We start from the raw sequence: 144,179 nt of genomic DNA on the forward strand, positions 1-144,179 counted from the left end.
ATTAAAGTTATAGATCTGTAATTAAGAGTAATGTAATGTAATGATTGGTTAATTAGATTATAAAAGTTTATGTTTATAAGTTTTTTATTGTATTTTTAGATATTATTAATTTTCAGAAATTTCATCAATATGATAAATTAATATTTTTTTGATTATATTATATTAAAAAATAAGTATTTTCAATAGTAATACAATTAATATTAGTCATGAGAACTGATCTATAATTTTGTTTTTATTTAATATGAGTTTTTTATATTATTGTCATTAATTTTTTTTTTTCATTTGATTTGTATAAATTGTCAAAAGTTATTTAGGACATCTAGAAGACATTAAGAAGTCAAGCTATGGTTTTTGAAGGCAATGGCTATTTCAGGAGGATAAAACTCACTTTCTACAAGAGGGAAAAGGAACATTGGGATATGTGCCCCTTGTATAAAGTGAGTTTTATCTTGCTTAGATAGTCACTATCATTTTTTGAGTCCCTAGTGATAATTGTTACAAAAATTGGATTTATTTCGGTTAATTTTAATAATTTTATCAAATTAGGGTGTTGTCTTAAAAGTCAAAACCCCACTCTTTAACTTTGTCGAAATTTGATGAAAAGAGGGGGTTTGATGTTTTTCATGGGCTTTTAGTATTTACTTGAGATAAATAATGTTTGATTTTCTAAGGAGAGAAGTTATGATGAGATATTCGCCAAAAAATGTCCAACAATAAAGTCCATTCTTTCAACAGTGGTAGTAGCAAATCATAACACCTTGGCATTATAAAAATGTTTCCCCATCAATCTACTTCTCTATGCAATTTTTTTCTTTCTTGATAATCTCACACACATATATGTCTTATATTTACAGTTCTAAGAGAAATATCTATGAAGGAATGAATATATGTTGTTTAAATTTGAGGAAGAAATATGCTAAGATTAAATTACAATACCTTTGACATGCAACAAAGCCACCGTCATGTCTCATTTCATGAAACAACAAGGACCATGTAGGTGTAAATTTTTGGCACATATCAGTATGTTTTTATTTTTTGTCAAGCCCATATGTTCTCGCAATTAGTAATAAAGCATTTTCATTATTTTTCCTTATAAACGGACCTATATTTTTAGAGCCACGTTGCCTTCACACATGAAGGAGCTCGATTGAATTATCCCATTTGATTATTTGAGGACAACAATTTATGTATATTTCATTCCAAGAGGATCACTATAATGCCCAAAATATATCTAGCTTCATATAGGAGATTTTGCAATGAAATGGGTTAAAATGTAATCTTTTTGTTGGGATTAAATCTATAAAATGTAGAATTTTTCCAAGCAAATTTTAGTTTGTATACATGATTTACTTTTCCAATATTTTTTATAGATGAAATTTTCAATTGTTTGGTTAATCTACATAATAAACACATATTCTAAAGTCTTTGGCATTTCTAGTTGTGTACTGTAATGTAAAATAAATGAAGAAGAGATCCTCTTCAATCTTTAAGATGAATAATAGCCTTAGATGGTGTTCTTATGAAGTAGCTAAAAAATTATGCTTAATTCATATTTAATTTATTGTAGTAGATCTTGTTAATGGAGAAGTATGGAAAGTTGTTACCATTGTATACAAAATTGATGACATTTGTTATATCTTTTAATCTTTATTGTCATTGAGTTTGATTATTATATCGGCCCACTTGAGATATACACAATTGACACCTTGTGTTGATCATTCTAATTAGTAATTGTAGTTGTTACAAAGTCTCACTTAAAATAGTACTAGCTTTTACAATCCATAAATTCTATGATCTCACACTTGAAAGAGCATTGATTGAAACGAAAGACATTTCTCATCATGATGTAATGTCTGTTATAATCACATGATTTTGTTGTCTAATAGATTTGCATGTTTTGTCAACTTTCAACAATCAACAATCATCCTATATACAAGATAGTGTAGATATTTGTTGAAAAAAAATTAAAAAATTGTGTATAATCAATATCAATATCAAATTATTATAAAATTCAATTAACAATGAATCCATAACATTGAAATATGCAATAATTTCCATTACATAAATCAAATTTTTCGTATTTTCTTTTATAATTTGTAGGTAAGAATTACACTCAGTGCAACTATAAATTGAATTGCTAGGTGTACTATGACTCTTCTTTTGTGCGACTTGGTTGAGTTGATACCTACGCTAACTTAATATATTAATATTCACCTAAACAGTTTTGATTACATTTTGGAATCCCTTCCGTTGACATTATATTAATATATAAAACTCAATTCTAGAATCACCTTCACATATGCACTGTGCCTAAACTTGTTAAGGCAGATGATTTCTAGTTTGCTTCCTCAACTCGTTTGAAAATAATTTCTAGTTTGCTTCCTAAATTCATGTTTGAAAGTAATTTCCACTTTGCTTCCTAAACCCATGTCTGAATATTTTCAATTGATAATTCGTGGGTATATATGCACTAGTGTATTGGCCTCAAATCACTATGCGTCTGCTAACGAGAAGGAATGTTTTCAAATTTTGAGGTACATGTATGGCCTAGCTAAACAGGTCAAGCAACTAAACGGGCTCATAGATGAACACAAGCTGGATGATGTCGCTTATTGCTTCTGGTAAGGTTTATTAGGTATTTATTCCTTAAATAGATTGGGTTTGAGATGGCCAAGAGTTCTGCAGAAACGCTGTGAATAATTTGTTCCAGTTTCTTCTATTTTGCAGTGGGCATCGATGAGGCAAGGCTGAAAGTAACGAGTCTTTTGTGTATAGAAGATGATGTATCAATCAAAGCCGTGGTAGTGTATGGCATTCCGGGTATGGGTAAGACAATCCTTGCCACTGCTGTGTTCAACACTCTGGATCTCTAAGCCTACAAATACTGCTTTCTCATCATCGATCAGAAATGTTCTGAAAGAGATCTTACGAAACTTCAAAAGCAGATTTGGAAGGATCTGTTTGGCAAAAGATTGACCTTGAGGGACTCTACAGAGGGTCAACGAGCAATCTCTGAGGCCTGTAGGAATGCTAGTCAACATCTGTTTCTGTTTATCGACAATGCATTGAGAGGCAGTGATCTTGCCAAACTTTTGCCCGAAAACCTGTCATGGATGCCCAAGGGTAGCAAAATGCTTTTGACCACCAGAAAACTGAACGAGACTGACATGCTTGACCAGATAGATATCATTTCACTCTCAGCATATCCTATGAGTTCTCTTCCACCATCAGAGGGAAAGAAACTTCTATGCAAAGGGGCTTTTGGCAATTCCGATGCAACTTTTGATAGCAGCTGTGATATCGATGGGCTGGTGACAGTCTGTAGTGGCATTCCTTTGGTGTTGGACCTCGTTGGCTCAAGATTGCGTAAATACCGATATAATCTGTCCCTCTTAAATAGATCCATTCAATCCTTCAAGGATTCCCTGGGGGAAGGATAGAATCATTTAACTAAGAAAGTAGTGGATGTGGTGTATAATAATTTGGAGGATGGATGTAAAGTTGCCTTTCTAGATATAGTAGCTTTCTTTGTAAACTGGGAGAGGGACATCGCGAGCTATATTGTGGGCGAGATGGAGCTTGCTACACTGGAAGATACAGTGCTGGTAATGATCTCCAATGGCCGAGTAGAGACTTGAGAAAGTGGAAGGAAATTTTCTTACACGGAAGTCTTCAAACGTTTAGTGATGATTTCGTATCTTAGACAAATGTGGCCGCAATAGACGCATCGAGATGCCCTCTGCTGGAAGGGAATGCAGTGAACCAGGTGATTGAGTTGAAGAGCTTGATCATGTTGGACATCAAAGAAAGTCCCATGCTGATAAGCTCTTGGGAAGAAATAAAGGAGGGCCACCCTCAATTTGTACAGACAGAAAAGTTCAGGAAAAGCATGCAGAGAGAGGATATGTACAACCATTCAGTGTCGACGTCGTTATTTGATCGGAAGATCAGATTCATGAATGTTGATGGAATGGAGACAGAGTGGTCTTCCACGTTCCCCGCTTGCGATGAAAACCTTGCTTTCCTGTTGACGTGTCCCGATCTATGCTCCTCGTCAAATAAAGAAGACTGTGAGATAGTAAGAAAATGGCGGAGCTTTCTTTAGAGGGTTTCCACTTAGTATACGTGGGAATCTGGGATTAATGGAGCAGAGTATGATAACTATTCGCGAGACTCTATTGAATATAAATAAGAAGTTTAAAGTTGTATTATATTTTATGACAAATTATTAGTATACTTCAATTTAAGAATTTCCAACTAAAATATTTTTTCAACAAGAGTCAGGTTATAGTTGGAGTACTTGTCTTAAAGCAAAATAGGAGATTTGAAAAGGTTGAAAAAAGCTAGATGGACCGAATTGGATAGGAAGTATTCGCTCCTCATCTCAAAATAAACAAAAGGGAGAGGCATGCCTAAAATATAACCTAGAACGTGCATGCTTCACTTGCAAACAAAATACTATAGGATTTTTTTACAAGATTTTTAGTGTATAAATTAAAAATCAACATAGTCAATTTTACTTGGTAAAAGATCAATGAACTTCTTTGATTGCACAAAAGAAGTAAAACTAGGAGTTGCACCCAACTTCTATTTGACAAATCTAGTCAATATTCATATATAATCTCTTAAACGTATATAATATAGTATAAAAAATAAAGAAATGTTGATGAATATAATTGGTATGTACAACTTCTATACAAAGTCATAGTAAAATACACCTAAAAATACAATCACTTGTAGAGTATCTATAACTAGCACACCTATATTTTATAAATAATTCATATAAAAGATGCATTGAGATATCAAATTTAAAAAATCTTTACCTTAATCATAGATTAAATAATTTCATATGATTAATATTTATTAAAATTTAGTCTTATTTAAGAATATGAAATGATTTGCATGCAACAAAAAAAAAATTCTTTTAAATCTCTATTTAAAAACATAATTTTTAAATTTGAAGTTTCTTTTAAGTCTAGATTTTAAAATATGAAATGATTTGCATGCAAAAAAAAATAGAACTTTCTTTAAAATCTTGATTTAAAAACATCATTTTTTAAATTAGAAGTTTATTTTAAATCTAGATTTAACTTTTTTTTGCATTTAATAAAAAATAATAATAAGAAGTTATTTTTTAATTTATATTTGTTTCTTTTAAATCTAAGTTTAAAAATATAATTTTTTTGCATATAATAAATAATAATAATAGAAAATTGCTTTTTAATTTAGATTTTACTATTTAACTTATTTTTCAATTATTATTTGTCTAAGAAAGTTGGATGGGTGCCATTATGTATTATGCTTCTCAACATAATAATATATGATAAAAATCATTGCTCATTAATTTAAATATTAATAAATAAGATAATTTTTATTCACATTTTTATTTATAGAAATAACCCCTCCTCTGTATTATAAAAGAGCTAAAATGTCAAGGACTAGACATTAACTAGTGGATGAAAGGAATTAAGATAGGAGCACATCCCTATAAATAGTCATGAATATGTGTATCAAATGTAAGATATAAAATAAAGAATATAGAAATAAGAGAATGTGTGTTAGTTCTATGTAGACCAAAGAGGAGAAATATATAAATGAATATTATTCAAGAGATGCATATTTATTTAACAATTGATGATTATGTTTCATATTTTAATATAAATAAGATGTTTATATTAAATGGTACATAATATATCTATATAATGTATGAATAAATATTTTATAATGATAAAACATGGATTGGAGGAGAAGCTCAAATATGAGCTTTGAGATTGCAATCCCCTTCATTTAATTAATAGAATAATACATAGTGAATTCTATGATCACTTCAAGATAAGATTGAACAAATCAAGAAGATAAGATAAGGCCCAAGTTAATGGCATCATTACTAGATGCTTCTAGGAGATAGTTGAGGATCCCCATTGACTGCACTAGAAAAGCATATTTAATTTGTATATTCTAACATCCCCCCCAAAATTAATTATGTTGATTATTTTAACAACCCTCTATAATCTAGAAAAGATGAGTCTCAGCTTAAAGCCTTCTTAGACACCCATTTAAAATACTTATACAAGTTTTAGTGTTCTTCTTCCCCTCATCATAATCACTTGGGGTTTATACAGCTTATCCCTAACCGATACAATTTTAAAGTGGTTTCAAGCTCACCATAAACTTTCACTCAAGTGGTTTTGGCTAACCATGAATTGTGCATACAAGTGGTTCTAGCTAAACGCAAACTGTGCATACAGGTGGTTTTGGCTAATTACAAACCTAACAAACTTCTCAAGTGGTTTCTAGCTGACCACAAACTCTTCACTCGAATGGTTTCTAGCTGACCATAAACTTTGTACTCAAGTGGTTTTGGCTGACCACAAACCATCATGATAGGAAAAATAAATGACAATGCACACACTTTATAATCATCACTGTGGATGTCTCCTTTTGTACATACATTGATATTGAGTTCATATAAAAAGTGTTCTTGCTACCAAGACACATGGGTAACTAGTCGATATGCTTGCTAGTTCTATAGGAATCATTTTCAGATACATGGTTCATCAATATTTAAACTCTCTTGTAACAATATCCGGGTGTCGGGTACAACTAATCATGCACCCCATACAATAACTCAGGTGCAATACATACTTTAGGTTTTTCTTTTAACAAAGGTGACTTGCACTTCAATCATTTACACAAAAATACAAATCCGTTACTTAAGCCCATTTACATCTCAATACTATGGGGGATCTTTGTTTTACCTCTTTTCTCCTTCTTTGCAATGATGTCAATAATACCTTGGTGATTTTTTTACATATTTTAACACTTCAATATTTTTCACAATCTCTTTGACTTCGGCTACAATTGGCCCTTCTAGATCAATTCAAACTTCTACAGATCTATTTACCTCCAATTCAAAAACTTCAACAATTTGTGATTTTCCATACAAGTCACTGACGTTTCTTCTTGTAATCTCCATTCTTTCTTGATAGTGATTGTTGACTCCTTTTGATGGTGGTAATCTTTTCACTTCATTTTAGGAAGCACATTCTTTAACAATTAAATTTCATTTTGTGCACAACTTTCACCAATAGTTGCAACACTATGCTTTTTATTTTTTGATAAGGATGATGTGATTTAGATATCTGAAAACGTTGAACACTTTCTTCTAACGATTTTCTTTAAATTTTTTGCTATTATACTATGACCAGTAGCACAACTTCCAAATCAACAATCATCAACCCAAAAAAAACAAAAAAACCTAACCCTGAGATCCCTTTGCAATTTCCCAAGAATAATAATTTTATCAACAAACAAATATCACCTTTGATTGAGCTTTCTTCCCCCCACACCCCCCCCCCCCAACCCCATCCTTCAAAGATCACATCCACCCTTTGCAAGAGTTTCCACATATACTCCCTTCCCGAGTACCAAAACGCTTCTCAAGATGCCACACCATTCATTAACGGATGCTGAAGGGAACTCATGCCTGCAAAATGACTTCCTTTGTTACACTTGACCCATTGAATATTATTAAATCTGCTTATGAAAATAAGACCTATAGACACAGAGAAATAGATGTAGAACAACCACTTCCCAATTCCTTTGAGATTTGCGATCTCTATATTGAAACTACGATCCGAGTTTCAGGTTTGAGTCCACTCTGTCAACGGATCACCATCTACAAAAGTGCAAATAGCTAGAAATATCAAAAGATACCAACAAACTTGTACGCAGCTCCTCACTTGTCCATGATTTCATAAACCCACATATGTTTCCCATTATTTGGGCAACGCAACATTCAATATGTAAAATTTATGGACACTGCTGATCCCTTCAGCAACGGCTTCAGAAAGAAATATTGAAATAAAAACATATTATCGACATCTTTCTCTTCACCCACAGCAAAACACTTTCCTCACTTTCTACTAGCAATAACCTCAAGTGACCTCCTTGTTAGGTAGTTGGGGCTTACAGGTCGTAGAATTCAATCTCTTTACAGTCTCCTTTTTACTTTCAATCTACAACCACTTCTGGCTGCATCATGTATTTTTCTTCCAACAAAAATCATCGATCTTACTCCTTTAAGCAGTGGTAATCTGCTCTTTTTGGCAGCAAATTTTTAAACTGCTTCACAATCTTGTGGCTTTCATGAAATGCTGGGATCTTATTTTCTTTCCAACCTCTGCCACAAAAGGACAATGATCATTATGACTTCTCTGGACTTACAACTTCTTTATTCCTTGCGATCTCCTCCCTTGTATGGTGGCTTCGTTTACAGTTCTACGATCTAAATTTCGGCTCTGAAAGAATGAGCAGAATCTTTTTATTCTGCTGCAGCTTCAACAATCGCCTTGATAACAACAACTATCTACATTTTATATTTGTTAGCAGCTCCTACAAACTTGCACAACTGAAAATATATAGCAAACTAAAGGAATGCTCCCAGGTTGGTACACTTCACTCTTACCCTTGGCTCTAATACCATGATAAAACATGGATCAGAGGAGAAGATAAAATAGGAACTGAGTGCTTGATTATGTTAGATATGAAGGAAAGTCCCAGGCTCATAAGCTGTTGAGAAGAAATTAAGAAGGGACACCCCCTACTTGTACAAACAAAAAAGTTCGAGAGTAGCATGCAGAGAGAGGATGTGTACAACCACTCAGTCTCGACGACGTTATTTGATGAGAAGATCAGATTTATGAATGTTGAAGGAGCGGTGGTAGACTGGTCTTCCACCTCCTCGACGGGCATCGAAAACCTTGATTTGCTATTGACATATCGCGATTTATGTTCCTTGTCAAATGAAGAAGATTATGAGATGGTAAGGAGGAAAATGGTGGAGCTTTCTTCTGAGGGTTTCCACATAATGTATGTGGAGTTAATGGAGGAAAGTGTGAGACCTATTCGCAAGTCTCTCTTCCAACAATCGCAGGGCATCAATGGCGGTGCTTCTCTTTGTGCTTGAATCGCTCCTTACCTCAAATATAAGCAACTGTTTGGCTTTTCTACGTACCAAATGGCGTGGCACTAGTTCGAATCACAAGGGGGAATGCGTACATCCATTGCCCAAGCACATATTAAAATTCCCCTCTAGGAATGCTTAGAGCTGAAATTCCTCGAAAAGGATCGAGGTGAGGAGGATGATGAAGACCAAGAGAAAAAATTTGACGGCGACTTCGCAAGTGACTTCTCAATGGTAATGAATATTGCCGGGTTTCTAAATCCTTTTGATGAAATGTTGTAGTTAAACAGTACAAATTATCAAATCCTTTCACTTGCTTCTACAATGAATTTTTAACATTCTTGTGCATTTTATTATACCTTTTCACTTCGTTTTGTTATGATTTTTAACATTATTGTAAAATATATTATATATTTTTATTTGTTTCATAATAAATTTTTAGTGTTATTGTTTTTATTATTAATTCCTTCAAGATAGTTTACTTATGTATTTCTTGCATTCTATTTCTTCTCTCAATTTAATCCATCAAATTAATTATTTGAACAAAAATCTATATTCTATGTTTAATTTTTAGTTTTAAATGATTGTAAAAATGTCATTAATCTTTATTTCTATTAGTTCATATTAGAAATAGTAAGTGCAAATTCAAATTTTATATCCTTATACATTTCATTTATTGAATCAAATGTCAACAAATAATGAATTTTTGAGTGAGATTACCACTATTGTATACGTCATACATTTTGACCTTATGGTATACTCTACTAATAACATATATAATGCCAACAAACTTAAAGATATTATTGTATATTTTATTAAATGTGAATATGATTGAATTGAATTTATAACCATATATATTTCAGTGGTGCCTTAATTTTATCTTTGTAGCCTTGATTTTTATATTATTTTTAATACATTTAAATTATTAAATCAAATGTCAACAATATTAAATGCTCGAATAACATTATACTATTGTATATACAAGTACAAAAAGAAACACAATAATGCCCAATTGTAAGTAAAAAAATGTAATGGCATTAGGAAGCACATTAGAAGCCACTAGTATGCTCTTTTATAATTGCTCCCACATTTCATGTAATATCTATATTTCTACACATCTCTCAATGCATCCTGTCTATGAACTTGCCAAATTTGGTGGGGTTTATTTTTCATCATGGATTTTTTGTTGTTGAACCTCGTTATTACAAATTACCATTATCAAATGAGAATGTGTGTAAATTTATTCTTCTAATATATATATTTTTTACATAGGGTGCATAAGAAAAAGTTAGTCTATATTCCTCCTCCTAAGCCAATAGAACACAATTAAAAATTAGATGTGAATTTCAAATAGACTTTTTTCAAATAGATAGTGTAAAGTAGGTTACCATTATCAAATGAGAATGTGTGTAAATTTATTCTTCTAATATATATATTTTTTACATAGGGTGCATAAGAAAAAGATAGTCTATATTCCTCCTCCTAAGCCAATAGAACACAATTAAAAATTAGATGTGAATTTCAAATAGACTTTTTTCAAATAGATAGTGTAAAGTAGGTTACCATTATCAAATGAGAATGTGTGTAAATTTATTCTTCTAATATATTTTTTTTTTGCATAGGGTGCATAAGAAAAAGATAGTCTATATCCCTCCTCCTAATCCAATTTAGATATGAATTTCAAATAGACTTTTTTCAAATAGATAATGTAAAGTGAGTTTATTCATTAGCAACACTAATTAAATCTTCAAACTAACTCAAACAATCACACGATTGACAATAACTTGACACTATTCATCTCTTGTTATTATTATGTCTTCAAATGCTTATGTGTAATAATATGTTACTTTTTTATACTAAAACCATTCATTTTTTTTTTTATCAAATGAGTGATTAACTATCGCAACACTTTGAAATTAAGAATATATAGAAGATAGAAACTACATTAAAAATATATTTTTTGTATTAAATATAGTACAAATGATATTTAGATATCAAAATAGATTTAGATCATGGGTATACCGATACATATAGAATTGAAAGAAGTAATGCAACCAATAAGCCAATCACATAAATGAATACCATAACACACAAAATTATACATGGAAAACCTCAAAGAGGAAAAACCACGGTGGGATTTGTGACCCACAATATCATTGCATTGGCCATATGAAGACATATTACAAAATATAGGGGCCTGCACTTGTAGGAAGGCTTACACCCTAGAGCACACTGCTCAATCACAAAAGGATCTTCACTGACTATATATAAATCCATACTACAATCCAGAGAAATGAGTGAACTGCTAAGATAGCATCTTCTATGCCAGAATACAGTTTCGGTTAAGCTCTGTCTATTCTGGTCTGAAACCCTAAACCCTTTACTGGAATAACCCTTTGCAAAATTATCCTCCCATACATAATTTCTCTAATATATTTCGCATCTTCTATCCATTCATATTTGCATCCCTTACATATTCTATATTATCACACATTCACATATCAAAATGATCTAATCCAACTGACCTATATACCCTATACAATTTATCATGCCTTATGTCGACTTACACAGATAATTCAATATTAATATACATGTCAACTAGATAACATAAATACATGAATATCAAAATCAATTGCCAATGTCGGATCCAAAAGATGTCAGCCTCCAATATCGATAACCTTATTCTAAACCATGTCAGCCTGCGTTGTCGATAACCAAAGAAATTCATCCATCCTATCGATGTTGGTGCCAGTGCCAGTGTAGAGTCTGTGAAGTTCCTGTCGGTACACAACTGAACCAAAACATGAAGCCAAAATAAGCTGCCATGTTTCCATCAATGACAACATAGTGAAACTAACCAATAGAGTGTCAATTGCCAACATAAAATTCTTCTGATACCAATTCTTGTCTATTGACATGAGAAATAGTGAACCATCTCTCATGAGTAAATGTGTAGCCAAGGCACTAACTACACATACACTGCCATCTCATCGTTTCCCTTATACCGGTTAGCAGTTGTCCTTACATTTGTCCTTTCCAAATTAGGGGGTGAATGATGTGATCAATGTGTAACTCCCCCTGCGTCTCGCATGTGTAACTCCTCCTGCGTCTCCCATCTCCTTTATGCTTTAGGAGATATCACCTATAAACTGAATGCACAATGTTTTTCCATGCTCACATTTTCTTGCTTCTTCCTCTATACCTGCTTGATCTGTTTCCCTTTCTCATTTACAATCTTTGAAACAATGATAATTTTATTCTCCTAATTTGTACTTGCTCCACTAGATTTTGCAGTATGACGAGTGGCATTGCTATAGAAGCATATCATGTTCATGGCAAATGGATGATTTGAGGACCTCCTATCAAATCAGTTTGATCTTCTTCTCAAGATCATGCCATTGTAGCCAGCTACTGGTTTCAACTGACTTCTTGATCTTGCAAGAGTATTTCTCCTTTGGTTACATGTAGGTCTTTTTTCTCCTATACATTCTATCATGTCTTCCATGTTGACCATAGTTGCTATACCTTGCAATTTTGTTGGAAGAGAAGGTGGAAGGGCTGTCATATGTTTGAAATTTCTTCTTCGTGCATTCATGACTTCTATGGCCAAGTCCATTGCAGTTATAACATACATAATTTACATTTCTTGGAGAAGCAAATGGACACTTTCTATCATAGATAGGATCAAATTTATGAGAAACTACATTCCTATTTCTAGAGAATGCAACTTGACCATTTCCAGAACTTTTCCTACATCCACTTGCCCTATGACCATAATCTTTGCATGAAAAATAGTGACCGGTGAAGGAGGGCTTATAACTTACAAATTTGTTTTGCCAACTAGGAGGTGATCTTACCGGTTTGGTTTCTCCATTTCTATTTCTTTGGGGACTTGACTTGGGTTGTCCACTCTCTACAATCCTTCCATTTGATCCCTTCTTCCTCCACACTTGTCTTTACTTGTGGATGACAGTATTTCAGGTTGTCTTCTACCGGTGGAAGATCTTCTGGATTGTTTTCTCTTGTTCTTACTACAAGTGAAGCTATCTTCTCCCATCTTTCCTTTTCCTTTTGGATCAACATTGTTCCTCTTTGCAACAACAGTATTCCTCTTCATGTCTTCATCGGTTATAGTTAAGTCAACCTTCTTTCTTGGAGCACTTTTGACTGAGAAGGTCTGACCCTTGTTCTTTCAACTTGAGGAGACAAAGTGAATATCTTTGTGGGAGGTCTCCTTGCTTGTGGAGAATTCACCAATACTACATCCTAATCCACTGGTATCCTTGGAGTGTTTTTGTTGGCTCAACATCTTATCCAAGGCCTTAGTGCTGCCATCATACCACATCCTCACCTTGAGTTCATCTTGACACTTCTCAAGGTGTTTCCTAATATTATTCATTTTAGCTTTTAGGTCTTGACATTCTTTCTTCTTTGTCTCCACTCCTAGCTACAACTCCTCACATCTTATCTCCTTGGTATCCAAGACTGATTTCAGCTCATCAATCAATCCCATGGCTTCTTCAAGTTGAGTTGTCAACATGCAGACATTTTTGTTTGATTCTTCAAGGCATGTTCTCAACTAGCTGCATTCATCATGAACTGGTTTTTTGTAATTCTTAAATTCATTTCTAACATTTTCTAGCTCTTCTAGTGCACTTACCAACTCGCCTTCAAAATCAACCTCTGCTTCAACTTGTTCTTCATCTTCACCATCACTACCAAACACATCTTGTCGATAGGATTTATCTGAGCTATCACTATTTGATGAGTGCACCTCACTTAGAGTTTGTTATGCCATGAAAAGATGTGTTTCCTCTTCATTATCGTTGTTGCTACTAGTTGATCTATCTTCATCTGCATGTTCATGTGTCTCATTTCTCTTCTTTCTCTCACAAATCGGTTCAGCAGTGGTAGGCTCATTTCCATATAGCTTCTTCAATCTATCCCAAAAACTTTTTGCAAATTTGTACTTATCTACTTGTGAAGAAACGTCATCGGTAAGTCCACTGAATATAGCCTTCATGGCTTTAGCATTGCACTTAGATCTTCTTTCTGCTTCAGGGCTGGAGGGAAGACTAACATGATTAGGGAGACCATTTACAAATGACATCCAAACATCATACCCTAGGGAGGAAAGGTAGACTTCCATTCTACAACTCCAGATAGAATAGTTTGAACCATCAAACACCGGATTTGGGATTGACTCAAACTTAACCATTGTGTCACCTAGCCATAATCTACCCAAGTTGGAGAAAGCTTATCTAATCGGGAACCTATGCTCTGATACCAATTGTTGGATACGAGATGCCACTAAGAGGGGGGGTGAATCAGTGGTTTCCAATTTTAACCTTTTAAACCTAAGAGTGAGTGTCAATTAATAAATCAAAGACAGAGTAAACCTAGCGGTGAGACAAGGAAAGATATCACAATACAGGCACACACAAATGCACATCACATAACACCGGTTATACGAGAAAAACCCAATATGGGAAAAACCTTGGTGAGAAATGTTGTTGGAGTCTACTGCTCCAATCCAGCCTCACAATGAAACACATTATTACAATGATTTAGGGCATCAACCCAAGGACCACCGACCCCTTTTGATTTAGGGCACCAACCTAAGGAGCACCAACCCCTTCTTGTTTATGGGCACCAACCCAAAGGAGCACCAACCCCTGCACTGAGCTCTAACTCAGTGATATACTATAAACATTATCAAATACAAAAGTAATAATCTGGTTACAAGTGAGTCTTGTAACCACTGAATATACTTCACCCTATCGGTTACACTCATCCTCTTCGTTTTTTCATTCTGCCTCTGTTCTTTTCTTTGTCAGTTCTCTTGCTCACCTTCTCTGACTCTTTCTCTACTCCACCTCTGCCTTATATGCTCTCCTTTACTCATTGCTACTTCCTTACCCGTTCATTCTCTACCGATTTACCTTTGCTCTTGACCTCACCAGTTTAACTCACGTTAAACCCTCTTACCGGTTTAACCACACTAACGTTCAATCACTATGACCTTCGATGAACTCTCTAAATGATTAACTCATTGCTTGCACTCATATCATTGGTGTCACTCTCTCATGCAGCATCAAACAATTCCTATCTTTGGCCTACATACTTATACATGAGCTTTCCCACCAAAGCCCTAGTTCAAACTACGTGCCTTAGGGTTTCTTTGCCAACCACAAGACATATCAAATCAGATCTGATCTGCATGTGGATCAACAACCTACAGACAATCATGCATCACCACCATATCTCTTTTCTTCCAAAACACGTTTTCCATACTTAGCAAATGCATATTGTCTGTTGGCTTGGCTTCTTGATTGATTACCATAAATGAATTCATGGTCCTCTTCACTAAGTTGGATCTATACCTAGACAACCTACATCGAACATTACACCACTCAGATCTTTAGTCTACATTAAGTCGCAAACCTCCTACACTCAGCCTATAATTGTCACGGTCAACATTTAATGTCGACCAACCACCATCTACCTCGTCGATGCACACTTCTCTTGCCTCTGCATTCTTGTTTTCCACCTCGACTCCACGTGGCATCTTTTTCAATATCCACATCAGTTGAGTCACTTGTTTTGGTATAGACTCTTTCACCGACCACATCATACACTACCAGTGCTTATCTACTGGTTCACCAAACCTATCGGTTTTATAACCCAGGTTGTACAACTCACCTTACCGGTATACGCTAATCGGACATCCTTCATGCTATACAATCTACTTCTCACCCAATGGGATTACATTGGCTTGGTTCAAACTTTGCACTCCTCGGTAGGTATCCAGGTTGAGTCATCATGCACCTCTCCATCTGATGGGAACTCTTCACTTTGCCTCTTGGCTCTTTGCTGCATACTGGTGACCACCTTGTTTTCTGATTGACATGTTTATGCCTTCTTACCGATAATGTGCATCATCATGCCATCCATCTTCATATGTCCTACACTGATCTGTATCTGCATTCCGGAGTGAATCTATGTCTGCAGATATAAAGCCTTTCCTTCTCCTTCATCTAACAAGTTCGCCTCTTAGCCAGTTTGTCAAAGTGACAAACTCATCATTCCAAACTCTTCCTTCTCTATCCCAGTAGCTCATCATACCTGCACTTCTTGATCTAGTGCTCATCTCTGATCTCAAATACCAGAGGCTTCCTTATGTTCCTCTAGGGTCATCCAGTGTGTGTCTTCAACCATCTGCCTTTTAACTTTTCTGACTATATTATCCCAGAAAGGTATACTGCATTTCATGCATGTTGGGAGACAGACTAGGTATTAGCTCTTACTAGTGGGAGTAGATCCATGTCTCTTGTTGGCCATTGATTGGAGAGAACTAGTTATCATTATATTGTTCTCTCTGCTTTGGGTATTGCATCAATATGATATCCATGTTTGAGCAGATGCAGCTTCAACTTGACATATGACCTTGCTGTCATTGAGAAGATACTTCTTCAATGAGGCACACAACCCTGTAGACATCCCCTTTGTCTACCTTGACAACTTGCAACAACATAGTTCCTATTTGGTCATATCTTCATCCTTTGACAACATCTTTGACTAGCAAAAGTCCTGTTGATTATCATCACACTTGCATGCTGGTGACCTGTACACTCGTCATTTGTTCACCTTTTCTATCTTATGAGGCACATACTTTCCAGTTGGCAATAACTTTAATGCCAACGCAATACTTTTTGGTCATTGTCAACCCATTATTCACCGATTAACATGGCGATCTCCACTACTTATTCAACACCAACATGCATACTCACTACCAGTTTCTTCACTCCAAACATTAGCTTGTATATAGGTTGATCTCACTTACAACACAATGCCTATACCGATTGACTGTGGTGACCACAATATCGGTCTCCACTACTTACTCACTGGTACATACCATAACTTGCATCATACTAGTTAACATCCTATACATACCAATGGTAGGCCATACTGGTAAACTACTATACCGGTTGACATCAATGACAACACAATGCCAACATGTTCCTCCTATAATGTGGCGTAAAAAGGGTAATGAGGAAAGATTAAGTGGAAAGATTTACTCTCCTCAGGAAAAGGAGCGAAAGTTTTGCAAAGGATTCCCCTTCAACTTGTCACACACATTACATTTAAAAGAGGGGATAAATTCGATTGATCCAATCTCAATAGAAGGATATTGAATGCTAAATGAATTGACAATGAATTTAGAGTGTGATATTAACCCCTCTTTTAGAATGGATAAGTTGAATTATGCGGTTTAAGACTAAGTGTAAAAGAGACAAAGAAATGATTATAACTTGAGATAGAATTGCAGGATGAAGTTGTGCACCTGGAATTAGCAATAAAAGGCCGAGACGAAGCTCCCTACAAATTTGGATGAAAATTTTCGGGACCATGTTGAAAATGTACTCGGTCCTCTGAAAAATGAAGTCCAAATTTGTAGATAGTTTTTCCATCTCTAAAAATGGAGTCCAAATTTGCAAATACAGTTGTGCACCTGCAACCTACACACATAAAAAAGAAAATGTTGTTGGGATTGGGGGTTTGCTAGCAGGTCAAACCCCAGTTTTGGAATTAACCAAATGATGAAAAGTACTTACAAGTAAATGAAAGTAAAAGACTGAAGTAGAATTCACCTCTAGAGAGGATGCAATTGAAACGTTGATAGAGTTGTTTGAAAGGATATATAGAATTGAATGTCAAAAGAGATCTCCACTTCAATGGTTGAATCCTTAACTTGAATGCAACACCTAGTCTTGAAAGGAGACTTGAGATGCTCAATGGAAACTTGAATGGAAACTTGAATGCTTTATGCTTATCGCGCTTATTTGAACTCTCGAACTTATTGAACTCATATGCAAACTCATCCAAATAGGAGGGAAAAGACATCTTATATATTTGTCAATTAGGGTTATTTGACTGATTTTTTGTCTTAGGCCGACATAGGGAAACTTTTCCCACTTCAAAATAAGCCCAATGCAAAGTTTAAGTGGAGGGGGCCCAAAATAGGGCAAGGACAAGGGCTCCATGCCCCTGTCCTAGGGGGAACAGGGGTGCCACACCCCTGTCCTACCCTAATCGAGGATATAAAGCAGCAAAAGGAAGTGCGGGATGCAAGGAAATGCAGGTTTCAGAAGGTGTGAGCATGTCTTGGGTCTTCAATCAAGCTTAGGGATTTGTTTTGCCAATGTGAAGACCCAAGTGCGATTGAAAATTGCATGGTCACAATTTTATGATGCTACATTTAGCCCCCATTTTAGCAAGAGTATAAGCGTATGCCAATACTACTAGTAAAGTACAAGGAAACAAGATTGAAGGACTTTCACTATGTCAAGGAGGAAAGATACACCAAGCCCTGAGTGGAATAAGGATCTTAGGACTTCAATTAACAAAGTAAAAGGGAAGATCGAGAGGGAAGAACCATGACTACAAGTAGCAAGGTTCCCTTCACTATGAGGCATGAAAAGAAAGGATACCAAAAATTACAAAGCAAAGCCAAGTTCACTAAGTAACTTTAAGTATCAAAAATGAAAGTATGAGCAGAGTGTATGCCCCCATGTTAAAGCGATCACGCACACCTTATCAGGAGTGATTGCTTTAAGGTAGGATACACCCAAGAGAGAAAGAGAGCGAGCATGTTATCGCAAGGATTTAGCCCCCAATCGAGGAATAAACACAAGGATAATGAACACAAAACACAAATCACGAGGTAGTTTCACTTTCCTCGAGGTCATTATGTTGTATGATAACTCATGTATATCATATATATATATGCATAAAATAGTTGCCATTCCCCAAAGAAAGGAAACTACCTTGGAAGAAAGGGAACACAGGTGTCTTTTGAGTCAACATGAAAGAGACCAAAAGAGATCTCAATGCTTTGCATCATCCTCAAGTAGACATTACTAGGGAACATAGAAGAACAGGGATACACATAGAAGAATAGTCACAAAAGAGAAAGAAAAGAGAGAGAGGTAGAGGATCTACAATGCTAAAGTAGCTAGTCTACCACGACATCCACCTCCCAATCTTACTGATCACTATTTTGGGAAGGTGGAAAACACACCAGAGGAGCGATATCTAGCACAACAGATGGAGCTATCACAAGATCCAAACAAGGACTATGCTCATGTGCCAAGTCGCTTTGTTCGATTCTACGAGCTAGGATTAAGGCTTTTGAAAACTTTGTAGATAAATGTTTGTCGACGTCAACATATTCATATTCACTATCAGAAGAATTAGGAGTTGCCTTTCCATCATGAATAACATTTTCACCTATTTCTTCATCAAGATTTATAGAAAGCTAAGCGCAAACATGAATAGAAGTAAAACCATCACATGTTTTCAAAACTTATGATTTGGAGATTTAGGTTCAAAATCTTGCTTAGGACAAAAGGGAATCATGTCAACTGTTGGAGTTTTGGGAGATTGAATATTTTGAGGCACAGCTTCATGAGCTTGAGCACGATGCTTTCGTCAACATTCTCTCGCACAACAATTTCATCAAGTCTTAGCGGAAGACTGAGAAGGAGGAATATTTGTTGAAGGAGGAATATTCTCATCTTTGGTAGTTGGAGGTTTAGGTTGAACAAGAGGAGAGGCGGGTCTCTTCTCTCTATAAGAGAAAGGAGGCAGAACTGCACCATATAAAGGGAAAATGTTTGGTGTAGGAAGGAGACTAGGTCCATCATGGGGAGGAGGTACAGGTCTGAACTTAGGAGGAATATTATTGTTCTTCTTAGGAGAAAGCATGGTTTCATTCATAAGAATAGGCTAAGAATCTTTCTTAGGAGGAAGATTAGTTCTATCCATCAAGGGAAGAACTTCATCTTCAATAATGATGGGAATATCAAGTTTTGGAGTTATAGGTTGGCTTAAGGATAAGATCATATCTTTCTTCCACTTTTGATAAGATTGAAAGAGAGCATCATTTCTTGGTGGAAGAGATTTAAATCATTGAGGTCAAAAGTAATCAATAGGAACACCTGGGCTTCTTTCAGTTGGTCGAAATAAGCTATGGTTAACAGTTATGATTTCTCCATTGTGGAAAAAATTCAAACACTTATGGATTGGAGAAGCAATAGCCTTCATGGAAGATAGCCAAGGGTATACCAACTTCACATGGAATTGCTCAGAGGAAGGAATGATAACAAATTTGATATCCATAGATTTAGTATGAACCTCAATAGGAAGTGTGATAGAACCAATGGTAGGACAAGAAAATCCATCAAACAACTTAACTACCACATTATTGTTATCATAGATTAGTTTATGCAAATGTAAAGTATAAAGATATTCTTCAGTGATAACATTAACCATGTGGTGCAGGAGCACCTAACCCAAACATACACCAGGAGGTTAAAGATCATGTCATGAATCATTTCACTCATATTTGAGTGTATATGGTCATTTTAATGTATTTTGAGTCATTTTGTGAAGCATTGTAAGACATTTGCTCAAGATGTGTATTTGAGTCCTATTATGGTCTAGGAGGTCACATTGTGCAAATATGTCCATGGAAGGTTAAATAGGATGTAAAAGTTTGTTTTGAGTCCATCTAAATGTATTTCAAGTGCACAAGCAAAGATTAGGGGTCATATTTGTTGGGAAAAATGGTGTCTCAACCTTGCATTTATGCGAGGTCACTATTTATAGTAAGTTTTCATTTGAGCACAAAATGGTGCGAAACTCTCCCTGAAGCTTCTGGTTGGCTAGATAAGCATTCCAGTAAAGTTGCGTCGCAAGGTCACAGCTAGTTTTGAAGATATTAAAGTTTTCGTCTTGGAGGGGTGCAATAAAATATTTAAACTTAATTTTGGGAACTTTCGAGGCTCTGAAATGCCCTAAAAAGTGGCTGTAACCGGTGAAGCGGGTTACGAGGTGATAGAGCACTTCGCGATCTTTCCAGCGCTTCAAACGGTTCGTCAATCGGACACCCGATTCTCAAGTTATGGCCTCCGGAAGTTTGTACTCCTGAAATAGGAAAAATAATTTGTATCGGATACATAAATGAGTTGTAAAAGGGAGCGACACATGTTGATGTGTGCTTTAACATATCATAGGGCGTCTAGAAGGGAGATAAGGTCGGCTACACCTTATTGGGTGGCTTTAGCCCATGGTTTTGTAATACCGTTTGACGGTTTCTTGTATTGTATCTCCTATTTATGAGGTGTGTAAGATAGAGGTTGTGTGTAAGAGTCTTATGGCTATTGAGTTCCCTCTGAATCTCTGATTAGTGGTACTCCTGCGAAGAGCTTGCTCTGCAAGTATGTTGTAATCTGTTCTTGATTGCTGAATAAAATATTGAGCTGCTTTTGGAGGGTGGGGTTTTTCTCCCGAAAGGGTTTTCCCCACGTAAATCACTGTGTTGTGGTATGATTGCTATTATATCTATTTCTATTTTCTGTAACTGTTGTAATGATCTAAAAAAAATTTGCATTACCCTCCTCTCAAGATTAGTGTAGGAAGTTGTTTCCGCTACTTAACTTCCTTACAAGTGGTATCAGAGCCTGATCACCTTTGGTTTCAATTGTGGGCAGTTGGGTTTTTTGAACTAATCCAGATTTGAGTGGGAGCTTGTGCAGAAGACACTTTTTGATCTTGTTGCAGGAATATTCAGATGGCGAGTTCGTCAGGGAGAATAGAGGTGGAGAAATTTAATGGAAGTAATTTTGAGATGTGGAAGCTGAAGATGGAAGATCTGCTAATAGATCGAGATCTTTGGGATGCTGTTGATGCGAATGTCCAAAGGCCCTCAGATCCTACTGCGGCAGCTCAGTATGATGTTATGGATCGAAAAGCCAAGGGTCTAATCAGACTATGCCTGGCAAACTCTGTTCTAATCAATGTCCATGAAGAAAACTCTGCAAAGAAGCTATGGACTAAGCTTGGTGAGATGTATCAAGTGAAATCTTTATTAAATCAAATTTTCTTAAGAAAGAAATTGTATTCCTTGAAGATGGAAGAGGGTGGACGAATTGCAGACCACCTGGAAGCATTCAATATGTTGGTGGCTCAATTAGTATCCGTCGGTGTTAAGATGGACGAGGAGGAGAAATGTCAGATCTTGCTTTGTTCTTTGCCTGATTCGTGGGATTCTCTTGTTATGGCTATCGGTAGTACTTCTGTTGTTTTGAAATCTGAAGACATGGTGGGTGCCCTACTCGGTGAGGAGATGCGAAGGAAGGTATCCATCAGTTCAAAGGAAGCCCTAACTGTTCGTGGAAGACCTAAGGAGAAAGGCAAGAAGAATGAGAAGCGCGGCAAGTCCAAATCCAAAGGGAGATCGAAATCTCCTGGAAAGTCCAAAGTCATTTGCTGGAATTGCGGTAAACCGGGTCACATCCGTAAGGACTGCAAAGAAGAAAAGAAGAAGAAGAAAAAGAAAAAGTTCGATTCTGATTCTGAGTCTGACAAGGAAGATGGTGATGCATTTATTGCGGCTTTGGCGACTCATGCAGGTAATGATGCCTGGTTAATTGACTCAGGTGCATCTTTTCATATGACTTCCAATAGAAATTGGTTTTCTGAATATGAAGGATTTAATGGAGGTAAGGTGTACTTGGGTGATGATTCACCTCTAGACATTGTTGGTTGAGGTAAAGTTAGAATCAGGTTTTCTGATGGTAGAATAAAAAGGATTAATGGTGTACTGCATATCCCTAGATTAAAACGAAACCTGTTATCTGTGAGCAAACTAATAGATGCAGGTGTGCAGGTAGTCTTTTCTGAAACAGGATGTAAGATGATTAAGGGTGCTATGGTAGTTGCTAGAGGTGTCAGGTTTGGCACTTTGTATAAGCTTGAAGCATACACTGTTGAGTGTAATAGCACTTCTGTAAAAAGTAAATCTGTGGATACTTCATTGGAAGATTTGAAGGTTTCACGTTCAGCAAATGGAAATGGTTTTTGGGTACCTAAGGGTGCTCTTTCGTCTGAAGCAAAGTTACCTGCAGAGAAGACTATGTTATGGCACCAGAGACTTGGCCACATTGGAGAAAAGGGTCTAAGGACCTTGAAAAATAAAAACCTTGTTGAAGGTTTGAATGATTGTAATCTTGACTTTGATTTCTGTGAGCATTGCATTTATGGAAAACAAAACCGCGTTCAGTTTTACTCGAGTTCTCATAAAACTTGTGGTGTTTTGGATCTTATCCATTCTGATGTGTTTGGTCCAGTAGATGTCTCTTCGATTGGAAAATCTACATATTATGTTTCGTTTATTGATGATTTTAGTAGAAGGACATGGGTATATTTTCTAAAGAGTAAATCTGAAGTTTTTACTCGTTTTAAAGAATTTAAAGCAATGGTTGAGTTGCAGACTGGAAAGAAAATAAAATGTTTGAGAACTGATAATGGCGGTGAGTTTTGCTCTAATGATTTTGATAGATTCTGTAAAGACTGTGGAATGAACAGGTAGAAGACAACTTCGTATTCTCCATAGCAGAATGGAGTTGCAGAAAGAATGAACATGACACTGATGGAGAAGGCTAGGAGTATGTTGAGTGGTGCTGGTCTCGAACAAAAGTTTTGGGCTGAAGCTGTTGCCACTGCTTGCTACCTGATTAACAGGTCTCCTACATCAGCTCTTGTTGATAAAACGCCTATGGAAGCATGGTCAGGTCACAAGCCTTCATTGAGACATCTTAGAGTTTTTGGTTGTGAGGCATATGCACATGTGCCAAAGGAGAAGCGAACAAAGTTGGAGAACAAGGCTGTGAAATGTATCTTCATCGGGTATAGTTATGGTGTGAAAGGATACAAGCTTTGGGACCCTGTTGCACAAAAGGTAATTCACAGTAGAAGTGTTATTTTTAGAGAAATTAAGTCTCCTTCTGTTACATTGCAGCCAGAACAGACTAAAAAAGAAGATGTGATTCAACTTCCTTCTACACCTGAAAGAGTTGAATCGAGACCCCTAGATAGGCAAGAATTTGAGGAGAGCTCGTCTAGCTCTGAATCTTCAGAAGAGGAGGAAGAACCTCCAACTCAGCTTGTTCGAAGGTCTACAAGACATAGACAACCACCTGAAAGGTATTCACCTGATGATTGGAGATGTATTTTTGCTCTGAATACTAGTGTGGATGAACCAAAATCTGTAGAAGAGGCATTAGGTATGAATGATGCAGAATCCTGGAAGATTGCTATGGAGGAAGAAATGGCAGCTTTGAAAAAGAATGATACATGGGATCTTGTACCATTGCCTGAAGGATGAAAACCTGTTGGTTGTAAATGGGTGTTCAAGAAAAAGATTGGTTCAGATGGAAGCATTGAAAAGTATAAAGCAAGGTTAGTTGCAAAAGGCTACTCTCAGGTTGAGGGTGTTGATTACGGTGAGATATTTTCTCCTGTTGCAAAAATGACGTCTATTAGATTTTTGCTTTCTATTGCTACTGCTTATGATTTAGAGGTTGAACAAATGGATGTGAAAACTACTTTCCTTCATGGTGATTTGGAGGAAGATATTTATATGACACAGCCGGAGCACTATGTGGTGAAAGGCAAAAGTAATTTGGTCTGTAAATTGAAGAAATCTTTGTATGGCCTCAAACAAAGTCCTAGGATGTGGTACCAGAAATTTGATACATATGTGTTGAGTTTGGGATTTGAACGTTCTAAATCAGATCACTGTGTTTATTATAAATCTTATGGTGATCATTTCTTATTCATTGCATTGTATGTTGATGATATGTTATTCATTGGTAAAGGGAAAGGTATGATTTCAGAACTGAAGTCTCAGCTCGCTGCTAAATTTGAAATGAAAGATCTTGGTGCAGCAAAGCACATTCTTGGGATGGAAATTAGAAGAGATAGGGTGAATAGAAAGCTATGGCTAGGCCAGAGTAAGTATGTGAATTCAGTGTTACAGAGGTTCAACATGCAGAATTGTAGACCATTGAGTGTTCCTTTTACAGTTGGAATGAAACTATCTATTTCAGATTGTCCTACATCCCCATTGCAGATGGAAGACATGAGCAGAGTGCCTTACCAGAGTGCAGTTGGAAGCTTGATGTATGCTATGGTCTGTACTAGACCAGACATTGCCCAAGCAGTGGGAGTACTTTCTAGATATATGTCTAATCCTGGTAGAGTCCATTGGGATGCAGTCAAAAGAGTCTTCAGATATTTGAAGGGTACTTCAGAGTATTCTTTGTGTTATCATGGTAATTCAGTTGGAGACATGACTTCCCTTGATATCCATGGTTATGTGGATTCAGATTGGGCAGGTGATATTGATAGCAAAAGATCCACCAGTGCTTATGTGTTTACTTTGTTTGGTGGTGCAATTAGTTGGATGAGTAAGCGACAGGTTGTGGTTGCTTTATCCACTACTGAAGCAGAGTATATGACAGCTACTCATGCTTGTAAAGAGGCCATTTGGCTTAAGAGACTGTGTTCGGATATTGGAATAAAACAAGGTACAGTGACAGTTTACTGTGACAGTCAGAGTGCAATTAGCCTAGCTAAGAACCCGACATTTCATGCCCGGACCAAACATATTGATGTTCAGTATCATTTTGTTAGAGATATGGTCGAAGATGGTAGGGTGAAGCTGGTTAAGGTGGAAACTTTGATGAATGTTGCAGATGCTTTAACTAAGGCTGTGAGCACAGAGAAGTTCAGATGGTGTTCAGAGTCTATGGGCCTTATGGCCCCTAGCAATTGATTCATTGTGTTGACATTCCCTTCCACTCCTGCAAGGTGTTCGACAAGTGGGAGATTTGTTGGGAAAAATGGTGTCTCAACCTTGCATTTATGCGAGGTTACTATTTATAGTAAGTTTTCATTTGAGCACGAAATGGTGCAAAACTCTCCCTGAAGCTTCTGGTTGGCTAGATAAGCATTCTGGTAAAGTTGCGTCGCAAGGTCACAGCTAGTTTTGAAGATATTAAAGTTTTCATCTTGGAGGGGTGCAATAAAATATTTAAACTTAATTTTGGGGACTTTAGAGGCTCTGAAATGCCCTGAAAAGTGGTCGTAACCGGTGAAGCAGGTTACGAGGTGATAGAGCACTTCGCGAGCTTTCCGGCGCTTCAAACGGTTCATCAATCGGACACCCGGTTCTCAAGTTATGGCCTCCGGAAGTTTGTACTCCTGAAATAGGAAAAATAATTTGTATCGGATACATAAATGAGCTATAAAAGGGAGAGACACATGTTGATGTGTGCTTTAACATGTCATAGGGCATCTAGAAGGGAGATAAGGTCGGCTACACCTTATTGGGTGGCTTTAGCCCATGGTTTTGTAATACCGTTTGACAGTTTTTTGTATTGTATCTCCTATTTATGAGGTGTGTGAGATAGAGGTTGTGTGTAAGAGTCTTATGGCTATTGAGTTGCCTCTGAATCTCTGATTAGTGGTACTCCTGCGAAGAGCTTGCTCTGCAAGTATGTTGTAATTTGTTCTTGATTGCTGAATAAAATATTGAGCTGCTTTTGGAGGGTGGGGTTTTTCTCCCGAAAGGGTTTTCCCCACGTAAATCACTGTGTTGTGGTATGATTGCTATTATATCTATTTCTATTTTCTGTAACTGTTGTAATGATCTGAAAAAGTTTTGCATTACCCTCCTCTCAAGATTAGTGTAGGAAGTTGTTTCCGCTACTTAACTTCCTTACAATATTTATCAAAATGTCAAAATTATCAATTGTGTCAAAAATGTTGTCAAGCACAAATTGTATTATAAAGTTGCAAACCAAGGATGTAATTGGTCTTGGGTAGTTGTAACTACCATATGTATGTGTGGTGGTTATAAAAACCATCATTTGGTCGAATCCAATGGGTGTGTGTAAGATTGGAAGAAGGAAATGAATAACATTTGAAGTTCTTACACACTCCACATTGTTTTCTGGGTATAGCAGTCTGATCATTCACGTTTTTCTTTATGAAAAATCTTTTGTATTCATTGAAAATGTATTGGATATGATAATGGCATGATTTAACTTTGTTTTCCCTTTGGTTTCATTTAATTTCAATCATTTTGAACTAAGTTGTGCAAGATTTGGTGAAAACTGTCAAAAAACCCTCCAAATTGGGGTTTGTGGAGAGTTTCACTAAAATCTTTTGATTGCACCATTGGAAATTGTTGTAAATTTGATGTTTGATATAGGGTTGAATTATATTTCAAATTAATTTAGTTTCAGTGTGATTGGTTAAGTATTTCATGAGATATTTGATGCCCTAGGTGGACTGGGAATGAAGAATTCTTGTTTTTTTTTGTAACAGTCAAAACAGTCTCGGTGTAGAGATCATAACTCTTAAATCCACCGTTGGATTGTTCTAAAATTTTAATATGGTTTAGAAACCTAGTTTTCTAAAACCTCACCAAAGAGATCTTCAAAATATCATCGGATTGGAAAGTTATTAATAACTGAGTACGGGTATATCAGACTGTCATTAATTGGGACAACAAAATGCATTGTTTGGGTCTTGAATAATGTTTAGAGGGTTATAAATGATATGAAAGATTTAATATTGTTTTGGACTGTAGAATGATGATTATGATCAGATTATGCCTCTAATACAAGTGAAGATGTTGTGTTGAGATTGGAACTCCATGTTGATTTGGGGTTCTTGAAGGGTTTTTCATGATGCTCTGCATCACCATGCAAGAGGGATCGATAAGCACACCACGATAAGGTATTCCTTGAATTTTCACAACTATGTATAGAGGTCCATCAGGTGTTCTAATGGTCTCACTAGGGTCAAATGTGATACATAAATCCTTAGGTTTTCCTTGTTTCCCTACCATATTCACCAAATTTTGAACCGTGGTAGTCACATCAAAAGGAGAGAAAGAAGTATGTTTAGTCTCAATCACGTTAGAGGTATGAGAAAGTAAAGGATTAGTAAAAATCTTAAGATTTTGATTAGGGGGAGCTACTGATTTGTTTCCCTTATCATTCACACTTGCCACAAATATAGTATTATTATCAATCAAGTCTTGAAACTTACTTTTTAATGCAAAAAAATTCTCAATATCATGACCAGGTTGATAATGAAATTGACAAAAAGAGTTATTATCAAAGTAAGTTGAGGATTCTTTAGAAGGGTCAACTGGTTTTGTTGGAGGAAGTTTGATAACATTTCTTTGTAACAACTGAGACATAATGTTATGTAAAGATTCATTCAAAAGAATAAATTGTCTTTCTCTTTTGAAAAATTTAGAAATAGGAGGCACACTTGTTGTAGCATTCACGTTGTTGTTATTGATGTTGTCATTAAATTTGATGAAGCCTTTACTTGGTTTGAAATTCACAAATAGTTGTTGAGCACTCTCACCCTTATCACTCGGAGCCATAGGAGTGGATTGCTCTAATTGACTCATAGTTAGTTGATAATTGTGAAGTGTTGCACACAACTATGGAAAGGAAGTAAACTCAAAAAGGAGAAGTTTTTCTCTAATATCTTTTTGCAAGTTAGAAATGAAAATTATTTGAATATTATTATTAGGCACTGGAAAAGAAATTTGAGAATACGAATGCTTATATCTATCAATAAAATCAATCACTTTTTCTTTAACACCTTGTTTACAATGCATTAAATCCGTCAAAGTGATTTTAGGACCTATGTTATTTTGAAATTGTTGAATAAAAGCATTTACAAACTGTTAAAAATAAGTAATAGAATAAGAAGGCAAAGAGCAATACCATTGTAAAGCCTTATCTCTCAATGTTCTTCTAAACAATTTAGCAAGCAAAAATTAATCATAAGCAAAGTCAATACACAGAATTTGGAATGTTTTGACATGTGTTAGAGGATCACCTTTTCCATTACAGAGTTCTAATTGAGGGACTTCAACATGTTTAGGAGGGACAACTCTAACAATATCAAGAGAAAGTGAGCTCGCAAGGTCAAATGTGGGCACACTAAACTTGGATTGACTCATATAAGTGATTTGTTGTTGCAAAGATGACATAGTTTGAGCAAGGTTATTAACAGTTGCTTCAGTTGAAGAATTTATGTTAGACATGTTTGATTGAGAAGGTGGTGTGATGTTATTGAAAGAAGGCATTGATTGAGAATAAGGTGGTGGAACATTATGGTAATTAGACACACGAGATGATTGAGTAGGAAATGGGACACTAAAAGGAGGAATAGAATGATTTGATGAATTTACCCCTTGCATCACATTTATTGGGTGAAAGACAAGAGGAATACTTATTGAAGGCATGGGTAAGGATGAAGGATTGGTTGAAGAAGAGGGATTGCCCCCGTGACTAATGGTTGTAGGTATGACATTTTGAGTTGATGTAACCACAATGTTTGAAGTGAAAGTAGGAATGCTAGCCATTGGAGTGGTCAAAGGAATATAATGATTGATTTGTGCAGAAGCTTGTGAATAACCTAAGGTCTCAGCGCAACTCTTAATATGAATGACATTAGAATCAACAATATGAGCAATACCACACAATATTGTTGGAATTCTACACTCTTATGAGAATAGTTGATGTTGTCATTGATGGCAACCAACTGGAAACCAACTGGCAACCAAATGGCAATCATCTTTCAACCCACCGGCAGTTACCGGCACCGGCAATAGACTTCTACATACACCAGCAGGCACTTCACCGACAACAACAATAATGCATACTGACACTCAAGCCAACATGGAATAAACTTTGTTTATTGTTTTATATTGTAATTATCTTTTGTAAAAGCCAACATGGCATATTGTAAAAGACTTATATATATGTATGAGATCTTATAGGTCATTTAGATGATGAGGATGAGAGAATATGATATAGAGATAAGAGAGAAAGAGAACATATGATATTTTGTATAAGGTGATATAGTTGACAGCGAAGGTTTTGGTAATAGACTAAGCTTAAACCAGTACTGAACTTGGCATAGTTGACGTTGATCTAAAGCAGTACATTGTATTGGATTTTAATAATCCATTATGTAAGTCAGTGAGACTTTTGTATTGTAAATTGAGCAGTGAGCTCTAGGCTGCTAGCCTTCCTGCATGTGCAAACCCCTCGTTGTAAGTAATATTTATTCATTGGCCAGTGAGTGAATATTGTGGGTCACAAATCCCACCGAGGTTTTTCTCACACCGGATTTCCTCATTAAATATCTTGTGTTATGGTGTGTTTTCTATGCTATCTCTGTTATTCTTATTAGCTGCATTAATTCTTATTTACCGGTACACTATTTTGGGATACAAAGTTCTTAATAAGTTTAAATATTCTACTAACCGGATAGACACTGATTCACCCCCCCTCTCAGTGTCTTTGATCAGAGCCTAGTCTTCTATTTTCAAAAGCCTAACAGCTTGAGGAAGATTCTGACAGCGATACAGATAGAGAACTTAAGAAAACAATTGGAAGGAGCTCTTATAGATTATGATGCAGAGAAATTGAAGAATATCAAACTTGAAGATGATCTAAGAACTGCATAGGAATTCATTAAAGGACTATAGCACAAAATAAAATAAAAGAACTTCATGAGAATATGCAGAAAGATGATGAGGAAAAAGAAACTCTTAATGCACTTGCAAAGAAGTTGAGACAGGAAAACAATAATCTGAAGAATGAAATGCAAGATATGACTATGAGGTTATGTAAAGACATTGAAGACATGAAGAATAATGAAGAAGACTTGACTAGAAGACTCAATGATGCTGGAAATGAAAACCTAAGACTTAGTCATGAAAATTATATGTTGAAGACAGATCTAATTCACATGCAACATGATAAAACTGAGCTTATGAGACAAAAATAAATTCTAGAAAATGAGTTGGCTACTGCAAATCAACACAAAGAGAAATTCAAGAAAAGTTCAGAGGAGCTTGATGACATGCTGAAAAATCAGAAACCTAATGGAGATACAAATGGACTTGGATTTGAAGTTGGAGAAAGTTCCGGCACTGCAAACAATCTAGATCAGAACAAACCGGTAAGACAACCTAATGCTTATAATTTTAATGGCAAATGTTTCAATTTCAACAAATATGGTCATAGAGAAAATCAGTGTAGATTTAGAAATAATCAAAATATTAATACACCCACCGGTCAATGTTCCAAATGAAAAAAAGTTGGACATAATTCAGAAAATTGCAGAATGAATGTAAAATGCTATGTTTGTGGAAGATATGGACACTTATCTAATCAATGCAGAACACAAACTAACGTAGGATATGGAAAGGTTATTCAGAGGAATAATGTGACTTGTTATGCTTGTAACAAAACTAGACATATTGCCAAATTTTGTAGAAGCAAGACTTCACCGGAAAACAATAAAGGATCCAGTCTGAAAGGCAAATAAAAGGTAGATGAGGTAAAGCAAGAATTTTCAAAACAATGGATTACGAAGAGAGATCAGAATGCTGATGAAACTATCTCTATATCGGTAGAACAGAGTAATCCTCCACCAGCAGGAGATTCTTCATCCAACTGAGAAGTAACCCTTTGGGGGTATTGCAGTAAGTTGAAAATCATGCAGATTACCCTCGATCGATGGAGAGAAGTAAATTTCTTCTTTACCGGCAGATGTGTTAAGTTTTCACTTAACCGACGAGCATTTAATGTGGTTGGTAAGAGAAATGTCATTATAAATAAACTAATTTCCCTCTTTTTTGATGCACCGAGCATTCAAATTAGCAGAGAGCGCGAAAACAGAGCGAAGGCATTCAAGGCGAAGGTGCAAAATGATTTCTTCAAGCATTCAGAATATTTTCAGGCAGCTAAAGTTATTTTTCAATGGCTTCTTCTTCTGCTCCCGAGTTTATTTGAAACCCTACTATTATGGAAAATGTGAAACGCCCTAGGCCCATATTTAAAATAATTCCCGAAGTTGCTAAGCAAGATGACTCTATAGGGGCATTTTCAAAAATTCCTAAAGGTGTAGCTTTTGCAGAAGACCCTAGGAATTATATACATTGCAATATAGAAGAACTAGGTTCCGAAGAATTGATGAAAATGTTTACTAAAGTGATTTGTGATGAAAATGGTGTTGTCAAACCCGAACACAAAATCATAGAAACTCTAGGTTTTGTGTAGATACTGAACATTCTCCAATTTCCAAAGGAAGTAGTAAGAATTGTTTTGAGTAGAGCACATGGAGAATTCTTATGGTTGGATTCTGTCTGCAAAATAACCCGGCAAGCAATTAGGGAAGTAACTGGAGCAACATCTAACAATAGATCACTGAGAGTGAATGATATCAAGGACATCAATGTAAGATTTGTAAGTACGGTGCTAGGTTACAAGACTACACATGCTAACAGACTAAATTTAGTTTCTAGTCTCTGTATAAACAATGCTTATGAGATGGTTAACAACAATGCAATGATAGATGTGTGTGAATGGCTAAAAGATGAACTCATTGACAATTTGAAAAAGATTAAAGGAGATAAGAAAGGGACATTCCGCTTTGGAAATCTTTTGATATGTTTGATGCTGCATTTCACTAAGGAAATCCCTGGTACAGGACCTAAAGACTTTGGATATGATATACTGGTAGGAAAACAATTACAGGAAGTTTTTACCGACATGGGAACTGCAAGGACAACAACATAATTGAATACTTCAAAACTTTCCAAGCTAAAATGAGAACTAGAGAAAGGCTACCATAGAGTGTAGTGGACAAATACGACAAAGAGATCTATTTTGTTGGCAAGAAAGATGAGACATGGATGGAGGTTGTACTCCTAGGACTGTCTTGGTGACTGAAATGGGATATGAGGTAGATCTTAACATTCTTGAAACATATGCTAAAGCTTTACTGGATGCACCGAGAGAACCATCAGAACAAGCTTTTGGTAGTGCTGAGACTATTAAAAGTGGTGTAAAAAATTTTGAAGCAAAGGAATAAAAGAGAAAAAATTATTAGAGATGCTTCTAAGCAAGTTAAGGAAATCAAGGAAAATGTAATGAACATTAGTGGCATATCAGCTAGTGAGATTGAAGGTCTTCAACCAGAGGCACATATTTCACTGGTTGGCACATCATTTGGAACCGACAGTGACAAGACAACTGAGTTCAAAAGAGTTGAAAGGAGGAAGAGAAAACCTTCACTGGTATCCTCTCCTTCACCTAAGAGAACAAGAGCCTCGAGGAAGAAACAACAGGCAGTAAGGGGACCACCAAAGAAACTGACACCAAAGAAGAAAATAACAACCTGTTACTCCCTCTTTGAATGATTTATTGAATGAGATAACTAATGATGGAAATTTGGATAATGTACACCAACTGTATAACATATTTAATGATTCTAACAGGGAAAGCATTGAGAACAGTATAATTTTACATCTGGACATATATAAAAAGGTTTTAATTGAAGTTGTGGATGACTTACCCAATGATCTTTTGTATAGGAGATTGGAAGCAAAAAGGATTGCAGTGATGGAATTAGATAAGAAACTAAAAGTTGAAAAACTTCTAGCTGTACATCCTGTAAATTCAAAAGAGGAAATTGATGAATTAATATTTGAGGCTAACTGATCTATTTTTGCCAGTGGACACTGACAAGTAAGTTTAATGGCAGGAAGAGTAAAAGAGATTGCAGATGAGACCGCTGATAACTGGGATATATTTTTTGCGGAGAAGGAAAAACAAGAGGAAATGAACTGACCAAAGAAGACATTTAAAGTATATCAAAAGGATAAGGACAAGGGAAAATGAAAAGTTGGTGGTATTCCAAACATCAAAATCACTAACAATTTACCACCACCTTTGGATACTGCACTGGTACATACAGTTGATCCACCGGTTATTGACATTGAAGGTGTTACACGTGATGACACAAATCGAGAATCTGGGATACTCTTCACCATGAATGTGGATACTCAAGAAGTGAATATTGTTGTAGACAAGGATAGTGCAGAGGTTAAGGAAGACAATATTGACAGTGGCAACTTGGCTGAGAAACCGGTAGAGACTGTTGAAGTTGAGATTCCAACTCAACCAGAGCAACCATTAGAAACAGAGAAACCTATTGAAGGAATAGATGCTGGCACAGGGCCACTGGAGACTGAGATACCAACAAAACTTACTAAGAAACCTACTAAGGCAGAGGTACATACTAAGGCAAAGAAACCAACAATCAATAAGACATCAAAATAGTCTGAGAAACCCTTGCTAGTTGAGATGCAAACATAGATTGATCCACAAGAGGAAAACAAAAGTAAAATGGTTACAACTAATGGAAGCACATAGGTAATAAAGGCAATTGGTTAGACATCTGACACATCAGCAAGTGAATTCAGACCTACCAATGTTACAGAGGTACTTTTGGATTCAATCAAAAAGATAACGGATTGCAATGCATTGGCCTACAAGGCAATTGATAACATTGTACCTATTCTTAAATTGATTGCACCAAATTGTAACATAGATCATATTAAGGGTTCTTTAGGCAAATTGGACACATTGTCCAAATTTATTGCTGACAATGTAATAACGATTGATAAAGTGAATGAGCATACAATAAAGGAGAGAGTTGAAAAAGAGAAGAACAAATTATTTGATGACACCATAAAGAAGTGCACAAAACAACTGAATACATTATTACCGACATTGAACTCTACTACTTTGGAGTACAAAGAGCTATACAAGGAAACATGCAAACCTCACCTTCTGACAGAGGACATAGACAAGGAGATTAGTAAAACACAAAAGAAAATTGATGACATAGCTGATAACATAATTGGCTCATCTTGCCACATATCAGTTATTGAGCAGGAAATAATAGGTTTTGAGGAAAAACTAGACAAACTTGAGAAAGAAAATGCAAGATAAGGTCTAATGCCGGAGAACTTAAAAATAAACTTGGTCCCAAGTTGGACAATCTTATTTCTCAAAGAATAGAAATATCTAAGGCATTACTTCAAGGAGAACGATCACCGGAAGATCACATGCATTATCTCACCGACACGATCCAACAGACTGAGGTAACTTTGAATGATAATAAAAGGTTTATGCAGAGTTTGAATTTGGTTTTGGCAGATATCTTTCAGATTGTAACCAACCGGTTACAGACCTTGAGATGAAATTTGTGCACTCATTTGACTATTTTTGACAACCTTTGTCATTGATGTCAAAGTGGAAGTAGTGGAGAGAAAAATGCTTATTCAGAGGAGATCATTTGCTCAGGGGGAGCACATCTTTTTAGAAACTTTTTTTGGACTTCAATTTTTGGAACAGTTTTTGGATTTTTCTCGTGAGTGTTGCCATCAATGCCAAAGGGGGAGATTGTTGGCATTCTACACTCTTATGAGAATAGTTGATGTTTTCATTGATGGCAACCAGCTGGCAACCAACTGGCAATCATCTTTCAACCCACCGGCAGTTACCGGCACCGGCAATAGACTTCTACATACACCAGCAGGCACTTCACCAACAACGACAATAATGCATACCGGCACTCAAGTCGACATGGAATAAACTTTTTTTATTGTTTTATATTGTAATTATCTTTTGTAAAAGCCAACATGGCATATTGTAAAAGACTTATATATATGTATGAGATCTTATAGGTCATTTAGATGATGAGGATGAGAGGATATGATATAGAGATAAGAGAGAAAGAGAACATATGATATTTTGTATAAGGTGATATAGTTGACAGCGAAGGTTTTGGTAATAGACTAAGCTTAAACCAGTACTGAACCTGGCATAGTTGATGCTGATCTAAAGCAGTACATTGTATTGGATTTTATTAATCCATTATGTAAGTCAGTGAGACTTCTGTATTGTAAATTGAGTAGTGAGCTCTAGGCTACTAGCCTTCCTGCATGTGCAGGCCCCTCGTTGTAAGTAATATTTATTCATTGGCCAGTGAGTGAATATTGTGGGTCACAAATCCCACTGAGGTTTTTCCCACACTGGGTTTCCTTGTTAAATATCTTCTGTTATGGTGTGTTCTCTATGCTGTCTCTGTTATTCTTATTTGTTGCATTAATTTTTATTTATCGGTACACTGTTTTGGGATACAAAGTTCTTAATAAGTTTAAATATTTTGCTAACCGGTTAGACACTGATTCACCCCCCCCCTCTCAGTGTCTTTGGGACTGTCATTGATTCTAACAAATATATTAATTCCATTCTTATCACTTTGAATCATGCGCTTTAGGCCTTCAATTAATGGAAGAGCTTCACTATCAAGGTATTCTTGGGACATCCATTGTTGAAAGTTGTCAAATTGATTATCCAATTTTGAAAGTTGATCTATGGAAAATCTAGTCAAAGCTTCTTCCTCATTATTAAAATCATCAATTGGGTAGATAGGGATGTTATTAGTATGGGAAGAATTAGCATTATCCTCATTAAAGAAGTCACCCAAATTAGGCTTCATCTCTTTGGGAATTACTTAATTCTAATGCTTCATCTAACGGGGATAGTATAGGTAGGACTAATAGTGGTAAAACTCATGCACTAGAGGGAAGTTTTGGATTTTGAATTTGAATTTTGAATTTTAGGAACAAAGTTTGAAAAATTGAATAATACAAAATTCAAGAAAATTACGATTACACAATTTGAACTTTGTTGATACAAGAATGAAAAGAAATTTAAAAATTTTAAAATTAGGGCCAATGGGATACCACTTAATTTCAAAATTAAGTTTGACAAAATCAAGGAAGATTATAATTAACCACTTAATTTCAAATTTTTCCTTGAAAGTTGTGATGTTGAAATTGGGAAGTATTTCTTATTTTAGAGGGATCAAAATTCGAGAAAATCAACCAATTTTCTAGATTTAAGAAATTAAATACAGTCATAATAGTCTCCCGAAATTTCAGGAAAAAAGCCAGGGACTGTGTTGAAGTTGCACACAGTCTTCCCAACTTTTTCAGAATTTTTTAGGTATGAAAGTTACGATGATTTTAAAGCTAACCCCCCAAAATTGGTTAATTTTACGAATTTTAGATAGGCAAAATTAGGGTTTGAATCTCAAAATAGGACCCTATTAGGGTTTTGAAAAACATAAGAAATTGAATGTAAATTTGAAAAAAGGTCAAACCTAATGGATAGGGCCACCTTGAATAATATTTAAAAAACTGAAATTAATTAAAATTTGCAGAAAATCCAATTAAAGTTGAAAATTAGGGTTTTAAGGCCTAACCACTTAATTTTTAAATTTTGAATTTTGAAAAAAAAGGAGGGAAATTGAAAATTTGAATTTTTAGGCAAGAGGAAAAATCTGAAAATAGTCCCAAATTTGAAAATTAAATGTAAATTTAAATTTTGCACAAATTCAAGTTGATTATTGAAAATTAGGGTTTTGACAAGTAACCACTTAATTTTGTAAATTCGATTTGCAAATTGAACAAGACAATGAAGAAATGAAATTTTGAAAGCAATTCAATTTTTTAGATCTAAAACAATCAACAACAATTTTTGCAAAGCACAAGTTCAATTTTAATTTTTGAAAACTAGGGTTTTGACCACCAAGTTTTGTAAATTTGCAAGAAAATTAAACTTGTAAATGAAAAATATGAAATAATTTGTGATGTCAAGCATGTAAGATGTCGGGTTCACCAAAATATAATGGGTGTAAAAAGGTGATGAGAGGAGATTAAATGGAAAGCTTTTCTCTCATCAAGACAAGGAGTGAAAGTTTCACAAAGGATTTCCTTTAGCTTCTCACGCACATTACATTCAAAAGAGGGGGGGAAATTCACTAGATCCAATCTCAATAGAAGAATATTTAATGCTAAATGAATTGACAATGAGTTTAGAGAGTGATATTAACCCCTCTTTTAAAATGGATAGGTTGAATTATGCAGTTTAAGACTAAGTGTAAAAGCAACAAAGAAATGATTATAGCTTGAGATAGAAATGCGGGATGAAGCTGTGCACTTGGAATTAGCAATAAAAGGTTGAGGCAAAGCTCCCCTGAAAATTTGGTTGAAAGTTGTCGGGACCGTGTTGAAAGTGTACTCGGTCCTCCAAAAAATCCGCGCAGTGAAAAGGGTTTTTTCATCTCTAAAAATGAAGTCCAAATCTGCAAATATAGCTGTGCACCTGCAACCTACACACATAAAAGAGAGGAAATGTTGTTGGGATTGGGGGTTTTCCTTCAGGTCAAACCCCGGTTTTGGAATTAACCAAATGATGAAAAGTACTTGTAAGTAAATGAAAGTAAAAGACTGAAGTAGAATTCACCTCTAGAGGATGCAATTGAAATGTTGATAGAGTTGTTTGAAAGGATATGTAGAATTGAATGTCAAAAGAGATCTCCACTTCAATTGTTGAATCCTTGACTTGAATGCAGCACCTAGCCTTGAAAGGAGACTTGAGATGCTTAATGGAAACTTGAATGGAAACTTGAATGCTTGAATTCTTATTGTGCTTACTTGGACTCTCAAACTTATTGAACTGATATGTGTACCCATCCAAATTGGAGGGGAAAAGGCATCTTATATATTCATCGATTAGGGGGTAAGTGCACAAAGATGGTGGTCAAAAGGGGGGGTATAAGTGGACACTTTTTTTTTCTGAAATCAGGTGAACTTGAACTTGGAGGCAAAATGTGAAAGTCTTCCACTCAAGATATGAAGATAATCAAAGAACAAATATTATAGTACTTTGAATCTAGTTTCCAAACTACTAAACTTTTTTAAAATTGGATAAGATTGAGGGGGTCAAATCCTTCGCGCATGAAAAATAGACCCTGATTTTTTCAGAAAAACATAACATAGTGTCTGACGTACGCATAAAAAAAGTCATATTTCGATTTAGTATTTTGACAAATCCTTTGGTAGAAAGATAGTTAAGAGTGAGCACTAGAAGATGTGTATTTTTTTGTAATTTTTTGCTGAGTATTTTTTTTTATGATTTTTCCGATCGAGCACATCCTGAAAATTAGGTACCTGTTCGTGCGCGAAGCATAAGTTGCACTAAAAAAATCAAAAATGTAATTTTTTTTTAAATTGTAAAGAATCAAGTTCACTACAATAATATATAAATTTTTTAAAATTTTGATAATTATATCAAAAGTTATTAAAAAAATGGTGCACGTATGTCTGTGAGAACTATGGAGACACTGATAAAAGAAATTCAATAATAATATGTTATTGTTGTTCAAATTTAAAAATATATATATGGTTAGAAAGCTCAGAAGATGGGTGAAAATATGGTGGAAATTTTAGAAATATCCACTTGATGATGTGTAAACCTGATGATGACAAAGTCGAGAAACCAAGTTGATAAAATAAAACACACCAAAAAGGAGGGAAATGGAGGAAAATCAAACTTCCAAACCATAGTTTTGTCATCCAGGCCTATTTCCAAGCCTAAACAGACAAAAGCACGTACAAGGTACCTATGGTATAAAAAGCACGTATGAGGTACTTATGGCGTAAGAAGCGCGTACATTCTATCTTAACTATAAAAAGCGCGTACACACTATTTTTACTATAAAAAGTGCGTATGTGCTATTTGTACTATAAAAAGCACGTACATGCTATTTTTACTATAAATAGCGCGTACAGGCTAAGTTTGTTTAAATTTTGGGAGTGTGTATAATATGCTATTGTATATATATATAATATGTGTATATACATATAATATATAATATAAAAAATAAAAAATATATAATTTATATATATATATATATATATATATATATATATGTATATAATAATATATAATATATTAAATATATATACACACATATGTGTGTATGTATGTGTATTCTCTCTCTCTCTCTCTCTCTCTCTCTCTCTCTCTCCATCACCTCTCTCTTCCTCTCCCTCCAATATATCTTCTTTTTGTTTACATATATATAAGGTGATAAGAAGATTGACAAGGTGGTCTAGTTTCTGTTTTTTTTAAAGAAGATAGGATATAAAGTAGAACGTTTGAAAAAAATGAACGTATTGGTTTCTTTGGATCGTGTGGATGTATTGGTTGGATAATATTTATGGGTCGTATGGTGTACTAAGGGGTCATATGGTGTATTATGACCCCTTAGGTGTCGTTATGGGTCATATGGTGTTATATGATCCCTTAGGACACCATATGACCCCTTAAGACTCTATATGGTGTCGTTATGGGTCATATGGTGTCCTAAAGGGTCATATGGTATTCTATGACCCCTTACGATACCATATGATCCCTTACATGTCATTAGAGGTCATATTGTTTCCTAAGAGGTCATATGGTGTCCTATGACCCCTTAGGACACCATATGACCCCTTAACACACCATACGACCCATAACGACACCATATGGTGTCCTAAGGGGTCATAGGATGCCATATGACCCCTCAGGACACATACAACCCATAACAACACCATATGGTGTCCTAAAGGGTCATTTGGTGTTTTATGACCCCTAGGACACTATTTGGCGTCATTATAGGTCCTATGGTGTGCTAAGGGATCATATTTTGTCCTATGACCCCTTAGGATACCATATGACCCCTTAGATGTTGTTAGGGGTCGTATTGTGTTCTAAGGGTCATATAGTGTCCTATGGCTCATTAGGACACCATATGGTATCGTTATGTGTCTTATGTTGTCGTATGACCCCTAGGACACCCTATGACCACTTAGGACACCATATGGTGTCCTAAGGGGTCATATGGTCTCCTACAACCCCTTAGGACACTATTTGACCCCTTAGGACTCCATATGGTGTCATTATGGGTTGTATGGTGTCCTAAGAGGTCATATAGTGTTTTATGACCCCTTAGGACACCGTTTGGTGTCGTTATGGGTTGTATGGTGTGCTAAGGGGTCATATGGTGTCTTATGACCCCTTAGGACTCCATATGACCTCTTACATGTCGTTATGGGTCATATGGTGTCCTAACGGGTCATATGGTGTTGTATGATCCCTTAGGACACCATATGATCCCTTAGGACTCCATATGGTGTCGTTGTGGGTCGTATGGTGTCCTAAAGGGTCATATGGTATTCTATGACCTCTTAGGATACCATATGATCCCTTAGGTGTCATTAGAGGTCATATTGTTTCCTAAAAAGTCATACGATGTCCTATGACCCCTTAAGACACCATACGACCCATATCGACATCATATGATGTCCTAAGGGGTCATAGGATGCCATATGACCCCTCAAGATACCATACGACCCATAACAACACCATATGGTGCCCTAAAGGTTCATATGGTGTTTTATGACCCCTTAGGATACTATTTGACATCATTATAGGTCATATGGTGTTCTAATGGATCATATAGTGTCATATGACCCCTTAGGATACCATATGACCCCTTAGATGTTGTTAGGGGTCGTATTGTGTTCTAAGGGTCATATGGTGTCCTATGAGCCATTAGGACACCACATGGTATCGTTATGTGTCTCATGTTGTCGTATGACCCCTAGGACACCTTGTGAACACTTAGGACACCATATGGTGTTATTAGGGGTCATATGGTGTCCTAAGGGGTCATATGGTCTCCTACGACCCCTTAGGACACTATTTGACCCCTTAGGACTCCATATGGTGTCATTATGGGTCGTATGGTGTCCTAAGAGGTCATATAGTGTTTTATGACCCCTTAGGACACCATTTGGTGTCATTATGGGTTGTATGGTGTGCTAAGGGGTCATATGGTGTCTTATAACCCCTTAGGACTCGATAGGACCTCTTACATGTCGTTATGGGTCATATGGTGTTCTAACAGGTCATATGGTGTTCTATGATCCCTTAGGACACCATATGATCCCTTAGGACTCCATACGGTGTCATTATGGGTCGTATGGTGTCCTAAAGGGTCATATGGTATTTTATGACCTCCTAGGACACCATATGATCCCTTAGGTGTCACTAGAGGTCATATTGTTTCCTAAGAGGTCATATGGTGTCCTATGACCCCTTAGGACACCATATGACCCCTTAAGACACCATATGACCCATAACGATATCATATGGTGTCCTCAGGGGTCATAGGATGCCATATGACCCCTCAGGATACCATACGACCCATAACACCACCATATGGTTCCCAAAAGGGTCGTATGGTGTTTTATGACCCCTTAGGACACTATTTGGCATCATTATAGGTACTATGGTATTCTAAGGGATCGTATAGTGTCCTATGACCCCTTAGATGTTGTTAGGGGTCGTATTGCATTCTAAGAGTCATATATGACCCATAATGATAGCAAATGGTATCCTAAGGGGTCATAACACACTATATGACCTCTTAGGACACCATATGGAGTCCTAAGGGGTTGTAGGAGACCATATGACCCCTTAGGACACCATATGAACCCTAATGACAACATATGGTGTCCTAAGTGGTCATAAGGTGTTCTAGGGGTCATACAACACCATAAGACACATAACGATACCATATGGTGTCCAATGACCCATCAGACACCATATGGTATCGTTATGTGTCTTATGGTGTCGTATGACCCCTAGAACACCTTATGACCACTTAGGACACCATATGGTGTCATTAGGGTTCATATGGTGTCCTAAGGGGTAATATGGTCTCCTACAACCCCTTAGGACTCCATATGGTGTCCTAAGAGGTCATATAGTGTTTTATGACCCCTTAGGATACCATTTGGTATCATTATGGGTCGTATGGTGTGCTAAGGGGTCATATGGTGTCTTATGAGGGGGGGAAATAGAGGGAGAGATAGAGATAGAGAGTGACACAGAGAAGGGGACTCAGAGAGAGAGAGAGAGCTGGGGGGGACGTATAGAGAGATCTAAGAGGTGGATAGAGGGACTGGGAGAGAAAGAGAGACCTAAGAGGTGAGAGAGAGAGAGAGAGAGAGAGAGAGAGAGAGAGAGAGAGAGAGAGAGAGAGAGAGTTTGATTGAGAGGGAGGAAGGGGTGGAAGGATATTACAAGAGACTAGAGAGAGAGAGGTGTGAAGAGAGGGAGAGAGCAAGAAAGAGAGGTAACAAGAAATTAAGAGAGGGAGGGAGAGGGGAGAGGGAGAGAATGAGAGAGAGACACCTGAGAGAAGGAGAGCGTGAGATAGAGAGAATGAGGATGAGAGGGAGAGACTTTAGAGATAAAGAATGGGAGAGAGAGAGAGAGAGAGAGAGAGAGAGAGAGGTTGATAGTCATAGATGTGATAGAGAGAAGGAGAGAGACTTGAGAGAAAGAGAAATGGAGCGAGAGGGGGAGAGAGAAAGAGAGTTAAAGGGAAATAAATACTTGACAAAGGAAGAGAAAGGGAGGGGCAGGGAGAGGGAGATAATGAGACTTAAGAGAGGGGGAGAGAGTGAGATATAGAGATATTTGAGAGACGGAGAGAAAGAGAGGGATATATGAAAGAGAGAAAGAGGGTGAGGGAGATGAGAAAGAGACGAAGAGATAACCGAGAGAGGGAGATGCCTAAGAGACAAAAAGGTAGGGGTTAAGGAAGAGAGAGGGGGAATGTAGGGAAGAGATGAGAGACATAATGTTGATACGAGCATGCTGATTACTAAAATTTGACTAAGTTTGAAATTTATAAGAATACTAAAAAAAACTAGAATCTGCATTATAACTCTTAGAGTTCTGGAACCACTCTCAAACATCCTGACAATATATACATAAAATATAACTTAAAGTATAAGAAAGATAAAAGACAAAGAGAAATGTCACTTATACTGAAAAACCTAATGGAATGCTAAGTGAATTGCATTTTATTGACAGACAGAACCGCATACGCGGTTTTAGTTTTTAAACCGCGTATGCGGTTAGTATGCTTTAAATCGCATACGTGGTTAGTATTCTTTAAAATGTGTACATGGTTAGTATGTTTTAAACTGCACCCGCGGTTTAGCTTTGGTTAGGCTCGACAAAATGAGCCTAAATGCGTACGAGGTTCTTTAAATTTGAAATACCCCATGCGCGTTTTGGTGTTTTTCATGTTTTTTTTTTTTGTGTCCACTTTTTTGACCACCATCTTTGTGCGCTTACCCTAGGGTTATTTGACTGATTTTTTTGTCTTAGGCCGAGATAGGGAAACTTTTCCCGCTTCAAAATTGATAAGCACGATGAAAATTTTAAGTGGAGGGGGCCCAAAATAGGTCAAGGACAAGGGCGCCACGCCCCTATCCTACCCTAATCCAGGATAGGAAGCAGCGAAAGGAAGTGCAGGATGTGAGGAAATGTAGGTTTCAGGAGGTGTGAGCATGTCTCAGGTCTCTAATCAGGCTTAGGGATTCATTTCACTAATGTGAAGACACAAATGCGATCGAAAATTGCAAGGTCACAATTTTATGATGCTATACCTCCTATAGTGGTTTCCTCCTACAACACTCATGTGGGGATGTGTTCTCCTTGATCCTCATTCAATTTTGAAATCATTCAAATTAACTTCTAATTAATCCTATCTCATCATAAACCCAAAGTTCCTAGTGTGGGAACCTTGGCTCTAATACCCTTGTAATACCCACTCTTCCTTCTTGCTCACACATGTGAGAGAATCTCTTCACTAACATACACAAACTACATGACACCCTCAAGAGCTCCCATGTGTCCTACAACTCCCATGCTTCCTTAAATAAACTTTATCAACATGTTGAAATATCTCTCTCATGAAAAAGAGGCTAGAAAAGGGCTTAAAACTTTCATAACACTAGGTTTAAGGTTTCTAAAAGACTCGCAACCCATAGTGAACTAGGACTTGGGGATTTATTTTATGCATGAAATGATGAAATTATTCCATTAAACCCATTTCAACATTGGGAAACATGAATCTTTAAAATGACACTTAAATTGGCACATTGGGAACTTGACTTATCCATTGTTACACAACACAAAATTGCACATAAAATTCATGTCACAACACAAGGGCACAACTCACTTTACATGACAACTGTAAATTACAATAATTAACATTGAACAAGGGATCTTAACCTTTCCTATTAGGTTGGATTAGCTCATTGGTTTAACACATTAGGCCATCCCATTAACACCCCATGTCATTGCTCATAACAATACCTACACACTCAAGACAATGTTAGCTTGGCATACTAACTCATATAATTATAATGATCAAGTAATATAGATGATAATTATGTAATTGTATACATCTAGTATTGTCATACGCTATCATCCATAATTGAACTTCATTAAAATTTTATTGTTGACATAAGGCATACATTCACATCTATTGACATGTGACCATAATAATTGCTCATGTAAACTGTAAGGACCTGCTTGTCCTAACCCTAGTTAAACCAAACTTAAACTCGTTGTTTTAATTAATTATTAAATTAACCATTATTGCACATGCAAAAGCAACAATTATTAACATGCAAGTAATAGATAAGTAACTGAACAACCATGCAACTCATCAAGAACATGTAGGAATTAAATGTGCATGCGAACAACAACAATCTAAAATTACGCATGAGGTCCAATAGAATGCAAACCATAATTAGTTACGATGTCGAGTTACGTGTGCGCATGAGTAGCGTAAATCATATGCATGAAATTATTACGAATTAAATTAACATGCAAAAACTCATAATTAAATAATCTACCAGATAATTAAATATGACCATGCATGCATGCGTAAATGAAAACTAATCTAAGAAAGCAAATCACGCATGTTAGTGGGTTAGTATGTTAGTAGTCCTTTTTTTCTTCTTTTTTTCTTTGTCAGTTACATTGCATGGCGACTTCTTGTCGCTTTACATCATGTGACCTTTATAGGTCCTTTTTCATAACCTCTACATGCGACCATTCTGGTCTTTACAATGAAATAAAATATACATCTTTAATTATTACATAAAATTTTATCTGGAATCTCTGACTTTCTTTGTCTCTGGATGTGTCGCCTCCGTTTGACCTGGATAACCTCCTCTCGCAAACCAGATGACGAACATATGACCCAGGCTTTTTATCCACCCAACCAAATGAAGCATAAGCTTCCCGGTGCTCTTGATAAGCTCTCGTCCCTCACGACGGAGTATCCTAGCAAGTCGGTACCAACTGGTAGTAAAGGAATCCTATGCAATCATGTAGAACTAACAACCCATCCTGGTTGAACTAACTACATGTGTTATGGCAAGTTGAAAAATAAATAAATATGATGGCCATCATTACCCTATTGGGGAGGTGAAAAAAATCACCCTTCCCTGGTTAGCCCATAAACAAGCACTCTCGTTCCATAATCATCCCTCATAGACAAAAAAATAATTAACCCTCCGCGGATTAATGTCAGAATAATATTATTATATGTTTTCTTTATAGATTTTTATAAATTTTCCCTTTATAATATAATTTGCTCAAATCAAAATTAAATTTTAATATTTTCAATAATTCTAAATTAAGAATCTCTATTTAAGTTAGAATTTACCACCATCAAGACTTTCCAAATACAGTCATAATGTTTCAGTCTTTTCTTAAAAACCCAGATCCCAATTTCTCTGAAATTTTTACAGTAACTAAAAATATTGGAAACACAAAAACCCAGTAAATTTACTAAAAACCCAGTTTCTACTTTTTATGATAAATCGAGAAGAAGGTGTTGACAACACAACTGACACATCAAACAAACTAGCATTAAATCCACAATACCCAATTTTAAAAGAAAAAGATCAAATAAAGACTCAATAAAATATGTAAAATAAATTAACCTGGCTGTAAGAAAGAAGAATCGCAGGCGTTTCCCACAATCACACGAATCAAGAAGCTCAAAAAGAATTGGAATGATCAAATAACAGGTTTATTCCTATATTTATAAACATTGAATTTTCTAAAAATAAAATTTGTAGTCACATAAATCTATCCACTTAATTAAATGAATACTTAGTATTTATTTGATTATTTAACCATCAATTAATAATTAATTAAATTAATATATTTAATTAATTCATCTTAACCCTCTTCTCCTATTAATTAAATAAATTATTCAATTTATTTGATTTAATTCACTTAACAAATTCAGACCATTAATTAAATAAATAAATCATATTTATTTAATTAAATATTCTCTCACATTTAAATAAATTAATATTTATTTAAAACCCCCAAAATCCCACCTCTCACATTTAAATAAATTAACATTTATTTAAATCACCTTTATCCTCCACCCACTTGCATTTTCCTACAAAAGCAAGTTGCACAACTATTTTAAATAAATCATTTATTTAAATCACCTTTATCCTCCACCCACTTGCATTTTCCTACAAAAGCAAGTTGCACAATTATTTTAAATAAATAATTTATTTAAAATCACCTTTATCCTCCACCCACTTGTATTTTCCTACAAAAGCAAGTTGCACAATTATTTTAAATAAATAATTTATTTAAATCACCTTTATCCTCCACCCACTTGTATTTTCCTACAAATGCAAGTTGCACAACTATTTTAAATAAATTATTTATTTAAAATCCTATTTATCCTCACCCACTTGAAACCTTTAATGGTTTCCCTTAAAGTCTTCAAAACTTGATGGCTTTAAAGTTTTCAAACTTGATGGCTTCCTTCTATAGTCTTCTTAAGACTTTAATGGTTTTCCTTAAAGTCTTCAAGCCTTTAATGGTTTCCCTCAAAGTCTTCAAGCATTTTAATGCTTTATCTTCTTTTTTCTCATTTAAATAAATTAATATTTATTTGAATATTTATCCAAATGCAAATTGCACCATTTAATTGAAATAAATGATTTTATTTAAATTGAAAATACCAAAATTTCTCCCACTTGCATTTTCCTACAAAATCCACTTGCATGCCTAAACCCCTTCTAGATTCTTCTAAACCCTTCCTAATTAACCTAATCCATCCCCTAAATATTGTCACATTCCTAAGCAAATTGGAGTCACTTCTCAAAGACTCCAAAGTCTTTGAAAAACAATTAATGATTTGTGTGTTCAACAAATTAACCTCTAAAGTCTTCCAAACCACTTATGGCTCTTACATGACCATTAATGGTTAATTCCACTTGCACCCATGGTTGAGGACTTTGACCCCTAACTTAACCCTCATGTAACCCATTTGTCTCTTCAAAGCATTTATTTCTTTGACTAGGGTAACCATCATGTCCCCTCAAGCATTTAATGCTCCTTATCTCTCCTCTCAAGCCTCCTCATGGTGACACTTGTCAACATGGGATTGGGTTGAAAGTCTCACATGGATTGAATATCTTTCAATCCTAACCCTTGTTAAGATTGCTCAATCTTAACCCTTCATTTCCCCATTTCTTCTATAAATAGAACCCTTCTCTTCAAGCAAAAGAGGAAGCATTAGAGTATTGTTGTTATACTGGCATTAGCATAGAGCTTTCTCATAGCATCACTATGTACACTTGCATAGCATTTGCTTATCATATTCAACCATCTTGAATCTCCATATGGCATCCATAGCTAGTGCTAAAAGCTGAGAGCTACACTCATTTGGGACTTGGAGAGGAGAGGAACAAGGGAGGAGCAACTATGAGCATCTTGATTAGCTATTTTATTCTATGTTTATATGTTTTCTATTTCATACTTAATATCTCTCTTGATATGCCTGTTTAGGATAATCTTTTGTTGCTAACACTAATATTTGTTTCTTGTTGTCTTGTGTGTGTTACCATCAAACAGATTTTCTAATCCTTTTTGTAGAGCATCAAAATTTAATTGTTTGCATGATTAAATTCTTAAAATAAAACTAATTATTAAAATTAGAACTCACAAAATAGTTAATTGATTTTATTAAATTACAATTTGTTAAAGATTTAGTTTTTAAGAAAATAATTAATTATTAGGCTCTCACATATCGTCTATATTTTTAGTACATAAGTTTACTCCAACATTGTATTTTTGCATGCCTTGATCATTTATTTAAATTTATTAATTAATATTTTAATTAATTTCTTGAATTAATCTCATTATTTATTTTAATTAGTCCTCTAATTTTAGTATTTATAAGATATTATATCTTAAATATCTTTTATATTTTATAATTTAATTATCAAATAATTTTATTTTTAATTACTCAACTAATTAATTTATTTACTCTCTTTTAAATAATTATTTTATAATTATTTGTAGCTTGATTGTAATATTAAATACTTGTATATTTAATAATTTATCCTTATTATTATTTTTATTTTATTTTATCAATATATTTTAGACTCCTTAATTTAATTTCCTAATTGTTTATCTAATTGGGTACTTTGCACAGGGTTCCAATACTTAGGTTGCTACTGGCGAGCTAGAAAAACCCCTCCTCGATCATATGTCCGCCTTCGACAGTTACCCTGCAACTTATACTTGACAAAAATTCGTTAGATCCCATTACATAAAAATCTAGCACAATATTAACATCATAACATTATTATTTATCATCATTAAATAATGACATCATATCAATAAAACATCATTATTAAGTATTATTAATCATAACAGTAAAGTAGCATTAAAACATTATCATCATAAAATAACTAACCATCATCATTGTCACTAAACCACACAATATCATCTATCATTATTAAAAGTTAATCAAAAGGTATCTGACATAATAAATAAATCTAACTAAGGTCTAATTCGAGTTGTGACATAAACACAACTCACCATAATAATAATCAAATCATATGTATCATCATAAGTACCTCATCAAAATAATAATTAGTGTCACCCATAAAATCAACTATGATCAATCATGAGTAAGCATAGCAACAAGGTCTAACTAGATACCATATCAAAGTGCAATCATATAAAATAGAAGCATAATAAAAGGAAGAGTTCTAGTTTCATGTCACAATGATGAAAACCTCAATAATAGTGGTGTCCATCTAGGAGTGGACATCACATCCTCCCTCCCTCAAAATGGACTTCCTCTTGGAAGTCCTAAAAAACATGTGGATAAAGTGCTCTCATAACCATAGTGTCCTTCCAAGTGGTAGCAACCTCATCATATATATCCCACTAGACCCCGACCTAGTCTAGCTCTTGTCCTCGAAGGGCCAATGTCTAATGCCCCAAAATGGAAATGGGTTCCAATGTCAACCATTCATCCAACTCCACTTCTATAGCATCTCAATCCAAAATATTAGATGCATCATGAACATATCATTGCAAAATAGAAACATGAATGATATCATGAATACGTGACAGGCTAGGTGGCAATGCTAGATGATAGGATACAACTCCTATAAGATCCAAAATATCATGTAGTCCCACAAAGTGAGGTGTGATCTTAGAGCCCTTCCAATAGAAGATTCCATACTCTTATATGGATGCAGTCTCACAATGAACTTATCACCAACTAAGAAGATCCTATCTATCCTCTTGGCATTTGCATATTTCTTCTAACAATCTCGAGCCTCTTGTAATCATTGTTTGATCTATAATACCTATCTCTCTATGTATTGCAACATCTCTAAATCAATAACCACCCTGTCCTCAACGTGATCCCAACTCAAATGAGTCTTACAGGGTCTACCATATAGTGCCTGGAAGGGTGCCATGCCAAGTGAACTATGATGACTATTTTTATATGCAAACTCTACTAAGGGTAAATACTTCTTCCATTTAGAATTTTGATCCATGAAACACATCCACAACATGTCCTCTAACACCTGATTTAACCTCTCTATTTGGCCATCTTTCTCTGTGTGATATGTGGTACTAAAATTAAGTTGAGTGCTCATAGCCTACTAAAGTATTCTCCAAAATGCCAATGTGAATACTGGATCTCTATCAAAAACAATATTATGAGTAACTCCATGCAATTTGACAACCTTTTCAAAAAAATCTCTAACCATTTCTAGTGCTATACAAGTAGTACAAATTGGGGAGACGTGTACTAACTTGGTCAACTTGTGCAACTATCACCATGAGAGTATCATTACACCATGAAGACAGAGGTAGACCAATAATGAAATTCATGGAAATGATGTCCCATTTCTATTTAGGTACCACATGTGAGCACAAAAGTCCTGTCGGATGTTGTTGTTTGACCTTAACTCTTTGGCACTCTAAGCAATAAGAAACAAATCTTGCAATATCCCAATACATACCTACACAATTATACAACTAACAAAGATTTGCATGCATCTTCTTTACCCCCAAATGTCCTACATAAGATGTGGTATGGGCCTCTATCATGATCATTGTCTAAAGATCCTAACCCATGGTGCATATATAGGCCCTATGTATTATAGCAAGTCATCTGAATCTAGGCTATTCCCTATATACTTTTCATTAAGGGTCCTCTCAAACTATATCTCTCCTTGATTCTCACAATACCAATCATCCTCTAGTAGCTACTGCAAGGTAAGAGTCCTCAAATCTGTGCCTAATGTCAATGACATAGCCTCATGTCATTGCTTGCTCAAAGAATCTGCTACCACATTCTCCTCACCCTTGATGTAATGTACATCAAAATCATACTCACATAAGAACTCTATCCATCGCCTTTGTCAAGCATTCAAGTTCGATTTTGTAAAGATATACTTTAGGCTCCTCTAATCTGAATGTAGCTCAAAATTATGTCCAAGGAGAAAGTTTATCCATCTCATGAGAGCATGAACAATTGTTGCAAACTCTTAAATCATGTTTAGGATAATTCAACTTATGTACCTTGAGTCTTTGTGACTCATATGCAATCACTCATCCTTCCTACATAAGAATTTCTCCTATACCATTTAGTGATCCATTTGTACAAACCATAAAATCCAATGTCAGAATTGGTACTGCTAATATAGGAGAACTCGTGAGATGCTCCTTGAGGGTGTGAAATGAACTCTCACACTTCTCTATCCACTCAAACCTCTTCCCCTTTTTCTGAAGTAAAGTGACAGGGTGTGCTATCTTAGAAAAATCTTTTACAAATATGTGATAGTAACCGACCAATCCCATAAAAATCCTAGCCTCTATAACACTATTAGCAGTCGACCAATCTATGATATCATTGATCTTTGATGGATCCACTAAGATGCCATCACCTAAGATTATGTGCCCCAAATACTGGATCTTGGTCTGAAAGAATGCACACTTAGCTAAATTGGCATATAGTTGGTGTTGTCTCAAACACTATAGAACCTATCTCACATGCTCGTCATGCTTCTCCTTTGTCCCTAAATATATCAATATGTTATCTAGGAACACTAACACAAACCTATACAAGAATGTATAGAATACCCCATTCATCAAGCTTGTGAACATTGCAAGGGCATTCGTCAACCCAAATAGTACCTTTTGTAAACTCGTAATGTCCATAGTGTGTCCTAAAAGTAGTCTTATGTATGTCTACCTCTATGATTCTCATTTGATGATAGCCAAACTTTAGATCTATCTTGGAGAATATTCTAGCTCTATTGATCCAGTTAAACAAGTTATCGATCCTAAGAAAGGGGTAGTAGTTCTTAATAATCAATTTATTAACAACCTATAATCAATGCACAAACAAAGAGACCCATCCTTCTTCTTAACAAATATAGATGGTACACCCCAAAGAGAAGCACTAGGTTGAATGTGCACCTTCTCTAACAACTCCTCCAACTGAATCTTGAGCTCATTAAGCTCCTACATCATCATCTTATATGGTTCCTTAGAAACTGGTTGCGCTTCTGGAACTAAATATATATAAATATCCACATCTCAATTGGGTGGCCTCCTTAGCATCTTAGAAGGAAACATGTCTACAAACTCTCAGAGACACATATAATCATCTAGTGATGACCCTGATGAGCCCTCTAACTTATCATTGATGGTAATAGCGAATATCTGACATCCTCTTTGTATCCATTGCTTGAGTTGCATAGCAGAGATCATATGAATAGACACATGTCTATGCACTTATGAGATTGTCATTGGTATACCATGATCATCAATGCACTTTACTATCTTACAATGACAATAAACCTTAGTGTGATGTGCATCCAATCAATCCATGCCTAGGACTATGTCATAAGACTCCAAAGGAGTAATGTGAAGGTCCATTGTTGTGGTGATATCCCCAAAACTCAACTGATAACCCCGTACTATAGAATCCATAGAAACCTTGTCCCTTGAGGCCAACTCTACCTCCCACATATCATCTTTCCTAAATGCCACTAGCCTACAATGCTCCACTATAGCTGGGGAAATAAAAGAGTATGGCACTCCAAAATCAAACAAAATACTAACTGAAACATTAAAAACCATACCTCTAGCCTCAATGATGGTGGCCTGATGCTCAACCCTGTAGTTCTTGACCATTGCAAATACCTAATGGGACTTTCCCACATCACAAATTGTCATCTTGGAAGCTACAGAGCAGTATCCTTCTGCTCAAAAACCTTGTGGAAACTCTCTATCTAAGTGCCCCACACCTCCACATACATAATAAGGTCCTCTCATTTGTCCCTTTACTATCAAAGTTTGACCAGTCTATGATATTCTAGGTCTACTGGAATTACCCTGACCACCTATAAAGGAATGTTGAGCTAGAGGAAATCTTAGGTATTGTACCCATGCCTTTGATCTCTGTGTTGACCGGATGTGTTCCATGTCTTAGGTTTTCCACCTGGTGCACACTACTATGGTATATCCCTCTATACATGTTGATGTTGTTGTAATAGTCTATGAGTCCCAACAGAAGGTCTAAAACATTTCTTAGATGGGAGAGGGGGTCTATGAGATGTTGTGGTTTTAAAATTGCTCATGGGACTCTTGTGCCCTACCATGAACCTCCTCTACAATGTAGGCCTTTTCAACTATAACCTTAAGATCCTCTGGAGGTTCCATATGTACCAACCCTGAGATATTGGGGTTCAAACCTCTGATAAACTTATTGACGAGCAACTTCTTGTCATGATGGGCAACTTCTTGTCCTGAATATAGTCCACATAATGCAAGAGCTCTAGGAATTGACTCTCATACTATGCCGATGTAAGTCGCCTCTATTGTAAATCATTAAACTCTTCAATGTGCCTCTAGTTACAATGCTCTGAAATGTATTGATCTTCAAAGTGGTCTAGAAAGGTACTCCATGATAATGTATCCCATAAGAAAAAATATTTATTCTCCTCCTATCACCACCATGTGGAAGTTGGTCCTCTCAACAAGTGCACTGGGAACCTGGCCTTAAAATTACTCTCATAAAAGTATAACCCAAAGTATTGACGAGGACTAAGCAACCATGAATTTGCCTCCACTCCAATAGTGGATCCTAAGAATGTGGGAGGCTGAAGTCTAAGCAACTTTCGAATATGATCTCCTATGTCTTGTGGTACCCTCTACACAACCTTCACCTTTGATCGTAGTGGCCTACAATGTGGTGGTGTCAGAATGTATAATGACTCATCCTCTATCTCTTCCACTCATAGCTCTTCAACCCGAGGAGGGCTCCTAATGCACTCACATCTCTCAAGATTATGCTACTCAACCATAGATTTATGTCCTTGTAGCATTTCACCTCCAAGTGGAAACATATTCTGTATAACTCTAATTAAGTTTTGTAGAGCTTGAATTATTTCTAGGCCTAACTTCGGTTGCCCATCTCCTTGAGGTCCTTCAAGTCAGTGAAATTCTAGTTGTTCTTCATATCATGATGCTCATCCTATAGCACTCTTATGGGGATGTGTTCTCCTTGATCCTCGTGCCATCTTTAGATCATTCAAATTAAGTTCTAATTAGTCCTAGCTCACCATAAACCCAAATTTCCTAGTGTTGAAACCTTGGCTCTGATACTCTTGTAATACCCACTCTTCCTTCTTTCTCACACATGTGTGAGTAGCCCTCCACTAACATACACCAACTACATGATACCCTCAAGATCTCCCATGTATCCCACAACTCCCATTCTTCCTCAACTAATCTTCGACCACGCCACAAAATTCGCTAGTCATGAAAAAGAGGCTAGAAAAGGGGTTTTATCTCACATAAAACTAGGTTTAAGGTTTCCAAAAGACTGTGAACACATAGTTCTAGGGCTTGGGACTTAAATTTATGCATGAAATGATGAAAATATTTCATTAAACCCATTTCAACATTGGGAAACATGAAACTTTAAAATGACACTTAAATTGGCACATTGGGAACTTGACTTATCTATTGTTGCTTAACACAAAATTGCACATAAAATTCATGTCACGACACAAGGATCTACAACTCACTTTACATGACAAATACAAATTAAAACAATTAACATTGAACTAAGGATTTATCCTTTCCAGTTAGGTTGGATTAGCTCACTAGTTTAACACATTAGGTCATCCCATTAACCTATTGTCTCGTTGGTCACAACAATACCTGCAAACTCAAGATAATGTTAGCCTAACATACTAACTCATATAATTAGAACAATCAAGTAATATGGATGATAATTACTTATTTGTATACATCTAGCATTGCCATGCACTATGATCCATAACTAAACTTCATTAAAATATTATTCTTGACATAAGCCATACACTCATATCTATCAACATGTGACCATAATAATTGCTCATGTAAACACAACAAACCATAATAATAATCAAATAGTATATACCATCATAAGTCACTCATGAAAATAATAATTAGTGTCATTCATAAAATCAACTATAATCAATCATGAGTAAGCATAGCAAAAAGGTATAACTTGATACCATATCAAATTCTAATTACACAAAATAATAGCATAATAAAAGGAAGAGTTCTATAGTTTCATATCACAATGATCACAACATTAATAAGAGTGGTCTCCCTCTAGGGATTGGTATCACATTGACATAGGAAGGGAAAGGCGCCCATCTTGTCTAGGTCAAAACTTCAAGACTTCCAACTTCCAATTCTTCCTATGCCCTAATCCTAACTTGTATGGAAAGGGAAAGCTCTTGTTGAAGAATAGTTATTCATGTGTCCCTCGTATGTCTCAAACCTCAAGGGCTCCTCCTATTTGTTGGAAAACAAATAGGTTCAATACAAAAGATTGTGAAGATCAACCACTATCCAATAAAATAATCAAAGGATGAGATGAAAGGCTTGAATAACTACAACATAAAAATCTAAAACTCATATACAAATCTAAATATTAAGTTTCCTTAATGTGGAAAACCATGATTAGATCCTTCTTATTAATGGTGCCATAACTGGCATGTATCTTATTCTTAGTAAACATATCTTAATTAAAATTATAATAAAAATAAATAATTATTAATATTATCACAAGATAGAAGAAATAAGGCATAAATCAGCAACATAAGAATATCAAATAACAAGATATTTATGTAGAGAAACCCTTGCAGGGAAAATTTCACCAAGAAGAGAGGTCAAGTATGCATTATCAACAATAAATGTGCTTACAATACAATCATTTTTAGTCTCCTCTTTTCCTCCAATGTAGGTACATGTGAAAAACCTCCTTATGCATCCCACCTATCATTTTTCTTGCAAAATAAATCTACATTCACTTGTTCTACACAAACTCTACATACAAAAAATTAAATTTATAGGATGGAAAGAGCTCCAAAACTATAGAAGCCTCTTCATTTCTCACGACCACAATTCTTGGAATGCCTCCATGAAGCTTCAAAAGGTACTAGTTTTGGATCCAATACTTTCCCTCCAACATGGGCTCCCATTCTTGCAAGATAAACATTACAAATGACAAAATATGAAGAGACACCAATTGCCTCTTCCTATCACCCACTTCGAGAAACCCAAAGGTCACTTATTTGTGCACTTCCTAAGCCATTAAATATCTTATTATAGACATTCACAAATGGGGAAAAACATATTAAATAATTATGTTCACAACCCTCTTTTACCACTACTAGTTGAACCCATTGCCCTTTATGGATGAATTACAAATAAAAAATAAATATTTTTAAAGAAATTATTATTGGTTTTGTTATTAATTTAAATAAAGGGCATAATCTATTTCAGTGTTGTTTCTCAACTAAAAATTTATAGAAGATTTGGAAAGCAAGAAATGAAGAAAGGTTTAATGGGGACACGAGACACTTACTGAGTCTTCAAGAAGGCCTACTCTTGTTAATATTGTCATGCAAGTTATAGTGACCATGGAAATATCATGGGTCGAGTTTATGGAGTTGTTAGGACAAGGAATAGTAATAGTCAATAGATATGAGGTGAGGTATGGACACACTTGGTCCTACAACCAATTCAAGAGCACACCATGCTAGAAAGGATGGGTGAAGTTTCAAAGGATTTAAAATAAAAAAGTAGCTGAGCATAAGCAAGACGTTGGTCCAAGGTTCTATATGTAATATAATAAACATTACCTTAATTAGGTGTGTCTTTTTTAATTTGATTCCTTCACTATATCAACCCTAGAGATGATTTTATCATTGAGGTAGGTATATCTAATGCAAAAAAAAAGTTGTTTCTCCTCCATTTAGATGGAGGGATTGGGACACATTTTTTGAAAGCAAACAATTACAAAGTTGCTAGCTAAGTTTTACTATATTTCACTTCACATTTAATATTTTGATGTTACTGTTTATTCTTGGAATAATGAAAGACTCTAATGTAATATATAAAAAATTTGTAGTATGGTAGGCTGATAGAATATGCTACATTTTGGTTATATACAACAACTAGCAATATTGATAGTATAGGATAGTATTAACAATGAATTTACAGTTGGTGGAAACTGTTTTTCTCGGTTGGTGTATGCATATTTTAATAAGGTTAAAATTGATCATACCGGTAGAAAACTGATTCACTCCCCCTCTCAGTGTTCTTGGATTCCATTGGGTCCTCTCCTGTAGGCCACTTTGTCTATTTGAGTGGAAAATGTTAATGAAGTTATTTCAAGGAGAGATTTTATATGTAAATAATTTTAATGCTTAATTTTTTTATTTATAGAAGTAATATAGGTTTATTAGCTCTCTGGATAGGAGGATACTTATGCATCCAATCGATACTTTACATGTTTTGAAGGCCAATCATCTTGGAGAATTTTAAAACTATGTTTGCTTTGCTAATGTTTCAAATTTCATACATATTTTTATCATTTTTAGAATATTAGTTATCTGCTCTTCTATTGGCTCATAATGGTAATAGTCATTGCAAAATTGATTTATTTTTATTTTTTAAAACCAAAATACCAAAATTTTCAATCTTTCAATTGCATTTATTGCATTGCAATAATCGTGCCTAGCACATTAGAAATTAAATGCGCATAAGAAAATTGATAGCTAAAAGTCCCATTGAAAAAAACATAGATAAAAAAATTAAAAAAAATCTAAGAATGCTATAGAAATCTTATCATTCCCATAGCAAGGAAGTACAATATTTTTGAAGCAATGCACAAAATCTTTTCTTCTTTGATAGAAGGAAGTACAAAAGTCTCTAGCAATCTTGTTATTAGTCCCCACCTTAAAGGGAACTAATGTTTTCATGTCACACTTGACATGTTTTTCTTTTTACAAAATGGAAAAAACATTATTAAGCTCTAAAGTTTGAAGTGTGTTTTTTTAAATGCCATTATTTTTTAGATTTTTTCATAAAATATAACTGGCTGTGAAAATTTTGCTGGCAGTTTTATTAAATTTTTAATTAAAAAAATATAAAAATAACTTTGGCTTTATGGAAAGTTGACGTCACTGTTCATGTGAGGACATAGGAAATAAATGGTTTATTGAATGCTGGACAAATTGTCATTAATTATTAGGTTTTGAAAAACATTTATGTTGGTTGTGTGCATTCGTGCATTTTTCCGTTTAGTCTGTGGAAAGAAAACATTTCCATCTTCTACTAAACAGAAAATGCTTCCAGCTTTTTTGCAGTGCTCATTCTTCTTTGCAAAGTGCCTTCAGTGGAATCAGGTTAGTAATTTTGCTTAAACAAAATGTTGTTTGCCAGTTTACCATGTTGCGTTCTGGTAAACAGTAATAAAATATTTACGGTTCTGTTAGATCCCTTATCTCATTTTTTTTCATCAGTCTTGGGCATTTTTTTTCACTAAATTGGCGTGGATGCGTTAATTTTCTTTTTTTGTTAGGTATTCGGGATGGCTATGGTTTTGTACGGCAACTGTGTTTTTGGGCAAAGTAAGGGTTAGGGTCTATTATTTTCTTTAATTTCTTTTAGTTTTGAGCAGAATTTTGGATAGAATAGGACTAAAATGACTAAATTTTGGATAGAATAAGACTTAAAAGTTAAAATGCTTGATTACCCTTTTTAGCTAACTCTAATCTTGAATTATCTTCAAGGGGTTTTGTTGTAAAATGTAATGCGCAGTTGTGAGCCAAGTTCAAATTGCCTTATTGATATAAGACTTCCCAAAACTCTGGCAGAGATGTATTAATGTTGTGGTGTTAATTGTTACGTGGTAACGTTACATATTACTTAATTTTTAAATTCCTTATCAAAATAAGGCAACTCATAACTCTAGCAGACTTGTGGTAAGGTTGCAGAGCAATAATTTTCAGGCAAATTGGAGTTTAACATATGATTAGAAATCTTAGGAATGTAGTCCAAGCTTAGCTCACACCAAATTTTAAACTGTGCATAACATCCTTGCCTAGGATTTAGCAAGCAAATGCCAACAATTGATGATTTAGCAAGCGAATGCCAACAATTGATGATCTATCCATTCAACACGATGCCAACAATTGATGATTTATGTTTAAACCTGTCTCATAAGGCTTGTGTCTGCATTAGAATTCGGTGACGAAAAAAATCAGAACAAATCTGACAGCCGATAAGTGTTGGAAATTAAAGCTGTGATTAATCTGAGAAATATTAATCTGTAATTTTTATTATTTTTTATTTTTGAAAATAAGAAATTAATTTATAAGATCATCAAAACATGTGAATATCTATGTTGCTCGTTCATATCTCTCTCACACACACAATAAATATTTTGCAAAGCATATTTGATTAATTTCTTAATTTAATTTTCAATTTTCAAATTATTTGCTTTGGGTTCACCCAGATTTCTAGCTTGGGCCCTTTGGTTTGACCTTTGTATGTCTGAATGTATTCGATCTTAATGTATAAGCACAGAGCAGAACCCTAGCCAAACCCTGTTTTGAAGATAGGGATCTTTACATGCTTCAAACCTATCTGGGTTTGAGAAAGGATCCGATTGAATTTGCTAACAGAGTGAAATACACGTAGCTTTGCTGAAACTGTCCTATTACCACCATGTGCAACATATATTTGCTTGTACACTTCAATGTATAGAAATGGAAATAGCAATCAATATGAACAATAACACAGAGGAATTCACATAAAAAGACACCATAAAAAGACACTAATAGTCACCTTGGAGAAACCTAGTGTGGGCAAAAGGTTCATGCTTCATTTACATTTATTGCTTACGAAATAATATGAAGTAGAAAGCTCCAAGAATTTTATTAATCCTACGACTTTGAAAAGTTAGTGCTTCCTCCTTTGAACTTCCCTTTATCTTCCAAAGATTCTGGACTTTTCAAGGGTTCCCAATGGGTGACCGTTCAACTTCTTTATGTGACTCCAAAACTGCCAGTTAGATTTCAAAATCACTAGATGTATGGCCATTGCAGATCTACCGATTAGCAGTCCAAACCGATACTTCGAAAACTGAAATCATTGATTTGCTTCTTGAGGTATGTAATGTCTCCATTTTTGTGAGTATCAGACTCACAATGAGATTAGCCTATTATCTTGACCCTCGTAGGCTAATAAGGTTGGATAGAGGGTCCTTTGAGGGATGCAACTTCTTCAGTAGTCAGAGCTATGAGGATTGCTATCATCTCCAATGTTCAGAGTGCTTTAGTTTGGTCTTCGTTTGGCATCATTCGGACATCATTTGCTCTACTTACTATTTTTGGTAAGTTTTGGGATGTTAGAGATGGACCCCTGCTTTTTTTAGTAAAGGGGGTATTATCATATTCAGTCTCCTCATGTTAGCTCCTAGTTCAGATGACATTCGAAAATACAGAGTATTCATGGAGATATTAATGTTTAATTGGTTCAATTTAACATTAATTATTTGGAGATTATATTATTAAGTTATAAAATGACTTTATATTATAAAGCACTTAAATGAGGGTCAATTTATCATGAGAAGGGGGCCAAGTTTATTAATAATCTATGAGCACATAACCCAAGGTTTAATTACATTATTGATGCCAATGAAATATTATAACATTTTAATGTTAATTAAGAGCTTTTTGAAGAAGTTCGAACTTCTTGAGGAAATATAAGTGTACAAAAGGAATCAAACTTTATTATGTGATTGGAGTTTTTGATTGAAGTTTCTCTAGAGCATTGAATTGTAGAGTACCAAGGGTTTCTGCAGGATTCAAGGCTCGTTGGCATTGGAGAGCTTGGCTTCTTCATTGTAACAGCATATAGAGGGTGTGCGATATCATCTGATTATGCTTGTGAGAGTTGGCTTCATTCAGGAGTCAATATTGAGCTGATTGGAGGGTTTATTTCAGAGTTTGTTTGCAGATTGAAAAGGATTATATTCAGAGATTTATTTGCTGCTACAATGCCCGTGAATAGTAAATTGCTACAGTACCCATGAATAGTAAACGCTACAGTACTAATGCATTTTAGAAGAGTTAATCTACATAAATTCAAAGGGGTTTGAAGAGCGATTTCAGATTGTTGGAGGCTACATTTATTTCTGTTAGTACCACTAATTGGCAAGTGGGAATTACATGTATGTATGACAAGTGTTTGTGTTAATGGCAATCTGCTGTAAGTGAATTTTGGTCTCTCAGAATGCATGCCAAATGTTTGTAGAAATGTCTAACAGCTGTAGATGCATATTTCATACGATTTCAGTCACATTGTCATTTAAAGGTTAGTGGTAGGTGTTACATTGCATTATCATTTAGTTTCAGACTTTGATATATGTCCTTTTGAGTTCAATGAATTTATATTATCATCTCTTAAATCAAAATATCAAAAAGAAACCACAATTAGCAAGTACAAAAGTTTGATGACAAGTGTTTGACAATATTCCTCGAGCATCTAAATCAGAAATTTTCAATCAGATTTGGCAAGGGATATTACAGTGGTATCAGAGCGGTTTCCTACCAACCTGTTGGGTAGATTGATTCAGCTAGTTAATCATGGTTCTTTCAAGTACCCAAAATCAGTGGGACCAAAATATGAAGCAAGTGTATTCCTCATTGGAAAAGTTAAGACAAAACCGGAAGAAGCTGGATGAATTGATTTCACACCCTGCAAAACTTGATAGAATTTCTTGGTACATGACATCTATTTTTAAGGGGAAGGAGAAACAAGAGGACTTTACAGGGGAAGTATCTAGAAACCTCTGTAATGAATTTCGAGCAACTTGTGACCAGCATATAGCTGAAACTATGGCGAGCAAAAATCAGACTTACATGGAGAAAGATGTTGAGCACAAGACACTTCATGATGACTCCAAGAGTGAAGAGGAGCAAGAGCGAAAAAATAGGGTAAAATTTGAAGTGGGTGATGATGAGTCCCTTCATGATTCCTTTGGGGCTGATGTTACATGCACCCATGAAAATCCAGAGGGAAAAGTAACAGGTGAAATGTGGACCAGCAGTATTGGGACCGCGTCTATTTCAGTTGATCTTCACCCAGTTGATGTTACAGATGGTAGAAAGGAAGAAACAGTGGATTCTACAGGACAGGGTTGTATGAGTCTCCTAGTTGGTGACATGGAGGTTTGTTGTGACGTATTCACACATTGCCCCATTGCAAATGGGGACCCCTACTTTTTTGCTTTCTAGGGTTTGCTTTCTAGGTGTTTAGGGTTTTTCTATTAGCCTTTGCATTTTGAGTCTCGCCAGGGGATCAATAGGATGGTAGGCTTTGCTTGAGCCAGGGGAGTAAGCAGGTGCTCCAGGTTAGGGTTTCTTTGAGAGTCTTCCTTAGGGCCTCGTTTTGCTCTTGTTGCTAATTGTGTCTTGCTTTGTGAGTGGGTATCATTCTTGAAGGTCCGAGCTAGGTCAAGTTGGTGAGTGATGAAGTCTGGAATGTCATCCTGATCTTTAAATGCCCTGAAATTTGGCTAAGTCTGGAATGTCCTGATCCTGAAATTTGACTAAGTCTGGAAAACTGAAGAATCCTCCAAAAACTAGATTTTGCAAGATAACTCCTGGAGGTCCGAAACCACTCTCAAACATCCTGGAAGTATATATGGAATATAACTTAAAGTATAAGGAAATGTCTTTCTTATACTTAAATGTTATATTCCATAAAATGATCCTGACGGAGAGTCCAAAATGTCATATTTCGCTCCTAACCCTTCCAAACAAAGGGTTAGGAGCAAAATTCTCCACAAGACATTCTACTTTGACCAAAACCTAGAACTAATGCATTCCCAGGCTTGAATGAAGGTAAAAGCGCTTGTTTGAATGAAGAAATGTGAAAATGAAGTCAGGATCTTGACCAAGAATAGGGATTTTGCTCCTGACCCTTCCAAAGGGTCCAGAGCAAAAATCCTTGAAGACCTCAAATTCTCACTTATCAAGGCCAAATTTCTAGTTCCTAAGGCATGTTTGAAGGTATTTTTGAATGTTCTAGCCTTGTCAAGATTGAAAGATGAAGGATTTTAGTCAAGAAGATGGATTTCGCTCCTGACCCTTCCAAAGGGTCCAGGGCAAAATTCATCATAAACTTCATTTGCCACCTTGTTTGAGCTTGAAACCTTGTCCCTTAGGTGGAAAATGATCTAAGTTTGCTTCTTGAGATGGTTTGAAGTTGGAAAAGTGAGTGATCAAGCCTAGAATGAGATTTTCGCTCCTAACCCTTCCAAAGGGTCCAGAGCAAAAATCTTCCTAAAGCTCATTTCCTCCCTAGTTTGACCAAATTTTGATTTGCAGAGCATCTTGAAAGGAAGGATGGACGTGTTTGGACTTTGGAAATGTGTGAGAGCTTTGAAAAAATGAAGAATTCTAGCCAAGAAGGTGAATTTCGCTCCTGACCCTTCCAAAGAGTCCAGAGCGAAATTCCTTGCAAGCCTATTCTTTTGACCTTGTTTTGGCTTAAGACCTTATCCCTTGGGTGAAGAATGATGTCTAGTTGTCTTCTAGAGTGGATTGGAGTTGAAGAAATGGAGAATCAAGCCAAGAATGAGATTTTCGCTCCTAACCCTTCCAAAGGGTCCAGAGCGAAAATCCTCCTAGACCTCATTTCCTTCCCTATTTGACCAAATTGTGATGTCCAAAGCATGTTGAAAGGGAAAATGGACATGATCTTGCCTTTGAGAGTGTTTGATAGCATTGAGGAATGAGGGTTTTAGCCAAGAAAGGAATTTTCGCTCCTGACCCTTCCAAAGGGTCCAGGGTGAAATTCCTTACATGCCTACTTTTTGACCTTTCTTAGGCTTAAAACCTTGTTCCTAGGGCGAAGAGAGATGAGATTTAGTTTCAAGTTGAAAGAATGATGATTTTTGGTCAAGAATGAGATTTTCGCTCCTGACCCTTCCAAAGGGTCCAAGGCGAAAATTTTTCAAACACCTATTTTCCCTTGCAAAATCAAGTCAAACTTGGGTTGGACGTGAGAGGAGAAGTGTTTTCTAGCCTTTTGAGGTGAATGCAACTTGAAATGATGGAGGAATAAGCCTAAATTAAGAAATTCGCTCCTGACCCTTCCAAAGGGTCCAGAGCGAGTTTTCTCTAAATCACCTTTTTTCCCAATTTTGTGCCAAGCCAAGTGCTGACTAGGGCGAGTTTTGATGGGAGAGGTCCTCAGGAATGACTTTGACTTAGCAATGATTATCAAACTTAAAGGAATTGAGCCAAAAAGTGATTTTCGCTCCTCACCCTTCCAAAGGGTCCAGAGTGAAAATCCTAAAATTTACATATTCCTTTCAAATTTATGCTAAACCATGCCTAGGTGTTGTGACCATTTCACACATCGCCCCATCAGAATGGGGACCCCCTCTTTTTCTTAGGTTTTTGCTTTCCCTTAGTTAGGTTTTCTCTCTGCTTGCTAGGTTTGGAGTGAGTGAGTGGTCGCCTGGGCTGGCTAGATTAGGGTTTATCTCTGAAAGCTCGTATTAGGGTTTCTTTCAAGCTGAGTCTAGCCTAGTTTTGGGAGGTCGTTAGTTGTTTGCCTGAAACCTTAAGTTTGCCTTAATGAAGCTTTTCCTTTCAGGAGAATGAAGATGGCTAGATTGAGGAAAATTTTGGATAGGTCTCAAGACAGGGTAGGTCTGGATTGGTGGTTTTCTTGTTAGAATCTGGTTTTCCTCCCAGTCATAGTCGATTGAGGAGAGTCGATGGTTAGGGAGAGATGGAAGTAGTGATTTCAGAAACTGATGAACAAATGCACTTGATGATGATTGAAGGAGTTTTGAAAGGATATGATCAAGGTTGTTAACTTTTGAGGCGTAATTGGGAAGTTGATACATTCTTTGCCTTAAAGAAGAGTTTTTAGACTTTGAAATGATGAAAGCCAGCCTGGGAGGAGATTTTCGCTCCTGACCCTTCCAAAGGATCCAGAGCGAAATCTTTCTTTCTTGCCTTCCTTTGGCCCTGAAAACCTAGTTGGACCTTGCTTAGACCAAGTTGGATGAGGAATTGTCTTGCTTGTGAAACAAGGAAGTTGATTTGATCAAATTTGGAGGAAAATGAGATGAACCAAGGTGAGAAACTAGCCAAGAATAGGGATTTCGCTCCTGACCCTTCCAAAGGGTCCAGAGCAAAAATCCTTGTACACCTCAATTTATCACTTGTCAAGGCTAAATTTCTAGTTCCTAAGGCATGATTGAAGGTATTTTTGAATGTTCTAGCCTTGTCAAGATTGAAAGACGAAGGATTTTAGTCAAGAAGATGAATTTTGCTCCTGACCCTTCCAAAGGGTCCAGAGCGAAATTCTTGAAAACACTCATTTTTCCTTTAGCAAGAGTCAGGACCAAGATGGAGAAGCGTGAAGAAGGATCTATGTTTGCCTCTCAAAGAGAATTGGAGTTGAAAAGGTCAAGAGTCAAGCTCAAATCTTGATTTTCGCTCCTGACCCTTCCAAAGGGTCTAGAGCGAAAATCTTTGTAGCCTACTTTTCCTTCCCAATTTTGGCTAAGTGTTGGTTTCTAGGGCATGTTTGAGGGTCTAGAGCGAAAATCTTTGTAGCCTACTTTTCCTTCCCAATTTTGGCTAAGTGTTGGTTTCTAGGGCATGTTTGAGGATGAATTGTTATGTTCTTGCCTTGAGATGGAATTGGTTGATTTTGAAGGGCATGATGTTGGCCTAAAGGAGAATTTCGCTCTTGACCCTTCCAAAGGGTCCAGAGTGAAATTCATCATAAACTTCATTTGCTACCTTGTTTGAGCTTGAAACCTTGCCCTTGGGTGGAAAATGATCTAAGTTTGCTTCGTGATGTGGTTTGAAGTTGGAAAAGTGAGTGATCAAGCCTAGCATGAGATTTTCGCTCCTAACCCTTCCAAAGGGTCCAGAGTGAAAATCCTCTTAAAGCTCATTTCCTCCCTAGTTTGACTAAATTTTGATTTGCAGGGCATCTTGAAGGGAAGGATGGACATCTTGTGGCCTTTGGAAATGTTTGAAAACATTGAAATGTAAAGGATTTTGGACCAAAAGATGAATTTCGCTCTTGACCCTTCCAAAGGGCCCAGAGCAAAATTCCTAAAAAACACATATTTTTCCATTGAAGGAGGTTTAGTCCTTGATTTTTTATGGCATGAATGGAAGTGAGATAACATCTCTTTGCCTCTTGAGGTTGTTTTGAATTGGAGAAATGAAGAATCTAGCCCAAATCTTGATTTTCGCTCCTGACCCTTCCAAAGGGTCCAGAGCAAAAATCTCTCTAAGATGCATTTCCTCCCTTATTTGGCTAAAATTTGATGTCCAAGGCATGATGAGAAGGAGAATGAACATGACCTTGCCTTTGAGAGTGTTTGGTAGCTAGGAAAATGAAGGATTTTAGCCAAGAAAGGAAATTTCGCTCTTGACCCTTCCAAAGGGTCCAGAGCGAAATTTCTTACAAGCATACCTTTTGACCTTTGTCAGTCTTAAAACCTTGTTCCTAGGGCAAAGGGAGATGAGATTTTACCTTGCAATGAAGTTTCAAGTTGAAAGAATGATGATTTTAGCTCAAAACAAGATTTTCGCTCCTGACCCTTCCAAAGGGTCCAGAGCGAAATTCTTGGAAACTCATATTTTCTTCTTGGAGATGGTCAAATTCTTGAGTTTTATGGCATGGTTAGGTGGACTTTGATGTGTTCTTGCCTTTGAATATTGGACTGAGGTAATGGAGTAGCCAAAACAAGCTCAAAATAGGAAATTCGCTCCTGACCCTTCCAAAGGGTCTAGAGCGAAATTCCTAAGATCCCTTATTTTCTTAGCAAAATCATGTCAGACTTGGGTTGGATGTGAGAGGAGAAGTGTTTTCTAGCCTTTTGAGGTGGATTCAACTTGAAATGATGGGGGAATAAGCCTAAATTAAGAAATTCGCTCCTGACCCTTCGAAAGGGTCCAGAGCTAATTTTCTCTAAATCACCTTTTTTCCCAATTTTGTGCCAAGCCAAGTGCTGACTAGGGCGAGTTTTGATGGGAGAGGTCCTCAGGAATGACTTTGACTTAGCAATGATTATCAAACTTGAAGGAATTGAGCCAAAAAGTGATTTTCGCCCCTGACCCTTCCAAAGGGTCTAGAGCAAAAATCCCAATTCCACCTATTTTCTTTGCAAGGCAAGGTAAAATTTTGATTTTTATGCCCTATAGAGGAGTGAGGCAAGGTGTTCTAAGTCTTGGAGGTGATTTGAAGTTGAAAGGATGGGGAAATAGCCCTAAAACAAGATTTTCGCTCCCGACCCTTCCAAAGGGTCTAGAGCGAAAATCCTAAAATCCACATATTCCTTTCAAATTTATGCTAAACCATGCCTAGTCCAAGGTGAAAGATGCCCTTGAGGTTGCCCTTGAGTTGATTGTTGTCTCTAGAAATGATGATTTTAGGCCAGAGGAGGAAATTTGCTCTTGACCCTTCCAAAGGGTCTAGGGCGAAAATCCTTCAATCACCTTTTTCTCCTTGCAAAATTAAGTCAAACTGGAGTTGGATGAGAGAAGAGAAGTGTTTCCTTGCCTTGTGAAGTGATTTGAAGGACAAATGATGGAGAAGTGAGCTACAAACAAAAAATTCGCTCCTGACCCTTCCAAAGGGTCCAGAGCGAAAAACCCTAAAACCACCTTTTTTCCCAAGATTTGAGTGAAGTCAGGCCTAAACAAGGGTGAGAGATACTATTTAGATTGCCTTGGATAGACTCTTGACCATTAAAGATGCATATTTTGAGCTAAAATTGGAATTTTGCTCCTGACCCTTCCAAAGGGTCCAGAGTGAAATTCTGGATGAGTCCTGTCCTTGGCTAGGTTTTGAGCAAATTTGACTTTTTGGCCTTGTGAGGATCAAAACAATACTACCAAGTTGAGATTGCCAAGTTGAGAATAGACCCTGGAGATTGCCTTAGAGAAGGTTGTTGATCAAACGAAGGTGAGTTGTGACCTAAAGGGTGAATTTCGCTCCTGACCCTTCCAAAGGGTCCAGAGCGAAATTCCCATTCTCACCTAATTCATCCATGTGAAAGGCTAAAAAGTTGAAATCCTAAGCTTTGTTAGGCCAAAACAAGCATAAGCTCACCTTCCGAAGGATTTTGGAGAGAAAAAGATTGTATTTAAGGCCTAATCAAGAAAATCGCCCTTGACCCTTCCAAAGGGTCCAGGGCGAAATTCTTGAGGACACCTATCATTCACCTTTGTTAGAAGCAAATTGCAAAATCATGATGACAAGAACATGGAGTGATAGCAAATCTAGGTTGTAAGGATTTTGATTAATGAAGTGAACAAAACCTAGATAAAAAGTTCAAATAAGCCTTGAAATAATTTAAGCCTCCATCACGCTTTGAACATTATAGTGCCTATGGAGAATGAGCCTTCATCAAACCTTTGTCAAGCTTTAGCATTCAGTAAGCTAGCTTATAGCTTTTCATTAAATTTGCCAATTAAAACTCATTTGGAAGACTAAGACAAATTCGCATAAATTGAGGCACTTATAAATTGATTAATTGATTTTTCTAAGCCTTAAAATAAATAAAAAATCAACCTTTGGGCGTTGAAATTATCCTAAGTCAGAAGGTCTACACTTGAGCACTCAAAAAAACATTTTATTTTGCCTTTGTAACAAGTCGGCCATGCTTGTGGAGGAGTTTTATTTTATTTTATTTAAGCCTTTACCAAGTCGGCCTAATGGCAAAACAAGGTGAGTGCCCTATAAAGGGAAGGTGTTCTTTTGAAATTTTAAATCATTCATTCACTTTCTCTCATGCGAACTTGAAGAGCAGACCTATAAGGCGAATTTCTTACCAGTTGAAGGCAAATTTCCAGATCTTGAAGGTTAATTGAAAGCTAATTTCTGATTAAGGCGGCAAAATTGAGCAGGTTGAAAGATAATTTCCAGATTTTGGAAGATATTTGAGAAGCTGATTAAAGGCGAATTTCTAATTGAGAAGCTGATTGGAGGCGAATTTTCAGATTTTGAAGAAGGCTTGAAGGCTGATTGGAGGTTAATTCATCCAAAGGAGGAGTCTAAAATTCAGATCAAACATCTTTGTCCGGCAAATTCTCATTTTCCTTTATTCATTTTTTCAAAGGTTGATAGCTAAAGATCAAGGAAGAGGTATGTATAATCAGATTTTTGAAAGTTTATTCAAGATTTAGTTTGATTTTCCATAGCAATCCTTCGAAAATCTAAGTCTTGTACAATCTGATTTCAATTCTCAACTAATATTAATTTGAAAATTCATAATTCTAGGATTTATCATATTATTTTCAAATTAATATTCATTTGTTTCCTTGAAAAGATTTAGATCCATGTCTTAAGGTATTATCCTCAAACCTAACTTTAAGCCTTTCTTGTAGGTATCAAATGACAACCCCCAGGATTGGTGGATCCACTACTCGGCAGGCTCTCATCAAGGAGGATCAGAAGAACGATGAATTGGATACCAGGATCGTGTCCAAGTGGAGCAATATCGGAGACACCAATCTAGGAAACTTCAATGTGAAGAAGTTTTGGGAAGCGCCCTACATTGGCAAACCGTCCCCTGTTGCAAAAAAGATAATTGAGAGTGGCATCATCAAGGCCGCGGGTTTCCCTCCCGCAGTCAAGTGTCATGAGTTGATGATCGAGTGTGCTCGACACTATGATTCACACTCAAGGACGATCGTAGCCGAGGATGGAACTATATTAGCCTACCTTTCAAAGGAAGCTATAAGTGAAGCTTTTCATCTCCCGGAGCATAAAGACATGATCTACAAGAGCTTGGAAGGAGCTAGGTCTATCTATGAGGATGATCCCGATTCCTGTTTGAACTTCATCAACAAGAATTGGTTGCTCAAAAGTCAACCTCGCTTGAACAAGATTCCCAATACACCACACCAAATTGATTTCCAAGAAGAATTCAAGGACTTGATAACCATGCACAGGAGCTCGTGAAGAAGCATGGTGCATGGTTCATTCAGTTTCCAAAATTCACATACATCAGAGTTCATGGATGTCCTTCACCTCCCTACATGTTGCCGAGATATCCTACAGACAGGATAATACTACTTGAGGTGATTAGACAGTTGGTAGCTTATGCAAAGGCATCAAGACACAAGCATGGAAATGGAATTCCCGTACCCATCTTACTAGGGAACTCAGTTGAAGTATGTCCTAATATTCAAGCCGCGGAGGATGCAGAGAAAGAATTATCTTTATATTCATTCACATCCTTTGCCTCAAGGGAGAATTTCGATCCTCATGGTCATATAGAAGAGACAGTCGAGAAGAAGTACAAACGTGAGTTTCAAGTGGAGGACTTTTGGATGAATGTCCAGGATGATGTAGAGGTCAAAAGAAAGATGCATTCTAGATTACCCTTGGATCTCATCAGGGAATGCAAAATTTACATAGTAGCCGATCAAGCCCAAGACAGTGGTAGATACCTCCAATCATCCTATGAGAAGGAAGATAAAGAAGTGAAGGTAGATTGGAATGAGCCCGAGGTTTGAGACCTAAGAGCTTTGAGCTTTGATGGCTCCCGTTTTATCTTGTACTCGGAGATGGGTGGACGTACAACATTGAAAGTTGAAGGACCAGAATGTATCCATGACATTCACTTTGGAAACAAGACCGAAAGAAGGAGAGGCAAGTGTGAGTGAGAATACTTCTCATTCCAAAGGTTCAAAGAGGAAAGGAGGACTTGAGAAGAGAGAGCCTTCCAAGAAGAAGCAGAAAGTGAATCCTGATCGCCCACCAAGCACATCTTCTAGGCATGAAAAGGAAGCAAGTCAAGGAGAAGATCAAAGGCAGATAGTGTATGAAATTGATGAGTCTATGGAATCCATGGTACAAAATGATAAACAAGGAAAAGGACAGACACCTCAGCATTCATCGAGTCAATCTCCCCAGGTTGGTGCTAATGAGCAAAAAGAAGAAAAGAATGACGATGAGGCAACATCTCCTTTCAGGGAAGATAGACCTCTGCCTAAAGAAATACAAGTGAGGGAAAGGAAATCTATCATTCCAGATTGGCTAAAAGAGAGGTTGACAAGGGTAGTTGTGGTCGAAGTGGAAGAACAAGTATTTGACTTGGAAAGCCTCATAGGAAATTCTTATGAAGAAATAGAAAAGAAGAAGGCCACAAAGATGTCAAAGGTAATTAGAGATGAGACAGGATCCAGAAAAGTGCAGATAGCTACACCAGTGGTGGACAAGTATGAAGATGAGATTCTAGCAGAAAAATACGATTTGGAAACATTTGATCTTGGTCTACTTACCACTGTGCAAGCCATGGAAGAAGCAACTGATTCACTGAAAGCACTTAATAACAAACTCAAAGAAGAAATGGAAAAGAATAAGAAACTAGAAAAGGAGGTTAGTGCTTGGAGGAATTATTTTAGCCATCTTAATCAACCTTTGAGACGACAGGATCCAACAATATCTCCTTTGCATGCACTTCCTCTTGAATCAATAAATGAGGCGGAAAGGGTAAAGAGCTTGGTCCAACTCATGAGTTCTTGGATTGATGAATCTTACAAGGTAGCTATGGAATTTGCAACAAGGATGATGAAGACGGTCCACCGTGCTATCCAAGTTCTTGAGATCATCCATAATCTATTGGTAACTGTAGATGCATTTGCTCACACTAGAGATGTTGTCATCCCGGTCTTGCAAGTGATAAGAAGGACACCAAGGCACAAGAGAAGATAATGAGTGGAGAAGCCCATAGTCTTTTGCAGTGGTCAACTTTGCTCCAGATAAAGGAAGTTCTTTTCGAAGATATCAGTTCCAGGTGCAGCCAAGTTGAGGGAACTATCCACCCTATTCAAGACAAGGTATTTGAGGTATTATGTAAGATCCTTGGTAGAAGAATTGAGATCGAGACGGATGTAGACATCCAAGAATTGGAAGACAAGATCAAGATCATCTTTTGCAAAGAGGAGAACATAGTCACCGAAGAGTAGCGAAATCAGATGCATGCTATTATGTTCCTGATCGAGAAAACAAAAGAGCTTGAGCCTAGATGGGAGGCGACCCTTATCGCAGCTTTTGATCAAGTCCTTCACTTGGAAGAACGAATGAAGAATCTTCCTGAGATTCCTATTGCTGAGATTGAGAAGATTATGTCTAGATTCATTGAATATGCTAGAAAAGAGCATAGAAAGGGGAACAAAGTTCTAGATGAAAAGTTGTTATAAAATGATGTGACAACTTAATTCCTATTGGTCTATGTCTCCTTGTTATTTGTGCCAATTCCTATTGGCTATGGATTGATAATGTTTATCTAAATGGGGACTTTTTTGCAACAAACCCTAATTAGGGTTTAGGTGTCAGAATCTCAGCCATTGATCTTCTTTTGATCCAAGCCATTCATTGTATTTGAGATGGCTATATAAGCCCTCACTCATTTCATTTTAAAGGGTTAGTTAGAAAAAGTTAGAGAGTTAGAGAGAAATAAGTTTAATATCAGCAGTAGAGAAATAAGGTGTGAAGAGGGAAATTTGAACATTTGTTGTTTTATTTGGCTATGAGATCAATAAAATATTGAAGTTATGGTGTTTTATTGCAATCCTTGTGGCTATTTTCATGGTTGTTTATCTTCTTGACTCACTCTTAGTAGAGATAGCATTTAAATTTTGAGTTTGAAGGACGAATGTTGTGCTTGATCTTTGATAAGACTCACATTCCAAACCACTAGCTCCTTACTGATTGTAAGAATGCCTTGTGTGGTCAACTGGAAACCTTGAGATTGATTAAGAATTCAATCATCATTAAAAGTATTGATATGTATCTCATTGATAGTATCTATCTCCTTGGTGATTTGAAAATCGTTGAATCCCCTTAGAAGATCGCACCAATTCCAGTGGAGTTGTAATCCTTTGGCGATACTAAAATTGGTAGAATCTTATCAAGACCAGTCCTCACTAAGTCATTCTTAGGGTTAGTTTAAGTATCTCTTCCTTGAATCCTTTATCTTTTGATCCTTTTTGAAACCTGTTAGCGTTAGGAAAATCCCGTTCCCTCATTTGAAAAGTAGTCACATGAACAAGCTTTCTTTGAAAGTACGTAAGGCCCCTTGAAAAACAGTAAACACAACGACCACTGGTGCTTATCCACGAGTAGAGAACCTACATAAAAGAACCTTGAAGTTTCTCGATTGATCCTTTTTGCAATATCTTCAGCATTCAAAGACTTTACTCAAGAGAGGATAAGATACCTCTGGGTATCTTATTCTGTGTTTGGTCATGTACAAAATACACATCAACACTAGGCCAAGGTGAAAGATGCCCTTGAGATTGCCCTTGAGTTGATTGTTGTCTCCAGAAATGATGATTTTGGGCTATAGGAAGAAATTTGCTCCTAACCCTTCCAAAGGGTCCAGGGCGAAAATTCTTCAATCACCTTTTTCTCCTTGCAAAATTAAGTCAAACTGGAGTTGGATTAGAGAAGAGAAGTGTTTCCTTGCCTTGTGAAGTGATTTGAAGTTGAAATAATGGAGTAATTGAGGCCTACCCAAGAAAATTCGCTCTTGACCCTTCCAGAGGGTCCAGATCTTTTGAAACTCCTATTTTTTTACCTTGTTTGGGCTAGGCGAGGAGCTGGTTGTGAGGTAATGTTGAAAAGAGGTCTAAGTTGGCCAGAAATGCAAATTTCGCTCCTGACCCTTCGAGAGGGTCCAGGGCGAAATTCTTATAGAGCCTGTCCCTGGGGAGAATCTTGAACAAACTTCATTTTGATATCTTTTGTTGATGATTTAAGGTGTAAAATACTATGTTGAAATGAATATATTATGTGTCCTTAATCATCTTATGGTTTGTCTTGCAGATGAAAGAAGACCAGGCCAGATCAAGGACGACCTCCACAAGACCAGGCCAGATCAAGGACGACCTCCACAGGACCAGGCTAGGGCGACGACGACCACTTCCAGCCCAGCATCATCAAGGACGACCTCGTCCAGTCCAGCATTTGAAGGAAAGGTACACCATCCATCTTGCACATCAAAGACAAAGGAGGTTAAAGCAAGGGTCCGTTGGAGAAGCAGATAGTTTCAAGAAGAGTTAATTAAAATTATCTTCTCAGTGTCATCAAATTGAGCATCTACCAAGTTACAAGTGTCAGACAAGGTGGCATCCCAGTCATCATTCCTCCACTTGGATTGGTCCACCTCAGCGTGTCCAGATTCAATGTACCCGACTCATTGGGGATGGCACAAACTTCGATGTACCTACCTCGGTTATCCATTGGTTGAATATTCCAGAGAAGACATGTGTCCAAATAATGCAATTATTTCATTGGCCAGAATTGAGTTTGTTGTAACAAACTCTAATTAGGGTTTTCATTGTAAAATCTCGACCATTGATCTCAAGTTGATCTGAGCCATCGAATTGTATTAAGGGCGCTATATAAGCCTTGGCTCCTCATTGGTAAAGGCTAATAATAGTTAGTCAGTAGTTAGAAGGTGAATGGTTAGAAATAGTGAATAAGTCAGTTAATAGTATAGCAATTAGAGTAGGCTAGGAAGAGAAGACAAGACATTGTTGCCTTAATTGTAAAGACTTCTTTTTCATTAAAGATATGGTGAAATATGTTGTTTCGTTGCAATATGCATGGTCTCTTGTTGAATCTTCATTTTAGATTATAGATTTTTAAATTGAATGAAAGAAGTCGTTGAATGCACCTGTGTGGAATCCGTCTAATCCATACCACTAGCCTCGTACTGATTGTAAGTGCGCCCTGCGTGGTCAACTGGCATAAAATGAGCTTAATCTCAAGTCGTTACACGTCTATTGCTCATGCATTAACTTGAATGATGATCAGTATCTGATGGTGTCCGATTTGAATATATTTGAAGCATCCCCCAGAAGATCGCACTGAGTTGGTGTTGAACTGTTCAACTTGATGGTGAGACCCAGCCCAGTAGGACTCTACCTAGTCGTTCATCCATCTTCTCGCATTCTAGGTAGTAGAGTAGACTTCCTGAACCCTGCATCTTTTTCCATTTGTTTGTCTTCCAGTTAGTTAATGACTTGTGATTCTAGCAAATCAGACATTTAGGTCATTGAGTGTAAGTCCCCTTGTGATTCCAGCAAATCACATCATACCGCGAAGAGCTTATCCACACGTAGAGATCCTACATAACAGAACCTTGGAGTTACTCCGATTGATCCTGCAGCGAGATCTTCAACAGTCAGGAACTTTGTTCAAGGGAGGATAAGATACTTCGGTATTTTATTCCGTGTTTGGTCGTGTACAAAATACACATCAAGAAGGTTATGATTGGGGACTCTTTTGATACTCCTAAGAGTGAACTTACTTCTCTGCATGAGGTTAGCGATTCACCATCCACTGAGTCTACTTTTTGGAGTGTTGATGAGGAGTTTGGGTTGGGAACTACTGCTGCTCTAGTACCAAACCAGCAAGAGGACACTTTAGAAGAATATTTTGATGAGAGTCAAGCTCTCCTTTGGCAACCCACAACTTCTACTAATGAATTTTCCTTGGTCCGTAAGTCTTATTTGGAGAGCCAACTTAAGGTTGGTGAAGATAAGATTGTTACAGCGTTGTCCCATTTTGATCAATTTTGCAAGATTGTGGAAACTCATCTATGGAAGGTCCAACTTGAAGGGAGATATAGAGGCATTGAGGAGGTTTCATCTATCTCTGAATTGCAAGCATTTAAGACAGCCATGGAGATTATGAGAAATAATTATTTAACTCTTCTTTCCGATAGAGATCACCTACTTGAATTGGGTGTTGTATATTCTGATGCATTGAGGACGAAGGAAGAAGAAGTAGACTCACTTACTAATAAGCTCAAGAATACTAAGGAAACCCTAGAGGCTACCTTAGTGGCACTTCGGCTAGGTGAAAATCAGATTGTTGAGCTTAATCAGAAATCAAATTTGTCACACTCTACTTCAGATCAACAATCAAATGTAACAATTGAGGAGGACCAACAGGTTGTTGATTTTAAAATCTCAGATTAACAGTAAGAACAAAAATCAGAATTGTATCTTTGATAATGTTAATTTCCAGCTTATATTAACCTGTAGGTTAAATGATTAATAATGAACATTTAAACAAACATAGTAGAAGTTGAATGCAGGAAACAACATAGACACATAACACAAGTTACCCTGGGAAACCTCCCTCTTGGAGGAAAAACCCAGCATGAAGTGATCCTCAGATCTGATTATAAATTAGGTGTAACATTATGAGTACAACACTTATCTCTTAGGGCTGATGAAGATGATCAAACAACAATCTGTTTTATGCTCCTTTGATGGCTAGGTCTGCACACAAGATAGTCTTAGATTTGCACTTTTATCTGCACCAGATCTGCACTTTCGGTGCACTTTAGGTCTGCACCAAATCTGCACTTTAGTCGCACCTTAAGTGTGCACCAAGTTGCGCACCAAGTGTGCACTGATCTGCCCTTCATCCTTGCATCTGCACTTGCCTGCACTGCACTCTTTGTGCACTGATTTGCATTGCACCAGCCCGCACCCAGGTGTGCATCAAGTGCACATCCATCTGCACTTCTTCACACCAGGGCTGCTTTAAGTGCATACACAGTTCGCACCTTTGGAAGATGAGATTTGTGCTCCAAGTGCACACACAGTTAACACCCTTAGAAGGATAATCTTGCACCTTTTTTGGATAACTTTGCACCTACTAGCTAGCTGAGATAATTCGCACATATGACTAAAGAAGTTCGCATAGAGCAGAGAGGTATTTCACCTTGATAAATAGTGTAAATGACTTGCAATTGTTGCTTGTATATGCAAGATGTGAGACCCATCTTTTGGGTCGGCTCAATAACTTTTGGCGCCAAACAATATTTTAGCTTACACGCCACATATGGGTCCTATCTTTGGTGCCTAAGTTACATGCTAAACGATATGACTTTGGGTCCATACGTTTGACTAGGTGTGGCCTTTAGTTTTGGACATAATACAATAAGGATAGGGTCCAACCCTATAAAGATTCACGTAATATTGGAATAGGGCCCAACCCCATTTATAATGAATTCTAATGTTGCCTTTGGCAATTAGAATTCACCTTTTATTTTGCTTCCTAGTTACAAAAGAATCAACATAGGTAACCGAAGTTGATGAACTCCGAGTGGATGAGATGGTATAGGAAGGTTTTGTGAACAACAAAGAGATAGATGCATATGAGCATGATGTTGATTGTTAATCAGCTGTCTCACATTACGATACAAATAGTAGCTTTGAAGTTAAGACTTTAACATGGAGTGCAAATAAGTTTCATCGGGTTGAACCTCTTGCTGTAGTCTATGAAAATGTGTATCCAGAGGTGGAGGCGATAACACAAGCCACAAGCCAAGTTGATAGGATTGCCACACTTGTTGATTATCTCATACAACATTGGTCTCAAGATGGAGTTTCCATGACAAGCTTACAAACCATTAGGCATGCATTATGAAGGATTAAAGCAGATATCTTGGTGTTACTTCCTGATATCGATCATGCCTCTTCATGTGATGAACAAGATGAATCATACTATATTGTGACTAATGATTCTGAGAGTGCAATATCCAGTGGTGCCACTAATTCTACTATCACTGAGGTTGTCATTGATGATAGCATGTGGGTTGGTCGGAATGAGTATGATTCATCTACATTCGGTAGGCCGATTGTGTTTGGTGATGAGCCATTAACTGAGGTTGGTGCCTTTTATCGCAACTATACAGTGAGGAATGCTCATCATTTTTCTTTTGATCCACACGTGGATGACCTGATGATGCGTAGGTGTGGATTGGCTCAGGGATTATATCATCCCTTGTGGGATGGAGGGTCACCATCTACAGAAGATGGGACAAGAGGCTGCAAGTACTTGATCCAGATGGTTGTAGGAAATTATTTGCAGGGACACCAGTTAGTTTTCCATCATATTGATGTGTATTCGACAGGGTTGGTCACTCTTATCTCACCGAGATTTCGTACAGATACATGGCTATGGGGTGATTATGGTGTCAGTAGCTGCAAGCTGGATTACTTGTTGAGTCAACACATCTGTGGGAGTCTAACAGAGGTGAGAGATAGTTGTGGAGTTGCAGATACCTTCAGGAATTTGTATCTCTTTATTGAAGATGGATGCGAGTGCAGTTTGCTTTGGGACCCGAGTGATGACAGGGTTAACATTGTAGTTTGGGTGGGTTCCATTGGTTGGCTTCACCACTTTTGGCATGGTGAAGATGAGATCAGAGTTGAGCAGCAAGAGTCTGAGGGTCTACGTGGCAAGCTTCTATTCGAGGTTTGGGATCTTTTGGGTGCATCGGGATTTCAGACAGAGCTCGCAGAGGAGTTTATGGGTGTGCATATGATGCCGAACACGTACATTTTTACTTTTGACCCTCATGTGTGTGACCTTTTTCAGATGCACAGTTCAGTGGTGCATGTGTTGGACAACATGTATGACAGCTCACTTTGCATAGTTTTGGGAAGCGAGTTTGGTCAACCTTCCGAGTTCCTTATATTTAAGATGTTCATTCCTACGACACCTATTGTTGGGTTCCTCCACCATTTCCAGCATGGTGACGTCATTGTGTCAGTTTGGCAGGGTCTATTGGTTGTATTGATGGTATTGTTGCAGGAACTGATCACTGATGATAGGGACAATACACAGTTCTACTTGTGGGATCCTTGTGGAGTTGTGGGATCTCTTCACAGATTGTGTACAGTGAGTCTTTTGTTGAGAGATTGCTTGGGGACAAACAAGTTTAGGGAGGGCGGACTGTAAAGTCCCCATTTTTGTGAATATCAGACTCATAGTAAGATTAGCCTATTATCTTGACCCTCGTAGGCTAATAAGGTTGGATAGATGGTTCTTTGAGGGATGTAGCTTCTTTAGTAGTCAGAGCTATGAGAATTGGTATCATCTCTAGTGTTCAGAGTGCTTCAGTTTGGTCTTCGTTTGGCATCATTCAGACATCATTTGCTCTACTTATTATTTTTGGTAAGTTTTGGGATGTTAGAGATGGACCCTTGCTATTTGTAGTAAAAGGGGTATGATCATATGCAGTCTCCTCATTTTAGCTCCTAGTTCAGACAACATTCGAAAATACAGAGTATTCATGGAGATACTAATGTTTAATTGGTTCAATTAAACATTAATTATTTGGAGATTATATTATTAAGTTATAAAATGACTTTATATTATAAAGCACTTAAATGAGGGTCTATTTATCATGAGAAGGGGGCCAAGTTTATTAATAATTTATGAGCACATAACCCAAGGTTTAATTACATTATTGATGCCAATGAAATATTATAACATTTTAATGTTAATTAAGAGCTTTTTGAAGAAGTTCAAACTTCTTGAGGAAATATAAGTGTGCAAAAGGAATCGAACTTCATTATGTGATTGGAGTTTTTTATTGAAGTTTCTCTAGAGTATTGAAGTGTAGAATACCAAGGGTTTCTGCAGGATTCAAGGCTCGTCGGCATTGGAGAGCGTGACCTCTTCATTGTAACAGCATATAGAGGGTGTGCGATATCATCTGATTATGCTTGTGAGAGTTGGCTTCGTTCAGGAGTCAATATTGAGCTGATTGGAGGGTTTATTTCAGAGTTTGTTTGTAGATTGAAAAGGATTATATTCAGAGATTTATTTGCTGCTACAGTGCCCATGAACAGTGCACCACAGTACCCATGAACAGTGCACCACAGTACCCGTGAATAGTAAATCACTACAGTACCCGTGAATAGTAAATGCTACAGTACTCATGCATTTTTGAAGAGTTAATCTACATAAATTCAAAGGGGTTTGAAGAGCAATTTCAGATTGTTGGAGGCTACATTTATTGCTGTTAGGACCACTCATTGGCACGTGGGAATTACATGTATGTATGACAAGTGTTTGTGTTAATGACAATCTGCTGTGTAAGTGCATTTTGGTCTCTTAGAATGCATGCCAAATGTTTGTAGAAATGTCTAACAGCTGTAGATGCATATTTCATATGATTTTAGTCACACATTGTCATTGAAAGGTTAGTGGTAGGTGTTACATTGCATTCTCATTTAGTTTCAGACTTTGATATATGTCCTTTTGAGTTCAATGAATGCATATTATCATCTCTTAAATCAGAATATCAAAAAGAAACCACAATCAGCAAGTACAGAAGTTTCATGACAAGTGTTTGACAATATTCCTTGAGCATCTAAATCAGAAATTTTCAATCAGATTTGGCAAGGGATATTACAAGGTAATTTGACTGGTCAAATGGTTGAATTTCAACACAAATTTATAGGCAGCTTGAATGGTAAATCCATCTTACATACAATAAGATTCAGGATTATTGGACATCATATGCTAAGGTTAATTCCGATGCATTTAAACTACATGACTGTGTATTGTCAATGGAGGAACCACTCTCTGTTGCTAAGTTAAAAAGACATAAAAAATTATCAGAGATCCATAAACACCTTTGTGTAGTTAGTGTTTATGAGGTTTCATGACCTCATATGTCCATTTAGGTTTAGATTGTTTTGTCTGAAATCCTTCTAGATGCTCTGGTCAACTAGTTGTTCACTACAAATTCTTGGCATTTGTTGCTTAAACCAAAGTGGAATGATTTCTTGTACTTATGAATTATTGTTACCTAATATTCAAAGTATTGTTTTAAAATTACCCTGTGGGTCAGTACGATGTCTACTGGAGACATGTAATTTACATTATAGACAACAAATCATTTGCCATTTTACTTTTTGGGTACTTTTCCCAAAACTGTAGTCTAGAGATCTACACAAGGACTTTCTCTTCCACATCCAGTGCCTTGGTCGTTTGAATATCTACCATCCAAATAATTCCTTGACCAAAGAATTAGGCTAAATAATACAATCTATTATGCATACAGATTGATCTTATTCCTAAAGAGCTGGTGCATTCTGGATAATGGCTCTTTAATCGACGACACAAGTTCCAGCATAAATAGTTTGTACTAAACAGAGCACAAAACAAAAAAATGTTAATCTTGAAGATCAAGAAAAAAAAAACCTTGTAAACATATTTTGAAAATGGCTGTCAATCCAAAGGCGTTCTACGTTGTCCACCATAGAAAGATGATTGAACAAATTGCCTGCAGATGAAGAGTGTAGATGAATGGCATTGAACATTTCCTTCGTATGAAACAAGAGATTTGGAGAGTTTAATGGAATTTTTAATTGTTAAAAAAGAATATATTTACATCTCAAGAAATACTAAATGAATGTATTCTAAGAAACTTTTGAGAGAAATAATAGGATTCATAAACCAAACAACCTGATGTATGATTTATAAGAAAACATTGAGACTACCTTTTATAGAAAATTTTTAATTATAAAATATAATTTTTCTCAATAAGTTAAACTCTATTTATAAAATAAGCTTTATCCTTTACTATATGATCATCTAAGCTTACATATACACACACAGACATTTCTGGTTCAGTTGCCAATAGTGAAGGTATGTGCATAATTCATGATTCTTGTGATTCCTTTCAATTTAAAAACTATTTTTCCCCCTTCCAAAATTGACAAACATGGTATAGTAAGACATTGAACTTCTTTTTAATAATATACTCTTGCTTATTTTCCCCCAAAAATTAGGATCGGCGTGTCAATTGTTCTAATTTCAGTTTTATTAATTGTTTAATGTTCTATAGTGATTGCTCTGGAAATTGATATATATTAAAATTAAATCTTCCAATCTATTAACTTCAAAATTGCAATTAAAAAACTCATAAATTAATCGTACTTCAAATTGTTGCAGAGTCATTTTTGTTTTCACAGTTGACATGAATACATAGTAATATCAATATTATTATTTTTATTAACATTTTAAATGTTTTATATTACTATATAAATTCTTCAATTTTAAACTAAGAAGTATTTTAAAATTTTTCTACTTGTTTTTAATTTTTCCATTTCTATCATGAATATTATGTTAGTTTTTGGTCACATACTTAATGCTTTTCTAATTTTATTTATGTATAAAATTCAATTCTTATTAATGTTAAAACTAATATATAAAATGTTCAATTGTTCCAGGATTTCATATATAAATATTTCAACGTTAGCTTGCGATATTGAAGGTATGTCAAATACTTCCACAAATTTTAGTCAAACCATAATTATCCCATTTCACATATTTTAAATTTATGTGCAAAATAGTATTTGTTTGACAAGTTAAATAGTTTTATGTAGATTCCATTGTCAATGTGAATGGGATCGCTATAATAGCCTTCCACAATCAGCGATTAGGAGAAATTGTTAGCATCATAGTGCTGGAAGGTTGAAGAATGGTCTAGCCATTTCAGCGGACAGTTAAGCACCATGTGAATTAAAGATTTAAGACCTTTTCGGTGGATGCTGTTCAGTTATTTATTTTTGTGAGTTCATTTTTTTTGTAATTTTGAATGACATCTTCTGTAAAGTTTGTCCATTGCAATTTCAGATGCATGTTTTTGAGTTTGAAGTAATTCAAATTAGTGAATGCTTAAGGTTCTCATACATTTAAATTGTTCTGAAGTTATTTTTAATATTAAATTGGTGCTTGTAAAAAGTATTGTGGCCACAAATGTGCAGTTTACAAGCTCTATATTGCATCCATTAGCTTCCCCTTCTTATACAAGCTCCATTAGCTATTCCAAACTTATAATGGCATGACACAATGAGGGGATGTCCACCAACACAAAATATTTTTCTTAATTCACCTAGGAAATCTATAGTGGGCTAAAATATATCTAGTAGAGAACTCCATAAATTCAAAATTGTAACAGCTTGCAAAATGGATTTGGTATGTTGCATTGATTACTGGCCTATAGGCATTGACCATTGATCCATGGTTGAAATTTAACAGCTATGTAACATTTACTCTCGTCCCACTTTCTATTACCTCACATCTGTCAAGAATTAGCATACCTAAGTACTTGGTACAAATTCCACATGGGATGTTCTCTTATATTCATTGAATACATTCACATTTTTATAGCAAGAGTTGATAATGTATAGAAAGCCACATTCACCAACTTTAATGGAACTCACAATACAAAGTTTGTAAACTCAATAAATTCAATTTCCTAATTACGAATACTAAAGATCACACGAAAAGCTTGAATAATAGTCTTAGCAACAAGTAGGCATAAAATCACCATTCTATGAAATTTAAGTGCGTAAAGCACTTAATTATAAGTTCTTACAATAAATGGTAAATACTCAATTATAAGTTCTTACAATAAATGGTAAATACAAGTTTTGTTGGTTGCTTTTATTTCAGATTTTTTTTGCCTTTTAAATGAAAACATTTATACTGTTCTTTGTTCTAGATTTGTTGGAATCATATGCAGGGTGCAACAGAGGTGACTGTAGACTGATATTAGGGCTTACCATTGAGCCACAAGGCTCTTTGGGCAGCTGTTTTAGAACTAAAATATATTATTATAAAATATTATATCGCGAGTGATATTTATAGGAAATTTTTAGTTTTAAAGTAATTTTAATATGAATGGTTTTTGAATATTAGATTAAGGAAAAATTGTTGCAGATTAAAGTTAACAGATAGGTTAGATAGGATACTATAGCTTATATTAGAAAGTCGTAGGAAATACTGGTTTGTGGGTAGTAATAATGGATACAAGTCTTTAATAGTGATAATTACAGTTCATAAATAGATAGGAAGTAGAAAAATTTGATTTTTAATTTGATTTTGTATTAAATGATTTACTAAGCAAAACCAAATATTGTCAAATGAATTGACAATGTAATTGTGTTTTTGTCTCGCAAGTTATCTTTTGCACAGGGCAATTTTCTAGTTTCCACACACTTACTACTCAAAGTTAGTAATGAATCCTCAAACTTGTTCGTTGTTTAGTTATTGAAATATAATGCTTTGCTCTTTGTCTACATTCCATATTTCTAAGTGGGCTCCACTACGAATACAAAGCTTCTTAGGTTGGTTAACTAGTTTAGTAAAATGCTTGCAAACACTGGTTCAAATACACAAAATGCATTAGATAATCCAATTATAGTAGAAACATACAAATTGTATGGGCAACGAAATACGATATCAATTGATGAGGCTTTAGATGAGGAACATTGTTTTCGAATTGACTCATTCAACTACAAAGTCGGTGATTGTTTATTTGACACAATCCATGTCTTGCTCCATTCTAGATATACACCTAATGAATTACGTAATGGTCTTGTGGATCATTTCTTGCATTGTCTTCACAATGGTTGTGTTGTGGCTTTGAACTCTTTTGAACATGAATTACATCCCACAATACTTTATGATTTGCATAATATGCATGCGTAGAATGAGGATTTCAGCAACAAAAGTGAATGCCAACGGTGAAGTTGGACTTTGGGGTGACACATTTTGTGTCCATTGGTTAGTACGTTGGTTAAATATACCCATATGCATTTGGTCTTTGACCCACAAAAAAAGATATTTGCATTTCAATAAAGATGCATGTCATGCTACGATATCAATTCTTTTCCATGACACAAACCCAACTGCTGGACGCTATGAGCCTATCTTTTCAAGGATAAGCACATTAAATTCCATTCAAACTATACAATCACAATTCTCAATTGCATCTTGCAATTTTGACTATGTCTGGAGTACAATTGCCAATGTATTGGATACACTTGGACTTTGTCGAGTTCCTACATTTGCTACTCCATGTGGTGAAAGCATGTTTGTTGTTGTTGTTGCGCTACTAGTTGATGAACGGTTTGATGCAATTGCTTTACGATTGTTTATGGCCCAATCTTTAGTCAATGCATTGAAAGTGCAAGACAAATTCGCATTGGCATGTGTTAATATGCATCAACAACCTACTACAACAAAGAACAATTGTCTATTTCAATTGCAATCAATTATTTCTAGGATTGGAATACCATTTGCAGAAGGCAAACTTGAAGGTTTTGAATTTTGCTTATTATGGCTTTCACACATATTTCATGTAACTATATATGTATGGCAAGCAATTGATCAATTTAAAGTGAAGGTATATTGCAATTGCATAGAACCAAAAAGAAGCATTAACTTGATTTTCTTTCAACAAAATTCAAGTCATTCTCATTATGGACCACTTCACAAAAAATAACAGTCAATGGATAATATGCATATAAAGAAATGTATTTTGGTACAAGTTGATGAAGTTGCAACAAACAATACAATTAGCTTGCCTATGACAAGCTCATTAGCTCAACGAACTATATTTTCACGTAATTCAAATTTAAAAGTTCCTTGCTCATTGCGATGTCATAAAGCTGCAATATGCAGTAAAGGTAAGCAAAAACACGATACGACCAATAAACAAATGACTAAAACTATGAACATTTGCAAATCAAGTAAGCACAAAGCTTGAAAGAATTACAAATTTTTGTACAACAAAATTGAAAGACCCTTTCTCATTGCGATGCCTAAAAGCTACAATCCATCATAAAGATAAGGAACAAAAAGATACAGCTAATGCAATCCAAAAATCTATAAACGTGTACTTGCGAAGCATTAATGACACGCCAACTCAACAATGCACCGTTTGTGAAATGTTGCATTTTCTCAGAAACATTCGCAAAGCTGATGGTGAAATTGTTGATGCTTTCTCTTTACTTAACATTGCATCAAAAGACAAAAGAATTGCAGTAGGGCAGCCCATTTGCAAACAGTGTGTAAAAGTCGTTTCACTTGGCAAAGTCCCTTGTTTTGCTACACCATGGAAGATGAGATGAAATGAATGAATAGATATTGTGCATACATTGACTTCTTTAGAATAAATACTTGCGTCTTTGTGTATTGCTTTTGCACAAATAAGACAACTAGGATATAAAAGAGCACAATATGGCTTAGATGGCACAATCATCAATGTCTTGGTGGATTTTGACAAAGTGCAACAAGCATTGCCTAGACAAATAGACGAAACTAGAACAATAGCAGTAAAATTGAAATGAAAGCTACAATATGAAAATGCTTATGTGCAAGGCAATGTTAGGCCTGCTTGTGTAATGAATGCATTAACAATTTTAGCAAAAACCCCATTGTACATAAAAGAGAATATCTCCATAAATAAAGATTGGGAAGCTCTGCTTGCAAATAGAAAATAACACATGGACATAGATACTGAAACAAAAACAGATACGAACAATAACATAATTGAACATGATGAAGAGCCCATAACTGAATCACTTATACATTGGTTTAATGACCCACATTCAATCAAAGACCTTGACACAACTATTATTGAAACTGCACCATTAGAAGGCTTTAAGCCTCTTGTAATTTTCCAAGACACCTACTCAGAAGAAATGAACTTCCCAACTTTTTTCTATGGATTTGTTCGACCGGTTGACATTACAAAAAATCTATCCTACCAAAAAATAGCAAAATGAGAGCTGATGCATAAAGACAATGACTTTGCAATGCACATAACAAATATTTTTTTCAAAGACAAAAAATTTATTCAACAAATATCTTCACTACCATGGGTGTGCATAAGAAAATCTGAATTAAAAGGTAAAAAAAGTTGCTTGCAAAGGATGTGTGTAGTCCAGCAAATTTAGAAAAAATATTGAGATCTCCAATAGGGTTTAAACTTTAGATCATTGAGAAGTATTCGGACATTTCTAGACTATTTAGAAAATACAAGGAAAAATATCTTTGCAATGATAAGACAGTTAGGCCCTCTTTTCTTTGTAACATTAACAAGTGCTGAACACCTTTGGGAGCCATTCTGCAAAGCATTGCAACAAATATCTACTAACCAAAAGACTGAACACAATGAAACTATAGAAGATAGGGACTTAGACTTTGAAATCAAGAAAAATCCAGTTCTTTGCAGTCGATACTTCAATCATAAGGTCAATGCATTCCACAAAATGATGCTTAGAAACCACTAGTTATTTGGGAAAGTATTGGACTATTTTTTTGTCACAGAGTTCCAAAACCAAAGAAATGAACATGTACATTTTAAGCTATGGGTAAGTAATCCACCCATATATGGAAAATGTGTAAATATTGAAATTGAAAACTTCGTGGACACATACATTTCATGTGATTCTTCATTACTCAATGCAGATCTTGTGAAAATACAAACACATCATGATACAAAGTCTTCTAAAAAATACAAAACCTCGAATTGTCGCTTTAGTTTTCCTTTACCTCCCATGAGAAGAACAACAATACTCGAACCATTGACAACTGCTAATGTTACAATGAAAGATAGAGCAAAAGATTTCTTCATGGAATTAGAAAACAAACACTATACAAAGGAAATTACATTTGACAAGTTCTTGGATTAGCTCAAAATGGATGAAGCAGATTACATTACAATGATAAAATCAACATTGACAAGGAAAATTGTCATGCTAAAAGGCATCCAGCTGATATTTGGATAAATGCATTTGCAAAATAAGTTCCATCTCTATGGTATGAAAATACAAACACAATTCATATTAGATGCATATGTTGTTGCATCTTATTGCTGTTCATATATGACAAGCAAGATAAAACATTGTCCCTTGCATTTCGCCAAGTGCAACAACAATGCACCTATGCTTATGATGAAAAGACACAGTTCATACGAAAAACTAGGCAATGCTTTGCTTAACTATTAACAAATGTCTAGTCACCAAGTTGTTCACATTGTTTTGTCATTGCCATTGCGCAAATGTTCAAGAAAAACCATTTTCATCAATACTGCACCATTAGAAGGTAAAGTTTTCATGTTAAAAAACCCTACACTACTAGCAAAATAACAAGATGATTCTGAAAACATTGTTAGTTTTCATGATCAGATTATCCACAATAAACAGAAAACTAAAGTTGCACAGTAAAGCATACAAATAGAGAATCACACAACACAAGACTACCCTGGGAAAACCTCCCTCTTGGAGGAAAAACCCAGCAACAAATCAGATCTAGATCCTTTTATTAATTGTAGAATATAATGTCAATAAAGATCAGATTACTTATCTGATATAACTGTCAACCTAGGGCAGAATTAGAGTTGCAGTCGTAACCCAGCTAGGGCACAATGTAACAGCAGAAGATAGCAGACTTATCTCTTTCTTAAATATCATCAGCATACAGCTTCCAGCTCTTCGTAGTTCTTCATTGAAGATTGCAGACCTAATGATGTTTGTAGACCTTAAAGAGGAACTCGCTATCCTTTTCAATGTATTCACTGTCCAAGATCGCATGTATGGCAAATGCTGATGGCAGAAGTAATTCGCTGATTCCTTGATCAGAAGTGGTTCGCTTGCCTTCAATGAGGATTTGCTAACCTCTAGAATGAGTGGGCAGATCTTGCAGAGCTAACTTCACATTGATGATGAAAACTGAGTGATGAATGCATACACATTAATCTCTATTTATGTTTGGCGTGGAGACCAATTCAAGTCGGCTTCACCTTAAGTTTTGTGCCAAGACTTAATTACAATTATAGGGCTTACACGTTACCTTATGTCTTGCCCTATTTTGGCGTACTAATAATGATTAAGTTATATTGCAAGGGGAGTGCACCTATTTAGGGCCACACATTACATGAAGTGATATAGGGTCGGCCCTATAATATGATGAACATGTTTCATGTTGCTTGGTGTGTAGGAGATAAAGGGCCCAACCCTATTTGAGTTTGTGCACATAGAGATAGGGCCCAGCCCTATTTACATGCCTCCTTAATGAAGCAGGGCCCAGTCCCCTTTTTGGGATTCGGACAACATTGGAATAGGGCCCAACCCTATTTGTTTTACACATTACATATAAATACAATAGATAGGGCCCTGCCCTATAAGGATTCGGATGATGCCTTAAGGCAATCCGAATCCTATTTATTTTCCTAACCTAGTTACAAAATCAACAAACATAATGTATGCATCTGCAATAGAATTTTATACACAACGACTAAAGCTTTTAACAAACAATTACTAGCAGAATACACAGCTTTCTACTCTAGCAACTCAACAAAGCTAAAAAAAAAAAGAAAAAAGCCACATATCATACGCTATGTAAAATACAATCCGCATTGTTGATTATGAGAATTATTATAGAGGAAAACTTATGTTATATGTACCTTTCCGAATTAGTGAACAAACATTAAAGCTTGGTCATGAAACATGGACTGCAACATTCAATGCAAACAAAACACAAATTGCAAAGATCGAAAAAATGTTTACTGCCCTAATTGATTATAGATGGGGTGACATTGAAGAAGCTGCAACACAAGTTGACATTGACAAGTATCCAACTATATGATTTGAAGATTATCCTTACCAGAATACAGAGCAAAACGAAATTGAGAAATATGACATCATAACTGATATAAAGCACACTAGAAATGCAAAATGCACACATGCTACTTGCAACTCATTGTTTTCAGAAATAGCTCATCCATTTTTTCTTAGTAACCATGAATATTTTAGTTTACGAAGACAACTGAACAAAGAACAACAATCAATAGTCAAGGATGTACTAATCACAAAAAGACTTGCACCACAAAAACACTTATACCTGTTCTTGACAAGTGGAGCTGGCACAAGCAAAACCTTTACAGCTAAAGTACTCTTTCAAGCAATGATTCGATTTTATGATAAGCAACTAGATGGTGATCCACTCAAACCTAAAGACATTATTGTGGCTTCAACAGGAAAAGCTGCATTCAGTGCAGGTGGCAATACTGCACATTCCATTTTCCATTTGCCATGCAATTCTTCAAAAATGCAGGCTTTGGACTCAAACACACTTGATACCTTAAGCAAAAGTCTTGACCAATTAAAAATCCTTTTTATTGACAAAGCTCAATGATTGGCTCTACAATGTTATACAACATTGATAGAAGACTTCGTCAAATCAAACACACACCAACATAACCCTTTCGCAATCTTGATATAATATTTTGTGGCGACTTCTACTAAACACAACCTGTATGTGATGCTTGGATATTTGAAGAGCCAACAATAAATAATGAGAAAATCCCATACACATTTTGGATCAATGTAGTGAGATGCTTTGAATTATAGACTGTAGTTAGACAAACAAATGAACATTTCATTTCCGTACTCGATCGTGTTAGGACTTCTCAACAAACTGACCAATACATTTCCTACTTGAATACAATATGCTACAAGGCTCCTCCCAATGATTCGAAATTCTCATATTTGTTCCACATAAATTTAGCAGTCGAAGAGCACAACAAGAAAATGTTAAATTATTTGCCTACTAAGCTCTATGTATTAGACGCAATAGATAAAATAGACATACCCATTGACAATATCCATTCCCAGATTGAGAAGTCATCATTCCCTAGCACAATCTTTCTAAAGCCAGGAATTTCGGTTGAGCTAATTGCTGTCAACCTTGATACACAAGATGGTCTAGTCAACGGTGTCAACGGCATTTTCCAATTACACACAATTGAGAAAGAAGACATTGTTTGGTTTCAATTCAATGACCCATCAATTGAAAAGTTACGTTGGCAAAGAATGGAAAATCTATACACAAACTGCATTTTGTGTTCTTGGACACCAATAATGAGAATTGCTAGAAAAGTCAAAACAGCTACAAATATGGTCACTCGAATGCAATTTCCTTTGCAACTAGCATGTGCAAGAACCATTCATAGAGCACAGGATCTAACAATGTATTCACTTGCTTTTGACCCTTGTAAAGTATTGTTGTGATCATTTCACACATCACCCCATTAGAATGGGGACCCCCTTTTTTTTGATTTTGTTTTTGCTTTCTCTCTGCTTGTTCTTCTCTTTGTGTTTAGGGTTTTGAGTGAGTGAGTGATGATCCTGGGCTAGGGCTAAACCTTAAGGGTTCCTTGTTTGGCGTCATTCAAGCTAAGTCCAGTCAAATTTTGGAAAATTGTTAAGTGTCTTCCTGAAGAATTGGGATTGTTGAAATGAGATAAGCCTTTCAGGGGAGTCAAAATAGGTCTTAGGTTAGGTCTAATAAGGGTTTTTAGGGTAAGGTCCAATTTTGACTAAGTGTTAGCATTTTTGAAGGGGAAATTGTGTGTTCTTGCCTAGGGAAGTTTTGATCAATTTTTTGGAAAGTGAGATGATGCCTGAAATAGAGAATTCGCTCCTGACCCTCAGAGAGGGTCCAGGGCGAACTTTATCCTAAGCACAAATTCTTGTTTCTGATGGACTTGCTAACTGGTTCCTGGCCTTGAAAATGACCTAACTTTGCTTTGAGAAGTGGTTTGAGACCCAAATGTTGAGCAGTTTAGCCTAAAAGGGTAAAATCGCTTCTGACCCTTGCTGAGGGTCTAGGGTGAAAATGTTGTTTAAGTCTTATTTGTCACTGACTTTTCTAAATTGTTTTGTGCAGGGTCTCCCAGAAGGATGATTGGACATGACTTGATGCTTCTGAAGGTTTGAAGACATGAAAAGTGATGAATTTTGGAGACTAAAGGGAAAATCGCTCCTGACCCTTGCTGAGGGCCCAGGGCAAAATTTTGATTTCCCTCACTTTGCAGTGGAAAGAGACCAAGTTTTGAGCATGAATGGAAAATGAATGACTTTCCCCACTCGCCTGAAAGAGTTTTGACTTAAAATGATGAAGGATCTTGTTGAAATCATCAAAATCGCTCTTGACCCTTGCTGAGGGTCCAGGGCGAAAAACCTTATGGAGGTCATTTCTAGCTTTGTTTGGTCGATTTAAGATGTCAAAAGCATGGTGGAGGATGAAATGAGCATGATAAAGTATCCAGACTTGATTGAAGATGATAAGATGAAGGAGTTTTGCCCAGGAAAGGTAAAATCACTCCTGACCCTCTCTAAGGGTCCAGAGCGAAATTCTTTGCAAACATATTTTTTGACTTTTCTTGGACATGGAAACCGATTCATAGCATGAAACAAGATGACATCTTCCTTGGCAAAGAGATTTTAAGATGAAAAGTGAAGTATTTTGGTCACAACTGCAAAAATCGCTCCTGACCTTCTCTGAATGCCCAGAGTGAAATTTTCAAAAGCACATTTTTCTTGCAAAGTTAAAATGTTTTTATGATTGGAATGGATGAAGGAAAGCATGTCTTACCCATTGAATATAACTTGGACGATCAACAAGAAAGCAATTAAGCCAAAATTGGAAAATTGCTCCTGACCCTCAGAGAGGGCCCAGAGCGAAAAACCTAATATTGAAACTTTCTCTCCAAGTTTGAGTGAAGCCAAGTCTAGACACGAGCTTGAAATGATGTTTAAATTGCCTTGAAGTGAAAAAGGATTGTTGAGAGTGGAGATTTTGAAGGCAATTACAAAAATCGCTCTTGACCCTTGCTGAGGGTCCAGAGCGAATTTCCAGGATTCTCTCCTTTATTTGAAGAATTAAGACAAAATCTTGTTTGGATAGGAAGAGGATGTGATGTTTTATGCCTTAGAGGCGATTTGGAGTCCAAAGAATGAAGAAATATGCCTAAAACCAAAAAGTCGCTCCTGACCCTTGTTGAGGGTCCAGGGCGAAAATCACAAAAACTGCATATTTTCTTCAAAATTTTGCTAAGGCAAAGATAGGCTAAGATGAAAGGACCTCCAAAAGCATGATGAATGATGATTTGCCTTTGAAACTTGATGATCTTGGGCTAAAAATGAAAAATCGCTCCTGACCCTCAGAGAGGGTCCAGGGCGAAAATGTTGAAAACTCTCATTTTACCTTGCAACAACAAAGCAAATTTGGATGGAGTGGATAAAGGAAGGTCATTTCCTAGTGGTGAATAAAGTTTCAATGAAAAATGATGGAGGATTGAGTTTAATTTGCAAAAATCGCTCCTGACCCTTATTGAGGGTCTAGGGCGAAAATTTGGAAAGAGATTTTCTTGCTTATTTTGGAGGCCTAAAACATGATCTAGCTTGGTGAGAAAGTGTTTTGATGAGGAAGTGAAGATTTTTAGTCAAAATTGAAAAAATCGCTCCTGACCCTTGCTGAGGGTAAAGGGCGAAAAACATCAAACTTGCACTTTTCTCCCAAATTGGATAGAGCAAAGTCTGGAAGTCAGTGAGAAAGCCTATTTGAAATGTCTTGAAGAGATTTTGAATGTTGAAAAATGCTAATTTTGAGCAGAAAATGAAAAATCGCTCCTGACCCTTGTTGAGGGTCCAGGGCAAAATTTCCTCTAAAGGCATCATTTCCTTCAAAATTGTTGATGAATTAACTCTATAGTGCAAGGAAATGGATTTTGGGAGTGGCCTAGAGGGTTCAATAATCAAGCTGAGGTGGATTCCAGCTAGAAAATGAAAAATCGCTCTCGACCCTTGCTTGAGGGTCCAGGGCGAAATCCACATTTCCACCTATTTTCCTCATGCAAAATGTCAAAATTTGAAGTACAACGCCTTAATTGGATATCAATTTACCTTCCAGGAAATTTTGAAGTCAAGATGTGAAGCATTCAAGGCTAAAATTAGAAAATTGCTCCTGACCCTCAGAGAGGGTCTAGGGCGAAATCATCATGAAGGTTCATTAAGCCTTGTTTTAAAAATTGATATTCTCCAATTTGCATTTGATCGCCAAAATTGCTAATTTTGAGGCATTTGGAAAATTAAAATTGAATCCACATTAAATTAAAAGCATTTTGGCATCTGATAAATTGATTTTAAGCCTTGAGAAAATCGAAATTTTGCTTTGGAGGCATTTAAAATTAATTTTTTATTAAATTAAAATTAAAAATAAAGCGCTCAAGGCACTATTTTGCTTTCATTTTGCCAAGTCGGCCCCCTTTTTTGGGATTTTATTTATTTTTTAACCTCCTTTTTGCCAAGTCGGCCTAGAGGAAGCAAGGGGTGAGCGCTCTATATATTGGAGGAGTTTTGTTTCACATTTCAAATCATTTAATCATTGCCTTAAGTGCGAAATTGGAGAGCTTATTGGAGGTGCGAAATAGAGCTGGTTTGCAGCGAATTTCTTTCAAGTGTTGAAGGCTAGAAGGAAGTGGAGTTTATTCTTTTCAAGCTAGAGGAGGCGCAATTCATCCAAGAGAGGGCTTTGATTTAAACTTTCCCTAGCGAAATCCATTTTTCTTGCATCATTTCTTAGAGTTTAATACTCAAGAGGAGGTATGGCGAAATCATCTTAACATCCTTGGTCAAGACTTGATTTTTTTGGACACCTTTTTTTAGAAAAGTCTAAGTGTTGCATTTTAATTAGGAAATGATAACTCTAGATTTATCATGAAGTTTCCTAATTAAAATCTGAAATCTTCCTTTTGAGTCTTAATTTCTACACTTCAAGATATAATACTTAAGAACTAATTGTGAAATGTTGTGTAGGTGTCAAGATGGCGACTCCAAAGGCAGGAGCATCTACTAGTTGCCCGGCTCTCATCAAGGAAGATCAGAAGAATGACGAATTGGAGACCAGGATTGTGTCCAAATGGAGTAATATCAAAGATACCAACCTGGGAAACTTCAATGTGAAGAAGTTTCGAGAGGTCCCCTACATTGGCAAGCCATCACCTGTTGCGAGGAAGATAATTGAAAGTGGCATCATCAAGGCGGTAGGTTTCCCTCCAGCAGTCAAGTGTCATGAGCTGATGATCGAGTGTGCCCACCACTATGACTCACAATCAAGATCGATCATATCCAAGGAAGGGAACACCTTAGCTTACCTTTCAGAGGAGGCTATAAGTGAGGCTCTTCATCTTCCAGAGCATAAAGATATGATTTACAAAAGTTTAGAAGGAGCCAAGTCAATGTATGAAGATGATCGCGACACCTGTCTGAACCTCATCAACAAGAATTGGTTGCTCAAAAGTCGTCCTCGCTTGAACAAGATTCCCAACACACTGCATAGGATCGACTTCCAGGAGGAGTACAGAGATTTGATAACTTTGCTCAATCGAGTTACAGGGGCTCCTCAAGCCTTCTACTTCGAAAAGTGGATGTTCTTCTTCATTCAAGTGATAGTCCAAGGAAAAGGAATGCTTCATTGGGCTAGAATTATTAGCAATAGTTTGGATGTGCAGTTGAGAAGGCTAAGACCTACCAAGTCGTTCCACATGAGCTCATATGTTATATATGCTTTGATCAGGAGTTTCGAGTATGTAGGGCTACCTCACAGAGGAGTGATCGAAAGAGGACCCGGAGAAGTGAGAGTTTGTGACTCTTATGTTCATCTGCATCATCTGTCTGGAAGTGACTACAAGTTAGTCAATGATACCTTCACGATGAACATCACTAGGATATTGCAAGGTGGAATTCATAATCGACTGTCTCTGGATGCGCAAGAACTTGTGAAGAAGTATGGTGCATGGTTCATCCAGTTTCAAAAGTTTACATACATTAGAGTTCATGGGTGTCCCTCACCTCCCTACATGTTGCCGAGATATCCGACAGACATGGTAGTGCTACTTGAGGTAACTAGGCAATTGGCCGCTTATGCAAAGGTATCCAGACATAAGCATGGAAATGGAGTTCCCATGCTCATCATATTGGGGAATTTAGTTGAGGTATGTCCTAACACTCAAGCCTCGGAAGATGCAGAGAAGGAATTAGCCTTGTATTCATTCACATCCTTTGCCTCACGAGAGAATTTTGATCCTCATGGTTATATGGAGGAGACAGTAGGTAGGAAGTACAGACATGAGTTTCAGGTGGAAGACTTTTGGATGAATCTCTCAAGTGATTTAGAAGTTAAAAGAAAGTTGCATTCCAGACTACCTTTAGATTTCATCAGGAAATCCAAAGTTTATAGAGTAGCTGATCAGACCCAAGATAATGGCAGATACCTCCAGTCGTCCTATGACAAAGAAGATAAAAGAGTGAAGATAGATTGGAACGAGCCTGAGATTTTAGACTTGTGAGCTTTGATGGCTCCGGTTTTATCATGTACTCGCAGATGGGTGGATGTGCAACATCAGAAGTTGAGAGAGTAGAACGTACCAATGACTTTTACTTTGGAGGCAAGGCCAAAGGAAGGAGAAGCAAGCATGAGTGAAGACACTTCTCATCCTAGAGGCACAAAGAGGAAAGAAAGACCTGAGAAAAGAGCTTCTTCCAAGAAGAAGCAAGAGGCCAATCGAGATCGCCCATCAAGCACATCTTCTCGACATGAAAAGAAGGCAAGTCAAGCTAAAGGTCAAGAGAAGATGGTACCTGAGGTTGATGAATCTATGGAATCCATGGTGCAAAATGATAAGCCAGACAAGGGACAAACACCTCAACATTCATCAAGTCAATCTCTCCGAATTGATGAGCTACAAGAAGGTCAGAGAAATGATGATGAAGCGACATCTCCTCTCCGAGAAGATGAGCCACTACCTAAAGAAATACAAGTCAGAGAAACAAGATCTGCCATCCCGGATTGGTTGAAAGAGAGACTGACAAGGGTGATCGTGATTGAAGAGGAAGAAGATGTAATTGATTTGGAGAGCCTTATAGGAAATTCTCAAGAGGTAACGGAAAAGAAGAAGGCCACAAAGATGTCCAAGGTGATAAGAGATGAAACAGGATCCAGGAAATTGCAAATAGCTACACCAGTAGTGGACAAGTATGAAGGTGAAATTCTTGCAGATGAGTATGACTTAGAAACATTTGAGCTTGGTTCACTTACTATTGAACAGGCGATGAATGAGGCAACCGATTCGTTTGAAGCACTTAAGGACAAACTCAAGGAAGAAGTGGAAAAGAATAGGAAGCTTGAGAGAGAGGTCGGTGCTTGGAGAGGCTATTTTAGTCATCTCAATCAGCCCTTGAGACGTTAGGATCCAGCAGTATCTCCTTTACAAGCACTTCCTCTTGAATCAGTCGGTGAAGCAGAAAGGGTCAAAAGCTTGGTTCAACTTATGAGCTCTTGGATTGATAAATCTCACACGGTAGCCATTGAATTTGCAACAAGAATGATGAAGACAATTCATCGAGCTATCCAGGTCCTTGAGATTATCCATAATCTATTGATAACTGTGGCTGCTTTCGCTCACACTAGAGATGTTATCATTCCTGTCCTGCAAGTGATAAGGCAAACACCAAGACGGATCCTGACACAAGAAAAGATAATGGATGGAGGAACTCATAACCTCCTACAGTGGTCAGCTTTGCTCCAGATGAAAGAGGTCTTTTTTGAAGACATCAACACCAAATGCAGTCAAGTTGAAGGTATCATCCATCCAATTCAGGATAAAGTGTTTGAAGTATTGTGTACCATCCTTGGCCGACGGATCGAGATTGAGACAGATGTGGACATCCAAGAGTTGGAAGAAAGAATCAAGGTCATCTTTTGCAAAGAGGAGAATGTCATCACAGATGAGCAACGAGACCTGATGTTCACTACCATGCTCCTGATTGAGAAGATCAAAGAACTCGAACCTGGATGGGAAACAACTCTTCTCATTGCTTTTGATCAGGTCATTCACTTGGAAGGACAAATGAAGAATCTTCCTGAGATTCCTATTGCTGAGATTGAAGGAATTGTGTCCAGATTCGTTGGATATGCTAAGAAAGAGCATAGGACAAGAAACAAAGTTCTAGAAGAAAGGTTGTTATAGGATGATGTGGCATCTTAATTCTCATTGGTCTATGTTTCCTTGACTTTTGTGCTAATTAAATATTTGGCTATGCATTTAATAATGTTCATCTAAAAGGGGGACTTTTTGTAACAAACCCTAATTAGGGTTTAGGTGTCAAAATCTCAGCCATTGATCTTCTTTCGATCTGGGCCGTTCATTGTAATTGAGGATGCTATATATACCCTCACTCATTTTCATTTTGTCATTAGAAAATTAGATGATTAGATATTAGAGAGAGAGATTGGAAGAGCTTAGAGAGAAAGTTATTGTGTAGCAAGATTGAGTAGTGAAGAAAGAATTTTGAACAATTGTTGTCCATTTGGCTTTGAGATCAATAAAATATTGAAGTTATGGTGTTTTATTGCAATTCTTGTGGCTATCTTCATGGTTGTTTATCTTCTTGAATCATTCTCAGTTGAAGTAGTATTTAAGTTTGAAGGACTAAGTGTTGTGCTTGATCTTTGGTGAGATTCATATCCAAACCACTAGCTTCTTACTGATTGTAAGGATGCCTTGTGTGGTCAATTGGAGATATTGAGATTGCTTGAACATTCAATTATCATCGAAATATTGATATGTATCTTTATGATAGTATCCATAATCCTCGATGATTTGAAAACCACTAATCACCTTAGAAGATCGCATCAATTCAAGTAAAGTTGTAATTCCTTGGCAATACTGAAATTGGTAGAATCTTACCAAGCCTAGCCTTCATTGAGTCATTCTTAGGATTAGATTAGAATTCATCTCTTGAAACCCCTATCTTTTGATCTTTTTGAGAATTTGTTAGTGTCAGGAAAATCCTGTTCCTATAGTCGAGTGAGAGCAACACGGACCAGCTTTCTCAGAAAGTGCGTAAGACCCCTTGAAGAAACAACATTTACAACGACCACTGGTGCTTATCCACACGTAGAGATCCTACAACGAAGAACCTTGAAGTCACCCTGATTGATCCTTTTTGTGATATCTTCAGCATTCAGAGGCTTTACTCAAGAGAGGATAAGGTACCCTTTAGGTATTTTATTCTGTGTTTGATAGTGTACAAAATACACGTCAACAAGTATATCAACATGGTCTTGTTTACACTACACTATCGCATGTAAGGAACATTCAATCATTGTACTTGATTCACAAATTGCAACATCAAAATTTCAAAGTATCGTAGAAAGTGGACAATGAAATGCAACGCCTACAAACACTAGCACAATGGAAATTGCAATATAGCCTCCCTTGTACATCATCAAACCATTTCATTATATGTTCATTGAATACACGTAGCTTTGTACTACATGGACAAGAAATAGCCCATGATCAAGATTTGCTTAGTGCAACTATACTTACAATACTAGACACATACTAGACAGATCACTTTACGATAGCTCTACAGTGCCAATTGTAACCCACAAAATTTCCAAATTGCTACTACATAGTACACAATATGTTCAGCGACTGATCACAATTGCTAGCACAACTTAAAAACTTGTTCAATGTTTACAGGTATGCAATAACAAAGTGTTGAAACAATGTAGCTTCGGTAAGATAAATGATTGAATGAGAGATAAATGAAGTCTCTCATTCAATCATCTATCCTATCGATAAATCTACATGCTAATGGTAGACATCATAATCATCTTTATAAGCAATTCTATCATCGATCGAGATATGATCGTATTTGCTATGCATTGATTTCATTTATATGTTGTGATTGTAATCGGTTCTGCATATCTATTCTAGTTGTCATATGACAACACTAATTACATCATATTCATCTTTATAAGCATTTCTATCATCGATCGAGATATGATTGTATTTGCTATGCAGTGATTGTATGTGCTAGAACCCATTACAATCACAACATATAAATGAAATCACTGCATAGCAAATACAATCATATCTCGATCGATGATAGAAATGCTTATAAAGATGATTATGATGTAATTAGTGTTGTCATATGACAACTAGAATAGATATGCAGAACCGATTACAATCACAACATATAAATGAAATCACTGCATAGCAAATACGATCATATCGAGTGTTGTCATATGACAACTACAATAGTTATTGTATTAACATATTTTTGCTCTTATACCGATCCATAATCGGGTTGCATTTACCATCAATTACCATGAAATAGCATTAAGAATAAACCGATTAGTGATCGGTTAATGATAACTAAAATTGCATCAGAAACTAACCGATTCATTATCGATTACAATGATAATCAAACCACATTAAATCACAAAGCGATTGGCATCGATTATCATTTGTTATGTATCGGCATTTATATTAACCGATAGTTATCGGTTTGCATTATGAAGAGGCACCACTCTTGATCAAGATATGTCTTGATCGGACATGTGACATGTCCGGTCAAGGCATACCTTGATCTTACAAGGCAATGCCTATATATATGTGCCGGGAAGAATGCTGGAGAAGTGTTGAAATCAATAAATATTATCTACAGCCACCTACAAACAAAGAAGTTTCAGTTCATAATCAGAAATAACTAGAGATCATACGTTAATAGCATTGAATATTGTCTAAGGAATTAAAAGAAAGACAAAATCCTTAACATTCCACTTTTGAACATAAATTTGAATACTTTTACATGGTATCAGAGCAAGGTTGATCGAACCTAAGGCATTCAAATTTGAGAAGTTCAAATCGAGGATATAGACATCACATTTCCATGGCTAACGCTATCAGATTTGAGGATAGACTTGAAGGAGGCGACAATTTCTCAGCATGGAAATTCAGAATTAAGATGATTCTAAAAGAGAATAAAGTTGAATCATTTGTAAGAGTTGAATCTAAAGAACCTGAGAATGAACCTGACCAATCGACACGGATCGAGGGAAATGAAAAAGCCATGAAGATCATAGTTGATGGAGTGAGAAATCACATTATGCCAATAATAACAAAGCATGAGACTGCCTACCATATGTTCAAAGCACTTGAAAGTGCATTCGAGATAAACAACGCAAGTAGAACCCTGGCTCTAAAAAGGGAAATAAATCATATAAGTATGAACAAAGAAGAGTCAATCAATGCATACTTTATGCGGATATCAGTCCTAAGGAATGAACTGACAACACTTGAATATGAGATCCAGAGCAAAGAGCTAACGCTCATTGCTCTAGATGGGTTGCCTAGTACATGGGAAACATTCGTCCAAGGCATTAGTGCAAAGGCTAAATATCCGAAATTTGATAGGCTAAGAGTAGATTGTCTTCAAGAGGAGTCAAGGTTAAATAAGAAGGGGATCAAGCAAAAGAACATAGATGAAGATCTCCATGTTCTAAATACCAACTTGTTGACGTGTATTTTGTACACTATCAAACACAGAATAAAATACCCAAGGGTACCTTATCCTCTCTTGAGTAAAGCCTCTGAATGCTGAAGATATCGCAAAAAGGATCAATCAGGGTGACTTCAAGGTTCTTCACTGTAGGATCTCTACGTGTGGATAAGCTCTCTGTGGTATGATGTGATTTTGCTGGAATCACAAGGGGACTTACACTTGATGACTGAACGTCTGATTTGCTTTGAATATTGCTGGAACACAAGATTTTACTAGCTTTGATTTGAAAAAAGGAAAAAAGACGAGGGCGAGGAGAGGATCTAATCCTAATACTAAGAATGTAGGAGCAATGAATGATCTTTGATGAAATTCTAACTAAGTCTTGTTTTGACATCACAGGACCATCTCCACAAGGTTAGTGCGATCTTCGAAGGAAAGCTTTATGATGTTCAAATCATCACTGCAGGCATAGACACCATCAGGCTGATGCATATCAATGAAGAAGCGACAATTGAAGTTAAGCTTAAGCTGAATGATTCCAGTTGACTACACAAGGCAAGTCTGCAATCAACAAACTGCTAGTAGTATGGATATACGAATTCCACCATCAATTAAGCACATTTCTTCCACTCATCTAATAACATGAAATCAAATATGAGAAGTATAGAGACCATTTAAATTGTTGAATCAACCCATAAATTTCACCATTTCTTCAATGAAGTTTTACAAGTCTTTTACAACAACATCTTGGCAACAATCTTTGCCTTCTCTCTCTACTCTACTCTAATTGCTATTCTATCAACTGACTTATTCACTATTCTAACTATTCACTCCCTACCTTCTAACGGCTTTCTAACTCTCTAACTGCCTTTACAAAAATGAAGAGTCGGGGCTTATATAGTGCCCACAATACAATTCGATGGCTAAGATCAATTTGAGATCAATGGCCAAGATTCAATAATGAAAACCCTAATTAGGGTTTGTTACAACCATTACATAACATTTAATGCTTGACCAATGATAAAATTGTACTAATTGGGCACATGTCTTCTCTGGAAAATTCGACCAATGGATAGCTAGGGTAGGTACATCGAAGTTTGTGCCACCTCCCATGAGTTAGGTACATTGAATCTGGACATGCTGAGGTGGACCACACCAACTGGAGAAGTGATGACTAGGATGCCACCTCGTCTGACACTTGTAATTTGGTGGATATTCAACTTGACGTTGCTGAGAAGCTAGCTTTAATTAACTCTTCGGAAACTATCTGCTTCCTCAATGAACCCTTGCTCTAACTTCTTTTGTCTTTGATGTGCAGGATGATGATGTACCTCGCCTTGGAATGCTGGATTGGAAGAGGTTAGTCATGATGATGCTTGACCGAAGAAGGCTGTCCTTGTTGATGCTAGATTGGAGGAGGCCGCCCTTATCCTTGCTTGATTGTCTTTGATGAGAACCTGCCGACTTGTAGATCCTCTGGGCTTTGGAGTCACCATCTTGATACCTACACAACATTTCAAAATTAGTAATATATCTTGAAGTCTAGAAATTAAACTTAAAAGGAAGATTTAAGATTTTAATTAGGAAACTTCATGATAAATCTAGAGTTATCATTTCCGAATTAACCATGCAATACTTAGACTTTTCTAAAAAAAGTGCTCAAAAATCAAACCATGAACATGGATGCTAGGATAGTTTCGCCATACCTCCTCTTGAGTATTAAATTCTAAGAAATGATGCAAAAAAATGGATTTTGCTAGGCAAAATTTAAATCAAAATTCTCCCTTGGATGAATTGGGCCTTCTCTAAATTCAAAAGAATAGACTCCACCCTCTTTGATCTTCAACACTTAGTAGAAATTCGCTCCACTCTAGCTAGATTTCGCTCCTCCAAATTGCACTTCAACCTCTGGATTTTGCTCCTCAAATAGCTCTCCAATTTCGCACTTAGGAAAGGATGAATGAATGATTAAACTTGAACAAAGCATCACCCATATATAGAGCGCTCACCTTGATTCCCTCCAAGGCCGACTTGCCAAAAGGGAAATGAATGTAAAATAAAATCCTCCTCAAAAGAAGGCCGACTTGCTTGTAAAAGCAAATAAATGTATTTGAGCGCTCAACTTGTAAATTTTTAATTTATTTAAATTAATTTTAATACCTCTAAGATGCTTATTTTGATTATTTCAAGGTACAAAATTAATTTATCAAATTAAAATGCCTTTAATTTAATGCAAATTTGATTTAATCTTTCCAAAGGCTTCGAAGTGAGCAATTTTGAGGATTTAAGGAATATCAACGCTCAATAATGTAAAAATGAAGGATATCACCAATTTCGCCCTGGACCTTCAGTGAAGGTCAAGAGTGATTTTTCAATCTTGCTCTTAATCCTTCTTCTTTTGGATTCCAAATTGCTTCCAAGACATAAAATATCATCTCTTCTTCCTATCCACACAAGATTTGGTCTCAATTCCTCAAACAAAGGAGAGGATCTTGAAAAATCGCTATGGGCCCTCTTTGAGGGTCAGGAGCGACTTTTGATTTTAAGCTTGATTATCCACCATTTTTCATTGAAACTTCATTCATCACTTGGCAATGTCCTTCCTTAATCCACTCCAATCAAATTCGTTTAGTTGTTGGAAGGTAAAATGAGGATTTTCAACAATATCGCTATGGGCCCTCTCTGAGGGTCTGGAGCGATTTTTCACTGTGGGCCTTCAGTGAGGGTCAGGAGCGATTTTTCATTTTCTGACCAAAATCATCAAGTTTCAAAGGCAAAATAATATTCATCATGCTTTTGGAGGTTTCTTCTCCTTATCCTAACCTTGCCTTAGCACCATTTTGAAGAAAACATGCATTTTTTGAAAATCTCGCTTTGGACCTTCAGTGAGGGTCAGGAGCGACTTTTTGGTTTTAGGCAAATTCCTTTATCTTTTAATCTTCAAATCACCTCCAAGGCATAACACATCACGTTCTCCTCCTGTCCAAGCAAGATTTTATCTCAATTCTTCAAACCAAGGAGAGAAAATTGAAAAATCGCTATGGGCCCTCTCTGAGGGTTTGGAGCGATTTTTGTAATTGCCTTCAAAATATTGATTCTCAACGATTTCTTTTCACTTCAAGGATTTTCAAACATCGTTTCAAACCCATGCCTAACCTTAGCTTTCCTCAAACTTGGATGAAAAGTTCCCATTTTAGGTTTCTCACTGTGGGCCCTCTCTGAGGGTCCGGAGCGATTTTTCGCTGTGGGCCTTCAGTGAGGGTCAGGAGCGACTTTTTCATTTTGGGTTGATTTCTTCTTGTGTTGATCCTCCAAATTATATTCAATGGATAGAACATGCTTTCCTTCATCCCTTCCAATCATAAAATCACTTTGATCTTGTAAGAATAATGCATATTTGAAAATCTCACTGTGGACCCTCTCTGAGGGTCAAGAGCGATTTTTGCTACCTCGACCAAAATGTTTCACTTTTCATCTAAAAATCACTTTGCCAAGGGAGATATCGTCTTGTTCTTTGCTATGAATAAAAATTCATGTCCAAGAAAGGTCCAAAAATGTGCACACAAAGAAAATCGTTGTGGGCCCTCTCTGAGGGTCAGGAGCGATTTTTCCTTTCCTAGGCAAAACTCCTTCAATTTATCATCTTTGATCAAGTCTGGATATGTCATTATGCTCATTTCATCCATCCCCATGCCTTTGACATCTTAAATCGACCAAATAAGGCTAGCAATGACCCTTATAAGATTTCTCGCTGTGGGCCCTCTCTGAGGGTCGGGAGCGATTTTTCTGTTTTTAACAAAGTCCTTCATCATTTCTAGTCAAAACTTCTTCAGGCGGGTGGAGAAAGTCATTTATTTTCCATTTATGATCAAAACTTGGTCTCTTTTCATTGCAAAATGAAGGAAATCAAAATCTCGCCCTAGGCCCTCTCTGAGGGTCAGGAGCGATTTTTCATGTTTTGCTCAAATTTAGCATTTTTCAACCTCCAAAATCTCTTCAAGACATTTCAACTAGGTCCCCTCACTGACTTGCAAACTTAGCTTTGTCAAATTTTAGGGAAAAGGTGTGTTTTTGGTGTTTTTCGCTCTGGGCCCTCAGCAAGGGTCAGGAGTGAGATTCGCTTTGGACCTCCAGCAAGGGTCAGGAGCAAAATTTGACTTTTTGAACTCTCTGTCAGGTTAATTTTATGGAATATAACATTTAAGTATAAGAGTTCTTATACTTTAAGTTATATTCCATATATACTTTCAGGATGTTTGAGAGTGGTTTCAGACCTCCAGGAGTTATATTGCAAAATCTAGTTTTTGGAGGTTTTTCAGTTTCCAGACTTAGTCAAATTTCAGGATCAGGATTTTCAGACTTAGCCAAATTTCAGGATCAGGACATTCCAGACTTCAGCACTTACCAACTTGACCTCACTCAAGCAGAACCTGCTATCCAGGTGATCCCCTTGGCGACACTCAAAATGCAAAGGCTAACTGACAAAACCCTAGAAGACGTAGAAAACAAACCCTAAAAAAGCAAAAAAAACAGGGGTCCCCATTTGCAATGGGGCAATGTGTGAAATGGTCACAACACAACTCCAACAAGAAAAGCAAGAAGAAACATTTCAAGAAGAGAAAGAACCGACATGAGAAAAGGTCATCTAAGAAAGACAACTTTCACATTTAGTGGTTTAGGTGTGATCAATATGGACACTATGCATCAAGATGTCCGGATAGAATCAAACAACAAGCTACATTTGCAAAAGTGAAAAGGGAAGAATATGACTTCGAGAAGCATGTATTCTACTCTGCCTTCTCTAGCCAAGTATCCAATAAATCTAATACCTGGATCATTAACAATGGGTCTTCAAGACACATCACTGGGTATAGAGAATTATTGGATTCCATGTTAGAAGAAACTGATGAAGAAGTAACCATTGGTGATGACTCTGCACATCCAGTGAAAGGCATCGGTACCTGCACCATTAAGCTGAAGACAGACATGTCTCTCCAACTCACTGGAGTCCTATTCGTTCCTGGCATCAAGAGGAACTTAATCTCCATATCTGCACTTGAAGATGATGGGTACAGAATAATCTTCATGAATGGTAAAGTTCTAGTATGGCCACAAAACTCTTCCATCATGAAGGCTATAACCCTAGGACATAGAAAAGGCTATTTGTACGAGGTATGTACTGAATCTAACCTAGCTTTACTTCATGAGATTGCAGATTCTAATGAAATTTGGCATAGAAGATTAGGTCATTTAAACTTTCGTGCTTTATGTTCAATGGAAAAATTAGTAATTGGTTTGCCCAAGTTAAAACAATACCAATCGGGTACATGTAAGGGGTGTGCCCTAGGCAAAAATACTAAGAGTTCCTTTCAGAATAGTTCTAGGAAAATGAGCAATGTTTTGGAACTAGTTCATTCTGACCTATGTGGGCCAATGTCTGTACCATCATTAGGAGGGTTCCTTTATTATGTAATATTCACTAATGACTTCTCGAGGAAGACCTGGATCCTACTTCCTTAAACGTAAAGAATCTAAAGAGATTCTCAAGAGATTTAAGGAATTCAAATCCCTCTCTGAAAACTCTTTCGGAAAGAAAATAAAAGTCCTAAGAATTGATAATGGGAGGGAATATACCTCAGACATCTTTAGGGAATTTTGTAAAGACGTTGGGATTAAGAGGGAGTTCACTGTTCCTTACAACCCCCAACAAAATGGGGTTGCTTAAAGGAAAAATAGAACCATTGTAGAAGCAGCCAAAGCCATGCTCCTTGATCAAAACTTAGAAACTCACCTTTGGGCAGAAACTTCCAACATTGATGTTTACATACAAAATAGATGTCCTCATTCCCACATTGAAGACAAGACCCTTGAAGAAGTCTTCATCGGGATAAAGCCAAATATCACCCACTTTAGAATATTTGGCTGCCCTATTTACTTTGACATACCTAAAGAGAAAAGGACAAAACTAGAACCCTCTGGAAGAAAAGGAATCTTTGTTGGATATAGCGAAACCTCTAAAGCTTACAAAATTTTTGTACTTGGACATAGCAATATTGAACTTAGTAGAGATGTTATATTTGAAGAAGACAGCCTTCAAAAGGGCTAAATACTCTATTGAGTCTGAAATTTATGCTCCATCTTCAGACCTAGAAGACGATCCCACTCCTGAGATTTAGAGGGAGTGTTCAGAAGAAAATGAAGTACAGATTCCTCCCCAAGAAATCCCTAAGAAAAGACCTCTATTGGCTCACAAAACAATGGAGGATGCAAGGGACTTTGCAGCTCCTTTAGGGACTTTTAGAGAAAGTAAGAGGCCCCGAAGATTTTCTAGCTATGTAGCCCTTACGAGTGATCTCTTCAAATCAGAACCCTCTAGTGTACCAGAAGCTCTTAAACATCAAGTTTGGAAAGATGCAATGTTTGAAGAATATGCATCCATACTTAACAATGATGTGTGGGAAATTGTTCCTAAGCCAAAAGGGAAATCCGTTGTTTCATCCAAGTGGCTGTTCAAAATCAAACATGCCGGATGGTGGCATAGAGAAACACAAAGCCAGATTTGTTGCCCGGTGATTCTCACAGAAAGAAGGGATAGACTATGATGAAACATTTGCTCCAGTTGCTAGGTACACCTCAGTCAGAGCAGTATTGGCCATTGCAGCAACCAAAGGTTGGAAAGTCCATCAGATAGATGTCAAAACTGCTTTCTTGAATGGTAAAATTGAGGAGGAAGTCTACTTAGAACAGCCAGAAGGGTTTGAGATCCACAATGCAGAGACACGTGTGCAGATGAAAGAAAGCCCTATATGGTTTAAAACAGGCTCCCAGGGCCTGGTAGGAAAGAATTGACAGCTATCTTCTTGGATTGGGATTCTCAAAGAATGATGCAGATCCGAATCTATACTTCAAGAAAGTCAAAGGTGATATGCTGATATTGATCTTATATGTTGATGATCTTCTGATTACAGGAGAAGATCACCTTATTGGACAATGTAAGAAAGACCTTGAAAATGAGTTTGATATGAAGGATTTAGGCCTTCTACATTACTTTCTTGGATTGGAAGTTTGGCAAAACTCTGACAGTATTGTGCTTAATCAAGGAAAATACACCTTAGACATATTGAAGAGATTTGGTATGATGAACTGCAGAGCCATGTCTTCTCCTATGGAAACTAATCTTCACAAACTGAAGGAGGCAGCAACAGATTCCCCATTGGTAGATCCCACTCTCTACAGACAGATGATTGGATCGTTAATGTACTTGGTCAATACTAGACCTGATATCTGTTATCCAGTAAATGCCTTGAGCTAGTTCATGTGTGAACCTAAGGAGATACATCTTATGGCTGTGAAACATATTATGAGATACCTTCAAGGTACTCTTAACTATGGACTCAAGTATGAGAAAGTTGATTTGGATCTTCATGGGTTCACTGATTCAGATTGGGCTGGAAGTGTGACTGACAGGAAAAGCACTTCAGGAAGCTACTTCAGTTTGGGTACAACCATGATATCTTGGATTAGCAGGAAGCAATCTTCAATAGCTCAGAGTTCTATAGAGGCCGAATATATCGCAGCCTCCATGGCTGCACGAGAAGCTGTATGGCTTAGAAAACTACTTGTGGAATTATTCGGTGAGCCACTGAAGCCTACTATAATTCATTGTGATAACCAGAGTTGTATAAAACTCTCCGCGAACCCTGTATTTCATGATAGATCCAAACACATAGAGATTCCTTACCACTATGTGAGAGATATGGTGGATAGGAATGTGATTCAATTGCAGTATATCAGTACAGGAGACTAGACAACAGACATACTGACCAAGCCTCTATCCAGAGTAAAAGTTGAACACTTCAGGAAAGGACTTGGTATGATTGAATTGTAATTTGCTTTATAATCTGTACTAATATATAAGATGTTTAATGTGTAAACTTCTTTTGTCGTGTTATGACTTTATGGGCTCCTCCCCCTGTGTCCATTTCTAAGAGGTGACGAATTTTTAGATAATGAACACTTGTACTGAACATTACAAGGTGACGATCGTGTAATGTTGATATCATGCTGACTTGATATCATCTTGACTCATGGATGTGCCATGATATGTTATGGTAGACATTATGTGACGTAATGTTAGTGCACATACCATAACCTGGATATAAGAGAATTCAATATTCTCAAATTATTTTATATCCAAGGTATCGCGTGTTATGCGATACTGATATCACATGCTATGTGATATCTCTATATCACGAGATGATGTGATATATTTCTGTATCACGTGTTATGTGATACATCATGTCACGAGCATATGTGACTTGATCTTTTGTATTATGAGGTCATGTAATACATTCTATTATGAGAAATGTGATGCTATATAATTAGATGATTATTTCAATGCTTACATAGATCTCCATTTATCTTCCCTAGCTAAGAGGGTGTGTTGAAACAATGTAACTTCGGTAAGATAAATGATTGAATGAGAGATAAATGATGTCTCTCATTCAATCATCTATCCTATCGATAAATCTACATGCTAATGGTAGACATCATAATCATCTTTATAAGCATTTCTATCATTGATCGAGATATGATTGTATTTGCTATGCAGTGATTTCATTTATATGCTGTGATTGTAATCGGTTCTGCATATCTATTCTAGTTGTCATATGACAACACTAATTAATAATTAGTGTTGTCATATGATAACTACAATAGTTATCATATTAACATATTTTTTTCTCTTATACCGATCCATAATCAGGTTGCATTTACCATCGATTACCATGAAATAACATTAAGAATAAACTGATTAGTGATCGGTTAATGATAACTAAAATTGCATTAGAAACTAACTGATTCATTATCGGTTACAATGATAATCAAAGTGCATTAAATCACAAACCGATTGGCATCGATTATCATTTCTTATGTATCGTCATTTATATTAACCGATAGTTATCGGTTTGCATTATGAAGAGGCACCACCCTTGATCAAGACATGTCTCGATCGGACATGTCATGAGACAGACATGTCCGGTCAAGGCATGCCTTGATCTTACAAGGCAATGCCTATATATATGTGCCGTGAAGAATGCTGGAGAAATATCGAAATCAATAAATATTATCTACTGCCACCTGCAAACAAAGAAGTTTCAGTTCATAATCAGAAATAACTAGATAGCATTGAATATTGGCTAAGGAATTAAAAGAAAGACAAAATCCTTAACATTCCACTTTTGAACATAAATTTGAATACTTTTACAAAAAGACACATTTTAACATTGCTTTTGTTTGTTCTCAATTTTTAAATACTATTTGCTATGATTGCAGATTGACCAAAACAAAATAGTGTTCATTTTGTTGCAGACCATAGCTCTTGCACAAGCCAAAATCGAAGACACAATGTTTGAGCACAACTTGCCATAAAAAAAATGCACAGATCATGAAAATATGTACAACCATTACAGACTTCCCTTTTATTTATAGCAAGATATGTCTGTTTTCTATTGTATCTTGCCATTATTGATGCTAAATAACCTAACCCATTGCTTTGCAGTTCACAAGTAGACTCTCATCAAGATAACCCACCAGACAATGCAAGCTGCTCAAATGATAATCAAGAATAAAAAAGGCACGTATCTTCCTCAAATTCCAGAAATACATATCTTATTTTTAAAAAAATATATCAATTCTTCTCGATTCCTTATATTACTATTATTCTTCCAATTCTTCTTATATCTACATTCTAATTTTACACACACAAACTCTCCCAATACTCTAAATATCAAATTATTTCACTTGATCACAGGTCAAAGTTGGCAATACCTCATGCATCAAGCATAATTGAAATCTGTATGACACAATCTGTTGCTGCTTCCGAAGGTGATGTACTGGTCACAAATGGCCTTGCTATTAAAAACAACACAGGCAGCAGACCAAAACCACCAATTGCACATGTCGATCTCATTGATAGCCACGGACAAATGACTATAGCAGTCAACATCAACAATAAACTAATAGACATTTTTGCCCCAATTATTCCTTGGTGCAAGTGTGCATTTAAAGGAATTCACTGTAAAGAAAAAAAGCCAATATGAAAGAGGAGATGCTGATTATTGTCTACAACTGACTGCTAAAACAATGATTGAAAGTATTGATAAAGTATGCAAGCAACAAAAGCTAACACCTGACACAACCATATCACAACTAATCCACTCAACGGATAGCTATTCGTTTGGAACAGTAGGTGTACTTGTAACAGCTCACAAACAAGAGCCAACCGAATTTCAAGTCCAAGTTAAAGATGGAGAATTACCATCTGATACAGCCACTGTAAGATAGTTTTTGATACCACAGTCTAATTCATATGCATCCTATAATTAGTTAAGCATGCTCGCTAACATATTTCTGTCTTTTGCAGCTGACAGTTCCAAAAATTCATACCAATTCCTATGCAACCCTGGAAAAACTCCTCACTCCAACAAAATCAAAGTTTCTTCTACTTAAAAATGTCATTCGCAATGGCACTAGAGGAGCAAGTAACATAAAATCAAGTTTGTCCACCTTCATTGGTGAATTGAATGACGAATGTACCAAATCTTCTCTGCAAACACTTGGTTCATCAAATACCCAGGTAACCAACATACTCAATACTAAAAACAATACAATTATTATGATTCACTAAATTCATCAAGCATTTAACAAGTTTACTAAAATATTTTTTCAAATGGCAGGTTGCTGGAATCTTGAGGACAAAAATGTCTATCTACCACCATTTCAACCACTTTGCAACATATGCCATCACATAGTCTCTACGGCTCACATTTCTACCAACAACATATCCCACTGCACAACATGTGCATCAACGACAACTTTTTCATACCAACCCTTTTGCAATGCACAATTGAGACTAAAAATGCAAATATTGACTGCAACTTACACAACAAACTTTTGCAATATAACTTTCTTGAACTTACAAAGATACCATTTGAACATTATGAGGAAGGCACTTCTAGACTAATCTACCTGATGTGAAAGTTTGACATCCAAGGAACATTGACACTTGCCATGGACAATTCCATCATTGCCATTGCAAAAGAGGCCAGCAGTGTAATTTTCTTAAAACCACTCTTTTATATACTTACAATTTACAAACATAATTATTCATAACTAATACTGATATTGAATTCATTGTTTTGTGCAAATTGCAGAGTCTATAAAAGAAGTCTGCGTTTTCCAAGAAAATTTTGGTCCACTACACTGTACTCTTAAGGTAACACTATCTTTGCCAAACACAATTTCTCTTCTCACTGTTAACTGTCATGTCCATCATTTCAAATGTGTGAACCTTAAATATCTCCAGTTCATTTTATTCACCATTTTCTGTTCAACAGTATAGATTTAAATGAATTTTGAATGACAAAATTTATTTGTTTTGATCTTCATATGGTGCAGTTCCAAATGCACATTTAATAGTAATTACTAGTTTTTACATTTCCTTGTTTTTCCTAGGCTTATGCAGTGAATAGAAGAACATTATTGTGTGGAATGTATGCTATATGTCTGAAGAAAAACAAAGCAGAAGAGTTGCTATGGCAACACTAGGATACAATAAGTTTGCGGTTAAAAAACAAAGGTTGACAAATTTTGTATTTTTTGTGTGCGGGCAATTAGTGAATAGCAACTGCTTGTTTATCTTTCATGCAATCAAACATTTTGTATAGTTTGAAATGTATATGAATACATGGTATTGTGAATGCATCTCCATTCATCTCTGTTATTATTCTCTTTAGTTTTTGTTCTTGTCCCCTGCCTCTCTCTTTCACAGCATGAAAGGACATGGCAAGGGAACGTGTTGTTGGTTTTTTCACATGGTTCATGTGGGTTGCCTATGCTTAAGGATATACCTGTATCCTTCTGGAAAACATAACTTTCTTTCTATTTTCTTCTGCGTCTCATAATTCCAGAAAGCTTTCTAAGATTCCTTGCAGATTTGCGACGGAAATTTTTTCTGGAGAATCTAATTTCCCATATTGGTTTAAATATTTGCATCAGGGCTTCTAAGTAAGCATTGATGCTTGTTTAAGAATACGTGTTCCAATTCTTTCTTGAAAATGTTTCTAGCTTACATTTCTTTTGAACATTTGTTTAAGTCCTGTCAAGCATCGGAGGATTACATAAATTTTCTGTTCTAGTCTTTTAAAATAGATTAAATTCTCACCTTTGTTTTCTATGGTTTTCTGCTTTACGACTTTGCAGTTTACACACTGTTATTCTCTTAGCAGAGATGCTTATGGCTACTGCAAACCAGATTACTTCAGTTTGCTTGTCCATCCAATGAATAAAACCAAGAAGCCAATAACAACATTAACTGGTGCTTCCCTAACCCATAATTATCAACACAGCTCCACATGTTTGTATCTTCATATAATGATAACATTTGATATGTCCATCCGTCATTCATAAGTTCAGTACACCGTGGCTATTACAGATTTGATTCTTAATACAAAACTAGAAGAAGCCAAGCTTAACACCTATTGTAATGTTTGTATGCGAGTCATGTACAATGTTTGAAGACTATTTAATAATAACTTTTCTGCACAAGTTCAATAGCAATTTAATTTAAATTACAGGTACTTGCTTCTTATGTATCTGAATTCAAGTTTAGTTTTGTAAAGGAATCAAGAATTCAGAGCTTGATCTTTGAATGTATTTAAATCGACTACAGATTGTTTTTGATTGAATTTTTTAATTTTAATTTTAATCGAATTGTTAGTAATAATATTTTGAGGCACTGATCACTTTATCTTAATTTGATCCCAACTAATAGGAGGATACTTTAATTGTATTTACTAGTTGTCAATTAAATGTCGTTCCTATTTTTTTTAATTCTGTTTTTCTGTTTTTGGATTTTTCCTCATCATTTCCTTACACTACTCTCAAACTTCTATAATTAACATTTTAATTTTCTTCATTCTACAGGTTCGTAAAAGAGAAGTTGAAAACAAGCAAAAGTTGGTTCAACTACCGGATAGCTCAAAATACTATTCACATACCTATAATTTTCAAAGAAACATCGATCTTATTTTTGTTTTGTAAATAACTAGTTAAATATCTTTCACAACAAACATTCGATATTATCCTTACTTTTTGTAAATGCAAATTTTGTGCACTCTTCAGATACATTCATAACACATTGTATTAGACATCATACTTTCCAAACTTTCACTTTACTCTAGTTTTGAAAAGTTGTTCTTAGAGCACTGCAACCACTTATCATTTTTGCAACGAATTTCACTTGTAAACTGTTTTTGAAATTATATTATATGGAAAGAAAAAGTTTATCATGTTTCTGTGTCGTGTACTTGAAATGTATATTTGTTCACTCTTAACATTTATTGTGTTTGGCTAATGAAAATGTTTAAATTAGTCAATTGTTTTTACAAATGCTATAAAGTTTTACTATCTACCTACTGCAATGCTTCATTCCTCTCATTACTTGCACAAGGCAGGGACTCCTGCTATAGCAAAGCTCTTGTTTTTTATGCAAATAACTACATAGAGGTTTGCTTCCAGTTTCAGTTGTGCTACATTAGCAATGAGATCCAGTTGGATGCAACCATGTATTTACCAATCTTCACAAGAAAGATCTTAAAAAATCTATATAGATCTTATCACATTGAATCCATAATGAATCCAGATAAGTACACAAAAGTTGTGATTTAAAAAAAAAAGGGATGTGCACATTGTTCAATTTCACATGGTTTCTTTGCCTTTTTTGGCATCTTCTCAAAAAAATTGCAGATAGCAATTTGCTTCATTTTGAGGTACAGTTTACCTATAGATATTCAGGTAGACAATTTGTTTGGTTTGGTGTATGTGAGATGCATATTTACTATTTCTTATCTCTTCTTTGAGATATGAATTTGGTTGTGCGTTTTTTATCTCTTGTTTTTAATTATAATTATAATTGAGCAGTGTTGAAAACACACACATTATAACAGCTCCATTTCTGATCTTATGCTCCAATACTTTACACTTTAGCACTTAAAATTTACTTTTATCAAACATATGGTAAAATCATAAAAGAAAACAACTTTGAGTAGAGAAATTTTGACAAGATTATTGCTTGCACCACATCCTATTGTTAACCAAGTAAGGTTAAATTTGTTTGAATTTGTCGGTCCAAAAAAAATCTGAAAAATAAGCAAAGCGGAAATTTAAAACATTGCTTCAAAATTTTCATTTTTTCATGGAAGATAGGATTCTGACTTTCCGACAAGCTGTCAATTCTATATTGCAGTATCTCAATGCTTGGTTTCATGCGTATTATTTCCATTTCCTTCAAAAGTTGTTTACATTTCACCACTCTTCCTGAATTGAATTATAGCACAATTAAATTGTTGTAAATATCACGGGTAGCTAGAAATGATGCATCTTTAATTTTAGAAAATATCAAGCAAGCAATTCGATTCTTCAATTTACCAAACAAGTGCATAGGCCTCTTCTAAAAATTTAGGTTTTTTATCTTTCCAAAACCCATTGAATCTTTTTAAATTACCCAAAGACCAATCTCTAGATGATTTAAAACTACTCATTCTGTCCTAAGAAAACAGTAGTTTTATAATATGCATAGCATGAACATAATAGTACATCATCCAATATTTCATAATACAATAGGTCAAGTATTACAACTATAAATAATTAATTACATAAGTACAAATAAACCAATAAGAGAAACCACCCAATGAAAGAATATGTACATAAAGTCTCTAGCTTGAATCTATTAGTCCCTCCAAAATCTCCAATAATTGATATGAAGTTATGTATTACAGGAACAAAATCCTCAGAATGGAGGTAGCGGTTAGCCAAGCTGCTTGAGTGGGCAGATCAGGGTAGAGGGTTCATTACGACTTTGGGAGATTGGGTGGAAAAGTTGGGTAGAGGGTTCACCCCTTCATTCTCTAGAGAGAAATGGAAGATAGAAACATGTGAAGACATGAAATAGTTGAAGGGTGGTGAGTGGTGAGGGACTATGTCACAGACTAGGAGCTTGTCTTTGTCTCGAGGATGTCACATGAGGCCTCAAATTCAAACTGGCAAACTACTGGCGTGATGAGCAACCCCAAGGAAGACGCAAGGGCCAAGCTTTGCAAGGTAGAGGAGCGGCAAGAGGTCGTAGTTCCAGGAGGAACCAAAGGCGAGGTGAGGCAAAGCAGGTTAATGGTGGAAGGGATGGGGAATTGCAAGAATGACGGTTCGAATGATTTTCCTTATGTTTGAATTTTGTCTTGCTCTCATATAGGGGAAGAGCACCAGTAGTTGAGCACCCTAACTTCATGCTTCTCAAAATCCTACGTGGAAATTTCAAATCACTCCCAATTTTTTACAGTAGCTTACTTGGCAAGCCCCCCGCTTATAACTAAGCTTTCAACGCCACATCATCAAGTATGGTGCCACATCAACATGCTTTTGGCCAAGGTGTCCAAAACAACCCAAAAAAAAAGTGAGACCAATAGGCATGCAAAAAAGGCCCCAATAGTTGTGCAGCTGATGTGGCATCACCTGATTGGTTACTTTTTATAATATTAGTACATTTCCTAACAACTATTGGTACATTTCCTAAGGACTATTGGTACATTTCCTAACAAAAAATGATATTTTATGTTTCAAACGATAGGTTTTATTTGTTCAATTTTTGGAACAAAAGGTATCAACAACCCTCACAACAATTGGTACATGCTCAACTACTGGTGCTCTTCCCCTACTATATTTTTTTGCTGAAAATATTGTAATTTTGGAATGGGCGTACTTTGGGGTAGATCTTATGGGTGATTTTGAATGCACGGGTGGAGGATTTAGGACGGGAATGATGGGATTTGGTTGCTCAATTTTAATGAGAGATTCTGATGGAAATGTATGTATGATCTTGCAAACATTTTTCTAATAATATTAATACTAAATATTTACCAACCAAAAAAAAAAATGTTTATTATTAACTAGCAAATATATCTTATATATAATATATATAATTTTTTTTTGAGACATACCCATTTTCAGGTGTATATTTAATTTCTCATTATTTCATTAAAATTATTTAATATTATAATTTATAATATTAATATATATTTTTAAATATGAATTTTCAAATTTAATTTAATTATGTTTAGAGAAATTCTATGTTGGCATGATAATGTGGATGTTTTAAAGAAAAAATATTGTTTAATATTGATAAAAATATATTTTAAAAATTAAAACTATAATTTATAATAAATTGATAATCAAATTTATGTATACACACTATCATTTAAATTGCACTAAGTATTTAATAGTTTTATGAAATAGTCGACAGGCATAAATATTTATAGATTAGTTATTAAAATAAATTTATTATGTGAGTATAATACGTCTCTCCACCTAATTAGTACTTGTATTTAATAGTTTTATAAAATAGTTGATAGGCATAAATATTGCCAAATTGTCTATGAAGGGATTATAATGCACCTTAAATTGAGTGTTTATTAATTAATTCAAGGTCAAAATACAACTATTTATTTATTTTTAATTAACTGAAAAAAATGGTCAAAGGTGCATTTTGATCGTTGCATAGATGTCACCAAACTAGCTCAAACAATCTTAGGTGCAAAATAGGGAGGTAAAAATACACCCGAAGAGGAATGGTTTGCCAAGTTTTGTCTTCTTTTCATGTCTGGATGAGTAGAAACTGAATGGCATTACATCATGGATTGCATTAATTATGACACTAATTGGGATCTAGTACCTTTTTCTAAAAATCGCAAGCCTGTGGGATGCAAATAGATGCTCAAGAAAAAGTTAAGTCTTGATGCCAATGTTGAGAAGCATAAAGCATGGCTAGTCATGAAGGATATTCCCAAGTTGAGGGAATATTTTATGGTAAGATTTTCTCTCCTATTGCAAAGCTAAAATCCATTTGGATCTGTTTGTTTTGCGTTGGCTTGAAGTCTAGTTTTGGTGTCATCCGAAAAAATCACAGAAGCAGTATCATAATGGGCGAAAACAAAAACAGAATGGAGCCATCCTTGTGTGAGCTTTGGGAGAAGAATGAGGAGGTTTGGAGGGAAATTGTGAATGGAGCAATGGAGTCCTTTGTTCGGAAACTTCATGGACAAAATCATCAGCTAACGAACTTATTTGTGAGTATTTGGGATAATGGGGTGTTGCGTGAGTATGGGCCAGAGCTCAAAATCAACAAATCTTTCATTGCCGAGATTTTGGGGATCAATATGGAGGGTAGAAAATTATTCAGGGAAAGGAAGAACTCGAAAGAAGCCCTCTTTTTTTGATACGATAAACAAAGTGAAAGAAGTAGGGTTAAGAAGAACCTGGATGGCGGCTACAACCGGCTGGACCTTCAGAGTCTCTCGGCGGACATGGCATAATTCATTATGAGGTACATTACCCTCAATGGTCACTTTGCTAGCATTTTCTGTTACCATTTCACAACTTTGAACCATTTTAGACATGACAAAAAAAATTTCATTCCGTTTTACTTGTTATCTTCTATGGAGTTATCTATTAGTAATCATGCTAAAAATGAGGATAACTCGATTCTTCATGAGGGTTTAATCCTCCTAATCGTGGAGTATGCGAAGGCCCATGAGGTCAAACCCTCCCCTACTTTGATAAACCTTAAGTCTTTAGCCAGCCAGGAGGTGCATGATGTATCAGATACAGAGTTTGATGATGCAGAGGGTGGGAAGGCTATGGATTGGAATGATGTCCTGGTACTAGCAGCAGTAGAAAAAACCCTCCTAGGTGGGCTGCTAAAAAGAAAACCCTCGTTTCGCAGACGCGCATTTTGGGCCCGCAAAATCGGAAAAAACATAAGATTGAAAATAAGGCGGTGAATCTTGATAAGGAGGATAACTAAATAAAACTCTAAATCCCCCTCAATGTGGTCCCCAACAATACCAAAGATGATGAAAAGTATGTTGATATGCTCTTGGGGAAGTCGTTGATGTATCAAGAAAAATGTTTCTGATGGTTTTTTGGGAAAATCAATATTCTGAAATAGGGGATTAAAGATCTTTTGCCACTTTCACTGAGATTTCTGCTCCAGATAAGATTGATGAACTCTTGAAGATATCCCAACAAATTGTGAAATATATCAAGATCATGAAGACTGAACATGAGGTGAAAATCGACAGGTTGGAGACAGAGATACAAAAACTAAAGAGTAAACCAAACGGTTTGGTGGAGGTTAGCAAGGAAGCCATGCACAGTAGTGTCGAGGGTCTTAAGAGAGTAAATGAGGAAATTGCCTTGCAAAAGGAGTAGATGACCAGAGCAGAGACATCTCCAGATATCAACTTGACTAAGATGAACCAACAGGTGTAGGCGTCCACGTGACCATGTACCAGGACCAAGAGAAAACATTCGGTTACAGGTAGTTCGAGGTTTATTATGAAGGAACTCTAGGAGATCAATAATAAAGTGACCTGGAATAATGTTGAGCTTATGAAAGCTCTATCTTATCTTTTTATGTTGTTGCGTCCTGTTTAGGTCTGTTTTTTGTGGTTTTCTATTCTAGGGTGAATCCCTTGTTTCTTTAGCTAGTTAGCATCTGCTTAGACTCTATTTTTTGTGTTTTATTTTGTGTTGGATTTGGATTTCGGGTCCTTGTAAAACCCGTTCCCTGTAAAACCCGTTTATCTTAATGAAAAACATCCATTTGATTTTTGTTATCACTTACTAGGGTTCATGGTTGGGAAATTGAGTAAATGGATGTGAAGACAAAATTCCTTCATGGTGATTTGGAGGAAGAGATTTATATGTCACAACTACAACGTTTCATAGTGAAAGTTAAAGATAATTTGGTTTGCAAGTCAAAAAAGTATTTGTATGGTTTGAAACAAAATTCTAGGATGTAATACCAAAAGTTTGATAGCTATGTATTGAGTTTAGGATTTAAAGGTCTAAATCTTATCTTTGTGTTTACTTTAAGACTAATAATGGTTGCATTCTCATTATATCATTACATGTAGATGATGTGTTATTTTTTGGGAATGGATATTTGATTTTTGACTTGACGTGTCAGTTGTTAGCATAATTTGAAATGAAAGATTTAGGTGTAGCTAGGTACATACTGTGGATGGAGATCAAAAGAGATAGATCTAACATAAATCTTTGGTTAAGCCAAAAAAAGTATGTGAATTCTATGTTGGAGAGATTCAACATGACAACTTGTAGATCCATGATGGTTCCTATTGCATTGGGAAAAAAAATATATATGGAGGATTGTCCAAAATCTCCTCTCAAGGTGGAGGAAATTGCTACTATACTATGTTCAAGTGCGATTAGTAGTCTTATGTATGCTATGATTTTTACAAGACTAGACATTGCCTAAACAGTAGGAATCATGAGTGCATTTATGGCTAATCTTGGATGAGTGCATTGGGATGCAATTAAGTGAAAGTTCAAATATTTGAGGAGTAATTTTGAGTATTCCTTGTACATCATGATTATCTTACTAGACCTTGGCATTTTGTGAGTATTTGTGGATATGTGGATTTAGATTGGGTAGATGACATTGACAATAGAGGTTCCACTAGTTGTTATGTCTTCACCATGAATGGTGGTTCTATTAGTTGGATGAGTAAGCGACAAGCTATAGTTTCTTTGTCCACGATAGAAGTAGAGTATATGGAAGCTACTTATGCTTGTAAGGAATCCATTTGGCTTAGATAGTTGTGTTTAGATATTGGATTTGATGCAGGATTGATTACTATTTATTCTGACAGTCAAAGTGCAAATTGTTTAGCAAAGAATCCAAGTTTCCATGCTATAATAAAGCACATTGATGTTTAGTTTCATTTTGTTTAAGATATGGCAGAAGATGGGAAGGTAATATTGTAGAAGTTTTACACTTTGATGAATGTTGCAAATGCAAATTGTCCAAATTGCTGAGCACAAAGAAGTTCAGATGGTGTTCCAATTCTATGGGCCTCTCAACAATCTACAATTGATCTATGGGATATTTGAAAGGTCTTCAAAAAGTGGGAGCATATTGGGATTAAGGTTTCTCAACCTTTGCAAATCCTAACATTTATTTTGCATTTATTTATTTATTATTTTCCTAAAAAAATGTCTAGTCATCTAGTGGGATCCACAGGCTCAGTGGCATCCTACTTAAGAATGAATATATGATACATATGTTGCACATGCAGAGGTAGTTATCCCACTTTGAACATCTTGACAAGTGTTAGCCTAGATAGGTTATATGACATATTGGACAAGTGGTAGGACATACCTTTTGCAAGGAGAAGGTGGGTGTCCAAGTTGGTTATGATAAGTTGTAAGAGAATAAGATAATATTAGTCATTTATGATAGATTTTATTATAGTTGTAAGTGTTGTAAGTTATGATGTGTGTAAGATGAATACGAGCATCTATCATACCTACCTCCATTTATAGTAAATTTTAGGTGCCCAATTAAGGAGGTTTGAATGGGGAGTCATTTGGAGGTGTACATATGTCATTGTAACGTCCTAAAATTGTGACACTTGCAATTTCGACTGCATTTGGGTCTTCACGATGGCGACGCAACACTAAACCTGAATGGAGACCCCGAAACTTGTTCATGACATCAAAAACTGCATTTTTCAGCACCCTGGCCTGATCCTCCTTGCACCCTGTTGTCCCTGGAGGTGGGACCATGGTGCCCAACGCCCTGGTCCCTGGCCCTATTTTTGGGCCCGGTCTCTTTTGGGTCTCGGGTCTTTAAGTTTGCAAATTGGAAAATAATGTTTCCTGGTCGGCCTAAGGTCGGGAAAAGCAGTCTTTTAACCCTAATTGACAAGTATATAAACTACATTTCCTCTCCCATTTTGGTAGATGAAAAAAGGAAGGACATATGTGTACAAGACACGGAAACAATATTCAAACATTCAAGCATTCAAGCATTCAAACATTCCTTCAAGCAATTGATCATTCTAAGTCTCCATTCAAGGCTAAGTGTTGCATTCAAGACAAGGATTCAACCATTGAAGAGGAGATCACATACAACATACAACATACAACATACAACATACAACATACAACATACAACATACAACATACAACATACAACATACAACATACAACATACAACAACATTTACACCTTCGCATGTAAGAATACAAACATTCTTACAACAAGGTATTGGTACTTTATTACATTACAATCATTTACATTTTACAACATTCTCATTTCTTGGTTAATTCCAAAACCGGGGTTTGACCTAAGGGCAAACCCCTAATCCCTAACCCCCCAATCGTCCTCTATTTTCTGTGTGTAGGTTGTAGGTACGTGGCTATAATTGAAGATCTGGAATCCTTGTGCAGAGACGTACAGATCCCCCTTCGTTTCGCGGATTTTTTGGAGGACCGTGTGCACGCCAGGTGCCATCATCCCGTCAACTTTCGCTCAAATTTGCAGGACAACGCCGTCTTGACATTTTACTACTAATTCCAGGTCTGCAGCTTCATCCCATATTCCTATCTCTGTTTATAAGTGAATCTTTCTCACTTTACATGCATTCCTAGCTCAATCCTTCTATCTACATTCTTTACAAAAGAGGGTAGCCTTGCTGTCTTAACCCTTGAAACTCATTTAGAATCCAATCTTGCATTGTGTGGGATTGGATCTTGTGGGTTTCAACCCCTCTTTTGAATGTAAAGTCTCCCCTAAGTGAAAACCGTCAACCCTAGTGACCTCCTTCCCCTCTCCTCAGAGTGGTGGGGGGAACACTTAGGGTTCGCTCGCGATTTTTCGCTTTACATTTTGGTGAACCCAATGTGAACATCCTTTCTGATTATTCATGGCTAGATCTGAAAATTGGATGCCTTGATTACATTTCCATGTTTGATATTTTGCAAATTTTAGAGGTTGATTGCATAAAAACCCTAAATTTTCTTTTTAGTAATTGAGCTTGTGAAATGTTTAATTGTTAATGCTTGTTTCAGATCTACCCTTCTATTGCAAATTATCAATTCACATTTGCGCTTTAATTCTGAAAATTAAGTGGTTAAGTGTCAAAACCCTAATTTTTAAAACCCTCTTGATTCAACCTTTGACTGATAATTTCACTGATCAAAACATCTCCAAATCAGCTGTAACTATGGATTCCGCAACAAAATCATAATATCTTTCATCCCTGAAAATTTGGAAAAAAGTTGCGAGGACCGTGTGCACCCAGAGCGCCATCGTCCTCGACATTTTTTCCGAAATTTCGGGAGCTAGATCTTACTGTATTTTTCTGCTAAAATCCAGAATTTTGGCTGATTTTATCAATTCTAACACTTTCAAAATTAAAGTCAAAGTTGGTCTAGGGATTGCTTGGACTAAGGCTTCTAATCATTCAAAAATTGCTGAAATTGAAATTTTGTGTCAAAATTGGTTTCTTACTGTTCTAAATCTGAAAAGTGTGTCGGTATTCATTCGAAATTTCAGTGCTTTATTCAAATTCTTACAATTTGTGACTTTTGAAAGTAAGTGTTTAATTGCAACAACTTTGATTTCCGCTTGCAAAATTGAATTTTGCATGAAATTGAGTCAACCTTTAAAATTCAAAACTTGCATTGCTTTTGGTATTCCCTCTAAAATCATAAAATCCAAAATTTCAGTTTCCATCTCTTTTTCAAAATTCAAATTTTGCATTTTTCAACAATCTGGGTAGGGTTCAATTTTGAGATTGCAACTTTAATTTGGCCTATCTACAGATCGTAAAATCACTCAATTTTTTCAGATTAGCTTTAAAATCATCATAACTTTCATCCCTGCAGATTTTGAAAAAAGTTGCGAGGACCGTGTGCACTCCGAGCGCCACGGTCCCTGACATTTTTTCCGAAATTTCGGGAGATTGTCGTGATTGCATTTAACAGCTTAAATCTAGGAGATTGGCTGATTTTATTGAAATTTGCTACCTCTAAATTCAAAATCTTCTCTCCCTCTCTAGTGCATGAGTTTTACAACAATAAGCCCTACTTACACTATTCCCGTTAGACGAAGCCTTAGAATTAAGTCTTTCCAAGGTTTAATTACTGAGGAGATGGAACCTAATTTGAATGGCCTTTTTAACGAGGACACGGGTAATTCCTCTAATCCTCTTAATGATGAAGAAGCTCTCCATGAGGTTTCTGTAGAACAACTTTCGAAATTGGATAACTAATTTGATGATTTTCAGCAATGGATGTCTCAAGAGTATCCCGATAGTCAAGCTCTTTCATTAATTGAGGGTCTAAAACGTATGGTTCAAAGTGATAAGAATGGAATTGATATTTTGCGTGGTATTGCACACATTGTGGATTCGAATGTGATGCCTATGAAGAGTTGTGCTGAAACTTTAGGTTATACACAACCTCCTACTCAAGTCAATCATTCTATTCCTTTGACAACTTCTATTGCTAGTATACCTACCTTTACATCAAACATAATGACTACTTCTATACAAGACATTCCACCTATGATCACCAGTCATGGGGGCAATCCTTCTTCTTCAATTAACCCTCTTCCTTCATTTAATCCGACCTCTTCATTCATTCCTTCAATGAGTGTCCCTATTACATCTCCACAAATGAACATGACACAAGGGGGCAATTCGTTTAACCATTCCATTCCTCCTTGTAGTGTTCCTCCTTTCCAATCATCTCCTATGACTAACTATCATAGTGTCCCGCCACCTTACCCTCAATCAATACCTTCTTTCAATAACATAATACCTCCATCACAATATAATACATCTAATATGAACTCTTCGACTGAAGTGACCATTAACAATCTTGCACAAACTGTCTCTTCTTTACAGCAACAAATTGCCTCTATGAATCAATCTAAGTTTAGTGTGCCCACATTTGATGTTGCGAGCCCACTTTCTCTTGACATTGTTCGAGCTATCCCTCCTAAACATGTTGAAATCCCGCATTTGGAGCTTTATAATGGTAAAGGTGATCCTCTAACACATGTTAAGACTTTTCAAACAATATGTACCGATTTTGCTTATGACCAAAGGTTGCTTGCAAAACTGTTTACTAGGACATTAAGAGATAAAGCCCTATAATGGTATTGCTCGTTGCCTTCTTATTCTATTACTTCTTTCAAACAACTTGCAAATGCTTTTATTCAACAATTTCAAAACAATATAAGTCCTAAAGTTACTTTGATGATTTAATGCATTGTAAACAAGGTGTTAAAGAAAAAGTGACTGATTTCATTGGTAGATATAAGCATTTGTATGCTCAAATCTCTTTTCCAGTGCCTGACAATGATATTCAAAGAATCTTTATTTCTAATTTACAAAAAGATATTAGAGAAAAACTTCTGTTTTCTGAGTTTACTTCTTTCCAACAGTTGTGTGCAACTCTTCACAATTATCAACTGACTGTGAGTCAAATGGAACAAGCAAATCCTATGGCTCCGAGTGATAAGGGTGATAGTAGTCAACAACCATTTGGAAAGTTTAAACCAAACAGAGAGTCCGTTAAATTCAATGAAAACATCATCAACAACAATGTGAATGCAGCATCAGGTGTGCCTCCTATTTCTAAGTTTTTCAAGAAAGAAAGAAAGTTTACTACTTTGAATGAATCATTGCATAGTATTATGAATAAGTTATTGGAACAAAATGTGCTTACCCTCCCTCCTATAAAGAAAATCGATCCTACAAAGATTAATTCACCCTATTTTGATAACAAATCTTTTTTTCAATTTCATCGTCAACCTGGGCATGATACTGAAAAATGTTTTGCTTTAAAGGGTAAGATTCAAGATTTGATTGATAATAATACTATCTCTGTTTCAGGAGTGAATGATAAAGGCAATACATCTGTAGCTCCTCCTAACCAAAATCTTAAGATTTTTACTGATCCATTACCTTCTCATACCTCTAATGCGATTGAGACTAATGATTCCTCTTTCTCATCTGATGGTCTTGTGTCTATGACTCCGAATGTGATTAACTTTGTAGAGCAGCAAGAAAACCCTAAAGAACCTTCCATCACATTTGATTCTAGTGAAACTATTAGGGCACCTGATGGTCGTTTATACATAGTTGCAAAAGTCAAGAATACACCTTGCCGTGGAGTGCTTATTGATCCTTCGTGCATGGTTAATGTTATTACTGAAGAATTCCTTTTTACTTTGCAATTGAATCAAGTGATCTATGACAAAACAAATGTGGTTGTGAAATTATTTGATGCATTTTCTTCTCCCGCAATTGGTTCTATTACATTACCTATTGAGGTCCATAACAAATCCCTTGATGTGAACTTTGATATTATTCCTTCTTCCGAACAATTTCGTGTGAAGCTTGGCTATCCTTGGCTATCTTCCATGAAAGCTATTGCTTCTCCTGTTCATAAGTGTTTGAAATTTCCCCATAATGGTGAAGTTGTTACTGTCAATCATAGTCTCTTTAAACCAGTTGAAAGAACTTCTAGCGTTCCTATTGATTATTTTTGGCCTAAACAATTCCAATCTCTTCCTCCGCGAAGTGATCATCTTTTCAAATCTTATCAAAAGTGGAAAAAAGATATGATCCCATCTCTAAGTGAACCTAGAACACCCAAACTTGATATTCCTATCATTCTTGAGAAGGAAGTTCTTCCTTTGAAAGATAAAACTAATGTCTTTCCTCAAGAAGATTCCCAACCCATTCCTATGGATGTGACTATGTCTATGTCTAATAAACTTTCTAAAAGTAGGCCTATACCTCCTCATCATGATGGACTTGGTCTCCTTCCTAAACCAAATATTCCTCCTTTATATGGAGCAGTTCCTCCTTCCTCTTATGGAGAGAAGAGACCTTCCTCTTCTCCTATTATCCAGCCTAAGAGACCACAACCTAAACACCCAAGTGATAAGGATGAGAACATTCCTCCTCCTCAATTTTCTCCACTTCCTACTAAGACTAGACGAAATCGTTCTGCGCGTGAACGCCGACGAAAGCGTCGTCTTAGAGCTCAGGTAGCTACTTCTCAAACTTTGCAATCTCCAAAAACACCTTCAACAAACATTATTCCATCTTCTCCAAAATCTCCTAAACATAAGATGCATGATGGTCTTGATCCTGTGCGAGTTAAAGATCCTATTTTTATAAATCTTGATGATGATATAGATGAAAATGTTATTCATGATGAAAATGTTACTTCTTTTTCTAATAGTGAATATGAATATGTTGATGTTGATAACCATTTATCTAACGAATTTTCTAAAGCACTTATCCTAGCTCCTAGACAAGAACAACGTGGCTTGGAACATGAACATAGCCCTTGTTTGGATCTTGTGATAGCTCCATATGCTGTGTTGGATGTTCCTCCTCTAGCGTGTTCCCTGCCTTCCCGAAATATTGATCAGCAAGATCGGGGGGTGGATGACGTGCTAGACTAGTTTCATTAGCATAGCAGATTCTCTCCTCCTCTCTTTTGTTACTTCTTTTATGTGTTATTCTCATTCTTCTATTTGTTGTCCTTAGTGTTGTCTACTTGAGGACGATGCAAAGCATTGAGATCTCTTTTGGTCTCTCTCATGTTGACTCAAAAGACACATGTGTTCCCTTCTTCTAGGTGACCTTCCTTGATTGGGGAATGAAGAACAATTATGCATACATACATATGATATACATGAATTATCATACAGCATACTGACCTCGAGGAAAGCAAAGTCACCTCGTGCTTTGTGTTTTGTGTCTATTATCCTTGGGTTTATCTCACACTTGGGGGCAAAATCTTTGTGATAACGTGCTCCTTTCCCTTCTCATTTCTTATGTGTATCACTACCTTAAAGCAATCACCCCCGTTGAGGCATGTGCGATCGCTTTAACATAGGGGGGCATACACCCCGTCTATCCCTTCAGGATACTTGAAAATTTCTTGGCGAACTTAGCTTTGCCTTGAAAATTTTTGGTATTTTTCTTACATGACTCATAGTGAGGGAACCTTACTACTGACAGTCATGGTTCTCCCTCATGATCTTCCCTTTTACTTTATCAATCGAAGTCGTAAGATCCTTAGTCCACTGGGGGCTTGGTGTGTCTTGCCTCCTTGACGTGGTGAAAGTCTTTCAATATTGTTTCCTTGTACTTTACCGGAAGTATGAGCGTACGCTTATACTCCCGCTAAAGTGGGGGCTAAATGTAACGTCCTAAAATTGTGACACTTGCAATTTCGACTGCATTTGGGTCTTCACGATGGCGACGCAACACTGAACTTGAATGGAGACCCCGAAACTTGTTCATGACATCAAAAACTGCATTTTTCAGCACCCTGGCCTGATCCTCCTTGCACCCTGTTGTCCCTGGAGGTGGGACCATGGCGCCCAACGCCCTGGTCCCCCAGGACCATGGCGCCCAGCGCCCTGGTCCCTGGCCCTATTTTTGGGCCCGGTCTCTTTTGGGTCTCAGGTCTTTAAGTTTGCAAATTGGAAAATAACGTTTCCTGGTCGGCCTAAGGTTGGGAAAATCAGTCTTTTAACCCTAATTGACAAGTATATAAACTACATTTCCTCTCCCATTTTGGTAGATGAAAAAATGAAGGACATATGTGTACAAGACACGGAAACGATATTCAAACTTTCAAGCATTCAAGCATTCAAGCATTCCTTCAAGCAATTGATCATTTTAAGTCTCCATTCAAGGCTAAGTGTTGCATTCAAGACAAGGATTCAACCATTGAAGAGGAGATCACATACAACATACAACATACAACATACAACATACAACATACAACATACAACATACAACATACAACATACAACATACAACAACATTTATACCTTCGCATGTAAGAATACAAACATTCTTACAACAAGGTATTTGTACTTTATTACATTACAATCATTTACATTTTATAGCATTCTCATTTCTTGGTTAATTCCAAAACCGGGGTTTGACCTAAGGGCAAACCCCTAATCCCTAACCCCCCAATCGTCCTCTCTTTTTTGTGTGTAGGTTGCAGGTACGCGGCTGTAATTGAAGATCTGGAATCCTTGTGTAGAGACGAACAGATCCCCCTTCGTTTCGTGGATTTTTCGGAGGACCGTGTGCACGCCGGGCGCCATCGTCCTGTCAACTTTCGCTCAAATTTGCAGGACAGCGCCGTCTTGACATTTTACTGCTAATTCCAGGTCCGCAGCTTCATCCCATATTCCTATCTCTGTTTATAAGTGAATCTTTCTCACTTTACATGCATTCCTAGCTCAATCCTTCTATCTACATTCTTTACAAAAGAGGGTAGCCTTGCTGTCTTAACCCTTGAAACTCATTTAGAATCCAATCTTGCATTGTGTGGGATTGGATCTTGTGGGTTTCAACCCCTCTTTTGAATGTAAATTCTCCCCTAAGTGAAAACCGTCAACCCTTGTGACCTCCTTCCCCTCTCCTCAGAGTGGTGGGGGGAACACTTAGGGTTCGCTCGCGATTTTCCGCTTTACAGTCATTTGCATGATTTTTGGTAGCCAAAAAAAAAGGGCCAATTGCTTTGCACGATCCCATCTTCTTGCTTCATATAGAAGTTTTCCTTATTGTTGCATTTCACTATAAAAGGTAGTCTTGGGAAGTATTAGTCATATTGTATATTGTAGGTGAAGTGTTATGCTGTCAGAATTAATCCATATTGTTGGTTGTTAGTTGTAGACACTTGTTGAAGAAGCTAATTGTTGATAATGTATTGTAAGAATTTGTTTACTGAAATACAAAGTACTATGGTTTTTGAGTGTTGAGTTTTTCACCCGAAAGGGTTTTCCCCATGATATATCTTGTGTTCATTATGTTTATTGTTATGCATGTTTATTATCTACTAGTGAATGTGTTTTTCATTCTCTAATGGAAGATTTGTAAAGAAAATTTGCACCATCTCCCCCACTAGATTAGAGTTAGGAAGCATTTTTTGCACCTTAGCTTCCTTTCACATCCAATACCTAATAACAACTAATAAATTAATAATTGTATTTAACAAGTTTAAATATTTATAGTTTATTTATAATTATATCTTACATATTTATATTATTGTAGTTCTTTTTACATGTCAAAAAAAAAAAAATTGTGTGTGGATGGCAGTGCAAATGTAATATCAGATGCATGATATTTTATGTTAATAATGTAATGATTTATTAGGATGAATGACACCAAATGGTTAGTGGTCTCATATGATTTGTATATTTATTCCTTGTGTACTTTCTAGGTGCTTTAGTAGTCAATTTGCAATTTTTTTAGAAGATTTGGTAAACATGATATACTTAAATGATATGTTAATGATGTGGTGTAAAAATGGTCCATCTTTGATGAGTTGTTGCATGTCCATGTGCATAGAAGAGAAACGAACTTATAAAAACATTGATATTTTCTTTGTACTCAACTCCTTTGGAGTTTCAATTCATTATTTTACTGTTAAGAAGATAGTTGGGAGGATATGGTTACTTCAATGTGCTCCTCCAATGCCTTGCATATCAACAATTGGATATTAGAGGGATTAATACACAAATTCAAGTTAAAGATGTATGTATGTATGTATGTATGTATGTATGTATGTAATGCATGTATCTATGTATATATGCGTATACGGTGAAAATGGGATGATAAACTATTATAAAATCGACAAAGATCTAACCACATAAAAACCCTAGTTCTACAATTAAGAATCCACCATACATCAATGGAGAACCTAAAACATGCAAAATATCAAAATCATGAAAAATTATACCATTCACATGCTTAGTAGGATTTGATCTCCATTGTGTAGATGCTTGATTGCGTGATCGCATGGAGGCTGATTTGATGCCATAGTTAGCTAGGTAGGGTTATGAAAGGATGAAGGAATTATCTTATAAAGAGAAAACCTTAGAAAATGTGTAATAACCCACCAAAATTCATCCAACAAAAATTGAGTATATATATATATATTTTTTCCTTTATTATGTTTTATTCAATTGCATACTCTGGGCATCCATCCAATTAGGATTAGGCATTCATCCATTCGGGATGAGCTTCTAACCATACGGGTTAGGCAATTGTCCATACGGGACGTAAATTCCATCTATCCAATACGGGATAGGCATCTACCCATACAGGGTAGGCATCCATCCAAACGGGATAGGAGATGCTCTGGCCAGAGACTTAGACTCATCGGGACCATTCGGGTCCTGAGCCACTCACTAAGTACTACACTCTTCTAACAAGAATGCACCGAGGTCGCCGTCCTTAGGAGTAATTAAAAATAATACAAGCTTGAATTCCGCCTCGGGATTTGGCTTAAAGCCTCGGGAAGTCAAGCGAATCCATACGGGATTCCTTCCGAGTATGCATTGAATTAAATTAGATTATCTTATCTTTCAATTAGGATTCTTACTCAACCAAGCCTAGACCCCACCCACGAACGCCTGAGTACGAGGGACAACTCCGTCCCAAGACTGCCTACATACCCGCTTCGGCACGGGATCAAGGCGTAAAGTATGTAGTTCTATTTTCTAATCTAAGGTTTGATGTAAACTGATTTGTGGGTACGCAACCCTTTCTAGGGTCAGTGTCCCAGAGAGTTTCTCTGCGGTTGCTACCCACGATGGTAGCACTTAAGCGAAGGCTCAAGATGGCCTATTGCTTGTGGCCTAAACAAAATAACTATATCCTAATACTTATCATGAGCGTCACCCAATTGCAAATCACCATTATCCCTTCGAGATGAATAAATAAATAAAGAAAGTAAATTTCATGAGAGCTTTTAACTTGACCATCCCTAAGAGGGGTTTACTATGGTTTATCTCAACGGATGTGAAATTCATTCAAAGTTATCTTATTAAATTATCGATCCAAGGGGGATTACTCACCCCTCGGATTTTAACTTCCAAATGTCCCTTATTACTCCCCGACGATTTATAGGGACGATGCCACAGACGTCGTTAATGCAGCTTTATTAGGCGTTAAGTGCAGTAGTTCAACACGACGGCATTACCCGTAAGCGTGACCCAGAGGCACCATATATACCGAACGCTACTAGTTTTGGTTTTCCAACTTCCTTTATTTAGTTTTCTAACTACGAATAACAAAAATGAAAGCGTAAATAATTGAAGTAACTACTTGAAGTGTAATTTGCATAACAATGAAACTTGCATAATAGTAATTGCATGAAGATATAATTATTCTATAAATAATTCGCATGCTATGAATCCAAAATAACGATTAAATTTAAGCATTTGTATTAAAGACCAATCCAGTGTCCCAACGATTCTTAATGGTTGAGTAACTTAATTTTAAAAGAATATAGTCTACGATTTTAAAACTTACTAAGGCAATTTAATTATGAGCTTGCTACATATTAGCCCAATTTTTCTAAGTCGAAATACAATATCTTATAGCTTACACAAAAAAAAGAATTCATTATTCTTAAATGCCAAAATAAAAATAAAAAAAATTCTAATTAAATAACAAGGGATATTTAATTTACATATATAAAAAAAAATTTCCAATTTAAAATGTCAATTTACAAATTTAAAAAGGGAAGAGAAAACTTTTAAATTACATACATATATTGCTTGGTAGTGATAGGGCGTGGGGTGGGGACCACGGGTCCCATCACCCCTGCGGCCCTGCATGCGCAGGTCCGTAGGGATGAGGGGACCCTGCGGGCCCCTTCGTACCCTGCGACGGTTACTATGTAACCGTCCATGCACTGCCGTCCTTACTACGTGAAACGCCGTGCGTTACGGGGATTTGAGCGATTTTTCTTAACGTTCGATATGATTTCTTTCTTTTTGGTTATTTATTTATATATATATATATATATATGTATATAAATATATATATGTTATAATATTATTGTTATCATTTTTCTTATACAGGAGTATTACAATTTTTTTAAATTATTGAAGATTACTCAGAGCAGGGTAAATAATAGATAAAGGACAATGTTGTAGATTAATTTCAGGGACAAAATGAAGCAGTAACCAGAGGGATTTTTCCATTTCTTTTGTTTTCTACACAGGGAGATTCATTCACAGATAAAGAGATAGTTCATTTCTTTTTTCATTCCTTTTGTTTTTCACACAGGGAAATTCTTTCACAGAGAAAGGAATAGTTTATATCTTTTTCTTTCATTTCTTTTGTTTCCTGCACAGGGAAATTCATTCACAGATAAGGAAGTAAATTTGTTTGAACACACAGGGAGATCTGTTCACAGAGAAGGGAGATGATTTATTTATACACACAGGGAGATTTGTTCACAGAGAAAAGAGAAAATTGTTTGTACACACAGGGAGATCTAATTTTTATCAAAATAAACTGAAGACAATGAATCTAATTTTCATCAAGTGACTCTATTCTCCTAAACCATTTAATCTACTCCTTTAAAAACTGAAACTAATTTCTTGTTAAGATTTTAAACAATGAATCTCATTCTCCACAAAATCTGAAACTAATTTCCTATCAAGAATTTAAATAATGAATCCCATTCTCTACAAAATCTGAAACTAATTTCTTATCAACAATGAATTTCATTCTGTACAAAATCTGAAACTAATTTCTTATCAACAATGAATTTCATTCTCTACAAAATCTGAAACTAATTTCTTATCAAGAATTTAAACAATGAATCTCATTCTCTACAAAATCTGAAACTAATTTCTTATCAACAATGAATTTCATTCTCTACAAAATCTGAAACTAATTTCTTATCAACAATGAATTTCATTCTCTACAAAATCTGAAACTAATTTCTTATCAAGAATTTAAACAATGAATCAAACAATTTAATCTACTTTTTATCAAACATTTTAATCTAATTCTTATCAAAATCTGAAAACTAATTTCTTATCAAAACACAAATGAATTTCATTTTCATAAAATAATTTAATCTAATCTAATCTACAACAAGAATAAGATGCACAAAACTAAGCTTGAAGGAACCTGGGTGCTTGCAAAATGGTGTAGAGTCTTCCTTGATCCTCCAAATTGAAGAGAAATCCTCCCAACAAAATCTTGGCTGCCAATGAAAATGGACTACAAAGGAGAAATTAACTTGCAGAATTTCTTATGGAATAGCCAACACTCATTTTGAAACTTGTACCTATTTTATAAAAGAAATTTCAAATTCCCACTACCTAATTTTTTTAATTGAAAAAAGAGATTCTCTCCCAATTTGGCCTCCATGCAAATTGATTAGGCTTAGTGGGAGGAGTTACATGCAAGGTGGTGGAGAAGCCTCTAGAAGCTTCTTATTCCTCCTACAACATGTGCCTTAATTTGGGTGAGGGAAATTAAATAACAAATTAAAAATATATATGTATTTTCCATGTGTGTGTGGTTTATTATTTTTATTCCCTTACAATATTCATTCAATAATTTATCCAAGGAATTATAATAGAGTTGTATTTAAATCAAAAAGGTGATAAAGGAGGGTTGTGACAAAATGGAGGGATAGAATTAAGAAGTGAAAGGATAAATGGTTGGCTAGGATTAAAGGATAGCTAGAGGAATAATAAAATATTATAGAGGGGTAGTTAGAATAAAATGAAGGGATAAATGACAAGTGTCATGGAGGGAAAAAGATAAATAATTAATTAAATAAAAAAAGATTTATTTAATTAATAGAAGAAGTGGAACCAATTAAATAAATAAAATATTTATTTAATTTTGAGAAAGGATAATTTATATAACTAAAAACTATTTAATTAATAGAAGGCTTAGGATAAAATAATTAAATAAATTAAATATTTATTGAATTAGGCTAGGACAATTTTAGATGTCTATAGTATGTATGTATGTACTACTTTGAGAACACTATTTTGTTTATTTGGTGCTTTGTCTTATTATTTCATTTATAATTGATATTGTAGTCACATAAATCTGTCCACTTAATTAAATGAATATTTACTATTTATTTGATTATTTAATCATTAGTAATTAGTTAATTAAATTAATATTTAATTAATTTCATCCTCAAACTCTTCTTCTATTAACTAAATATATTATTCAATTTATTTAAATTAATTCATTAAGCCACACTCTAAATCAATTAAATGAATAAAACACATTTATTTAATTTAACCCCCTTTCCTCATTTAAATAAATAAATAAATATTTATTTAAATCCCTAAACTACCCCCCCCCAACTTGCATTCTCCTACAAATGCAAGTTGCACCTATTTAGTTGAAATAAAGTAATTTTATTTTAATTAAAAACTTATTTTCTCTCACCCACCAAACCCACTTGCTCTTCTAACCCATTCTAGACTCTCCTAACCCATTCTAGATTCTTTTAATCTATTCTAAATTAGCCTAATCATCCTCCCTAATTATTGTCACATTCCTAAGCAACTTGAAGTCACTTCTCAAAGACTCAAAGTCTTTGAAAAACATTAAAGGTTTTATGTCTTCAACAAGTTAACCCCTAAAGTCCTCCAAACCGTTAATGACTCTTACATAACCATTAATGGTTAAACTCAACTCACTCACATGGTTAGAGACTTTCCCTCTTACTCAACCCTCATTCGACTCATGTGTCTCTTCAAGCATTTATTGCCTTGACCATGGTTATCCCCACTAACTCTTGCACAAGAGTTTGTCCGTTGGATAAAGACATTATTCATTGGATAAAGGCTTTATTCATCAACTCAAGTCTAACCTTACCTCCCAAGGTAACTTTCAAGTCATCTCAAGCATTTAATGATTCTTCCCTCTCCTCTCAAGCCATCTTATGTTGACATTTGTCACCATGGGATTCGGTTGACAACCCTCACATGGATCATAAACCCATCAATCCTGACCCTTGTTGAGATTACTCAATCTGAATCATCTATTGCCCTATTTTCCCTATAAATAGAGCCCATTCCTTCTTCAAAAGGATCAACAATCCAAAAACCTTGTATGCATCAAACTTATAGTAAATTTGAGAGAGCATTTAGAAGCATTTTTCTTTGATATTTTGGCTAAAATTAACATACATTAATTAGGAATTTTCTCATATTTAGCTTGTTTTCATTTGCATAATCTTTTATCTTCATTTTTCATAATCTTGAATCTCCATAAGATATCCATAATAGTGCAAAAAGTTGAGGGCTACACTCATGTGGAACTTGGAGAGGAAAGGAACAAGGGAGGAGCAACTATGGCATGTTGGAGGGCATCTTGGAGGGTTTTGTTTCTTTCCTTCATTTTTGTATGCTCTTCATAATTTGTTTTATATCTCTCTTGGTATGTATGTTTAGGATTATAGTTTCATTCATCTTTCATTTTTTATTGTGACTAACAATACTAACGACTTGTCTTATGTTCTTGTGTCCTTTTTAGCGTGCATCAGATATAATTATTATTAAGGTTTGTCATACTTGATCCATTGTATTATGAATTATTAGATTATGTATTTTTCTTAGTTGTACTATTTATGTACTTGCTAGACTTCTAAATTAATACAGTTCATTTTATATATCACTTGTGTCTATTTCATCCATAATAGAGGAAATATTTCTAATTATTATTTTAATGAAAGAAAAAAATTCTATCTATATTTTATGATATGTTACATTATCAAGTGGAAGTAATTCATATCCCACAAGAATGAACCTACTAATAGTGGATAAATGTGGCAATTTTTTTCATGATGTCTATACTTTGCTAATTGTGTAGGATTGTTGATATTTACAAATGTTTTTAGGAAATAGCTATATTGCAAGGCCCAAGTGCTCCTAAGTTGATCACCTTGATTAGATATGTGTTGGTGATTGTGTAACAACGTTAGTGACAACAATCAAACATGCAAGTGTTCTAGATCTACAATAATTTAATTATTCTCTTTAATGCACATGATTCATGTGTATGAATCAAATAATAATGAAACAATGAATTAAATGATTTTAATTACTAAGAAATAACAACTAGTTATACGTGAAAATTATATCAAATGAATTCATAAAAGATATTAAATATTGACAAATTTTGAACTTAACATTTTGAAATTTTACAAATCAATTCTAGATTGTACAAGATCACTTCCACAAATTGTGAGATTGACCTTAGGCAAGAGAGTGCTAATATCAAATTGAATATATGGAAGTAAGTACATGAATATGTGCAATAAATGATAAGTATACATAAATAATTAAATATAAGAATAAATAAAATACAATAATAAAAATAAGTTTAAAAAAAGAAACTCTAAGTTTATAAATATATATCAATATGTAGTTATATTAAGATATTTAATTTAAATTAATATCGTTTTTCTATTCTAATGAATAGAATAAGTTGGCAAGGTTGAGTTCTTTTAATAATAAGTCAAGTTGAAACTTGTGGAGGATGACTCTTTTAAAAAATGTTCTAAATGATTTTTGTAAGCTTGCTTGTGTTCTTGTGCATTGTCAAATTGTCTATGGAGGGATTATAATTCACATTTAATAGAGCATTTATTAATTAATTGAAGATCTGTTCATACAACTATTTATTTATTTTTAGTCAATTAAAAAATATGATCAAGGCACATTTTGATCGCTGCATAGATGTCACCATATATTGTTGCCCTTTGATGGACTTGGTTGGGTTAATGCTACATGCCTGGTTAAGATCAAGCTCACACCATCTTAGGTGCAAAACAAGGAAGTGGAAAACACCCAAAAATGAATGGACTGCCAGGGTTTGTCTTCTTTGCACATCTGAATGAGTGAAAACTGAATGACATTGCATCATAGATTGCACGGCTTTTGACGACATTCAAAGCAAATATAAAGATATTCTAGAAATTGAGTCTCTAAATACCTTGTTAAAAGTAGAACGAATTATTAGAATGATAAATTATTTGGTCAAATCTCATTGTAAAGAAACTTGATCGATGAGGATTACTGATCACTCTAGACCAACTTCCACATAATGGATTGATTCTTTGATTATCATTATATTGTTTTCAATTTTGGGTACCATAGACTTCTGATTAAAAATATTCATTCATTATGAAAGGTGGTCAAGGTGCAAGATGGGGATGCCGGCAGGGACACGTTGGAGCCTATTATTTTCTACCTCTCACTTTTCCACGCAATTTCCTTCCTCTGTCTTTTTATCGCCCTTCTCGGCAATTTTCCTAATTTCACTTTAATGACTACCTTCAATGCAGTTATCTTCCTCTGTCCTCCCATCAAATCGACTCATAATGTCACAGATAAATTGAGAATGGCTGCTGACTCCTCTATCCAACACCAGTAACTCTCAGGACAGACTTTTTGTAGAAAAAATGAAATACGACAAAATAGATTTATGATGGAAATAAAGTGGATGCAAAGGATAGATAGACCTTGCCATAATCAGACAGGCAATCGCGTTGCTTCTTCAATTTAGGATTTTATCATACCTTACGTGTACGATCAGATTCTATCGATTGACTCACAAGAGATTATTGATTCTATCGATTGATGGGTTAATAGATTTTTGATGGAAATGAAGTGGGAACCAAAAAATCGTTTTTCCATGGCCATTCAGTGTTTTCACTATTTTCGTACTGTCTCTACGCAATTTGTCCCCACTGTCCTTACATCGCCTTTCCAGGCAATTTCCCCCATCTTTCTTATTGTTAGAATTTTCGTTTGAAGTCCGGGGGTAGATACAGGTTGCTATCATCGTTGCTTCTTCAATTAAGAGTTTCATCCTACCGAATGCTTTTATTCAAACATGCTTTCGGACGTTCCCAAAGTATTGATGACCTCAATATTCTCAGTTGTAAATATTTTGTTTTTAACTCGCCAAGAAAGAAGAATTATTGGAACTGAAAATTACAGTGTTTGGTGGTACTGTAAACACTGTATGGTTGTAGAAAAAATGAAATACGACAAAATATATTTATGATGGAAATAAAGTGGATGCAAAGGGTAGATTTTATCATACAGGCAATCGCGTTGCTTCTTCAATTTAGGATTTTATCATACCTTACGTGTACGCTCAGATTCTATCGATTGATGGGTTAATAGATTTTTGATGGAAATGAAGTGGGAACCAAAAAAATCGTTTTTCCATGGCCATCCAACGTTTTCACTATTTTCGTACTGTCTCTACGCAATTTGTCCCCACTGTCCTTCCATCGCCTTTCCAGGCAATTTCCCCTTTCTTTCTTATTGTTAGAATTTTCATTTGAAGTCCGGGGGGGTAGATACAGGTTGCTATCATCAGACAGCTCTTCTCGTCGCTTCTTCAATTAAGAGTTTTGTCCTACTGAATGCTTTTATTCAAACATGCATTCGGACGTTCCCAAAGTATTGATGACGTCAATATTCTCAGTTGTAAATATTTCATTTTTAACTCGCCAAGAAAGAAAAAATTATTGGAACTGAAAATTACAGTGTTTGGTGGCACTGTAAACACTGTATGGTTCTAGCAGCGTGAGTCTTTTATTTGAGTTAGAATTTTAGTAAATTATATGAGGGAGAGGATTAGTATTTGAACATATATATCGATAATTGTTATAGCAATTGTTGATTTAATATTCAATATTTTTGATATCATAACACTAGTATGTATGTCTTTAAAGTTGTTAGTATTGATCAGTGGTGGTCATGATTGAGTGAAATGTAACCCTTAGATCTTGAAAGCAAAATATAATGTGATGCTAATGAAACACAACTTAGTGCACAGATATAGTCTAACCTTTTGGGGGGATCATTTTGCACGCCTCAAGAAAAAACATGTTGATGTGGCATCACAATTGATGATTTTGACTTGAAACCTTAGTTGTAAGTAGGGGGCTTGCCAAGGAAACTATTATAAAAAATTGTTAGTGTTTTGAACTTTCCATATAAGATTTCGAGCAATGTTAACTTAGTGTGCTCGATTATTGCATCCTCTCCCCGAGACCACTTTGTGTCTTTGAATGGAAAATGTTAATGAAATTATTTCAAGGTGATATTTTATAGGTCAGTAAATTTAAACCTTGCTTCTTAATTATTTATTTATTTATTTTTCCAATATAAGTAATATAAGTTTATTTTAAACTAGCATACATATACTAAATTTAATCTACATAGAATACTTTGAGAAATATTATTTTTCAAGTGTATATTTAATTTCCCATTGTTCCATTTAAATGATATAATATTATAATTTAAAATGTTAATATATATAATTTTAAAAATAATTAAAGATAGAAATAAATATTTTTTATTTTAAAAATATTTAAAGAAAATGCATAAGTATTATTTAAATATAAATTTTGAAACTTACTTTAATTACATTGAGAGGAATTCTGCACTCATAAGACAAAGTGGATAAGTTACAAAAAAAAATCTTTTTAATATTGATAAAATGTTTGTAATTCAAAAACTAAAATTTTTCATTTAAAAAAAAATGATTAAAATTATTTAAATATATCATGTCAATTTAAGTCGTACTCTGTATTTAATAGTTTTATCAAATAGTTGATAGGCATAAATAAATATTTATAGGTTAGTTATTAAAATAAATTCATTATGTGAGTATAATACATCTCTCCAACTAATTAGTAATAGTATTTAATTTTTTTATAAAATAGCTGATAGACATAAATATAAACAAGGGACATGATGCATCATGTTTTGTCACTAGTTAGAGAGGAAAGTAGAGATATGTAGATGGAGATAGAGATAGAGAATGAGAGGGAGATATGGATAGAGAAAGAGAGGGCAATTGGATAGAAATAAATATATGTGACAACCTCGAATTCTAATAGAATTTAACGTGGATGGTTATATGTTATTGAATCCTTCTTATTATAAATGCATTTTCTATTAAGAGTGATCAAGTTTCCTATAATACTATATCTAAGGTGGATGTGGAAACAAGAATAGTGTACAAAAGGTAAAAGAAATATAGTGAGTTTGTGAGGTAATTAGCAAAAACATAACAATGGACAAATGGATGATACTATAATAATTTTTGGTTAATGGTTGAGATGTATAGTTACTATGGACTACATGTTGGGAAGGAAGTGACAAACACAGGTGATCATTGAGGGGGGGAGGGTGAATTGGTGATTTCAAAACCTTTTTAAACCAAAAGTGTGCAATTGCTAAAAATATTGATGAGATAGAAAGACACACACACACACAAATCAAACCACAAGACACAAGGACACAAGATATACGAGGACAACCCAATGTGGGAAAAACCTCAGTGAGAATAGATGTTGAAGTCTACCACTCCAATCCAACCTCACAATAAAGTCTCTGATTACAATATGTTTAGGGCACCAACCCAAGGAACACCAACTCCTGATGATTTTGAGCACCAACTCAAGGATCACCAACCCCTACTCTGAGCACCAACTAAGAGAATTACATTAATATCATATTAAAATAATAGAATGAACTCCCTTGTTAAAATTTGTTTTGTAACACTTACAAATTCTTTCTACGTTCAGACTTTTGTCCTTCCTCTACTGAAAATCCTATCTTTGCTAAATTTACTATTTTTCCAAACTTTTTATTTTATTCACCAACCACAATTATATCTCTCACTTATAACTATTTTTTCATAACTCTTTTCTTATTATTCAAATCTTTGAATCCACAAGTTTTCCCTCCAAAAGAGAAAATTAAAAAATAGTTAGTTCCAACAATTACAAATCTTGTCTCATTATTACAGATCTGCAGCCGTCTACACTGAATAGCTCTTTCCATCTTTTCTCAACAAATCTCGACAATATGACTTGAGTAAAACTGTTGCTAGAGCCGAAGAGATCATAGATGCCTTCAACCCAAGGTTCGAGCATGTGGAGAAAGCCTTGGAAGAGATAAAAACCAATGACAATGCTATGAACTAGAGAATGGCAAAAACTGATAGCAAATTCAACAAAATTGAAAACTGCCTCAGAAGCATTACTGACCAAAGCCTTAACATTTTGAAGGCCTCAGCAACCAACACCAAAATTCTTATCAGCAAATTGGAGAACGAGAAGGATTCCTTGGAGCTGGAACCTAACAAAGAAGGTATGGCAGAGGTGCAAGGACCCAGAACGAGGACCAGAGGAAAGAAGAAGGAGACAAAGACCAATAAGGAAATTGAAGAACTAAAAGCAACATCGACAAACTATGACCTATTGGTCTCTAAGGTGGCCGATCTACTTAAGTCCTTGTAGTTTTTTGTTGTTTAGATCTTTTATCTGGTCTTTTCGCTTAGCCGTTCCTTTCTTTTGTTGTCCGTTCGGTTCATTGGCCTTCTTGCCAGTCTTTTGTATGATGTTTCAATGTTGGTCTTGTTGCTCTATGCTGAACTATCTTATGATCCTATGTTAAAGGTTTTAGGTCCTTAAAACCTATTTTTCATATTAATCAGAACAAATCTCGGCATTATTTGTATGCACTAGATTTTTCCCTCTGTTGCCTGATTTATTCTTTGCATACAGATTTTTAATTTTAACAATCTCCAACTAAACGAAAAGATCTGATATCCTTCCTCTCTGTATTCGAGATTTGTTTCTATTTCATCCAAGTGGAATTCATTTGATCTGTGTGTTCCACATCCTCAACGTCCTTCTATGTCATCAAGTCAACCTCGGTTAGTAGTCCATGCAAACCATTCAACAATCACCATATCATTCTGCACCTGCAAGACATCAGATTCGGTCTATTAAGACTATGAGGTCATTTTGCTTAGACAATGAATCCATCACAACAAAATGGAACTCTATCATTATAGTTTTTCAAGGTTTGCAAGGGATGATTTGTGTCATGTTATGTTGAACTCCGAATGGGTGTCAGTGGGACACAACAAAGGTCACATCGAAGAGAACATATCACTCCTCATTGCCCCACATGATCTTCAAAAACTGATGGCCAAGATCATTGTGCAGTAGCACAATTAGATAAACTTTCCCTAGGAGATTAACATCGCAACACCACCATGGGCCACATCTTTGACCAAATCAACGGCTACCATAGGCACATGATTGTGTGATTGAAACAAGGAAATAGTTAAGGCTAACTCCGCTACCACACCTTCCTACTTGGCACTTGGGTCCCACAAGAATATGACACGGCCAACATGCACAATTCAACTACCGCCAAAAAAACTTCAACAGACACATGGATGAGGTGGGGACCACGTGAACCATTCAATCGCACAACACAACATCATATGAGAGGATCAAGTCGTCAAAGAAAATAGGAAGTTGGGAACAACACAATCACAACAAGCGCTACTTCTGGTTTGACCCAATAGCATGATAGTCAACTTGAGAGAACAAATCTGTAGCAGTCACATAGCCATAAGGTCCCACACAACATATCACTGCCAAGTGAACCAATTAGAGATAGCCAACAAGACATCTGCAAATGCTCAGATAGTCATGGGCTTGACTATTGGAGACTAGAGGTTGGCCAAGTATCAATACCAAGAATAACTTCCACTTTTCTAGTTAGATGCGATAGGCCTATAAGAGGCTTTTCACTGTGGGGTCCCACAATATCGGTATAACACAAAGAGGTCGATAAAAGGTGAAAACTCTTTCACCGAAACACCAAGTCATGCTAAAAATAAACAACATCGATAAGACTTCAAAGGGCCTCATAAGAATTAAATGAGTCTTAGCGAATAGAATACTTACACTGAACTACACCATGTTGCTCAAAGAGAAAGCCCATCACACCAAACCATAAACCGTGTTGGCCAAACTAGAATGAAGTCATTCTGAAATAGGAAGGATATCGACATAACATACACAGGATGATGAAAGGCAAAATCAGTTATGTTGATAAGTAATGTCTCACCGAAAAACTATAGTGAAGGTATTTTTGACATGTTTCAATCCTGCAACTTGCACACATCAATGGTGATGGATCAAGCATATTGTGGGATACCTATAAAACATTAAACTCCCTTGCGTACACCACTGCAACACATGAAATCACTTCTTTGTGCCTACCAGTTCCTCTCGACCTACAACACATCTCTCTTGTAACTCCACAACACATGCAATAACCAATGTGTTATGTGCTTCACCAATTTGTAATTGTTCTCTTGTTGTTATCAATGACAATGCAATGCCAACAATCTCCCCCTTTAGCATTGATGTCAACCATAATGCCAATCTTCTCCTCCTTTGACAACAATGGCAAAGGGCCTGACCGAGACAAAAGTAATATCCCCTATTGAGAAACAAA

General features: G+C 36.0%; 1 long non-coding RNA gene across 5 annotated transcripts; it reads left to right on the top strand.

The window, feature by feature from the left end:
- Positions 1-58,430: 58,430 nt before the first annotated feature.
- LOC131028746 (uncharacterized) lies at positions 58,431-114,418 on the top strand. Of its 5 annotated transcripts, none has more exons than XR_009102649.2 (9): positions 58,431-58,595; positions 58,772-58,820; positions 82,311-82,354; positions 82,457-82,651; positions 110,881-111,404; positions 111,493-111,705; positions 111,806-112,181; positions 112,283-112,344; positions 114,054-114,418. It is a non-coding gene; the product is annotated as an uncharacterized LOC131028746 (long non-coding RNA). The 5 variants fall into 5 exon arrangements; XR_009102647.2 differs by having other exon boundaries at positions 58,432-58,595; positions 82,467-82,651; XR_009102650.2 differs by lacking the exon at positions 110,881-111,404 and having other exon boundaries at positions 58,432-58,595; positions 82,467-82,651.
- Positions 114,419-144,179: the final 29,761 nt, after the last annotated feature.

This window comes from Cryptomeria japonica, chromosome 7, assembly GCF_030272615.1.
Source record: "Cryptomeria japonica chromosome 7, Sugi_1.0, whole genome shotgun sequence".
NCBI lineage: Eukaryota > Viridiplantae > Streptophyta > Pinopsida > Cupressales > Cupressaceae > Cryptomeria > Cryptomeria japonica.